A 109,577-nucleotide genomic window follows, 5' to 3' on the forward strand; every position below is an offset into this window, starting at 1 on the left:
CCTGAGATGTTGTTGTTTCTGCAGTTTCTGAAATACTTAGATCAGCCTGTGTGGCACCAACAACTGTGCCACATTCAAAGTCACTTAAATCACCTTATTTTCCCCCATTCTCATGCTCATGTTGAACTTCAGGAGGTCTTCTTAACCATGTCTACATGTCTAAATGCACACTGAGCCATGATGTTTGCTGATTACATATTTGCATTAAGAAGCAGTTTAGCAGGTATAGCTAATGCTGTGGCCGGTGAGTGTATGTTTGAGGTATATAGGTTGCAAAATTAAGTCATCTTTGATAATCCCTTTAAATGAAGTGTAGGTTTCCGTTAGCACTTACCTTGCACAAAATGTTTACACTGGAGTTTGTGAGCTGCAATCTAAACTCTAATCCCATTTTCTCCTCAAGCGTCCATTAAAAATCACTCACACTAAACATGTTCTAAAAATAGTTTTAACTGAAGAAGATGGTCGTGTTTTAATGGCTGGAGGCTTAGCTGGTGCCTGCGTGCTCAGGGCTGCTGTCATTTACTTATGAGATTTATTCCCTAATGATATATACAGTATGGCACAGTAAAAATAGCAAACTGGTGAATGTAATGATGGTACCTGATAAACAATAGGAGACAAGTGGGGTTTAGAAGTAATCAGGTCAGATAAAGTTAACAGCATTTAAGGCTACAAATCTTCAAGTATCTTCTGGTGTGAGAAGGTCACCAATGTAATCAGAGCCCCTCTGACCCAGCTGTTGAGCTCCATTTGAAGTATTAAAGTTATATTACAGTGGTGAGAGCGGGAGAAAGGACTTCTGCTAAAAACACCTGGTGCGATAACCCAAGTTTGCTAACTTTGTAAAGTATCAAAAGTATGCCTCCAAAGTTGAAAACAACCCTTTGAAATTGGGTCCTTTTGGAGAAACTTTTATTCCAGTCGATCTCAACTCTCTGTCTCCAAAACAAAGCCTGCTGGCCGGAAAGCTCAGAATGATTCTGACAGTTACTCGATTTGCGGAGTGAAAAATAAGGAGACTACTGCGGCTGTGCTTCCTACAATTCAGAAACATATTAAAAATTAAGTTGTTTTTATCCTTCACAGATTTAGAGAAGGTCATCGCGCTTGTATCTTATCTTGTTTAACTGCACGAGTTGCCCACGCATCTGCAGCTTGGTCAGGAGGACTTTTTTTCTGCTGGAAAACTGAGTGCTAAATATTCAGAAGTAGACCTGGCACACACAAATGTAAATGTACCATTCCTCAGATGAAAAGTCACTTTGTTTTTGCTTTTTTCATTTATTTTTAAGCTCATACTACCAGGATTGGGAATGTTGGTTGCAATTTAAACTTTTGGGAATGATGCTAGCAGCACACATTTCTTCTCTCTTAAGTAATCTCTGTCCATCAAATACTGAATTGCCACCTAGGCAGTTGCCCCAGGATGCTACTTCAGCCTCCAACCCCCCCACGTTTGCAGCGTGTCACTTGGGTTTCAGTAATTGACCAGTTGCTAAATCCCTCCCCACATGGCTACAACAGCTGTCGTGTAACTATTAGATTTCTTCACATGGTGAAGCTGTGTTCACTGTATGCAGCCTTGTTTTGTTTTAACAAAGAATACAGTAAAAGTTTAAAAAATGATTACATTTCCTCTTTTTTCTGCGCTAAAATTCACCTTCAGCAGTTAAAATAGTAAGCTAACAAGCTTGCTAGCTTAGCAATAAAAATGCAATTACATGTGTCATTTTATATGATCTATCATTTAAAAGAAGCCAGTTGGAAATAATAAAAATCTACCAGAAAAACCATTCAAACCAATTCTTGGCAGTAACATGAGCTATATTGATATATTAGCCAATAAACATGTTTGCTTATTGCATTTCTTCTATTGGTCACATGCAACAAAAGATGCAGAAGTGCTTTTTGAGCTTTCTCAGACCGGAGTCCAAGTACCAAATTTGTTTTTTGCAGACCATTGTGTTTCTAAGACGTGGCCTCCACCAGTTTTGATTGGCTATAATGGACAAAATATTGTAAACATTAAAAGTACAATAAATAGTTTACTCCTGCGAGCCTTGGTCTATTTTTTTTTCTCAAGATTGGTGAAAATTGTGCCACCTGTGAACTGGATCCTAATAATATACCATCCTATAGTGCTGTAATCTCATTGTGATCCAAGTAACACGATAACATACCATCCTATAGTGCTATAATCTCATTGTGGTCCAAGTAACACAATGACCCATCATCTTTCAAAAACATTTTTTTCCCTGTCCACTTCCACATTCTCTGGCAGAATGTGAAATTTCCAGCTTTTTCTCGTCAAAAATGAAAGAAAAAAATGGAGAAAAGTTAGCACAATAGTAGCACGGCATAGAAGTTTATTGATTTCTGGCATCTTGTTACAGTAGATAATAATTTCTTTATATATTTTACATTGTTCTCGATAGTTTTTATTTCTTCCATAAATAGTGGCTTAACAGTGACCCAAAGACTAAAACAGAATCAGTTCTAGTTCTGACAAAAATATTGTTAATGATTTCATAGTTAAAGAATACAAAACCATAACATTTTGAATATACAATTTGTCATGATGTTAGCCAAGCACAGTCCATCCAACAGTGTTTTGTAAATGCTTTAAGATGCGTTTCAAAAGCACGATTGCACTGCAAAATCATCGGCTTGAACGAAACCCCGGATTATGCCTCTTATTCTTGCCTCGTCTGGTGTATGTCTCCATAATACATGAGATACAAATTGCACTATATTCCATGTGAATCACCAGGCAACAGAAACACTTCACTTTGAGTACATCTCTTACTTTGGGGATGTGTGTTGTGTCGTATCTAGGACCCCGTGCTACACGTTATACTTGTCAAACAGCTGTTGAAGTCCCCGAGAGACCAAACAACCACTTTAACTTGTCAAATGGCTCGAGACATCGTGAACGGCGTTTATCCATAATTACTTTCAGTCCATTCTTGTCTGGGTAATTCTGTGTATCCCTGAGCCACAACATTTTTTTTTTTTTAAATAGCTTTCAAAACCTCTTGATGGCTGTTTCCATAATGGCTCCATCATCTCATTTGTATATGCACTTTTGATAGCATTATAGACACCAATTATTGGCAATGTCTCTAAACATGAAAACAAGGAAAAGAAAAAAAGAGCAATGCAGGTAAACGTATTGCCATCTCTCTTTTACATTCGTGAATGTTATTGTTTGTTTGTTTTTTGCCAAAGTTAAATGAAAAGGCATGAAAACGCCATTTTTTGACTAAGCTCATTCGTCATCTACGAGGCAGAAGGGACAGTGCAAACCAAAACCAAAATGAGTCACGGCTTGCTGGGAAACCAGTGAAACCAGTCGCACATTATTGCATGCACACGCTGCCTATTGAGCTACAGCATTATAATCTAACATCTTAAGCACTCTGCATTTATCTGACTTCAATCTACTTTAGAAACAGTCCGTAGATTGATGTGATATGTAGAAATGTACAGTTTTTGTTCTCTTTATAAGGCATGCCATTGTGATTCCTTTCTCAGCAGGTCACAGCGTCTGTGTCACAGCTGGAGTTGCTGATAATGCTGCAATCCTCTGTAAATGTCCCCGGACAGTTTCAGAAGGCCACGGGTCGCCTTTGCACAGCAAAGCAAACAGTCAAGCGAGGCTCTTCACACCGGAGGGAGGGTTTCACTTTATTATACACCTGCAGCTTCTTCACATGGGTTCAAATAATAGTCGATAAGATTTGGAGCCTGCGAAATGAAGTTAGCTACACAGAGAACACAGCGAGGGAAATTCAGGTTTGTAAATGAGTGGAAAAGATTTGTTGTCGCCCAAATTAAATCAGCTCGAAAAACAGAGGGAACGTGCTTCTTCTGAAGACGGGATTCAAAGCATTAAACTGCGAGTGATATTCTCGGCTCTGAAACTTTAGTTATATTTGCCCACACACTTTTGCAATAAGCACCCGCAAGTTGCAAGTGGGAAATTTTGGCTCCCATCTTTGGTCTGGGGGACAAAAAACACACACACACCAAAAAAAAACAAAAACAAAAACAAAAAAAACAGGGCCAATATTGATTTTTTATTTAACATCTGCAATTTTTTGCAGTTTTCTGAGCCCATACTGAGGATCCACAAGCAGTTTGGGTTTCTCCAATTCAGCTGGCAAAGGTTCATACTAACATCTTCTATCTCAGACTTCTAATACTGTCTTTTGTGATATAAATGTCGTCTTTCTGCGTGAAAGAGCTGACCGTAAAATATAAAATATGTATGGTGTGCAGCGCAGCCACCATTTGAATGAAGCTGGTATTTTTATTAAGCACAAGCTGCACATACACAAAAAAATACATTCATTTAACCATCTGTTGTGTGACACTAACTTTGGTTCATAGAAGACATCTTAAGTTTGTTAGAAATCATAGGATGGTGTGTTGATATGTGTGCGTGTGTGTTCCTGAACACAGTACACAGTGAAACATATCAAACACTCTCACCTTAACACAATTAAAGCTAAAGTGCAGAGGCTTTGTTACAACAACAACAACAACAACAACAACAACAACAGGCATACAGTAAGTGACTCCTAAACACGCACTAATCAGATGACTTAAAGAGCCTTTCGCCTACCTGAATAAAATATGTTTTGCTGCCACCTGGTGGTCACAGTGATAAATTATTTGAGCCTGGATTTACACCCAAGTGTGGAACTTTGTTTGCACCGCCGTTTTTTTGTTTGTTTTTTAAATTCTTTTGTTTTTTGCACAAGTCATCTGTAAGGAAAAAAAATCTGGTTCTTATCTCAAAACTGTAACATGCTTAAACTTCTTAGAAAATAACTGAGATAAAAAGCTGAAATTCTGACTTACAGATGACAAAAAAACCCTTTTTTCAGTGGCAGAAACAAGCTTCCATACTAAAGACATTTTCATTATGAGAAAAACAACAGATGCATGCCTACTGCACAACACATAATACTTAAATTGGACCACATTACAGCCACCATGTTCTACTTAAAATATCACTTCATTGGCCTCTTTAGTCGCCCTCTTTTAACTCTGACATACATTTTATGAGAAATGTTTTCAATCGCCGTCTAAACATACACACGAAGCAAACTCACTAGTTAATTAAAACAAAAAAAAAAGTTCAAACTCTTTTAGAAAAAAAGACTAACCCCACATGGAGTTGTACTGACATCAGTTACCATGACAAGGAGTCACCTGAATTGGAGCATTTTATCAAATTCACACTGCGCACAGTACTCAGTAGCTACCTTGAGTTCTGTTTCAATATTACATTTACTAACATCTAGTTTTAAGGCAATCAGATATGGCTATGCTTATAGCACAGGAGTCACTGTTTGTGCATGCTCATGCATCTGTCTCTTTTTTTGGATGGAGACGAGTACGCGTGTCAAACTACTGCACTGTGAAATTCTCTCATGATTTACTGCACGTGTTATAGTTTTTTTGCCGGGAATCGCTTGACTAATAAATGATTGTGTATTCAGAGTGTGTCCGGAAGTGCTAAAAAACCCCAAACAAACAAAAATAAAAACACAGTAGCTGGTATGTAGAGAAAAATGGTGCTGTTGCACTTATCCTTACTCACTCATGGGAGCTCAGACTGTGCATTAAACGGCAGATGATGACATCAGTTTAAGTTTAAGTTCAATTCTAGTGAAGAGGAGGCAGTGCAGTTTTCTTGTCACACTCTTTTTTTTTTTTTTTTTTTGGCAAAAACCCTCCATATTGAAGTGCCACTCTGACACTCTGTTGCCTTGTAAGAAAAACATCTATTTGTGGAGTCATTTCTTTGCTTTTCTGTGTGTGGAAATAGTTTCAGTAGCATAAAGCTGCCTTGCTGCCGCCACAAAAGAATATGCCTCCTGGACATTTAGGGTCAAACGTAGATGCCTTCAGGGTTGAGGGTGGACGAGACGGCGCTCTGAAGGGCACGAAGGTCACTGGGTAAGAGACGGGAGGAGCCGAGTCGTTTCAGGGAACCGCACTCCGTCTCTGCAGCACACAAAAAAGAGATGGTCATTTAGCTGTGAGGGGTATGAACATCACTGATATATGATTCTGATCTGACATCCCACAAGTGATTAAGTATCAAATGAGAAAAAAAACAAACTATGTTACAGCAACCCAGAAAGAGGAAGATGCAAGGAAAGAAGACGACGATGCTAAGGAGCAGCCAAAATAAATAAAGAAGACAAAGAGAATGGAGAAAGTTTTTTTATGTAAAAAATGATGTGATTAAAATAAAAACAGAGGATTTTTCTTTGGCTTTATATTGAGAATTCCATTGCTGGTCCATGTAATGGGGCAGTCCTGCCTCACGTAGTCTAACAGGTCATTCTCAGTATGACCATAAGGTGGCACTGTGTCCATACACATCTAAAAGCAATACAGTATGTAGAATGCCTCAGCTGCAATCAGCATTTACAGTAAACTAAATGCTTTCAAGAAGGTGGTGATCTTGTAGAGTTTCTGTCAGTGTGTACGTGTATTTATACCGCTGCTGATGTCTTCTGATGGTTCAGCCGGCAGCACAGTGACCTTGGTACCAGTCTGCTGAATGAACTGCTGTAGGTTGACCTGTCGAAGCTCTTTTGTCAGCTGCTCCAGCTCCTGCTCTTTCTCCTATAAAGGAAAAAAAACACCAGGATAATAAAATGAACTGTATGCCTAGTCTGATAAAAGTACTGCACATGAACAAATCCACAGCTTACCAAAGCTTTCGAGTGCAGGAAGTTACTCTAATGGAGGTGAATTTATTAGGTCAAAATGAAAAAAAGATTGATGTTCTGCTCAGGATCTCTCCAGAGTCATAGTGTAGTTGAGCCAGCCAAAGAAAAGTATCAGCTCACAGATGATTACACAACTGCAGGCAGGGGATTGCGTACTTATTCAGGCCCCTCTCTAATCAGGCAAAGAATGCTGCTAATTCCCTCCCTCCCATTCCCTTCTCGTCACCTCACGCTTCCCACATCTTACTGGACTTCACCCTACTTCATACTAGGATGCATGCAGGCAAAGATCCATCGCACATTGCTGCGAGCCAGAGATAAGGCTGTGCTTCACTGCCCACAACTTAATGAGCTTAGATTTCTATGGTTCCACCTGTGTGCTGAGGACTAAATTTTTAAACCAGCGTCAGCGGAGCCAAAGTTTTCCGACTTCTTAATAAGATTTTTTAAAACACTTTCTTGAAATCTGAATTCTTCAGCCTCTTCCAAAGTTAATGGGAACACAATATTTTAAGCAAAATGCCAGGATGGGCCTCTAAAATAAACAACTAAACAGTTGAGCTGACCTGTAATCTCTTGCCTGACTGGCTGAGCGAGCGTTCCAATGCCCTGCAGCTGTTCTCCAGCCGTGCTGTTTGTTGGCTCTGCATTTCCAACTCTGCCCTCACTTTCTCCAGCTGGGCTTGTACCTGAAAGCCAGAGTGGAAGGGAAGTCAGGAAGCCAGCGCTCATCGCAATTTTCCAGGAGAAATATGCAAAAGAAACTCAACCATGTAGGAAGACTTTTTCATGCTTTGACATGTTTTGAACTTGAATAAAAAGTTTTTTAGCTCTGCAAAACTATTCATCCAAGTTTAGAACACATGTGTCGGTTTAACAAAACATTTTTCTCAACACAACTTTATTTAAATAGCATCAAAACACAGCAGCAGTTGCCTCAATGTGCTTTATATTGTAAGGTAAAGACAATAATACAGGACAAAGATATGGTGTGGAAGAAAGACCGATTAATAAAAACTAATGACTAAATGCAAAGTGGTGTATTAAAACATAGTAAGTGACAAAGGTGACCGAAGAAGAAACGCTCAGTGCATCATGGGAATCCCCCAGCAGGCTAGACTAACTGCACCATAAGTAAGAGAGGATTCAGGGTCACCTGATCCAACCCTATATGCTTTATCAAAAAGTTTCAGAGTAACATTTGAGAGTGAAGTGCTCTGTTGGAGTGATACGGTACTATCAGGTCATTAAGATAAGATAGGGCCTGATTATTCAAGACCTGTATGTGAGGAGCAGGGTTTTAAATTCGATTCTGGATTTAACTGGGAGCCAGTAAAGGGGAGCCAATATAGGAGAAATATGCTCTCTCTTTCTAGTCCCCGCGTCAGTACTCTTGCTGAAGCATTTTTCGATCAGCTGAAGACTTTTCAGAGAGTTTTTAAGACATCCTGATAATAAAATAATCCAGCCTAGAAGTAATAAATGCATGAACTAGTTTTGAAGGAAATATCCTGGTAAAAAACCACAGCATGAGTCCTCACAGTGTTACTGGAGGCCAGGGTAATGCCATCCACAGTAAGTATCTGTTTATGAGATCGGTAGAATGTCCCAAATGTTAATTTTTCAATGACTGCACCTCTTCCTCATTGACCCTTTGTTTCAGCTCAGCCTCCTGCTGCAGTCGCTCCTGCTCCACACCTGCCTCCATGCTCTGGAAAGTAAATAAAAATCTCATTTTTCCCAGCTTCCTTCTTCAGTTAAAGCAGCGTGTTTGTGTTTTACTGACATTTATAGATAAGAGGTTTAACTCGTAAAACCATCAAAACAGGATCTGGTGAAATCAGGCAGCTCGTGATGCTAAGTTCACCTGTATGCGAGCTAGATACTCCGAAAGCTTGGCTTCACAGTCGCGTACGCGGCCCTGCAGCTCGGCTAGCTGTTGCCGCAGCTGCCACTCGCTCTCCTGCTCTATCTGCAACTCGTTCTGCCAGAATTCCTCCTCCTCCATCTCGGCGTCATTCCTCCTCACCTGCTGCTCTAAAAGCAGCAGCTCTTCCTCCAGGTTTCCTTCCTGTAAGGCATGGGATTAAAATATGATGTAGGGATGTAAAAATAAAGATATTGGAAGACATGAAAGTTTAGGGTGCAGACGATCTGAAGATCAGCACATATGCAAAGTTTCTCTCAGTGACTGCACTGGCAGCTGTGGTTTTACTCACATCGCTGGCCTCGCCTGTGGCCTCCTCCCAGTCTCGCAGCTCAGCCTCGCAGCCCAGCAGGCGGCTTTCCAGGGCCTGGAGTTTGTTTCTCTGCAGCTGCACCAGTCGGCTCAGCTCTCTGGCCGGACTCCCAGGTACAGATGCTATTCCACCTCCTCCAACTCTGCTGAGGTTTAAACTCACACCGCGCTGCTGGAACTGTTTGACTAGATGCACAGACAAAAAGGGAAGACTAAGATTAAAAGAAGGAAACTGAACCATTGAAGCTAGCAAAGAAATGACTGGTAAGATCATGGCTAATATTTCAGCTATACACACCATCAGTATCTCTGCTTTTTCCAAATATTTCCCGCAGACCCTTGGTGCTTCCTGTGAAGGTCAAAGATTTGCGTTTGGGTTCCTTTCGTTTGAGCGACCTGTCTGTCCCCGATGGACGGAGCTTGGCCAGAGGTGGAAGGCTCTGGCGGTATAGACCTCGTTCTGGGACACGAGCCAGCCCTTCAGAGGTTGGCCGCTCGCTGACAGACGGGCCGGTCCGCTGGAGGATGAGCTGCACGTCACTGGCATACTGGCCCCACTTGTTCAGGGACACTACAGGGTTTTCATTTGGAGCCAGGTGGCGCTCTGTCTCCCGCCATTTCTCGATCAAAGTGTATCTGCCCGTCCGTCCTGGGACAAAACAAGAAGTAGTTGAAAGGTCCTGACATTTTATGACAGCTTTTCACAATCAGTGGAAGAGAATCCTACACGAAGGGTTTGTTTTTCTGGGCTCTTTTCATTGCAATGGAAGGGGTTCTGCTGGAAGAAGGAGATGTGATGTTAATTTACCCCTCCTTCCCTTGATGTTCAACAGGTTTCAGTTGAAACAACCTTTATATGGTGCAAGCATTTAAAAAGTTTTCAATTTGTGGGTGAAAATTAAGTTTTACTTGCAAAGTATGTATAATGCATAATACTGGAAGTTTGCCCCACTCTTCTTTAATTTGAGTCAGTTCTGTCAGAGGCTGGGTGTGTGACCCAGTGCTTTCAGTTGGTTTTGATCACTTTTGTTATATTTTGAAGATCATGTGGAGTTTTGGATTATTATTAATTGGCTGTGAATTGTAGTCTGTTTCACCCTGGCCTTCTGTTCTAGTTGTTATGTATTTCCTGTCTGCGTGTTTCATGTTGTCAAGTCTGTGTTGTCTACGTCTCACCATGTTTCCTGTTTTATTTTGAAAGTCTTGTGTTTCTTTGTTCGATGCATTTAGTTTAAATCTTCTCCTGTGACGTCGTTATTTTCATTTGATCACCTCCTGTGTGTATTTAGTCTGTGCGTTTCACTCAGTCGTGGTTAGGTAGACTGTTTACCCTCCCACCATGTCAGTTCCTCGTCCGGCATGAGTCAGCTCAGGTCGTGTTCATGCCTCATGTTCTTGCTTCTTCATAGTTTTCTGCACGTTCCTGCTCTGAATCATATTTATGTTAGTTATGACAGTTTTGTCATAGTTATCATTTTTCAGTTTTCCCAGTGTAGGTTTTAGTTTACGCCCTTTATTCTTTATCCATGTTCAACCAGCCTGTAATAAACTGCTCGCTTTTTGTTTAAAACTTTAGTTCCTCTCTTCAGTGTCTGCTTTTGGGTCTTCTTCCTCTCTTCTCATGGTCTGACAGTGCAAACCACGACATCTTGGTGGCTGTTTATGTACCCCCCTCTGCTAACCCCACAGCTGCATGTGACACTATCCACTCTGCCATAGCTCGGCTACAGACTCAGCACCCGAGTGCCTTTATTGTGATCTCGGGTGACTTCAACCATGTATCACTGGACAATACACTACCAACATTCAAACAATATGTGGACTGTCCCACCAGGGGAGAGAAAACTTTAGACTTACTGTATGCTAACGTCAAGGATGCATACAGCTCCTCCTCCCTCCCCCCACTTGGTAGGTCAGATCATAACCTGATTCACCTCACCCCCCGCTATGTGCCAATTGTGAGGAGGGAACCTGTGACCACCAGGACTGTTAGGAGGTGGTCAGAGGAGGCAATAGCGGAACTACAGGGCTGTTTCGAGGTGACCGACTGGGAAACACTCTGTGAGCCTCACGCCGAGGACATCAATGGGCTTACTGAGTGTATCACAGGCTACATAACTTTCTGCACCGACTCCATTGTTCCAGCTCAGACTGTTCATTGTTACCCAAATAACAAGCCGTGGGTGACTAAGGACATCAAAGCCCTCCTCAACAACAAGAAGAGGGCTTTCAGAGGGGGCAACAAAGAGGAGGTGAGGAAGATCCAGGTGTTACTAAAGGACAAGATCAGAGAGGCTAAGGACAATTACAGGAGGAAGCTGGAGTGGAAACTCCAGCAGAACAGCATGAGAGAGGTGTGGAGGGGCATGAAGACCATCACTGGATTCAGGCCAACCAACAGCAGGGGAGCTGAGGGAGGTGAGAATAGAGCCGACGAGTTGAATCTGTTTTTCAATAGATTCGACACCACAGTGTCTGCTCCCACCCCCACAACCTCACCTGCAGTCAGCCTGGAATCCAGAGCCACACCACTGTGCCAGCCTCTCTCTTCACATGTTGCCTCCTGTGAGATTCCTGACACCCCTCCCCCACCCATCACCTTCACTCAATACCAGGTTGAGATGCAAATGAGGAGACTTCACTCAGGCAAGTCTGCTGGACCAGACGGAGTGAGTCCCCTTGTCCTCAAGGCCTGTGCCCCCCAGCTGTGTGGAGTCTTTCATAAACTGTTTATGCTGAGTCTGAGTCTGCAGAGGGTCCCGGTGATGTGGAAGACATCATGCCTCGTCCCTGTACCAAAGACGCCACGCCCCAGTGGCCCCCAGGATTACAGGCCCGTGGCACTGACCTCCCACATCATGAAGACCCTAGAAAGGCTCATCCTGGACCAGCTGCGACCCATAGTAAGACCACATCTGGATCCCCTTCAGTTCGCTTATCAGCCTCGTCTCGGAACAGAGGACGCCATCATCTACCTGCTCAATCGTGTCTACACCCATCTGGACCAGCCGGCGAGCACTGTGAGGGTCATGTTTTTTGACTTTTCCAGTGCTTTCAACACCATCAGGCCGACCCTCCTGGGTGATAAGTTAGCAGCGATGCAGGTGGATGCTTCTCTGGTGTCCTGGATTGTTGATTACCTGACAGGAAGACCACAATATGTACGTCTCCCACAGTGTGTGTCTGACAAGGTGATTAGCAACACAGGGGCACCACAGGGGACTGTCCTCTCCCCCTTCCTCTTCACCCTCTACACCACAGACTTCAGCCACTGCACAGAGACCTGCCATCTTCAGAAGTTTTCTGATGACTCTGCGGTGGTTGGATGCATCAGCAGGGATGATGAGACAGAGTACCGGGCTGTGGTCGACTCCTTTGTCACGTGGTGTGAGCAGAATCATCTGCAGCTCAACGTGGCAAAGACCAAGGAACTGATCGTGGACTTCAGGAAGACCAGGAAACACTTGACCCCTGTTTCAATCCAGGGGGTCAGTGTTGACATTGTGGAGGACTATAAATACCTTGGAGTACACATTGACAATAAACTGGACTGGGCTAAAAACACCACAGCACTTTACAGGAAGGGCCAGAGTCGTCTCTATTTTTTGAGGCGACTGAGGTCCTTCAACATCTGCCAGAAAATGCTGAGGATTTTCTATGAGTCTGTGGTGGCCAGTGCGATCCTCTATGCTGTTGCATGCTGGGGGAGCAGGCTGAGGGTCGCAGATGCCAACAGACTTAATAAACTGATCCGTAAGGCCAGCAATGTTGTGGGGATGGAGCTCGACTCCCTCAAGGTGGTGTCGGAGAGGCGGATGCTGTCCAAGATAAAGACAATGTTGGATAACACCTCCCACCCACTCCATGACATGCTGGTCAGTCACAGGAGCTCGTTCAGTGAGAGACTGAGATTACCGAAAAGCACCACTGAACGACACAGGAAATCATTCCTGCCTGTGGCCATCTCCCTGTACAACGCATCCACTTAACACACTGTTTGCTGCTACAGCTACACATGTTTCTTTTCCAAATATTTATTTATAAGTGACTTATGTATGTATGTATGTATGTATATATATATGTATATATTGTACTATTCTTAGTTAGCGTATTGTCTGTCTTGTCTTAATGTTGGTTTAAAATGGAGCACTGTAACAAAAAATAATTTCCCCCAGGGATCAATAAAGTATTCTGATTCTGATTCTGATTCTGAAGTTCAATGATGATTGCAGGCATTTGTTTATGCACCGCTCTCTTAAGGTCGTGCTACAGCATTTCAGTCACCTTGAGATCTGGACTTTGACAGGCTTTGATTCTTTTCTTTTTCAGTCATTCTGTTTTAAATTAGCAACAGATTTTGCCGCAGATTTGCTGCTACGCTCAATATCATTGTCCTGAGGTATGACCCAGCCCAAGCTTTAGCTGTTGAATAGATGTCCTCACATTTCTCTAGAGTATTTTGATATACAGATGAGTTCACGCTCGAGTTGGTGATCTCATACACTTGATATGAGGTGTTTGGGTTTTCTCCAAACATGGAGCTGTGTATTATGGCCAAATATCTCCATTTTAGTCTCATCTGTCTAAGGGACAGAAGTTAAAAGTTACAGAAGTGGTTTTCTCTCGGCAGCCCTCCCAAACAAGCCTAGTTTGTTCTGTAACTTTCTAATTGTGCTGTCATGAATATTTCACATGCTAACCAAGGCCTGTGGAGTCTGAGATGTAGCTCTTAGGTTCTCGCAGCCTCTCTAAAAAAAATTGCATGGTCTGACCTTGGGGTGAATATCCTGGGATGTCCACTCCTGAGAACATTAGCATTATCCAAACGCATACCTTTATGCTCAGACCATCAAATTGCCAAATCTTATGCTTTTAAATAAGTGCTCACACTTGCGATTAATCCGTTAATCAAGTGAATTTGATTAGTAGCACCTGGCTACTACTTGCTTAACTCTTGTGGAACCAATACAACTTTTCCACAAGACTATAAGAAAGTTTGGTGCAAACTTTCTTTTTGACATGACCACACTAGCTGTGATGTCCCCAAACTAACTTGTTTAAAGATGATAAAAAAAGAAATAAAATGTTGTCTAGTCTTTCTGGAAATGTAAGTGAACATCAGTTTTCATGTTGACAATTTCTTTTCTGAAGTAAAAACAATCACAGTGTTAACACATTCAAATCTGGGTTCACATTACTTTAGAGGGAAAACTATTCACTTAAATTCCACAGTGAGTGATAAAGAGAGTCATTTATCTGTGCTCTCTTTAAATCTTTTACCAGATCACAGTTTTGCCTTTGTCCGTGTCATCCCTCAGCTTTAAACATTTGCTGAGTAACATCAACAAGGGCTGAGAATGATTCAGCTCACAGATATCCATTAAACACCCTTCTGTATCTGGTTGTGCACCCTGAGATGTTTCAAAAATCACATTGCATGCTGTCAGAGTAAACACCCCGTGGAACCTGTGAAAAAAATCAATCCAGCCTTGTTAAAATGATCAAAATAAAGTTCAATGTGTTTTTGCAAAAAACGACAGACGAAACAATGACAAAAGGCTTTTTCACAGCTCTCCCACAGGCTGCACCACTGGCAGATACAAAGGACTTTACCACGGTGTCTAATGCAGTGGGAAAATTCAAGTCAACAAACAGCGTTTGTGTTAGCCAAAGAACGGGGTTCAGTGGTTCAGGGCCTTTTGTGTGTGTCTCCTGTATTTGTATCTGTACACATAAAGATAAGAGAAAACACTGCCAACTGCACAGCCAACCCCCTTCTTCCACAGTAAGGGTCCTTATAAAAAGAGCTGCATTCATCACTACAGCCATTCAGACTTCAAAGCAGCTTGGCCAGGACAAAAGGCACAGCGAGCACAAAGGACCGTGCCATAACTCTTCCTCTGCTGTCACTGTGAAAGACCCCCACATTTTAACTCTAACCACTGGGGCTACTGAAAAATCAAATATTGAATGTGTTCCTCTAAAAAATGTGTACACATGACTAAATGTCATGATGCCAGTCTTAAATTCACAAATGCAAACGAAGAGGCTGAGCATGAACTTATTTCTATCAACTGTCAACAAAGGAAAGACTGCAGTATGACTCATCGTGTTTCACAGAGTCCCGTTATGGTGAAAATCTATTTGTGCCCTCTAGTCACTTTTCATTTTCAAGCCACTTATTTCCTCAAGTGTCTGCATGTATGTGGCCTGCCAAATACTGGATGCAACCCACATAACAGAACATCCCAGCATTGATTTATGCAGGACAAAATATAATTTGCACTGCTTTTCCTGGACTTAAGCAGTAAGCAATATTATTTTACTTTCTAGAGACACAGGAAGTAACATAATGTTTCTAAGCATTTGCTACCTGTGAACAGGTTATGTTGTAGTGAGTAATTTGTAGCTTACCAATGGCTTGTGCCAAAGCGATGACCACTTCCTGGCATGTGGTGAACTCCGTGACCCCGCACACAATGCGCTGCACTCCGTCCACCCACACTTTTAGCTCCATGGCCTTCATTCCTCCACACCACAGGGAGCCGCTAGAGATTCTTTATTTTGCATCCTGGAGAGCGAAAAAATAAAAAGTTCGGTAAAATAAATCATGTTTAACTGTTAAGCATCACTTAACCACTTTTCACTCCTACACAAGACCCTTAAAGGTTCGATTATAAATATTTTTAGTGGTGGATCCAACCTGATATTACACGCAAAGTGTGTAATAGACAAACTTTGCTTCTCTTAGGTGTGAAATGGACGTGCATGCTTAAGTTGCAGTATATAAGCCAACACTACTGACCAAGGAAAGTATGAAGTACATTCCAGGCTCTTTCTATGCCAGGTAAGATGACGTTTCTTTAAAAGTTTGACTGTTTTAATGTTTCCTTTAAATAAATAAGTGTATGTGTGTGTGTAGGACTATTGTACAGCTTCACCTTATTAACTAGAGATAGTTTATCTGAATTTCAGGAGCAGGACCACACCCCAAACACTCCTCTTCCAGTTATACGTCTATAAATAACTACTTGTGCCACACACACACACACACACACACACACACACACACACACACACACACACACACACACACACACACGTTCTGTTGACTCTTCTATGGAGGCATAAGTGGTCAAGAGTTCGAATTATACTTATACAGACAAGCCAACCTTTTTCACACGATCAACTAAGATGGAAGCAAATCCCATCTTTGGCTTCAGCTAATGTGGCTAATTTAAAAACCTTTCACTTCTTTTCATTCCACTTTTCAAAATGCCTTTTCTGCTTCCACAATCTGTTGTCACTGCTAATCAGTGTTGGGACTAACGCGTTATTAAGTAACGCGTTACAGTAACTACGTTATTATTGTGGTAACGAGCACAGTAACTAGTTATTATGCCAAAACCGGGAACGCGTTACTCGTTACTGGGATTTAAATAGGCTCGTTATTCGTTACTTCGTGTGGTGGCTATCGCGGAGCTTCCACAGATTCAATAACATTAGTGTAACCCAGTAGAGAAAACTACCTTTTGTTATTTTTTTCTTGTTTTCGTTTTGATTGTATAAATGTATTTTCATTATTTTATTTTGAAAAGAAACATTTATTTTGAAAAAAGGAAGTGTGATCCTCTAGCAAACTTTATTTTCTGTTGCTGGATCACAAGGGATAAATGCCTTTTTCATTGGTTGAAGGTGGTTTTAGCCCCGTCTTCCGAAACACCAGACCATCATTTCACATGAGCTAGATCTTTTCGCACGTGGAAATAGATGAGACAGGTCACGGATAGCTCGTGCGGAATTTTCTAACATTTTGGTGAGTTTAGCCCATGGGTTTGAAAAGTTAATAATGTGTTAGTCTGTTGCTAAAAGTTGTTTCTTCTGTTCATACCGATTCGCGAGTGGTAATTTGCTGTTTAAAAACGGTTGAAATGCTGTTGTGGTAGGATTTGTTTAGCATACTTGAAGGATGATTGGAAAAATGTATTATCTTGCTGGTTATACCTATTAATCATAATTTCATGGTTAAAAAGAGAACAAGAAATTCATTTGTTGTTTACATGGTTAAAATAATTTCATGTATAACGAGAGATATATTCAAAGCATGCATGTAATGTATTACTGTGGTAATGTGAAAGAAATGTGAAAAGAGATAAAGAACTAAAGCTATAGCTGTGATACAAGAGAAGAAACGGAGCTGGCTGTGTACAATAATGTTAATATTGTTGTGCAGGCTAGGTTTTTTTCCCTTGTCCGTGTGGAAGGAACTAAGATTTTGGATTCCAATGGATTCTCTCCGGATGGAGATGGCGAGCCTGAGCCCAGACTGAACTTTGCAGAGGAACTTACTCTTCTTCCTCGACGGAGACTCCCAAGTGGTAACACACAAACCACAAACGAAAGAGAACAAGAACTAGACTAAGAATTTTTGACTTGACAAATGACCAAAGACAAAAAGACAATTGAATATTGAGCTCAAACGACTATTTTTGGGGTTATTTTTGTTTTGCCGGCTTCTTCTTCTTATTGTTATGGTTATTATCACTACTACTGTCAATGTGGAATTTGTGTCGTGTTTATTTCATTTTTGTGCAAAATAATAACTGTTGCTGCTCAAATTCCTGTCTCCAGCCATTTCATTCTGCATTCGCCTCGCTTTCTATTGTAGCCCTGCCGAACCTAGCAACTGGTCCGTAGTTTGGCTGTCCTAAACTATTTAAAATGAGTCAGTGGTTACAGTAAGTCTTGGCGAGCCAGCCAGGAGGCTTTTTCTCATGTGATTACAAGTATATAACGCACCCCAAATGGACCGTCTTGTTGAACGTGAATCTGTTAAAGTCCCAAATTCGGTGATCGTGAGCGAAATAGCTGGAGATGAGCAAATTGATGAGGTGACTGAATTCCTAAAACAGTATGGGTCAATCTCAAGAGTCTTAAAGGTAGATGATGGTAAATCTGAGTTTATCTCGAGTGTTGTTGTTGAGTACAATTCAGGTACTGCTGTTGATGCTCTTGAGCCGTTACCTTACAACCACATATCCGATAGCGGGGTTAAGTATAGAATACAGTCTCTTGCAAGCGTATACACGCGATGTGTGGGGAATGATACAACCAAGTCATATCTCACTGAGTTAAAAAACCTAGCCAAAATGAGCGGCCGAGGGTTTGCAGATGTTCTGAAAGACATGATGTCACAGATAGCTGAATCAATCAAAGAGCCTGAACATGATCAATCAGAGCAAATTGACTTACCTGAATCTCCCTTGGCTGAGTTTCAGCCTTCAGCTGTTGAACCCAGTGTTGATGGTGCACAGCAATCGAACCAGTCAAATCACACTGCAAGAAACCCAGCTCATAGTGTACCCACCATACCTGCACCTGATTTAAACCCTCCTGAGGTGCAGCGTGTAGTAGTTGAGCACATTGTGAGAAGAGATGATCATTCAGTGCAACATTTTTCACAAAAACTCAGAGCTTTTTCTGGCAAGGACCCCCGGCCAACCTATGAGCCAGATTATGATACTTGGCGTTCCAGTGCTGAACTAATCTTGAGTGACACTTCCATGTCGCAACTGCAACAATCGCGAAAGATTCTTGAGTCTCTCTTACCCCCGGCAGCTGACGTAGTTAAGCACTTGAACCCAGACAGCTCACCTGCAGACTACCTTCAAATGTTGGATTCTGCCTATGGGACAGTTCAAGATGGTGGAGAGCTTTACGCCAAATTTCTTGACACCTTCCAAAATCCAGGTGAGAAACCGTCGTCATACGTACAACGCCTTCAGGTAGCTTTAACTCACACTGTAAAACGGGGTGGTGCTTTAAGCAATGATGTTGACAGACTCCTTGTCACGCAGTTCTGTCGTGGTTGCTGGGATGATTCCCTTTTAAATGCACTTCAACTAAAACAAAAACGGATAAACCCCCCATCTTTTCCTGAGTTGCTTCTCTTATTACGCACAGAAGAAGACCAAAATGCTACCAAAACAATGCGAATGAAGCAACATTTGAACATCACGAAACAAAAAGCGACATACCACCTCCAAACAGTCAAAGGCTGCTTAGACGAAAATGAAGACACAACCACCTTAAGCTCAATTAAAGAACTCTCAAAGCAAGTTGCAGAGCTCCAGGCCCAACTGGTGCAGCTGACCGCGAAATCAAAAGCGCAGAATTCCAGATATGCCTCCCATACCAAGTCTAAAGAAAACCGAAAGCCAGACAAAGTGAGCAAGGAGCCCTCAGAACGAACAGTTAAAACTCAAAGTACCCCACCCAAACCGTGGTACTGTTTCCAATGTGGAGAAGATGGCCACATCAAGCCAAACTGCGAAAATGAACCAAACCCAGCCCTAGTTGCTGAAAAGCGCAAACTGTTTAAAGAGAAACAGAGGAAATGGGAGGTTGAGAACCCTCCAGCCACTAAGGAACAGTTAAACTGAAAACAGTCTCTATTGCGGGGCAAATGGAGACTGCAGCCAGGCGATCATGTCCCACTAAGTACATGCAACATGCTAACTGTAAGCAATCTGTCACTAAGCCACAGAAGTATAGTCTGCCAAAAGGGTTGGTTGGCTCTAAATGCACAGCAGTAGTTAGCATTTCTGGCGTTAATGTAAATTGTCTCCTGGACTCAGGGTCACAAGTGACCACAGTCGCTGAGTCGTTCTACAAACAGAACTTTCCAGATCAAAATCTTAACCCACTCTATGATCTTTTGGAAGTGGAGGGTGCTGCAGGTCAGCCCGTCCCCTATTTGGGTTATATAGAGACATGCATTACTTTTCCAAAAGACTTCTTAGATGCAGAGATGGACATACCAACCTTAGCTCTTGTTGTTCCAGACACTCATCCAAACAGTCAGACCCCAGTGTTGGTGGGAACAAACACGCTTGATGTCCTTTATGAAAAATTTTTGGACCTTAAGACTTCTGACTACTTACCTAGTCCTTGCGGGTTTAGAGCCCTGTTGAAAACTCTAGAACTAAGACATACACAGAACAAAGATGGGAGCATTGGGTTAGTTACCCTGTCAGGCAAGGCTACAGTTGTAGTTCCAGCAGGCCAAACAGTAGTTTTAGAGGGATCTGCTAACGTTCATTGTACTGCAGCAGACACGTGTGCCATAGTTGAACACCCCTCTCAGTCTTCCTTGCCTGGTGGCCTTTGTGTTAAAACTTGCTTGATAACACTTCCTTCCCGAGCTCCACACAAAGTGCCTGTTATGATTACAAATGAAACAGAACAAGATGTTACTATCCCGTCTACTTGTGTCATTGCAGAGCTGGGAGCTTTCCATTGTATCATGTCCCAGCATAATGTCACCAGTGTTAATGAGTCAGCCACAAGTAAGACACCGCTGAATTTCAATTTTGGTGACTCTCCGATTCCACATGAATGGAAAGAGAGGATAACCAAGCAACTCAATGACATTCCGGAAGTATTCGCTTTTCATGATCTTGACTTTGGGTGTACGAACAAGGTGAAACATTCCATCAAGCTTAATGATCCGACTCCCTTCAAGCACCGTGCACGCCCTATACACCCTCAAGATCTTGAGGCTGTCCGGAAACACCTGCAGGAGCTGCTTGCTGCAGGTGTGATAAGAGAGTCTCAATCACCTTTCTCGTCTCCCATTGTTGTGGTGAGAAAGCGGAACAATGATGTGCGTCTATGTATAGACTTTCGCAAGCTGAACTTGCAAACAATAAAAGACTCTTACGCACTCCCAAATCTGGAAGAGACATTCTCTGCCCTTTCAGGATCCAGGTGGTTCACGGTCCTCGATCTGAAATCTGGGTATTACCAGATAGAAGTTGAGGAGGCAGACAAAGAAAAGACCGCGTTTGTGACACCGCTTGGGTTCTGGGAGTTTAACCGCATGCCGCAGGGCATAACCAACGCCCCAAGCACCTTCCAGCGGCTGATGGAGCGCTGTGTTGGTGATATGAACTTACATGAAGTGCTCGTCTTTTTAGATGATCTCATCATCTTCTCAGATAGTTTGGAAGAACACGAACGCCGACTTATGCGGGTACTCCATCGCCTTAAAGAGTATGGCCTGAAGTTATCGCTGGAAAAATGTAAATTTTTCCAAACCACAGTTCGGTATCTTGGGCATGTAATCTCTGAAAGCGGAGTTGAGACGGATCCCGAAAAGATTCAGGCCCTAAAGACCTGGCCACGGCCCAAGAATCTCAAAGAACTAAGATCTTTCCTGGGGTTCTCGGGGTACTACAGACGTTTTGTAAAAGGGTACTCGTCCATAGTACGCCCACTCAATGACCTCACTCGTGGTTACCCACCACTACGTAAGAAATCAAAGTCCAAAGAACCCAACCAGACCTACTTTGATCCCAAACTGCCATTTGAGGACCGATGGACCGCAGAGTGTCAAAAGGCTTTTGACTCCATCATTGAAAAGCTAACGTCAGCCCCCGTCTTAGGCTTTGCAGACTCGAAGCTGCCTTATGTGCTCCATACCGATGCCAGTACTACTGGCTTAGGTGCAGCACTCTACCAGGAGCAGGAGGGTCAGCTCAGAGCCATAGCTTTTGCCAGTCGTGGGTTATCAAGAAGTGAAGCACGATATCCAGCCCACAAGTTGGAATTTTTAGCACTCAAATGGGCAGTGACTGAAAAGTTTCACGATTATTTGTATGGTGGTCAGTTCACTGTGGTTACAGATAGTAACCCACTCACATACATATTGACCTCTGCTAAGTTAGATGCCACTGGCTATAGGTGGCTTGCCGCTTTATCTAACTACAACTTTAAGTTACAGTATAGAGCGGGCAAGCACAACCTAGACGCAGATGGGTTGTCTAGACGTCCTCATGGAGAACTCGTAAATGATGTCCAGTCCAGGAAAGAGCAGGAGCGTGTAAGCCAATTTGTAGAGCGTCACCTAGCTGACACTGACACCACTGACACCATAAAGCTTGTAGATAGTGATGTTGTCCAAGCAATCTGTCAAAATCACCTTGTAAAAGTCAGTGATGATTGTCAGGATAGTGGTGTTACACTTGTAGAATCGCTTACCCTCTCAGCTGACGCGATTCCAGACATCTATGTTTCAGAAGAACATCATGGCTTACCAACCATCCCTGCCTTGTCCCAATCAGAAATTAAGGATAAGCAGAGAGCAGACTCGACAATCAGCCAAGTTATCAAACAAATCGAACATGGTCAGACACCTCCACCGACTGTTAGAAAAGAACTCCCAGATCTCCCTCTTTTGCTTAGGGAACTCAATCGGTTGGAAATGCACAATGAGGTGTTATACAGAAAAAGACAAGATGGAGACCAGGTGACCCACCAGCTTGTTCTTCCTGAGGAGCTCAGAGCTTCAGTGCTCCAAAGTTTGCATGATGACATGGGCCACTTAGGTATCGACAGAACCCTTGATCTGGTCAGAACCCGATTCTATTGGCCACGCATGGCGACACAGGTTGAGCAGAAAGTGAAAACATGTGATCGTTGTATACGGAGAAAGAGTCCCCCTGAAAAAGCAGCTAGACTGGTCAACATAACAACAACCAGACCTTTAGAACTCGTCTGTATGGATTTTCTCAGTCTAGAACCAGACAGTAGCAACACACGGGATATCCTTGTGATAACCGATCATTTCACTAAGTTTGCCCTCGCGTTGCCCACCTCTAATCAAAAGTCACGAACGGTCGCCAGGTGCCTGTGGGACCAGTTCATTGTCCACTACGGCATACCTGAGCGCCTGCACAGCGATCAGGGTCCTGATTTCGAGGCAAAACTGATAAAAGATCTGTGTGAGATCTCTGGGATAAAGAAAATAAGAACTACCCCGTACCACCCACGTGGTAACCCTACTGAACGATTTAATAGAACACTACTTAGTATGTTAGGAACACTGGAATCCAAACAAAAGTCTCACTGGAAAGACTATGTTATGCCATTAGTACATGCGTACAATTGCACCCGTAGTGATGCAACAGGGTTTACACCCTACGAGTTGATGTTTGGCAGAAAACCCAGATTAGCTGTTGATCTTGCATATGGACTTCCTCTCAGCAAAGATCAAAAAGTGACACATTCGCAATATGCTGAAAGTCTCAAGAAACGGCTAGAGGAAAGCTATAGGTTAGCTTCTCAAACCGCACAAAAAGTGGCAGACAAGAATAAGGCCAGATTTGATCGCAAAATAACTGTTTCAGAACTTGAACCTGGGGACCGGGTTTTAGTTAGAAACGTGCGGCTGCGTGGCAAGCATAAACTTGCTGATAAATGGGAGGCAGACATCCATGTGGTAGTCAAACGTGCAGGCGACCTACCCGTTTATACTGTTAAACCCGAGTCCAAGCAAGGTCCCTCCCGAACTTTACACAGAGACCTGTTGCTTCCCTGCAGTTTCCTCCCGGTTGCCACCGCAGACACATCTGAGCCACAGCAGGTTCACCGTCCTAAAACGCGTCAAACTGTTGTCACAGAAAGCAATGAGGATGAAGAATCAATGGAACTTGACAATGAACTTTTCATTCAATGGGTTGATGATTCCCCATGTGAAGAAATAACCAGATTTACTACTGTACATGAATATCCAAAACCTTCTCATGAACCAGACATTACAAACTTACCTGATTGTGACCTTTCTGAAATTGCTAGCAACAAGGAGCTGAATATGGATAAAGATGCAAGCAAAGACGAACTTACCAATCATGTGCTTGTTGAAAACTTGCCAGATGGAGATGAGATTGGAATTGACGATCCTGTGGACAATGGAACGGGAACCGTATTGGATGAATCACCTGAGGATTTGGTTAAAGAACCAGGAAACCAGCCTGTTAACTCACCTGATGAGATGGACAGTTGTGATCCCATTACAACTCAACCAGTAAGACAGTCAACAAGAATCAGACATCCACCTAAAAGACTTGATTATCCTGATTTAGGAAACCCTCTAGTTACTGTTGTGAAATCACTTTTCCAGGGTTTGAGCATAGCCTTTTCTGAGTCCCTAAACAGTACAGAGGGACAGTACTGGCTACACATGCAACGAGACGTGCATGACATTTAGCTGGGGAGAGTGTAACCCAGTAGAGAAAACTACCTTTTGTTATTTTTTTCTTGTTTTCGTTTTGATTGTATAAATGTATTTTCATTATTTTATTTTGAAAAGAAACATTTATTTTGAAAAAAGGAAGTGTGATCCTCTAGCAAACTTTATTTTCTGTTGCTGGATCACAAGGGATAAATGCCTTTTTCATTGGTTGAAGGTGGTTTTAGCCCCGTCTTCCGAAACACCAGACCATCATTTCACATGAGCTAGATCTTTTCGCACGTGGAAATAGATGAGACAGGTCACGGATAGCTCGTGCGGAATTTTCTAACATTTTGGTGAGTTTAGCCCATGGGTTTGAAAAGTTAATAATGTGTTAGTCTGTTGCTAAAAGTTGTTTCTTCTGTTCATACCGATTCGCGAGTGGTAATTTGCTGTTTAAAAACGGTTGAAATGCTGTTGTGGTAGGATTTGTTTAGCATACTTGAAGGATGATTGGAAAAATGTATTATCTTGCTGGTTATACCTATTAATCATAATTTCATGGTTAAAAAGAGAACAAGAAATTCATTTGTTGTTTACATGGTTAAAATAATTTCATGTATAACGAGAGATATATTCAAAGCATGCATGTAATGTATTACTGTGGTAATGTGAAAGAAATGTGAAAAGAGATAAAGAACTAAAGCTATAGCTGTGATACAAGAGAAGAAACGGAGCTGGCTGTGTACAATAATGTTAATATTGTTGTGCAGGCTAGGTTTTTTTCCCTTGTCCGTGTGGAAGGAACTAAGATTTTGGATTCCAATGGATTCTCTCCGGATGGAGATGGCGAGCCTGAGCCCAGACTGAACTTTGCAGAGGAACTTACTCTTCTTCCTCGACGGAGACTCCCAAGTGGTAACACACAAACCACAAACGAAAGAGAACAAGAACTAGACTAAGAATTTTTGACTTGACAAATGACCAAAGACAAAAAGACAATTGAATATTGAGCTCAAACGACTATTTTTGGGGTTATTTTTGTTTTGCCGGCTTCTTCTTCTTATTGTTATGGTTATTATCACTACTACTGTCAATGTGGAATTTGTGTCGTGTTTATTTCATTTTTGTGCAAAATAATAACTGTTGCTGCTCAAATTCCTGTCTCCAGCCATTTCATTCTGCATTCGCCTCGCTTTCTATTGTAGCCCTGCCGAACCTAGCAACTGGTCCGTAGTTTGGCTGTCCTAAACTATTTAAAATGAGTCAGTGGTTACATTAGCAAGTGGTGGAGGCCAGCAGGTGGATGAAGGAAAAGGGAGGCAAGAGGAGAGACCCGAAGCGGCCGCTGGTCCGAGAGTGTCAGGTGAACTGAACTTCAGGTAAGAAGTTATGACCTGCAGTCCATCTGGGTCAGATATGAACCAAGTTTAGGTGGAGTTTATTTTCATTGTGCTGACTTTTTCGTACTGCGTGCTAGCTAGCATGACGGAGTTTCTATACAGCTGGGTGGGTGCTATGTTACTGATGTTGAACTTTATTTTGTTCATAAGGTTAATTATTAGAGTTGCCAACCGTCCCGTAAAAAACGGAATCATCTCGTATTCAGAGAAAATATTAAGCGTTTCTTATTGAGGTGAAAAGGAACAGTTTGTCCCGGACTTCAGCTACAATGAAAAAGACACAAAGCTGGAGTTACTCTGTGTCTTTGCTGCACAGCTGCCTCTTCTTCTCTCATCCTCTTACCCTCCCTCTCCTGTTTCTACTTCAATCATGAAACTGATCAATGATCAGCTGATCGGCTTTTCTCTCTTGTTTATTTATTGCCCACTTTGCGCCAGAAAGAGGAAACCAGCGGATGTCGCGGTAAACAACATTAGCACTTTTAAGCTTGATCAGCTGTTGTTAGAATTTATTTAATATTAATTTCTAGTATCAGCTTATGTTTGCTGGAGCCACAGCTGTAAAGCTGCTGGTCATGATATCGGTTTGGTTATGTGGTGAGAGGGAAACATGAAGATGAAACCAGGAGATGTCCTTACTGAATCATCAGAGCTGTGATGGAGAAACAGGTTTACCTTTTAGGTGACATGAATGAGTTGAAGGGAAGTTATGAACTGTTTCTGAGAGACAAATAACACCAGGATCCTTTTCCAAGTAGCTGACAGCTGGTAACTGTGCAGGGGCGGGTCTAGCAAAGTGTTGCCAGGGGTCCATGTAGGGCATTAAAAGGGAGAGGGGGGCACAAGGAAATACTTTCTTATTCTCATTTAAAATGTCTCACTTTTAAAAAAATAATTATCTGAGTCTTACAACAAACGATTGATAGATTGATAGATATATACCATCAGAACAGTGTACATCACTGTCACAACAGTGTTTATTTTCATTCAAAGTCTTTATGATTTTTCCTGTAATGGTGGGCCGGTCTCTAGTCAAAATGCCCGGGACGATTTTTTTGTCCCAGTCCAGCTCTGTATGCAGCTCATCTTCAGTCTGGTCTACATCTTCCTATTCAGAAGGCAGAATTTCCGAGTTCTGAGTACAATCGAAAGCACCACGACTGCAGTTTTTGTGTTGGATGTAAAAAGCAGGCTAGGATAGAATCAGGCGTGGGATTTCTCCCGTGGAAATGTGCACATTATTTTTTCCTTTCTATTGGTAGGTGGCACAGTGCACTTGTGGCAAGTAAGCAAGCTAGAAGACTGGCAAACTTGCTGGGTATCCAGTTACGGAAGCAACACATTAACAAGAGAATTCTGAGTTAAACCAAACTTACTTTCCCTAGTAACTAGTTACTCTGAAAGTAACGAGTAACTTGAAGTAACTGAGTTACTTTTGATAGAAGTAACTAGTAATGTAACTAAGTTACTAATTTAAAGTAACTTACCCAACACTGCTGCTAATTATGTATGAATAAATCCATTCTGTTACTGGGAGTATGTCTGTGAAGGTTCTCAGTCATCCAGGTCATCATAGTCTAAGGAGCTTGGGAAGAAAAGCGTCTGGTCTTCTTTTCAAGCAACTTAAAGAAGTCCAGATGCTTTTCTTTCCAAGCTCCTTAGACTGTTACTGGGAGGCTTTCTGTGGGGATCTGACAGGCCTGGAAGAGCCTGGAAGAGGCCTTCCCCAAACTGCAGCTTCTGGTCTAAAGCTACAACTTAATTTAAGGGCTAAAAATCTAACATAAAAAAAAACCCTGTAATAACTCAAGGCCTCTTATGAGTTATCTGCACCAGTCAGTTACCTATATTAAGAATTTGGAAATTCAGACACCAAAAGCCAATTTTCTACAGCTGGGATAACTCAGACATGGACCCATGTAGGTGCACTATCCAAACCTTAGGCTATTCTTCGTATACATGGGCCAGACTGTCACAGATGTTCCAGCAAATTGAGCAGTAACTGCACTGAATTGGGATGGGAAAGTGACCAACACATCTTCAGCTGTGCAGAACGCAGCACTTGACCAGACCGTAAGTGAATGTCCTGCCATGCCAACAAAAAGGATTCATGCCCTAAAAATGGAAAATCTCAACAGCTAGTTTTGACTTGTCACAAATACCTGAAACACTGGAGCATAGATAAGTTGTTGGGTTGTCAGGGCTTGGAGAAATATTACAGACTACACACAGAAACAGCGATGCCCTCCTCAGTCACTTCAGCATCCCTGAGGCGTACACCAAATGTGAGTTATACAGCAGCGCTGTGAGAAACAACACCATGCTGCAATTGTAAATGATGCACAGGCTGCAGGTATTCAGACATACACAAGGCAGTAGCAAAAGTCTTCTGCTTGATATTCATATCAGGCTGGAAAAAGTACAGCTTGAAATATGCAGATGCCACCAGAGTGACAGTTATGACACAGGTGTGCAACCCACACTGCACGGTGCCAGCCACTCACACCAAATGGAGTGTCAAGCACGAGATGGAAGCTTAAAAAGCCACCCTTTGAAGCACAGCTCCCATCACAGAAATCTACAAGTTGAACAGTGTGGGGGTTTTTTTAATAATTAACATCAGCTCAGAATTCTGAGCCGCTAATGATGGAGTAGCATGTGATTTCTTTCCTTTTAAATACAGAACACGTAGCATCCAGACGTCTTTGGAAACAAAAACAAAAAAAAGTATTTCTGCTTTCAGTTGTGCAATGATGCTCTTGAAGTGCATCATTGAATGATACATTGTCTCCACACATAAGGATAATTATATATAACCTGTTATGCAGAGATGGATGTAGCCATACAGATGTGTAAGAGAGCCAGAGCCAGAGATTTCTGGCTCTCTTCCACAGCATGTCTCTCATCCTGTCTTCCTTCTCTCACCCCAACCGGTCACAGCAGATGGCTGCCCCTCCCTGAGCCTGGTTCAGGGAGGGGGTTCAAGGGAGTTTTTTCTTTCCACTGTCGCCAAAGTGCTTGCTCAAAGGGGGTCATATGATTGTTGGGTTTTTCTCTGAATGTATTATTGTAGGGTCTACCCTACAATATAAAGTGCCTCGAGGCGACTGTTGTTATGATTTGGCGCTATATAAATAAACTTGAATTGAATTGAATGTGTAAAACCCCCCAAAAAACTACACTCTTAAAGGCAAGTTCCCGAGATCTGCAACATGCATTTGGTTGAGTTTACAGAGGTTGCACACTGAGTGAGAAGTGGGGTCATTTTCTCAAACTCCTGTACAGTTTGACTTCTTTTTTTCTTACCTCCTGCTGACAGAAATAATGCAGTTTTCAGGCACTTCTGCATTGGCTTCACTTTTCAAAACCTTCAGGCTTTGTCTGTTTTTTATATAATGTCTATAATTTTAACGGTCTCTCAGGTTATTGATTGACAGAGCCGGCGAATAACTTCAGTTAAATGGCTCTACCAGCTGAATATAATGGAGCGCATAGCAGCTAAAGAGATCTCCCAACATTCATTACATGTACTCTATCAGGTGAACACAACAGTGATTCAGAAGTGGTGCTAATTCTGGAGCTGCACCACCTTTGAGCATTTAACAAATGTGACTAACATTTCTTCTGCAGCAGGTAGATTCAGGTGGAACAACATGATATTATGACCAAATTATCCAGTCAACTTAATCACCCTTGTTTTAGTTAAGTGTTTCCTAAATGGGTTAAGGGCCACTAAAGAGCTAAAACCTGATGCTCCCAACAACAACACACAACACTAGTTCTCTGTAAGAGATTTCATGTAACGCTGCTGGTGAAATGTTGTACCATCAAATGCCTGTGGTAATGTAATTGTGTTGTGATCGAACTCTTCCGATATATTTTTCATTTCCTGGTGTTCAGTGCAGAAAAGCTTACAGGCACACAGAATGAGAGTCATTTCAAACTGCTGACACAAGCGCCTCAGCAGCGAGGCAGTCATTATGGCCCTTGCAAGCCTGAGCAACAGAGCAGTGAAAGAGCAGGTGGCTAATACTCAGTCTTGCAACCATACTGGGCAGCATTGCTCCCTGTCTCCTGACTGGGCCATCAGCTCAGCTCTGATCCTTGACTTGCCTATCGCTTGAGGCGATAACAATTTAAGCACCTTGCATCTTCGTCACAGCTGGAATGGGAATCCCATCTCTCCTCCAATTTAACTACTGGCCCCCCCTGGAGGCCTTTTTCTACAGAGACCGCATTATGCTGCACACTCCTCTGCGCTGAAGGCATCTGTTATGGGCAAGGTGCGCATTTGGAGTGAAACTGGGCGATTTGTTAAACGAGACAGTATGCATTCGAATTGAGATAGATCCAGCAAATGAGATTATTCTCAAAGGAGCTCAGCGGCTTGGGGAATAGAAAGGAGACAATAAGAAAACAAAGAGGCACAGTGAAGGTGAAAGAGTAGGGGTGCAGATGAATAAACAAAACCAAGCAGGATAAAATTAAAAGGAAAAGGTTGGATCGTTTGAAGAAGGAGTGCAAACCCTTTTGAGATGAATACCTTGCGTTCTCCTGAACAGGTCAACTGTTCTGAACTGGATTGACTGCAAAGAGTGTGCTGCACCATTAACCTACTTGTGTTTGCTTTGGTCACCTGGAGATTAAAACAGTCGTAAGACGCCGACTTGTCTGCAAACACTCAGCATTTACTCTCCGAGATATAGTAAAACTTGAAAAAGTGTGATGCAAAGCAAAAATAGTTTGGAATGGATAATATGGCCTTAACTCTACTGAAAATTTGTGGACTACACTTAAAATGCAGCTCCATCCCAGGAAACCAACCAACTTAAATGAATTCTACTAATTCTGCCAAGAAGAGTTGTCAAATATCCGATCAGAATTATACCAGAAGCTTGTTGATTGCTACAAAAAGCATCTGGTTGAGGTTCAACATGTTGATGGACATTTAACCAGATATGACTGGGGATGTATGTACATATTTGAACCTGCATTGATTACAGAAAATGAAAAATAAACTTGTGCACCCAATTATTGTTTTTAAAGTCATTAAAGATGCATGCTGCACAATTAATTCACTGTGGAAAAACATTAAAAAAATTTGAATTTAGACATTTGATCACACCTGTATCTTTAATACAAGGTTTAAGACAGAAGCCAGGTGAGGCTGAAATGTTGTCACTGAATTTTTATTATGATGAGTAACATCCACTGAAGTTTAACCCACATATGTGGTAATCTTTCGCACACTTTTATGATACTCTGCTCACACTAATGTGCATACTCACACTTTCTATGAGCACTTCTATGTGAGACATTTGGATTTCATTTACTCCACTGTGATGCATTTATTATAAATATATCAAAACAGAGCAGAGGGTTAACGTTGAGACGGTCGACTTTCTCGTGAGGCTTTACTTTGCAATGCTCATATTGAAAGTGAAGGAGTTATTTTGGGGCAGTTAACACTTGATAAATGTATTTTTATGTAAATGTAAAGATGGGAAATGTTGACATAAAACTGGCACAGCAGTGAGTGGTTGCAGCACCTTTTCAGCACTGCAACATGTTTTCCACTAAACTAGCAGTTATGTTCAATTAGAAGATGATTTGCATAAACACTTTAAGGCCACATGTGCAGACAGAGTTGTGAAAAATATCAAATAAGATATCAAACAGCCTAAAAAATATTAGATTCAAACTGACCTCGCTAACATGGTTCCTGGGTTTTTTTTTCCTTTTGATGAATTTTCATTCCTTTACTCATAGAGCTCTTACGGTTCCCTTGACACAAACAGCATATGCTGATAGATGTTTGCTTTTATCAGGAGCGACACACAGGACCACAGGAGCAGGCGGCTGTGCAGAAGCAGATGTTCAGATCATTTTTAGTCAAAACTTTATGCCCTATAGTTTTGATCCAAAAACAATCAAATTGCAACAACTTAGATGCTCCAAGTAGGTCAAACTCATTTTACATGCATACTTTTTGATCTTAAGTGGGACAGACCAGTGAAGCATGAAAAATGTGTCCAACTTGTGACGGTGGACACTTTCCACCCAAATCACATGCAAAAAACTTTATTTTACTGTTTCTACATTTTGCACAGGCTCACAGTGCTGGATATTTTTCCACATGGACAGTTAATAAAGAATCAATCAGGGAACCAATAAAGAATTAAACCGTATGACCAGAATCAATAATAGCATTGGTGTCAGTATACTCTCATTAGTCTCTATCCTAAATCACCATCATTCAGTTCTGAGCTGAACTTAACAGGTTATTGAAGGTCTAAACTGGAAACCTGAAGGTCAGAACAACAAACTGTCGACAGAGTCAATAACTAATTGAATTCTCTGCTCAACTGCTCCAACAACATGGCCTGTGAAGCCCGTCACCTTGTGCAAAGTAGCTTTGATTTTCTTTTCCTCCTTGCTGATAAGTTCCACCAATTCCTCCAGAGACTTACCTCAGCCACACCGATCACTTTCTCTCTCTCGCTCTCTCCTTTTTTACAGCTATTGCTATTACTGCTCTGAATTTGCATCATGCAATTTCCCTTTCCTCCCTGGTTATGACTTTAATCTAAATCACATTTACTTTGATGATCCAGCGTGTGAATTAATAAATCATACAGGCGGGTATAAACTAATTAGTATGCGGCGACACTGGTTTCTATTTTGATTCGGCTTCATTGTAAATGTATACTTCCATATTTAGATGTGTTCAGTGAGCCACAAGTCCGCACAGTCATAGTTTCTAGAAAAGGAAGTGCAGGTGCAGGATATTCTTAATAACAACAGCCTGGACCAGAGCAGGTTTTGAAATCAGATAAATAAAACCTCAGATGAACTCCAGATGTGACATTACACTGTGTCATTGTTTAACACAAACTAAGCTAAAATGCAGTAGCAGTGTGTGAAACAGTAAGTACACTCTTACCGTTTCAATAGGAATTAAAAGGATAAGTAACAGCCAGGAGTTGGTAATCAAATGTGCTTGATTAAGGAGTCATCAACAAGTATGAGCACCTCTATCAAAGCAGGAGTTTTGGCAGTTTACAGGCCTGGAGCATTCAGGTGTGCGTTAACACAAAGCCAAGGAGGAAAGGCATCAGCTGTGATCTCTCAGAAGTGATTGTTGCTCAGTCTGGGAAAGGTTATAAGGCCATTTCCCCCCAAAATTAAGTCCATCATTCCACAGTGAGAAAGATTATTCACAAGCAGAAAATATTCAAGACAACTGCCTATCTTTCCCAGAATTGATATCCCACCAAATCACCCCTAACGGTGAAGGCTAAGAGCTACATCTCAGATTCCTCAGTTAACATGTTAAATGTTTACGTTCATGACAGTCAAAATTAGAAAAAGGACTCAACACGGATGACTTGTTTGGAAGAGAAAGACTCTTCTCTCTAAAAAGAACATGGTAGCATGGCTTAGGTTTACAAAGTGGCATCTAAACAAACCACAAGACTTCTGGAACAATATCCTGTAGACCAGCGGTCCCCAACCTTTTTTGCGCCACTGACCGGTTTATGTCCAACAATATTTTCACGGACTGGCCTTTAAGGTGTCGTGGATAAATACAACAAAATAAAACCAGTATCGGTACCAAAAAGAAAAAGAAGATTTATTCATAACACACGGGAAAAGACCTAGGGAAAGAGAGTTAACGATAAAAAAAAATTATGCTAAAAACCGATCAGAACCATGAAAACCATAAATTTCACACCCGAGCCTCAACTCTTCTGACCCGGTACCAAACGACTCACAGACCGGTACCGGTCCATGGCCCGGGGGTTGGGGACCGCTGCTATATACAGAAGAGATGTCCACGTTTGGAGAACGAGACACTAACAACTCATACCCACGGTCAAGCATGGTGGATGATGGCTGATAATTTGGGTGTGTTTTGCAGCCACAGGACCTGGGCACCTTGCAGTCATTGAGTTGACCATGAATGCCAAAGTATTCAAGGGTCTAATGTGAGGCCATCTGGGCGACAGCACAGCAACAAATCTACAACAGCATAGCTAAGAAGGAATCAAGGTGTTGCAATGCCCAGATCTGAGCCTTATTGAAATGGACCTTAAGAGATTCGTGCATTAGTCACTGTTGTAAAGAAGAGTGGAGCAAAATTCCTCCACAATGATGTGAGCGACTGATAAAGTGAATCAGAAAACAATTACTTCAAGTTAGTGCTAAACCTGCTTCCACAAGCTACTGAATGACGGTGTGCACTTAGTTCTTCCACACACTCGTCATGCATTTATTCCATTCATCCATCTTCTTCCGCTTATCCGGGGCTGGGGTCGCGGGGGCAGAGCCTAAGCACAGAAGCCCAGACCTCCATCTTCTCAGCCACCTCCTCCAGCTTGTCCGGGGGAACATGAAGGCATTCCCAGTCCAGCCAAGAGATATAATCTCTCCAGCGTGTCCTGGGTTTGCATTTATTTATTTATTTGTAATGATGTCCCAGTATGTAAAACCTTTGAACTGAAAAACTGTGTCTGTATACTGTTAGAGTTGTGGCTGATCACATTAACACACGATTTTCTACTGTTGGCTCAGAGAAATCCAAAATATGGTTTCTTTCTTTTTTTTATGCATTCTTGGCAAATTGATTTAGCATTTAACTACCATGGAATTTATTTATTTGACCTGTTTTATGACTAAACACTGAAATAACTGTGCTTTTATTTAGATCTATTTCTGATGCTACATATAATATGCTTTCTACTTATTGTTAGAGTTTCTAATGTTTTTTTTTAAATCTTAAACAGTTGTATTACTGGAGCTTGCTGTGTTTGCATTCATGTATATTTTCCTTCAACGAGCAGAAAAACACGTTGCATAAGAGACAGAATAAACAAATATAAACAACACAATGATCCGAAGGGAGATCGAACCACGAAGACAGAACATGCTCGATATAGGAGATGTTACACTCATGCGAGTCATAATCTCAGGAAATGCTTGAAAAGATTGAAAACGACTGATGTGGGAAGGAAAGGCTGCAGCTATCAGTACAAATCCTTGCTGTCAGACAACTTCTGCCACAGCCATTTGGTTTCAGACATGAAAAATATTGTGTTGTCTGGGCTGTGAACCGTTGAGCTAAACTTAGTTATGACTCCAGTCTACCTCCCCTGAAGTTTCATTCTCAGGATGCCAGAGGAAGGCAGAGTTAGGGAGGGGACGCAGCGCGAGAAGTCCAGGCTTCTTATTTATATTTCCTCAAACATGGATAGCAGCTCATGAGAGGGATCAGCACAAAAATGAAGCTAAAAGCTCCTTTAATAAGCCGTGGATGAGCATTGAAGGAACAGACTGAGAAATGTTAACTAAAAGCTTTTCATTTCACACCGACTTAAAGGTGGAATTTAAATCCAATATACAAACCTAATAGTTAATCTCCAAAAGTTGATTCTGTTTATCTGGACGTAGCGTTTTGTGGGAGAAACGTTTCGTCACTCATCCAAGTGACTTCTTCAGTCTCGATAATAGTTAATAGTTAATAGTTCATTTCCTGCCTTGGTCAGCTCTGTGCCATCTCAGCCTCTTGCTAAATTACAGTTTAATAGACTCAATGCCAATCTTGTTGCTGTGTGTACCCTCAAACATCTGATTAAACAGACACATTTGCTTTGAAAAATCAAAACTCGATCATATTTTTTTTTTTTAAAAACACGACTGTCAGTCAAAAATCTAATTACTAATGGAGACATGGCACTCAGTAGATGAGACTTATAGCAGTTCAAAAAACAGACGATGCCAATGTTTTTATACGCAACAAGGAGGTTGTGGAAGCTGGAGGGGATCCACTGAAAAACAACAAGTGGCGCACAAACAAAAGAGCACGCTGTAATGTGCATGCGTGAGTCCACATGGCCAGCAGCATGACTGGATGCAAACAATCCCTCACCATGGTGACGCAGCTCAGGCTTTGTCCCGACCTTACACAGCTGACCGGAGTGATTGGAGGGTACGGTCTGGGAAAGTAGACCACACAATCGGCAACAATTAAGAAGCAGTCCGTGCTTTCCTGTCACTTCCTCTTTGTTTCCTTTGAATGTGGGCTGCGAGAAAACATGAAGGTGTGCTCTGCAGTGGGGGTTCTTGTTGGAGATGTAGTGGAGTTTTGCTGGAACATCTCAGAGTTGGCCTTATGGTGGATATTGTCTAGTTTTAGCTGGAGCGGTCATGCCAAACAGATAAACTCTATCCTCTATGTTAAGAGGTCAATGGCCTGCATACAATTTAAAAACTTACTCCTAATAAAAATGTCCAGGCTCTATGAGCTTGCTAAAAATCACTGGATAAAAGAAATCTTCTGAGAGTTTTTACTTCACAATTGTGTAAGCTGCCTAAAATGATCCACAATGACTCCCAAACTAGTTGTGAGACTACAATAGTAGCTCACAGACACATAGCTTTAGCTCAGATTTTAGCTGTGTTAGTTAGCTCATTCAAAGCTCAACGTCAGAAGGTTACTAATGTTCAGATGATCAACCCTCTGGCACCTAAAACTTCCCTACTAATATCTTGCCACAGTTGTAAAGACTAAAGCCTGCAGCCGTCATACAGTGACCCACATTTGCATCCAATTTAGCAATTTAGAATGAACAATTAAGCTAATGTGCATGTCTTTGGATTGTTGGAGAAAACCCACGCAATCACGGGTAGAACATGCAAACTTCATGCAAGAAATGTACCAGCCAACCATATTCAAACCCAAGATCTTCTCGCTTTGAACAACAGGAAGGCTAAAATGCTAACGTCAGCAGGTAATCCAAATATAAACCCTAAATGAAATTACATTTCGACCTCTGTGCTCACACAAGATGTCACTGTTCTTGATGGAACATCCTGGAGGTTCACAGGCCCTTCAATACAGCAATAAACTCATGACTCTGCTTTTAAGTTGGCACACAGCCTTCATATTATACACCAATTTCCCACTCCCCCTGCCTGTTTCTCTTTACTTATATACTAATATAATGTAATGCTTTTAAGAGTCCATGAGAACACAGCGGTCCTCCTAAAACTGATAATGCATATTGCAATCTATAAATGAAACCTCCACCTTCTAGCCTCCTGTGCAGCATTAAGCTGCACAGGAGGCTTGATGTGGAGATTACCTCCACATCAATTTTGTCAGCTGAAGACAGTGAGATGGCTGCATATTCAGCAAAAGCTTGCATAAGCTGAGTGAAAAGCTTGAGAACAGCTTTGCAATCAGATACTATCAATCATCTATTGTGTCATAAACAGTGTAAGAGTTCCCTGTTATTAAGCAAGCAGTGGTATTCACACGAATGCAACATGCAGTCCTTTGTGGGTAACAATTTAAAGGCAGCTGCAGGTTTTTGTCACAACTGCTGGTGTCATGGGTAACAAAGCAGTGTACTCACATTCACACTTCAGCTGTATCACTGGATGTTATTATTTTTTACTGTTACAGGAAAAAAAAAAATCACTATGTTGAAGCAGAGTGACCAAAGTGCCCTCTTGCAGTTTCAAAAGTTAAAACTAATCAGCTTGCTGAAGACAATAAGCCTTTAACCCGGTAAGACCTGCAGCTTAACTGGCCGCAAGGTGCTGGGAGGGGGAGTCTGCTGAAAGATAAACTGGACTGGATTTACACTGCAAAGTCTGTTACGAGTCTTCCCACTTGGGTAGCATGGTTCTGACATCTCAGGCAAATGCAGACACAGTGTGAATGAATATCAATAATGCAAAAATATTGGTGCTTAGCTGGCATGGGAACTTGTGTGAACGGGGAGATTTTTTTTGGTCAGGATCTCTTTGTCTTATGATGGTAAACTGAATCCGTGGACAAAATTGTAGCTTTTAAGTAGATGTGGGCAGATTGATCCAAATATTGAAAGTATCCATACCAATGCTGGTATTGGTATTGGATCTATACTGTTTACATTGCAGGTCTTCAAAAAAGAAAAGAAAAAACTGTTTCAAAATACATGAAAAGCTGAAAGGTGTGTTTTGCTAACTAAGTATAGTGGAAAGTAAAAGTCACAGTCATTTAGTAATCATTAAAATGTATTCATTTTGTAAACTGATGATGATTGATCTTATAAATCACGAACCACTACTCTTCCCTATAAGCTGCCTTTATAGGCTAAAAGTATTGTATCAGTATAAATACTCTGTATCTGATCATACCAAAAGTTGCAATATGGCACTACTTTTTAGAAATAATGACAGGAATTTTTAAAAATAATAATAATAATTACTGACACACTGAAAAAGGCTCAAGATTCACTGATAATGAAGATATCTGTAACAGTTTCTCAAAAGGTTTAACCGTTACCAATATATCAGGAAACAACAGTTTAGTAGCAGAGTATACTTCTCAGAGCAAAGTATTCCTACTACAAACAGTTTACCCTTGCGTCCGCCACACGTGTGCTTCAAGGACTTCTTCCTGTGTGCTGTAGCTGCATGACTCAGTTGAAGGAACTTGATTAAAAAACCACTGCTGAGTGCGCGCTTACAGCCCAACTCTATAAATTGCATTGCAGGGCTCAGCAGACAGATCCCACTCACGCACTGACCACTAACTCACTTCCTGGATGGCTCATGGATCTGGTATTTTGTGTCAGGAACACTGACCGAGGATGTGGGTTAGATTTCTTTGAAAGGGAGGACGAGAAGGGCGTGAATAAATCTGTCAAATAAAGTTACGCAACTGCAGTTGATCGGTCATTTTAGTCTCTCTTCTGCGTTTGTCCTCCTCACAGGCTTTAACACAAAACTGCCAACAGTGAACTTATTAGCCCATAACAGTCTACAAGCTTGTCTAAAGGACAGCAGCTTTTAAATGTTGGCGTGACTGACGCATTCACTGCGTTCAATCCAGTGCAACAAACACGACAACATACCTCTTTCCAGCCGCAGCTCACTGTGTCTTAGACGATTAAGAACTCTCTTGTTCTGTAGCCACCGAATATCTCTCTGGGATAAAATCCAGTACTTTCTTCGTCATGGTATGCGGGCCACTTGAGGGAGATCCCTGTTTATTCTGTGCCGATCGGCGCCTGCATCACAGTTAACGGTGTGCGCGCATCCCCGCCTCTTCTAGAAACCGAGTGGATGTAAACACGAGTCCGTCCAGTCATCGGACATCCTACAAGGGGGCTTGTAGGCTTGCTATCAGTGAAGGAGACCTCACGTGTAAATCACGATCGGAACAGAACTAGGACACCGCAAGGCATGACGGACCGGTTAAAGCTGCACCGCACTGGCGACGCAAATGGACCGAGACCCGCGCAGTTACACGGAGGGTTCTGATGGAAATAACAGGCTTTGCACGTGTTTATAGTGCTGAACAAACCCTTAGCGTTACACATCTGCAGCATATGTTTACATGAAGCCCCGTATTTGCATGACAGCAGCTTGTAAAGCCCAAAACAGACTAAAAATGCCTTAATCAAAATAAAAAGTGGAGTGACTTTACCTTCTACAATGCCATTTAGTAAAGAAAAAATAAATAATAACATAAAATGACACTGAAATATATTTAACAATACACTGAAGAGCAACATGTGCTAGTACAACTATGTAGTTTTAATCCTTGGTCCCCTCCAGCAGTACTTGAAGCCTTAAAACAGTCTGCTTTTAATGCCTGCGTGCCTGCCTGTGATAAAAAAAAAAACTGATTGTCTTACATTGAAATGTAATGTAGGCTTTCCTGCAGAGCAGAGATCAAGATCGAGAACCAGGTTTTAGTGCACTTATTAAATTAAATTCTATTGGACAAGCACAAGGTACAGTTTTGTGTGTAGGTTTGGTTAATGTATGCCTATACATATTGACCTTGAACACTGACCTTGATATACCAGGTGCACTGCTCCTGCTTTAGTTGGAACAATTTTCAGAGGCTCAAATGTTCAAGATTAAAAACCACTAAACCAGTACGGCTGTTATGTTTAGCTCCCCATGCAAGTCTTGCCTTTGCTTATCTTTGACGTATAATTGATCTCCACCGTGCCAAAACAACAACCTGCATGTCATCTCAGGGAAGAAGCTGGAGTCACAGCAAGACTAGTAAGTAAGGTGTGTGAAGGTCAAAGGTTGTGTTTGTGTACGCCAAATAAAGTAGGTGGGTGCACAATGGCATGAACTACAGTTCAGACCTTATCTGCCAACACTTTTCCTTCAAGAGCAGGAAAAGTGTATTGCATACATTAGCCTGGGTGACAGATTTATGGTGCACAATGAGCGTTAGAAAATAAGCAGAATGCTCCCAGCCTTTTGGCTTGGACACTGTGGGCAATTCCACTGAAAACAGTCGTTTGGTCTGTGGTTTGGAGATCCGGCTCTCATGACCAGTAAAAATCCTCAGTATGAAGTTCACATCAGCTTGACACTGAAGTCTGTACAAGTTTGACATCCTTCCCTTTCAAATACTTGAATGGGAGTTTGGCCATATTTAAATCATGTACAATTTTGCTTCTTTTAAGCAGAACTCCTGATAAAACAAACAGCTTTTTAAATCTCAAACTCTGCACATGCACATTGAATGTTATGTGTGTGCAAAAATGCACGTGCAGGGGGCTTAACAAAAATGTTTGAGTATCTTAAGAAGAATCAACCTCCTTAATGTATCGTTCCCATAATTGTATTAATGTTCTAAACATAACTGATTTGAAGTACGTCACTACTGAAATTAACTTATTAAATTAAAAAAAGAAACATAATTTCAAAGCACATATTTAAACTATACTTTTATTTAATTGCCAAATAAATGATTGACTTATATATTTTAATCAGTTTAGAGGCTGTCCCACATTGTCAGATGATCTGGAATGACTATCTCAAATATCATGTTGCAAATGTCACACATGTATGTAAAAGTAGAAAGGAGGCAGAGCCTACAGGCCCCTCTTCTGTGGGGCCAGCTTCCAGTTTGTCAAAAAAGACAAGTTTTAGGCACGATGGTAAAGGCAGAGAGGGTATCTGTCTCCCCAGTCCAAAGCATATAGTTTGGGATATGCTCCCCCTCCCTCAGCCGGTTTCTGCTGGAGCTTGCTTCCTATTAACAGGGAGTTTTTCCCTTCCCACATGTCGCCAAAGCACTCGCTCATAGGTGGTGGTGATGGTGATTAGGGACAGGTGTAATATGACTGTTGGGGCTGTCTCTGTTTTCTGTGGATAATTGTATGGCTGTACTTTACAACAGAAAGCACCTTCAGGCAACTGTTGTGATTTGCCTCTTTATACACAACACAAGCGCCAGTCTTTCGGCTCACAATGCACAAACTACAGGCGCAACATTAGAGACAAAGTTCTGGTTGCTCATGACCCATGACTCCTTTACTCAAGTGTGCTGTGCGTGGCTGTGGAGGAGCTCTGTAAGCTGTGGAACGGAAAAAAAATCCAGTGAAAAGTCCCACATTTATGCATCCCTTCTCAGTTTTCAGTGGGCCAGACTGGAATCTGTGATGGGCCTGTTCTGGCCCCTGGGTCTGATGTTTGACTCTCTGGTCTAACTTGTCATGAATGCGGCAGAGTTCGTTACGCTGCCTTCCCACTGTTGTCAGAAGAACGTCAACTCTCTGCATTTGCTTTTTGTTGTTGTTTTTGTTTCCTTTGCCTTCTCTTTGCAAACTGTGTGTCTAAGTGTGTGAGAGAGAGATCAGTGGTTACAATAGGTATTCCCTCACAGGTCACCGTGGCTTTGGAATTACGGCAGACTGGGGCACATTGAAGTAGAACATGGCAGACAGCTAACAAGAGGACTGAGCTTTCAGATTGGTTGTTGGTGATTTTAGTCAAAGGAAGGCAAATACAGTCAGAGCTCAGGAAAACATGGCCATGCTGATTCCGATACTTTGGGAGGTCATTTCAGTCCACGCAATCCCATATTCACCTGCAAGGGGAGGAAAGCCCGTAAGGCGCACGGATGGGATAGGGTTGGGTCTCCCGGGCTCCCCCTGCATTTGTGTGTGTGTGTGTGTGTGTGTGTGTGTGTGTGTGTGTGTGTGTGTGTGTGTGTGTGTGTGTGTGTATTTGCACAGGGATGGACACATTGCATTCACAGGGTAGACATCCAGCAGATGGCTTAAATGACTTAAATGACTGAGCCCTGGTACCACTGGAAACCCCTGCACACGCAAACGGCACCAGCGGTGTGATGGCAGCGAGAGCATTCAGACGTGTGCCACAGGCAGATGCTGGCAAGCTCATGATGAACCTGATTGGTGGGGGTCTTTGTCCATTTCCCCTGGTTGAACACGCTGCTTTTCGAGAACTTTTATTCACACTGAATCCTCAATGGCAGCTCATTGCCAGACCCAAATACAGCCAGTCCCCATTCGGGCAAAGAAGACTTCAGTGTCACATCTCAGTCCGGTCTCTGTGAATGCAGCGTACACATGCTGAGCTGTTTAGTGAATCCTACAGGAGACGGGCGAAGACTTCAGCGTCAACGTCTGAGTGTCAAAGCATGACGTGGCAATGAGGAGCGCAAAGCAGTGCCTGAGCCTCAGACGCTTACTTATTTGTTTGATACTCGTGTGAAACGGTCACAATTTCCACACTCTGCCACACGTTCAGCACATATTTGTGCATGACATTTGCCAACGTCTCTTTGTGTCTGCTTCCTGTAAACAGGCCGAGTCCAGCTGACACTGCTTTCCTGATTAGCTGCTGCACTGAGACCAAGCCCGCGGCCACGGCTCTCCGAAGCAAGGAGAAAAAAAAAAAAAAGAAGGATGCTCTACAGAATCCAGTCGATGCCTCATTTGTGTGGTTTGTGACACCCAGTTTTGTGGGATTGCGTGCACTGAAATGACCTTCCAAAGTATTGCAAGTGTCCTGCATGGCCGTGTATTCCCGAGTTCCTACACTGAAATTTCCAGTCCTTTGATAAAATTCACAAACAACCAATCTGACATTCACATGCTCTCCCCCCACAACTCCTCCTGTTTAAAAAAGGCAATACTTTGAGTACAGTTGAATTAAACTACTTTTTCCGTTTGCTGAAGCCCATTTATAAGAGCACTGATTGTTCTTAACCTCTTAGGACCTGACGTCCACATATGTAGACAACACATTTTGGGTTGTCTTGACCAAAATGCTAAATTTTGCTCTACAAGAGCCTGATTTCCACTTATGAGGACATTATACTGCCACTGTTCTCTAGAAATTTAAAATGAATGTCTTCATTTGTGGATCTCTTTTTTCCACAAAACAAAAATCATGTATAAAAATATCTGGTAATTCTTAGTTTTTACACTCATCAGGTCCCAATCAGCTCAAATAGCAAAGAGAAATTAAAAATGCATGCCATGAAAGAGTTCGGGTCTTAGGAGGTTAATGTTGGAGTAATAGTGCTTCTACTGGAGTAGAATACTTTTGTCTTTCCACCTCTGCTGTTCAGATAAAATGTCCTGAGGCCAAAGGTGATTGAGTGACTGACAGCACGTGAACGACAACAACAGCAAATACACTTCAGGTCAGCAACCACGCAAAGCGCTGAAGCCAAACGCAGCTCTTGCGGTGACAGTTCCGATTGAGGCTCCAATTGACTTGAGACGATTCGAATGCCAGAAAGCCATCGGAAGATGTTCACGAGCGTTGACACAACAACAGCCGATGGAGTCCTTTGAGAAAGGTCCAAGTGAGAGTCAGGTGGGCAGAAGTAAGGACTCTGCAGGGCTGCATGGACTCATCTTAGAAGACTGTTTCTGCTCACTCAGTGCAAAACTTGCAGTTGCAAAAAGCGGCCATTGACAAGAATGGAATAGAATAGAATAGAATAGAATAGCCCTTTACTGTCCTTGTGCAAGCACAGCAACATTACGGATGGTGCAGGAGTAAAATACAAAGAGTAAGACAGCAGGAATAAATAACAAACAGTATTGATTCAAGGGGACTACTTTCTACTGGAACGTAAATGCATGTGTGTTTTAGCAATGCTATAATGCACAGCAGATGGACTCACTGAAGGTTTGTAGACAAATGTAGAAGATATACCACCAAATGAGTTCTGTTTTCCTTTCAGTATGCACCCTATCAACAGAATTAAAATAATGCAAAAAGGGCATTTATATCACATACATGCTCCTTGAAATGTTAAATAATTGAAGCATTAAGTGTTATTTTTCCCCCTTGTCCTGTCCATGCAGCAACTTGTTTCATTTACAGAACATTTTCTTTTGAACACTTTGTATGTGTCCTTATTTAAAATTCTACTGAGCACTCAAGCATTCATGTCTCACAGTGTTAATCATGACAGCTGCCTGTTGTGCTGATCAGGCAGAAACACAAATGACCTTCAGTATAGTGTAATTTAATTGTGGTTCTGCTGCTGATGGTCCCAACTGGAAGAAAAGCAGTTTTTTTCTTTTTTTGCTCTTCTTCCTACATAATCTGTATTTCCCATTCATTTTCTCCACTGTTGTAGGTCTGTATATCCATTTAGAGCCAAACTCTGCAATTAATCCCCAACACGAGCTTCAGCTGTAGCAGTGATTTGTGATTTGTTTTCTTCCAGGCAGTGGTGTCGAGATTTGACAGATGCTTTCAAGATTTAAAGCCCATCTTCAAACACCATGCAGGGTACAGCCAGAGTGCCACTGATAGAGTCATAGCTCTGATTTAGACGCAAACTGGGCTTAGTTAATTAGAGAGTTGGAGCATCCCCTGGCATGAATTTGTTATGAAGAAAAAGGATTTGAGTTAGATTCTGGATAGAGATGTTTAAGCCCAAAACACCCTGTTTCCATGAGGAAAACACGTGTTGATGCAATAATTTCTTCTAAGTAGCTTGTTTCAGATCGGATATAAACAAAGGGGGTGCAGCAAGTCTCAAATATAAATTGGATTGTTTTGAATGTAATCATGTAAAGCTACTACAGTAAAGTCCAAGAATAAAAGCATGGAGGGGGACATGAGGACAGTGGACTCACCCACACACAAGTTCTCGTTTCTCTTCAGCACTCTGACAAATTCTTGAAATTTCTTTCTGGCACAACCAGCTACTTTCTCCAACAGCATCCCCTTCATCAGACCACTGCCGCTGACCTTCTGTCCTTCCCTATATCTGTGAGGGAGCGCTTTGTTTGCAATCAGGCCAAGAAGCCAGCTCCTGACCCCTCTGCTGTCAGGCCTACATACCAAAATCCAACTCTTTTTCTCAAACTCTTCAGCATGCCTTCTTCTAACCAGCCTTCTGTGTACCAGCCACAACACAACCTCCTTGACCCCAATCAGTTAGGAGTCAAGCAAGCACTCGCACTTGCTGAATTTCAAAAGCGCTCCACTCTTCTCGCACTGCCTCCCTTTTCCTGGTCTTCATCCTTGTTGACCTGTCTGCTGTGTGTGGCTCAGCCAGCCACCAATTACTTCTTGTTGCAGTGACATGTGCATGAAAGCAGACCTTGAGGTTTGAGGACTTAAAAGAATATGGTCTCTCCCTACCTGGCTGACTCCTATCGGGTTGGGCTCCCTCAAGTGCTCAGTCCTCAGCTCTCCCTCCTGCCCTCACAGGAGTAGTGAGCTGATCTTTTCTTCTTAGGTAAAAATTTCATATTATGTCTCAGAGTGGAAACGTTTAAACTGACATGTCTGTGAAGGTTCTCAGTCATCCTCTCAGTTTAAACTGACAGATTATACTAGGCCCAGGTTTTTCACATGCAGAGGTGTTTGCACACAAATAAATAAAAGCAGCACAAGAGTGACCAAAAACCAGTCACAGGGGCCACGGCATAGCAGAAAATTCTACGAGATATAAATACCACTGCACGTGTAAAAGTGGCTGAATGTTCAATGAGTAATAATGATTGTGACCGTACCTGCTGCCTCCATAAAAACGCATTTGGATACGTGGCTGTCCTGTAACAATAAGTCTGCTACTATTTGGACGTTACGGTTTGTATCTGGAGTGGAAATGAGATTTACATAGGATTTAAAGTGACTTTTTAAATCTTAAATTAGGAGTCTGCATAGTTTCAATATGTCCCCATAATTCACTGTTATCATTCACCTTTAAAGACTGACATACACACACGTTCACCTTTTTTCTTTGTGTAATTTGAACAAAGCTTACGCACAAAGCTTGCATTCTGGTGGAATCAACAAAGTCACAGATGTAGTTTTCCCCCCTGTTGGCCTCTGCATCTAAAATCTCACATTTTAAGAACATTTTTTGCTCAAGCACCTCTGATTTTCATGAAAATTGTTATTGTTATGCCTTTTTTGTTATATTTTATCTATATCTACTGATTCATTTTCATATTAAGAAAAGCCAGTGAAAATTTCAGGCTTTTATCTTTAATAGTTTTTGAAATATTCACATTAAAACATTTTCTCAGCAAAAAAAGATGCTGGAGGTTAGTTGACAGACCATTAAAAAAGGCATTCTGAAAAGTATTTGATAAAAGGAGCCAAAATTTCACAACTGCCACATATATATCCACATCTTATACTTTAAAATGTTTAGGCAAACTGGAGATGGTTAAGCAGAAGATCCACATTGATTTGAGATTGCATATATTTGAAATCAACTCAGGGATATCTTAGAGTAGATTTTGCTTTGGGCTTTATACCTTGGGCCTTGAAGATGATGCAAATGCACCAGTTATACTTAGGTTAGTTGACGAGTTCAACTAAACTGATTTTATTAGTAACTGGATAAATTATCCTCCCCCCACAGGAAAAACTGTGATGGGTAAATCTGCAGCTTTACAGCTAAGACCACATTTTCTACATCACACTTTTTTTTTTTTATTCCTAGCTTCAATTCAGGTGAGCTGGTGTCTGCACAGACTTGAGAAGCTCTGCTTTGTCTGAGACGTGTCTTTGTCCCACTTTTATAAGATCTCTCTGTTCTGCCTCAAGACAAGTGTGTGCACACACAACACACCCTTTCAGCCTAAGAACAAGTGCTCATGTGTTCAAGCAGGATGAAGATCTTCAAAAGCTAAGCACAGCTGCAGGTTATACCACCTAATGAGCAGGTAGTGCCTCCAGCATAGCTTGTTAACAATAGCTGCCTCTAAAACCAACACGAGTTAAGTTTTTGATGAATTACTCCTTTTATACCAGTCGAAACAGGATAAGCTGTCGCTCAACAGTCAGGTATCATTTAAAATTTAACAGACCAATTATGATCTAAACTAAATTTTACTGTAAACGTGATTAGACATGCCTCGGAAGATCCGATGTAACTTTAGTGGTTTCTTAATAAAGGTTACAATTATAGATTTAATTCATAGTTTACTCAAGGGGTCAAAGCATAAACTATATGTTGAAAGCAAGATCAGCTCAGGTTTCTCATGCTGCTTTGGACATGTGAATTTTTTAAGCTCTGTTGCATCATCTAGCTGTTATTGACGTTTTTCACAGAAGCTGTTTTAACATAAATTAGCAGGCAAACACAGGTGTTACTAATTACAATAATATCTGTTTATGCACAGAGCGTTCATTAATGTGTTTAGCAACACCTGTGTTTACCTGGTATTTGTCAAAACAGCTTCTGTGGAAAACGTCAATAACGGGTAGATTATGCAGAACAGAACTTATAAAATTCACATGTGCATTTACAGAAGATACTTGCTAATCACCTGAACTACATCAATAAAGCAGCCATTAAAACAAAGATTTCCTTTCAGATCAAGAGCAATGACTCCGAACACTTAGGCCATTTATTACTCCACTCCTAAGAGATAACGAGACATAAACAATGTGTGCATATAAAGAAGAAATAATCACTAGAACACCTTTGCATTCACTCATTCCAAATGTAGCATGTCAGATAATTGTTTTGATGCTAAATTCTGCAGTTACACCCAACAACCTTTGCTACACCTTTTAAGCCAGGGTGTAAGGACTATCCAAACGAAAGACGCTAACATTGATTTCATTTTGTATTTTAAGATCAAAGTCAAACCAGTTTAAATCATGTCAAGGTCATGTTTTGACTTATCTAAAAATTTCAACTGATCTCAGAATTCTGAGTTGAACTTTTGAGACTACTTAGTAAGTCAAAATTTAGATATCAACTCTAAATTTCTCATTATTATATCAACATTTTTAGATAGGCAACTTGGAATTTTGAGTTATTATATAAGAATATTTAGATATTAGCCCCCCAAAAAACAAACGCCAAGCAAAATCAGTATCAGTAACAAGCTTTCATACAACTTCAGCCTAGGTTAAAAACAAAGGACTTCCTTCAGACTTAAAGCAGTGATTCAGTTTGGCAGCTAGGGTTGCCAACCGTCCCTTAAAATACGGAATCGTCCCGTATTTCGAAACAAAAGTACACGTCCCGTATTGAGCTAATAAGGGACGCACTTTGTCCCGTAATACAGTGAGAATCAAAAGTAGTCTATAAATGTTAATGGAATTAACGCTTTGTTTGAAAACATAATTCCCAGCCCCTCTCCTGCTTTGTGACCAATGAGCTGACAGCACACTTATGACAATTCGAGTATGACAATTCAGATTACCGCTCATCTCATTGGTCGAGGAAAGGTCGCTTACGGAGAAAATACCGGAAGACAACAGATGACCACAACAAGAAGCATGGCCAACAGGGGAACAAACGCCGTCACTGCGGTGCAAGTCTCGGACGACAGTACACCTAAAGCTGGGCAGACACTGTGCGATTTTTTCAGTCGCGTTATTCAGCTCCTGCTCAAACTGCACGATTGACTCGCAGGGGTTAGAAGTTGGTAGGTCACGATGCAGGTCTCACACTATACCGCCCGATGCTCTGATGCGACCTGAGTGCTCACACTGTGCGTCCATAACATGAAGGTTATAACAGAAAATCTGTCGCTCTCCCTCTTTCTCTCTGTCTCTCACTCACACAGACACACCACCACCATCAACTTTGCTAAATTGCTAATGAAAAACATGATCAGGCAGCTGTGATTTAGCAGCGATGTAGATCCAACTATTTTCACGGTTGTTGTGGTCGTGATAATTTTGTGATGCCACATCGAAAAGGCTCGGATGAGCTTTTCAAAGTTCTACAAGTTGTGCCTCCATCGCTTGTGTCCAGATCACACGCTGCACAGCCGTGCTGCTCCGTCTTTTTCACGGCGTTTACGTGTTTGCGCGCGAGCAGTGTGAGCGGCTCACGAGCGATTGATGATCGGGAGCTGGTCGTGAGGTGTTAATCACTTCTCGTTACCCCACGTATACTACACGACGCACGATGAAGGCCAAAATCGGTCCGATCACTCAAAAATCGGCTCAAAATGGGCCTAAAACCGCACAGTGTAAGCCCAGCATTAGAGCAGCAATGTTTGTTCCCCTCAGAGAAAGGGAAGAATGGGAAAAGGAAAACACCTGGCTGGAAAAAGTTAATATGGGCATGTGCAGTGAATATCAGCGCTATGTGGCCAGAAGTGTGATAATATAATTTATTTTGTGTAATAAACAACTGCAAGAATAGATGATTACAACAAATAGATGACTAATACATAAAAGTAATACATAGATGAATAATGATGATGAGTTAAGATGCGTAATCATGGGAACAAGCGGGTTTACAAACAGGAGCAGCTGATTAGCATTAGAAAAGCTGAAATAATACCTCAGCTGAAGCCAATTGTACTAAATGCACTAAATGTGCACTGTTACAAGAATATTTTTCTTTCTATTGTTTTCTATTATTTTAAGTTAAGCAGGACAGAGTTCTTTTAAAGAAAGATTTACTTATATTCTCAAAAGTTAAGCATGACAGGCTTCTGTTTAAGAAAGAGACCTGTTTTACTGTGTTAATGTTGTCATTTTGAGCTAAAAATAAATGGCTAAATGATCATTTGTTTCACATGTGTTCATATCACAAAGAATACACATCTACTTAAATCAAATTCAAGTCAAAGGGTTAAAAAAAATAATTTCACACACAAAAAAAGAGCTAGAAAATTCACCACACTGGGAAGGGTGAAGACAACTGGGTCGCCCGGCCCTGGCCACGAGGTGTCCCTTATTTATTTTTCAGGGAGTTGGCAACCCTATTGGCAGCTAACGTAACATTTTCATTTCTCTCAAAATGTTACCTTACTTCTGAGTAAGTTAATTTTCTTAAATATTAGGCCTATTACCTAATTCGAAAGTTTCTGTTATTAAGTCTAAAATTTGAGATGCTAAAGAGTGAGAAGGAAAAATAGTGGCAAATGTAGCATGCTAATGCCATCAACTGAAGGTGTTAGCATGCTCACGATGCTATTCTTGGTATGAAAAGAGCCTGAAGACTTAAAGCTTAATTTTCACTATATCTTATTGGGCAGTAAACACTGCATCATTTTCGTGCTTTTCATTGCCAAGTGAGGTTGTAGCAAATAAGCTGCTAATCTAAAACATCTAGCATACTCAGCATTTACTATAACACTGCCTTTCTTGCTGTGTACTTTATTCCAGACATTATTAAAAGATCTGAGGGGTAAAGAAATTTCTAGTTTCAGTAAAGCATGAACTTCTGGTTTATTCACGCCAGTGGATAGGAGTTTCCCCTGGCTGCTGACATCCCTGACAATAGCCTCAGTGTAAAGCAAAAGCTGGCCTCTCTTGTGCCTGTTTACCACTGCTGCAGCTCTGTGAATAAATCCTTTCTTTCTCTGTGTATTAAACATGTTCAGTTGAGATGTGTCAGTGTGGCCCACTTCCCTGCTCTACTCCAGCAGCAAACAAACCTCATGTTTCTTGGCACCTGTTCCTGTTGGTTATTTAGACATATATTATTTCTCTGCTGGTCTATAAATAACATGGGCTTCTTGTATTATCCATCATTATGACATCATTTTTGAGTCTGCTCACCATTAGCTAAGTCATGAGGAAGATGTAAGAAACTAGATCATTTCTCAAAAGCGCATAAGCTGTGAACAGACAAGGAAGCTATTGTTGAAAGGATCTGGATCTTACTTAGCTTTTTCAACTCCTGTTAAAACCAGGGCTTGGAAATTGTGGTATTTGTCACCAAAACAGTTCAAAGAGCTGGTGAATTAGGGGTGATTAGCAAAAAGAGACGATAGTATTGAAATGTATTTAATATGAGAGCTAATCCATTTTAAAACGTGCATGATGACGAATTTTATATTTATTAAAAGACAAAGTCAACTTGAGTACAGTGTTTGAGCTTTAGCCACGTAACTAAAGCTTTTATGGTACACCACTGCCCCCTGGAGGATAACAGCCTGACTTCATTTTCATGCCCTAAAAATGGGCTTCTAGCTCTGAAATTAGCATATTGCTATTTGACAAGTAGACTCATTAAATTATTAAGTATGTTTTGAGGTGATGGATTTTCTGTCTTATGTTACATGTTACCAACAAGCTTGGATCATAAGATATGCTCTTTAAATCTGGTCTCTGCTTAAGATATGTAGAACGTGTACAAAACCTCAGCACTGAACAAGAAAAATACATTCATATTAGTCCTCAAAGCAGCCTTCTGGCATATCGTGCTACATTATATCTTATGCACTTGCAGAAGCACACTATGTGTCTTTTCTTTGCTGTGTCCAGGGTGGTTTTGTAGATGTAGACGGAACCGTTGTCACTGAGCTTTAATTGCTTTGTGGGTTATTGTTAATTAGATTTTAAAAAATGTAACCACCGTCTGAAATCACGTGGGGCTTTGATAGATTTCCCAGTGAATCCCTAAAGGAATTTTGCTCTCAAATATAGTCTGAATAAGATCACCATTTCTCTGAAAAAATGGTTTGACAGGGTTTTCTTACCTCTGAGTTTTAACTCTCTCTCTCCTCTATATTTAACGCACCATCTCCTTCTTCTCATTTCTGATCTGTTTCATAAGGCAGAATATTGAGAACTGAATGATGTGCAAAAGCTGTGCACGTACCCCCTGCAGTTTTGACCTTAAAATCCTTGTCCGGGAGGGCTGATGTTGATTGGCACTCAACCTCCCAACTCCTCCCCCTTTTAGCTGTACCGCAGTGCAGCTCGTGCTGGCAGGCCCCTGCAAGGTTACCGCTGCTTCACCGAGAGGGCTGACAAATGAACATAGAAGGCAAACATCTGAGTATTTCCTCCCACTAGCACTTGCCCCATCTTGCACAATTTATTAGCGAATGATGGAGCGGACCATTTACTGTGGTGCTAATCTTCCTTTATTTACTGTCTGCAGTTTTCTCATAGGGAAATGAAAGCTTAGGGAATACATAGCAGACTGTGGTCATTTGTCATTCTGTAATGCAAAGCTATAGTGAGTCATATAAATATTGTATGAGCTGTAATATTCTGATATGTTCTTAAATAAATGAGGGAGACAACGAGTAGTAGATTTGATATATTTCTGGTGACAACTCAAACTAGTTTTCTTTTCTTTTTGTACATAACAGTTTAAAAGTGGCCCAAACAATCTTATAAACTAATACTGGAAAATCAAAACTATGTCAGTGTGTGTTGTAATATATCTACCAAGCTACATGCACAATTTCTAACACAGCATAATGTAGAAACTACTATAGAACAATCTGCAAAGCAAATTCAAGGCATTTCTTTGTGACCAGTTTCTGACCGTACTCTAAAACACATTCATAAGAAGTTGGTCTCTCATTTTAGCTCTAAAATAACCACATATCAGCTCCATAAATTGGTATCAGAATTCTTTATGATGTACACCTTGCTAGTACCAGGTTGGAACCCCTTTTGCCTTCAGAGATGCCCGTGCAGGACAGCATGTGCAAATTGTAGCCTCAGTTTCCTATTCTTAGGTGACGGATGCGGCCTCCTGGTGCAGGTCGAAGCAGTCTATCCGTTCTCCTCAGACATCAACAAGGCATTTTCACATAGAGAACAGGTTAACAATCATTTGAGCCACGGTAATGAGTCTTTGAGCGCATTCTGTATTCTTTAATGTACAGCTTCATTTGGTTTGTCTTAAAAAAAGAACTTCTTCATTTTAAAGATTTCATTTGTCTTACAACATCGACTATTATAAACTGACAAGCTGCCGTTATAGAAAGGAGGGGGAAAAAACCCATACAATATAAACAGAAAGAAATACTTCAAATTTCAATAGGTGTCTTATGATTAGTGTAATTTCTGCTATAAAAAACATTCTACATTCATCTGTCATTTTTATCATAAGGCACTATAACAATGATATGCTACACAAGGATTATTAACAACTAAAAGGTGCTTTAAAGGTCACAAAAAGTGTGGTACAGTTCTTCATGAATCAGCAGGTTTACCTCTTTTTAAATAAAACATCTCATTCATTTTGTGGTATCAGAAACATAAATTTGAGAACATGAATCCAACTAATGCAAACATTAGGGCAAATAGCTGGAGAGAGATTTCCAAATATATAACAAACAACCAAAAAAAGTCTATCCTTTTTAAAAAAAAGAGTTTCAGTGTTGTTTCCAATGTTTGGTTGTAGCATGACAAAAAACCCCAACAAAACAAAAACAACAGCAATAAAAAAAAAAAACCAAACAGTCGCTACATACAGATGAGATGAGATTTATGAATCCACGGCTGAGTTTCATCAGGGGCTCAAAGCTCTTTTTGTCCTTGCATTGACGAAATCGTATTTCTTGAACCCCCGCTGTTGAAAAAGTGTAGGTTAGCGTGCTGTATTTCAGACGTTCAAAAAACATAATGTATGTCTTCTCGCTGCACCGAACTAAAAACTTAAATATCAAAAAGTTATTTAACGAACTGAATGATGCAAATGTGCAGTTTAGTGCTGTGGAATACTACAAATTTTGATATCGATCTGATACTAATAAATATAGGGGCAGTATTGCCGATATCAATACAGACAGCGATACTTTTAATCTATAATGGTGGCTTATATAAGAGAGAGCAGTGCGGCATGAGTTATGAGATGAGTCATGACCAATTTGCCAATTCTGAACACACTAAAAATACTACATGTTTTACTTTTCTCAATAATTAGTTAATAGAAACATTTCAGCGTGTTCAAGCTAGTGCATGTCTGACCTATATTTTTCACTTGGCTACGTACTTAACATAGAAACAAAGTATCAGTCCTGTCATGCTAGTATTGATCTGATACCAATATCAGCTTTGGTATCGATACTATGGATATTTAGATCAATCCTCTGAAAGACACAGCTGAATAATGTAACATGCAGCAATGTATCAATAACTAGCAGCTCAGTTCTTTGTTTAACTTAAACAACTTAAAGAGGAAAAGAAGCCATTTCAACCCTCTAAGCCTAAAACACATTTTTTAAGTGCTGAGACAGCAACTTAAAGTGCTCATAATGAAGTGTAAAGACATGAAGAAAATCATGTGCAACATGATATGATAGGATGCGATGTGTGCAGGAACTCACTTTCTTGAGGGTCTCATGGACTTCATTGTTTTTCCATATTACGTGCAGCAGAAGGCACGCTGCCTTTTGCATACGACTGGGTCTGTAACGAGGAGAAGGAAAAGGTAAAAATAATACATGCTGTTTTTCTGAACCGTGAGTACTTTTACTTTTTATGCTTATGGTGAACTTTGGATTGACTCAAAGTGAAGCAATCCTCATAGATTCCTTTGCTAAAATTACACAATTTATATATTATATTATTGAATTATATTTTGGCCTCTGTACTTAACTTCCACCTTCATAACAACTAACCTTCACAACCATGCCTGTTTGGATTTTGTCAAGACTCTAAAATAAATCGAGGGGCAGCATTAATTGCTTCCTGTCTTCTTGGCATCACTTCAGACAAAATTGAATGTGCTTGTTGTGTGTGTGCCCCTTTTCCACGCTTTTTAAAAACTTCCAGTTGCATGAATTCTGGGCTTTACCTTTTCCCGCTAGTACGATTCTAGCATTTGTTAGTATGTTAATTAGGCATGTGGAATGTGGCATGCACCCATACAACCTACGAAAGCAGTTCCCTCATAACTTTGCGCTAGCCTGTTCATAACTTTGCATGGCTATAGCATTTATTCACATCAGTTTTTTAATTATTCACTTTTATCTGAAGTACCGAGACTCTGAAGAAGTTACTTTATGTTATTGCTACTTAAAGGAACTAAATACAATGGATTAGGTAAATAATGACATAAAAATAAACTAAACAAAATAATGGCACATATATCATTATCTTGCATTGAACATACAACTTCTCATGTCTTGTATCTGAGTGGTTTAGTAATGTAACTAACCCTTTGTCTGTCTTGCTGATGTTGATGATCTTTGGGATGCCGCGGTTTTCGATTATTGCGTCGGCATTCTTCGCATCACTCAGGCACAGGTAAGTCAGGATTTCACATAAAGAAATCGTCACCTCACTAGTCTGGTTGACGTCGGTGCTGTCAAAGGGCAGCATTTTCACCATCTCTGACAACACCTGGTTTGCTTTAGGAGTAAAACAAGTCATGTAAAAGAGCCGTTCAAAAGTGCGGTTTGTGGTCGTGGTGGAACGATAATGGGAAAAGCTTAGAGGAGACATCAAAAGTTACCAATGGCAGGACGAAGTTGATCGTAGCGTGAGATGTTTTTGATTAGAGATACAGCAGGTATCTTTAGATTACTACTTTCACCGTTTAAAATTTCCTTAATCTTCTCAAGACCATTTTCCCGCTGAACAATGATAACGGCGATGCCTCTGTTTATCTGCAGACCACAGAAAAAACATTTTAAATATGTCTTACATGTATGACTTTAAAATACATATACATGTAAATATAAATGTGCTAAACAATACTAATGCATAATGATCAGGTGGCCAAAACAAAAGCTGTTAAATCTGTTAAGCTGTCAAACAGTATTCCAGATTAATCTACCCTTCATTTGACTCATACATACATCTAATAAAGTGCCAGAGATACAGTAGACACACTTGCCTCTTTTCTGCTTACACATCGAACCTATAATTAGATTAAGAGCTGAAGTCCTTCCCATCTTACCTCGTGTTTTCCAGCTGTGATGTTCTGCAGAGCACCAATGGCAGCCTCCTTGATGGTGTCATTTGTACTGCAGGCCATCAGTGATATGTACATCCGCACAGTGATCGTGTCCCACAGCCACTCTATGCCATGGGGGTTGGGGTTGGGCTCGGGCTCCAGCAGGGGGTGCTGATGCACTGCATACTGAGAAGAAGGAGTTTACGAGACAGACTCCAGGTATGTGGGTCCAGTCGGTTCAAATTTACAACAAGAGGTGGCTAACCGTGTTAGCAATTGATTTTATTCAGTATGGACATCTAAAGACTGGTGGTGCATCCATTTTTCCACATTTTCATATTGGAAGTTTAACTTCCTGGCAACAGTTTTAGTGCAAAAGACATACTTATACAGCTTTAGGAAACCAAATCCACGCATCCAGATTTCATTCTTGTAGAGGCAGAATAACAATCACTGTTAGAGCATCATATTGAAGCCCATAGTTTTCAAAAACTATGCAGTCAGTAGTTACAACTTCTCATTACAGCAAATACCTAACCAACCAGTCACATGGCAGCAACCCTGTATATTTAGGCATATAGACATAGTTTAAATGATGTGCTGAAGTTCAAATTGAGCTTAGGAATGAAAAAGATAGATGATTTAAATGTCTTTGAATGAGCACAGTTGTAGCTGCCAAACTGGGCTGGTCTGACTACTTCAGCAATTACTGATCTTCTAGGATTTTCCCACACAACCATGGTTTACAGAGAATGGACCAAAATAGAAAAACAATATCCAGTGAGCGGCAGTTCTCGAGGCTAAAATGCCTTGTTGAGCCAGGACTTGTTGATCTCAGAGGAGAATGGACAGACTGCTTCCAGCTGATGGAAAGGCAAAAGTAATTTTTTTTTGTAAATTTTAAATAACCGCTCATTACAGCTTAGGGTGCAGAAGAGCATCTCTGAAAACGCAGCATGTTGAATCTGTTGGCTGCAGAAGCCCACACTCCTGTCAGATAGGAACAGGAAACTAAAACTACATTTCACATAGGCTCATTAAGATTGGACAACAAAAGCCTGGAATAATGTTGTCTGGTCTGATGAGTCTGAATTCAACTCAGATTATAGTGTAAGAAATTGGCGCAAGAAACATCTACACTCTCTTGCATAAAACGTTCAGGCTGCCGGTGGTGAATGTTTCCTGACACACCTCAGATCTCTTAGTAACAACTGAGCATTTTTTAAATGCCAACATAGACAAAAGGTTAAAGAGGCTTAGTGTTATTTAAGATAACACTAAGTGTTTCCTTAAATAAGGACCAGACACATGTTTTGATTTAGTAATTTTTTATCTGATCAGCAGCCATTAACCCAGTTATTTCCACATTAATGTAGGATTCAGAGCACATAAAAGCTGCCTGAGAGTTCAGAGGTCTTATAAAGACTTCTATAACTGTGTAACTGCTACTCATAAGCTGGACCTTGTATGGCATTTTTACTCTGACTTGTTTTGTTTTTGCTTTGTTCTGATGTTAAATGTGATTTTGTACCACTAACAGCATGTCTTCGTGGCCAGGTTTCCCTTGGAAAAGAGATGTTAATCTCAAGGGACTTCCTAACTAAATAAAGGCTCATTAAAAAATGTCAGCAAATATCAACAAGAATTTAACTGATAGCTCAGGATGTGTGTGTTTTAAGCCGCTTTAGCTTGTCTACCAGATGTAAAATTGCAATCCACCTCCTCACCACTTCCCCCTTTAATGCTGCATTTGACTTCATTAATGTCATGTCCATTGTCACTGATGACTGCTTTGTTGCTACACACATGCAACTGCACGGAGGTGTCAGACCAGAACCGTAGCATCAAATAAAATTACTGCAGATGGAAAAAACAATCATCTTTTGAGAATTGTGCTTCTGATTGTCATGCTATGTAGAGCTATGGCTAACTTACATAGATAATAGCATAACAGCAGCAACACTGGCGCACCTGGTAAAGCAGTAATGTATAATGCATGATTTGTTTGGATGTTTCTCACCACCAATATAATACAAGAGAAAGCTAAATGAGCATGTTCTAGTAAAGATGATTAAAGATGTTCTCTCACACTCGGATATTAAACCATAAGAACGTCTTTTGTGTTGTCAGGGTCCATTAATGTGTAAAGAGATTACCTCTGTGATCTTGGCACTGCGATAAGAAAAACAGCCCAAAGTCTTTGGCTGCGAATCCAAGTCTTGGCGAGACTCTGTGAGAACCTGGTCGTTTTTCTTCGGAAGCTCTGACTCAATCTGATAAGACAGGTTGTGCAGGATACAGATGCAGTTCTCCGTGCTCTTCAGAGTAGATGAAGAAAGAAAGTAAAAATTGTCTGGCAAACAATTTAATAACATATGGGGACACAACAGAAACATAGAAGGGAATTCTAAGAATTCAGGCAAAGTTTACATCTGTTTGAAAGTTGTGGAGCTGAAGTCCTTCCCAAGAGAGCATCCGGCAGTGACAGGAAGTACCGGCCATGAAGATAGAAGACAACGTTCCTTTAAACTGTGTTAAAAGTCATTGTGGTTTTGATTTGACGTGTGTATACATTCTGTCTGTGACGTATGAAGGGGCGTCGTTAATTCAAACCCTGATGCTATAAAAATCTGTGTATGCTTTGATTAAGTCGAAGATTAATTCCTGTCTGCATACAGAATGGTCTTCCCACGCGTGTATTCATTAAAATCAATTGTTTGACCAAGATCATCTGGACCTGGTTGTTTGTACTCTCCTTCCTCAATTATGTGAACCTTAACAAAGTACAAGTAAAAATCATTTGTGAACATGTAACAAAAGTGTTGTAAATCAAAGCAGTTTGCCGTGACGCAGACACAGTGAGGAAAAATGTTTTCACTTCACCTTGTCATCCATCTTACGGTTAGCTACGGTTCCCCGGATGTAGTAGATCAAAGAATCGATGAGATTGTCACAATTCCTCATTGCTTCCCTGACATATCGGCCTGCGGAACTCAGATTTCTAGAAACAAATATGTGCCAATTAGATAAGCCCATTTTAATAAAGTCAAAAGTGCTATAAAATATTTTTCTGTCATCTACACAGTTGTGCAAATTAATGGTTGCACTATTTTGGACATCTTTCCGATGCCCGTGGCAATCACAGAAAAATTATATCACAGACTAGTAAGACTAGCCTGTTCTTATGCAGCCCAACAACAGAGGGAAATAAATATGAAAATTAACATTCAGAATCCCCACAAGAGGCTCTTTGTGCAGCCATGGGGAACTCCCTTATTTCATCCACTGGGTGCTCAAAAGGCTTTAGAACATGATAAGGAGAACTCGATAACACTGGGTCAGAGAGGACTGAATGATTTCAGTTCAGCAAAGCCGGGGAAAGAGAGAACTCGATGAATAATTGAGTCTTTCACTCTTTTCATCTGGCTATAGTTGCCAGGGGAGCAGTGGCTCTTATATCTCCTGCTTTGCAAACAGAGAGATGATGTGTGTCTAAATAAGTCCAAAGCAGAAGTACGAGGCATAATCTCAGACCCCAGTAGATAAACTGTGGTTTGACATAATCACATGATAGTAAAGAAACTGTATAAAAATGGATGGTAGTTACTCTCTTGCTTATTATAATTTTAGTGACTAGGCAGTTCCAGACACTTTCACAGAGCTGCTAGATGAACCCCAGATGTTTCTTAAATCAACCATCATATGGTTCTTCTGCCCTTTGCACGCTCCTTCAAATTCTTGTACTGTTCACCTTTCTCCATCGGGGTCTCTACACATACCCCTCTAATCTACACCAATGAGAAAATTGACAATAGCATTAGTTCAGGTAGACCAGAGAGCCAAGCCTAGTGTCCTATCCTGGTAGATCAGCAGTCTACTTTGTCTGATGGATCAGCTGATACTCTTTGTTTAGGTTGCTTTTGCATCTTCAGTCATTTCCATCCCACATTGTAAACAAACAGTAAAAAACAGAAAATGTGCTGGTAATTTTCTGCTAATGCATTACCTATTTTGCTTGTTTGTTTCGCACAGAAATTAATTTTCATATATGGTGAAATGGAAAAAACACTGCATAATGGAAAAAACCACAACAACCTCTTCCAACCACCAGTTTCTGACTTAGTCACTGTCATCTTAGTTGTCACTGATACCCAGGGTCAGTGCCAAAGCTTATAGAGCAGATGGAGAAATAACTTTTATCTGAAGACATTTGGCTCAGTTTACTTTTAGATTTCATGAAGATTGAAGCCAAAAGTACATTGATACTGTTAAATGAGCACAGGTACCCTTGCACTCACATATGCTATATACAAAAGACAAATATATATATATATATATATATATATATATATATATATATATATATATATATATATATATATATATATGCAATAGCTTACTGGCAATGTGAGAGTTTAGCCAGATCCAAAAAAAAGCTGGAAAGCATTTTAAAAACACAATGTAACTATGGGCAGATCTAACAAACACAAGCCCCTGGGGTTACTAAACAATACTACACCAGGTTTTCCATTTATGCCGATCCATCTGGAGGCCCCAGATCAAATCTATGTCACACAGTACATAGACTGGTTTCGGTCATTATGCAAATGGAGGAGTTTAAATTACATCGTATATATAAGATTGGGGAAACCTGCAGTCAGCTGAGATTGAAGAAGTCACTTGGATGAGTGACAAAACGTTTCTCCCACAAAACGCTTCGTCCAGATGAACAGAATCGACTTTTGGAGGGTCACACAGTATAAATCCCTGGAGTTTGAGGATGTAGGTGATAAATTCAGAAGCAGAAGAACTTTTTGTCCTTCAGAAATTAAATGCTATGATCCCAAACAATATCTTCTGATCTGCTGAAATCTTCGACCTCTTCTGTTTATAATCAGCAGATTAAGTGACACCTACAGTAGTTTTTGGTTTATCCCAATGAAAAACATCCCAGCAAGTACAGTTTTTTCGCAGCTAACAAAAGAGAACCTACCGCAGGCAGCCGGTGGCATTGATGAAAGTTTCATCATCCACTAGCAGTTCATCTTTCGGATTCTCGCCTTCAAAAATGCCAGAACTGGGAACAAGAACGGAGCGGCTGAGAGTGGATAAGGCATGATGTGGAAAAGCCTCCTTCAACATGTCATGAGAGGAGAGGTTCCACAAAAGACCTGTGGGAGAGATTGAGATTTAGTTTTTTGCAAGGAGATAAATCACAAAAATATAAATAAGCTAGTGCTGCATTGCATATATGAGTCTCAGAGCATGATTTCATATGTATCAAAGGCAATGTTTATTTAAAGCGAGCAAAACCAGTTTTGACGAGAGCTTGAAATTTGCAAACCTAATCAGATTAAAATTAGGACATGTAGTGTGTTTAAACACAAACTAACCCGTAAGATGCCGCCTGGTCTCCTTATCGCGGCTGCTATTCAGTACAGTAGGAATCAAAGACAAGCCTGCGTTTTCCTTAACATTAAGCTTATTTCTATCGTTCTCATAAACAGCATTACGCAGCGCCCCGGCAGTGGCACGCTGCACTTCTTCGCTGTCATTGTTAAGTAGAAACATGAGCTTCTCAATCCCGTTCACATGGCAAATCTGGAGAAAATAGAGAAAGCAAGAATGGACCAACGATTGACGAATTCATGTATCAGGATTTATAATCGCTCTGCATCCATAACACATAAAATACCTGTGATTAAACATACCTTGCCTCTAGCAATGGCATTCTTGAAACATTGATTTTGTATGAAACTGGTTGCACAGATCAGTTTTTCCTCTTCATTCTGGGTCAAAAGCTGCACAGCCTTCTCCATTGTCATCCTCGGAGACTTGCTTACTGACATCCTGTGTGAAAATCCACAAATGTTTCAAAATGTAGATTATCAATACAGGATCATATTGAAATAATGAATGTACAGAACAAAGGTCTTACAGTTTTGTGACATTCTGCACGTGCATCTGCTTAATGGGTAACTGCGTTGCTGCCCGCCTGCCAGCATCCGTCTCCACACTGCTGACAGAGGGCGGGTATGAGTTCACTCTAAGGGATTTATAGTGGCCCCTTTCCCTCTTCTGTTTTAGCCCGAACATGCTATCCTTAGGCTGGATAGAACTAAACACGGTGTCACCATTTCTTCTCTGCATTTTTTCTGTGAAAGTTGGTTTCACAGTACTTTGTCTGTAAGTCCACTTAGAACCATATTCTCCATTTTTCCGAAATGCAGCATTTGCAGGTACAGATTGCAATCCTAAGGTCTGTCTAAACGTCCTTTGCTGGACGTTCCCTCGTGCAGGTGTGTATGCACATCTCTGTGTGCTATGAGGTAAATCTGAAAAAACATGGTGGTGAAAGGAAGCTGACTTTGCCAAGTGAGTGCCAACTTTGGGTGAATGACTTGATACAGAGGGGGTGGGCATCCCAGAATAAGTACTGCATTTAAAGTGCCTATGAGGTTGCTCTGGGCTTGACTGAGGGGACACTTCCAGCCTCCTGGATGGTTTGCGGTCATGGTCGCCAGAGAAGGAGTGACTGGAGAAGGACGATCTATTTACCTGTGAGAAGGAAAAACAAAAACAGCTTTAATGCACTGGCCTGGTTACCCTGCTCTTTCACTGTATGGGACTTTGTACTTCCATTTATATACTTGGATGTCATTATAGTCAGAAATACACAGCACAGCAACTACTTGTGCAAAAGGTCATTATGATGTCTTGGTAACCCCACCCCAATGCTTTATCACTGTGCACGAGTGAACAGAACAAACTTCAGCACAAAGAAATACTGATGCGGTTTAAAATATATGACTTATTCCTTTAATGCGTTATTGTCAGAAACAGCTCCATATGTTGTCTATAAAGAGAAACATTATAGTTCACAATTAAAATCTATAGTAACTGCCTATTTACGCAAGCTGCTGCTACTTGTTTTTCTTTATAATAGGTTGAGAATACAGAAGTCACTACCCATAGACTTTAAACAAGACATAAGGATGTTCATAGATTCTTGGATTCATTTATTATTTTAATTTGTTTGTTTGTTTGTTTGTTTGTTTGTTTGTTTGTTTGTTTGTTTGTTTGTTTGTTTGTTTAATTTTAGCTCAGCTTTTTAAATTGTATGAGTGACAAAGTTGGTATTTGGGGTATGGCCTCGATGACTCACAGTGTCACTCATCAGCTAGGATTTATCTCACTGAACTGGAACTCTGATGTTAGAGTCACACAAGACTCACAAACTAGTACAAGTATAATCGAGACTTTACATTCAGAGTTCAGCTAGAAACTTACAGATCTGAAACAGAAATTTTAAAATTCCTCCACAAATCATGACGTCCATCTGTGACATGACAATCAAACAATTCAACTGGTCTTCTTTTGCTAGTTTCCAAGTCTTTTTAATACCCTGAGCCATAATGCGGTTTATGTGACAAGTAATATGTTTTGATGTGCAGTTAATTAAACTAATAGTCTGTTCAGGAAGTCTGTGCTCCAGTTCTGGTGAGTAAAATGCTAATATTTTATTTGCATGACACTTAGCATTGGTGTGTAACGTAGCACTTGCTCTTGTTCAAATACACTCACTTTTGGCTCCAACAACCAAAGATGCCGATGGCTGTAACGCTTAATGCTTGTCAACAACTGGGCACGTCCATGTTTTTATACATAATCTATCCTTTTACCCTTCTTTTACTTTCTAAGGCAAAAAGAGCTTTTTATTTTTTCAGTATTAAATTGCTTTTTTTTTCCTTCAAGCATCCACGCACATAAAGTAAACACTGTTGCATAACAGATAAGATACGAAAAGAATACAATGATTTATTATTCAACAGACTTGGGTTCTGTGAGCATGCATAAAGCAGCAGCAGGATACCACAGAGAACCATTTGCCTGTATTCAAATTATGGAGTACAATATTTAAAGTGCAGTACAGTATGAGGCCACAAGTTCAAGTAGTTTGTCCTTTTATAATCATTCTGTACAGGGACGACTAAAGCAAGCATGCTGAGCTGAATGCGCTTAATATCTGTGGAGGAATCTGCATACTTCAGATCTGTATTAGCTCTAAAAAAACAGAAGCGAGATGAATATTCTAGTGATCGATTAGGATGACAAATGTCCCCAAAATGTTTGGGTGCATGTGGCGGTGCATAAGAATAAATAAAGGAGAGTCTTACCTTCGTGTTCGTTAAAAGTCCATCTGCATCATTTAAGCTCGCTGTTTCATATTTCTGTGAACAGACACCACCTGAAACAAGTCAAAGAGGTTTGGTTAGTCCGTATGATAATTCCCGCCATGCCTGTTAGTGTTCTCATATCTGGATCGTGATTCCGACTCTGGTTTCCTCAGCTTTGAAAGGACAGTGCACACTCACGGTGCACAGCAGACATCTGTGCAACCTGCAAAATAAATGGCATCTAATTTAAAAAGAAGATGGAAGAGAGATGGCAAAGCAGTGAGATTAAATGGATCGGACATTAAATGCTATCTGTTAAATAATGTTTCATGACACATTAGGCACATTTGTATTATGTATCATTGAAAAAGTCCTTGAACTCTGAGCAGGTGTAACATCTGGTTTCCAGTTGGTGACTATCACAGCAGTAGAGCATGATTCACTTATCATTATCAGTGACCACTTGTGCCCTGTGCATGGGATTATTGTGATTCTGGGAGAGAAAATTCCTAGACATATTATTACAATGCAGCAGATATGTCAGCAGTACAGTGTACATTTTAGGACATCGTCAGGTCTCAGGAAAAAAGTCGTAAGGTATCAGGAAAAAAGTCGGGTCTCAGGTCTCAGACATTGAGACCCGACGTTTTTCCTGAGAACTGAGACCTTGCATTTTTTTTGTCTGAGACCTGACAACTTTTTTCCTGAGAACTGAGACCTAACATTTTTTTGTCTGATACCTGGCGACTTTTTTTTCCCGAGAACTGAGACCTGACAACTTTTTTCCTGAGACCTGACGATGTCCTAAAATGTACACCGTACAGCAGACTTATTATAGGTTTGTATTTTCTAATTAGTTTGGTTTTTGTTTTTAATTTGGTTTAGTTCAAGTTGGGATGGATTTTCTTGTTTAGTTTAGTTTTTAATTGTTGGAAAATGTTTAGTTTTAGTTGGGTTTTTTCGTTAAGTATTATAAGGGAACATTTTAAAAGCAGTTGACTCTCAGTCTTCTAGACATTCGGAGTAATAGTAACTTTGAAATAATAATGTGAAAATTCTGAGCATATTTTAATGATGAATAAATGTGTGAATTTTACCTTCCACAATACTTAGTTAAAATGCACACACAGACACACACTTTTCATGTATTTTGAAAGTTGTTTTTTGGAGAGCTGGAATGTCAATGTGCCTGTCTCTAAATCACTTTGGATAAACTTCTGTTGTTTAAATATTTTCTAGTCTATAAATAAAATAAACAAGACAGCAGACACAAAACAGTTCAGAGATTTTCCTTTTTTTAAAAAACAAACAAACATGTAATCCATCCATCTTTTTCTTCTTATCAAATTCAGGGTTGTGGTGGTGCTCACCCTGAACCCATCACCAGGCTATCACAGGGCGCATACACAGAGACAACCATTCAGTCACATTAACGCCTGCAGCAAATTTAGAATTGCCTGTTAACCTAACATGAATGTCTTTGGACCGTGGGAACACCTAACACAGCCACAGGGAGAACACACAAACTCGAGAAGAAAGGACTCGGCCGGCCGGTGAATCCAAACCCAGGACCTTTTTGCAGTGAGTTGACAGTGCATTATAACAACGAAATATTTTAGGGAGAAGAAGTCACAAAATAAATAATGCAAATAATAAAAAGTCTTGTAATCCCCTTTAATAGCACTCTGCAATCTGTAAAGACTTGAGGGGAAGCCAGTAAAAAAATTCTTTCATTTTTATTTACAGGGTAGTGTTGACTCATGTGGTTAACCATCCGTCTAAACACACCTAACAAACCTTTTAATAGTCAGTGATGCTTCATAAATTCAACCAAACCTGTCCAGATACAGGCAATATTACTTTTAATTTTTTATAGTTGTCAAAATTGAATAGAAGACCTCTTTATTTTTGGCTACCAATACTTAATAAATAAGGTCATCAGTGGATGACATAGTAAAATTAGGTTCTGGCAGTTATCACTTTTAGGGAACTGCAGAAACCTGTTAGACAAGAGGATTAACTAGGAAGTGTGCATTCCACTTACAGAAATGTCTGTGTTTACACTAACTAGACTTCTAGTAAGCTCCCCTTAATGCAGAGCACAGCCTCAGGACAGACAAAGCAGGGTCTGGCAAAGGAAAGGGGTTTCATAGTTTACTTTAGGGGTTTCCAGCTTGGACCCTTTTGAAAGGGTAACATAGCCACCAGGGTGGGAAAGGAGGAAAAACTCTGTACTTCTATTATTATTATTCATATTAATATTGTTTGTGGTTATTATTATTCAGTAAAACAGTTGATAGTTCACTAATCTACCTGTACATGTCCCTGACATCCTAAAGTTTAAATATTAGATTTGGAAAGTGGGAGGAAGTTATTTTTGCTACCACTCTCATTCACTTCATTCATTAGTACTACTTCATTAGCTTGGCTTACAGTGCACCCGGTTTCTCCCAAATGCGTCAAAGTATGATGCTGATTCGTTTTCAAAATGAACATTACCATTTGACTGAGTCTTTTTAGACTTCCTGGACATTGTGAGCTGAACCTGCCGGTGAACCCGCTGATTCCGGTCCTCATCGGGCTGCGTTGAGGATCGCAGATAGGCCGGCAAAGCCAGGCTGGTGTCATCCAGCACAGAGGAGTCGTGCGCAGGTAACGCCGACTTAAAAAACGGATCGTCCATTGTGAACAACAAATGAGAGCAAAAGAAAGAAAAAAAAAACTCGCCAAGAGTCGAGAGGTCAGTTTTTCCTTTTAACCATATAGATAGGGATCCTGGAATAATAGTCGACGCTGCTTTGTTTCTCCCACTTTCCCTCAGCTAGGTACAGCCAGGAGGGCGGGGCTAAAGGCGCACCTGAGGTGTCAGGTGTCACCACGAGGACACGTCAGGTAACAATGTGTGAATGTAGCTGTGTGCTTTAATTATTTACTATTTATTTCCCTGCAGACTTTTTTTTTTTTTTTAAAGTTTAACGGCCGTTTTGAAATTGTGAACTAAATTACTCAACACCAATCAACATTTTTAAAGATTCAGCTAACACTACTTGGGAAAACTGATATATTTGTCCAGCAAAAGTTTTGCCTATGTACACCACCATGATGGATTTTAAATCAGTCGATCAAGATGTGATTATATGACTTTCAGCTTGAACTCAAGAATAAATGTCTGCATTAACTGTGCAGGAAGTGCAGTCATTTTCTTCAGACGTTCGGGAGTAATTCGAGAGACTCAGGTCAAGTGCGTCATATTTGACACCCTTTTGGGTGAGTTTTATATCTCTACATCATCAGTGTGATAAATTGCACTCTAAATTGCAAGGTTCAATAAACACTTGAAATAGCTGAATAAGCTACAAACACTTTTTTTAAACAAAAAATTGGATTTTCTGGCCATTATTTCATGGTTCAGACTTCACAAGGATAATTTTAAATATGGAGCTTTTTTAAATAGTTGGATGAAAATCCTTTGTCATCAATAACTGCCTGAAGTCTAGAATCGATCAGATCAGGTGACCAGGCCATAGAAGAGCATCCTACTTCTTTGCCTTGGCACAAAATTCCTCCTGCTTCTTCCATCAGCAAACACTAGTGGCCCACTTCTACTTTCATCCATGTCAGTGCCATCACACTGCTTTCACCATGTTTGACAGATAAGGTGTTATGCTATACTTTTCTCTTATTCTTTTTTTCTCCAAGATGGAAAAAATCCTGTCACCATCCACTTTTATTAGCTGAAAGCGCATAATAATCCTAATGAAGGCCATCTTCTCATGCACAGACATCTCTTTGGGTAACTTATTTAAAAAGCTTTAGAACACAAATTCGGTTTTGTACTTTTGTTAAAACTCTTGAATTAATTTTGACGTATTTTTTACTCCTCTGTGATAGTGTAGAGTCAAAAAACACAACAAAACTGTTAGTATAGTGGGGACTTTGTCAGCAGATCTGTGTGATCTGCACTGCGCTGTTGTGTTCAAAGGAAACTGCTGATGGATACGAGGAACTGGGTCCAGCAGGTATGCCCTTCCAGACAAAGGAGCCGGCGTTTGATTTTCACAAGTTGTAAATTACGACTACTAAAAAAGCTTTTACAGCCTTGACTTTGATCAGTGAGAGCTCCGTCACAATCATAAAAAGCCTGAGATTTTATTCTGTGTGAGGCTGACTCGATTCTCAGAGACATTAGCCTGTATTCAGCTGTGTTAAACCTTATGGTAAAGCTGCACTCAAGGCTCAGGTACTTTGATAAAATGTGGATTTGCTGTACTCTCCAGACTGAGGGGCTCTGTAATAGTCACTCCATCGTGAAACTTTTGCTAAAGGTAATTTTTCAGCTCCTGTCACTGTGAAAACTGTCCTACTCTAGTATATCAGCTAGCAAACACACATACATACATATATAAACACAAACACTATGGCTTAATTTGACAAATAATTCTTACATATAAAAACATTTAAAAAACAGTATATGCTGCAATCAGTTAAATAAATCCTCAACAACTGTTGAAATAAGATTTTTCCTCTTTAATGCACTCTTCTCCAAAGGTCTTTCCTCTCCAATTCTTTAACCCACTTTCACATGAAACATTGCTGTGCATATTAAGATAAACAATAACAAATCTTTAGTTTGCCTTGTTTACAGTAAGACCAATCACAGATCAGCAAAGATCCGAGCATCCAACAGCATCTCAACAAGCGGAGGGAGATGTGACTGGGAGCTGTAGAACATCAGGATTAATGGATTCAAGTTGGGCTCACGTTCAGATTGTGGTCTGACACAGTCGCATGTGTTCAACTTCAAAACGGCGCGAGGTAAAGAATCACCGCCTCATGAGAATCTGAACAATGTAGGGTGCAGTTTGGATTTAGAAAGAGATTTTTCACATTATAAAACAATCATATTCTGAAATAAAACAAAGATTTTAATCAAACAGTGTTTGAGATGTTTTTTTCCACCCTCTCGCTCTACGATATAGACGATTAAAACACTAACATCAAGTTCTTTTACCTCCCATAAGGATACAAACTGTTTTCCTTTAATTTGGCACATATTTCTGTCCAGACACACATAGAAACAGGCCGAGACTGTACGCGAGCTGAACCGCTGTATTATTTTACGATACTGCAGATAAGGTTTTGTGAAAGAGCAGCATCTACTGGAAGATAAAGTGAGACGTGGCATGAAATCTGAAGATATGACTGAACTCCTACAAAAGAATGAGAAATGCCTGGATTGTACCACCGTTTTCATTTCCAAATGCATTCATCTGATCTTTGATGTTCGCACCAGCCCTCTGCATGTCCCATACATCTGCATTAAAAAATAATAATAATAAAAATAAATCCTTGTTTACTCTGGGTCAATACTCGTGTGACGTCTGTGTCTGTTAAAAAGGCTTTCATCTTAAAGTTTCAGATTATCATCCATATAATCTCATTCGCTGCTGTCAGTCATTTTAATACAACTATTACATGATGCACCCCCCTCCATCACCTCAACACAAACACCAGCCGACCTTCACATCCTAAACCTGTGGCACGTCACTATGTTGTGATACAAATACCCTGTAGTGTGCGTACTCAGTGGGGGGGGTCAGGGAGAGTTCCTACAGGTCTTCTTTTTCTGCCATTTGTACATTGTTAAAAAAAATATATAAAACATTAAAGAGAGAAATTACAGCTTCATTTCGGTTAAAAACACATTGTCAGCGGTTCTCCTCAAAGCTATTTACAAATCGGCGTGTGGTAACTAGTCGTCATTCAGCCGTCAAAGCAGGAGAGAGTGGGAGTCTGTTTTCAGGGAGGAAACGTGACATTTAAAAGCTGGGGTGAGCCACTTTTCTTTGGCTTTTGAAAAGGAAGATGGATTTCTTTTTTTTTTTTGTGTGTGTGTGTGTGTGTGTGTGTGTGTGTGTGTGTGTGTGTGTGTGTGTGTGTGTGTGTGTATATATATAAATAATTTTTTTAGGCCAAAGGTTGTGTTGGAAATGGTAAGAATTATCAAAGATTAAAAATGCACTGTTTCTTTCTTTGAATCAAACTGTCACTGGATCATTTTACCTTTGCTTTGCATCACTTAACTCACTGATCCAGTAGATATTCCCCCCTCCCCCGGCAGCATTGAATAAACCAAGACATTAACAGATCAACAGGGAAAAAAAACAGGAAAAAAAAAAAGTCATTGTCAAGTCATTTGATGCATTAATTGCAGCCCTATGCAAACACAGGACAAAGCAATCATAGTTTATGTGGAAATGTAATTAGTGGACAGATTCTTCAAACAGCACCACGAGACAAGAGAGAGAAAACTGCTGCTGGTTAAAGGAAAAGCAGACAATCATTCAATTGTTTTCATTCAGCATAAATCACAGCAATGCACTTCCCTCCCTCCAAGCATCTCAAGTTGAGCCCGGCCACACGACCCCAGCAAGGTCGTAATTTGCACTTCTGAATACTTTTCAGTGGGGAAACACTGAGCACTGATAAAAGGGTATGTGGTCATAAACTGACATCAGAGCAGTGTTTGATCAGTCAAGGTTGGCTGACACTCAACTTCGCAGACACTGGCTCATGTTTAACTATAAACACAGCAGTGCTATCATTCTGTGACATGACCATGGCGATCATCATATCCAGTTTAGGCTCACTGAGGTAGAAACTTTTTTTTTTTTGTTTTGTTTTACAGGTTAATGGTTAACTGAAATACTCCAGTACCTTCACTCCAGCTGCATTTGTTAACACCAACATCCAAGTTTAAGTGAAAATACTAATTTAGATCAATTAACTGTATTTTGTCATTAGTTAATGGTTAACATGGTGGAAAGGAAATCACGCTTTTACATTAAAATGCAACGTGTCCGTCTCTTACCAATTAACACTGTCGACTACGCTTTATTAGAATTCACGCAGCATATTCGTTCAAATAAAACGACATAAAAAGGACCATCAGTGAAACAAAACAACCCCAATACCACATTCATACAAAGTTTCTGTAAGGCATTCCTTCACGAGGTCACTCGTACCAGCAGAGTCTGCAGCTTCTTCGTCCCAAACTTCAGCTCCTCATTCTGACGTTTGCCAGCAAAAGAAAAGTGTTCGATTTAGCCACAATCACAGTTTCTCTGCCAGAGTGTTCCCAGCTTCTCCTGCTCAGTCTTTAACACGGCTCTGGCAATGGCTTTGGTCTGTCCTGCAGCTAAGATTAGAAACTATACATACAAGAAGAGCCACAACTCTGAAAAAGTCTTTAGATTCATGCACGAGACTGTACAGACTTTAGGTGAACTGTCTCAGCTAGACAGGACAGGAGGTTGAGTTGCAGTCCTATCTGCAGGAGGAGCCCAGCACGCTGCCCGTCGAGGGTGTGGTGGGTGTAGCGCTGTAATGGGGGTAGTTGTCGTTTGATGAGGGGCTCGGGAGGATGGAGTTTCCATTGGTGGGAGAGCAGCTGAGCTGGAGCCTCCGCAGGTACTCGGCGTGAACGGGTTTGTGGCTCTGCAGCACTTTGATGGCTTCTTCCACGGTGAACCACTCCCGCTTACGACCTGCAGAGGGAGACAGAGAACTGAAGATCAGGTTTTCTTAATCACCAGCAAAGTGCACTGTCACACAAACTGTAACTTTTGTGCAGAACAAGCCACGTAACCCCTTCTTTCCCTTTTCCACAAGCTGATTTGACTTCATATCAAAAGACAAAGTGGACTGTGAGCTTTAATAGCTTCTGCAGGTTACCCCATTTTCACTTGTTAGAAGAAAAAAAATAAAAAACAGTGACACTGGATTGAAACATTTCACAGAATGTCACAATGAGGCAAACTTGCATTCTTAATAAGATGCATTAAAGTAGGGTGAAGATACAGTATCCATCTATATCTATAGTATCTTGAAACTCAAATATATATATATACCTGAAAACCTTCAAATATGCATGTACAGACCAAACTGACATATGCAAGGTTTTCAGAGTTCAAAGCAAGAACAGAGGGGATACATTAGGCTTTGGATTACACAGACTGGATACTGACGTCCGCCGCACTGACAGCTGTAATATACCGTACTGCAGCTAAGTACCACTGCAGTAATGATCAGTGGCCTAGATTTATAGGCACCTGTTGTAACTGCCAGTGTGGTTTCTGTGCAGTACTCTAGTCTTCACATAAATAAAAAATACAGAGTATGGTGTAAGCAGCAGCACTCAAAACCGCAAGTATTGATGCTTAAGGGGAGGACATGAAGCAAAACTTTACCTATGTTGACAGAGTCTTCCCAGTCCTCGAGGGTTTCCGTCACAGTCAACACGTACACGTACGTTCGGTGCTTACGATCTTGGTTTTGCTTTAAGGATCAGAGACAGATGTATATTTAATTACAATGCAGCGATGCAATAAATCATGCAATTCACACCTACATTTATTTGCCAATTTTAAAGTAAAAAAAAAAAATTGCAGATTTTATACAATTTGCACATTTTGTCCTGTCCTGTGAAAAGCTTACCTCAAATACACCAAGCAAGCGTCCTAGTTTGCCCTTCACACCGGCCTGAGGAAAAGATAAAGGAGAAAAGAAAATCATTCATTTCTACTGGCTGTAGTGTTTGGGAAGCACAGAGTATACTTCTTTGTTGGAAGGCTCAAGTAGCTATGGCCTCTGTAGAAGATCAGTCACAGAGATGAATAGAAAGTGAAAACAACAGAAAAGCAGCATTCTGCATCAACACAGTGGGAACTGTGTCGCGTTTCAACATTCAGGACAGTCCAACAGATAACTGCCCACAAATAAAGAATACATATATCAGGACTGAACAAATTAAACCCCTATGACAGTTTTTGCAGAAACTAGTAGCAAAGCTACGAGCTACAGAGTTAAAGGTCGACATATAACATCAATATAAAAGATTTCACTGTCATTTATACTGTACTGGGTCATCACCTGGGTAAGAATACAATAATAAAAAGAAACTTGCTTGAATTCTGCAGATTGTTATTACAGTAATATGAGAGAGTCCCTTTCATAACAGTCATTTTATTAATTCAGATGTACTGTGTTCTGTTCACAGGCCTCAAATTACTGTTAAGACATATGTCATCTGCTCAAGTGTCAGTCTGCCCCACTGATGTGTCCTGAGGGAAAGGCTACAGGGTTTGTGAATGCACAGGAATCTAGTGAAGGGCCAAGTTTAGACCACTGACGTTGCTGAGAACACAAGGTTCTCAACCAGGGGGAACTCTGAAATACCATCAGGCTCCTCATTCACCCAGCTGCCGACACTGTACCCCTTCAAAAACCTCTCACCCTTACCTATAGACTTCAAACCTATTTCACTTTATAGACTTCAAACTTGACTTATATACGGTAACATTAAAACAAAGTCAGGGCACAGATTTATTTACCTCCTCAAACACTTCTCGCACTGCTGCGCCACATGGCTCCTCCTCTGGCTCCATCCCTCCTCCGGGGACGATCCACTGGTCTGGATGCCGACTGCTGCTGACCAGCAGAACCTGTCAAAGAAAAAGAAAAACTTTAGGAAATGCAGACCGAGTTATTATTTTTACTTTAAACCCCAATAAACCAAAGGAGTTAAAGCACGCAGGAGCATACAGAGTTTCAGTGGCCTATATTGCAACTTGAGGACATGAACCATGACCCTTGGGACTCAAAACAGACTGATGGTTGGAGTTGGCTTAGCGTCGCTCACAAGATGCCAAAGACAGGATTACACTCACTCGCAGAACTGAACGCAGACAGCTGTGGACTGTAGAGAGACACAGGTGGTCTTATTTCACTACTTTCTGATCTCTTTAAGAGGATCCATGCACATTTAATGCTCTTAGTGGAGTGACTCCATGCTCCATGGTGCATGCTTTTTTCTTACGAATGCGAAACACCAGATTTAAGACCACGAGACAACACAAACCAAGGCTCGGGAGCTACAAGCTAGTTCATAGATGGGATGATTGCTTTGTACCAAATTAATCAATCCAGTGTGGACTGATCCATTGTGGCCGCCATTTAAATAAGGGACCAGGTGAAAGTACTTTCAGTGTAGTCCATATCCCCTTGACTTTATACAAAAGGGTTTTTTTTTGTCACACAGACAAATTGAGTTGCATAAAGATGCTACACACATTTAGATAAATATATATTTCTTTGAGCAAATAATCCAGTTTTTACTCCTTTATTTACTCTTCCCCCCCCACCCCCCCCCACCCCCCCCCACCACTTCATGTGGATGCCCATTCTTGAAAATACTCAACCCTAATTAATACCAGTGTCCATGTGGTCCCGAAACAACATGAACTCAGCGGACAATGCTTGTAAACTCAGCTGGGGGCCCCTAAAATTCTGCCGGTGCTCCCGAGCGCCCCGCTGGGGTTTGAATTACACGACAGTTGCAGTGTCCACTGATACGTACAGATCAGATGTGCCTGTGTGTGCGGTTTGCGGCAGTATCCACATAGCAATCGAAAGAAACACGAAAACAGCTGCTATGAGCATTATCGCATTTAGCATGAAGCTGTGTCATCATCATTAACACATACAGCCAACAAGTGTGTTTAAAAAAAACAAACAAAGCAGGATTCTGTCACAGTCTGATGGTTCATTTAAGCGTGATTCTAGCACATTTTAGCATTTTTCCTTTTTCTGTCATAATCCAGCATCAACAAACAAGCGGGGGCGCCGGTCAGGGCAAAGGGGCCACACAGTGAACGTCCATGAATTAGTGTGAGAAATCTGTGAGCATGTGCATGTGCAACAGATGGTGAACAACGCAACCTAACTGACTTCATATGCAGTAATCTGTGAGAGAAGTCAGCCTGTCGCTTAATCCCACCTCAGCTTTCGTATGGCTTCCCTTACGTTCTCTAATGGGATTGTGGCCGCGGCTACACGAGGCTTTCTGAGGCTCTTCTAAATTGCCTGGGCTGAAGACCAGACTGTCTGACTGATACGGCACATGACTGGAGCCCTATCTATCAGTTGCCGGCTGGTGTCTTGCTCACATGCCTGACTCAACCACCTGCTTATTCCCGGATTGCAGGTTAGGGTGGGGGTGATGGGGAACCGATGTTAAGTGCATGCGTGCAAAGATTTCCCTAGTGATGATGTTAAGAAGAAGCATCACACAACAGATGTTTATGTTATGTGACAGGTGTACAGCTTAGATAATAGTACAAGCAGCACTGGTGCAGGGCATGCCGTTCTCTCAGGAGGGTGCAAACTATAAGAAATGTGCAAAGCTGAACCTGGTAACCTGCCTCGGTAAGCTCCCTCAACAACAGGAGGGCTTTTGCCAGTGAGATCTTTTATTTTGTTTGTCAGTGTGCAGCAGTGATTTTATTTTTCCTCCTTTACAAATGTGAATGTCACCTGCCAGAAGTCATTACTGTGCCATGAGGTTCCACGCAGGCTCACCGACTTGGCGACTTCACGGGTGTGCCAAATGGTCCTCACGTCTTAACAGTGCGTGTGTGCTGAACTGCAGCCGGCGAGGATTAAGGGGAGATCGCTAAGCAGTGAGTGCGCGATGTATACAAAACACGGTGTTTCCGGGGCAGCAACAACGAAGCTCATTTTAGCGTTTAGTTGTAGTTGTTGAAGAGGAAATATTATTCATCCACCCTAAGAAAAGAGGGGTTGGGTCAATTTTGGAATGTAGAGACTGGAATCTACATTTTACAAACCATCTTTAATTAAAGAGGTTTGCTTCTTCACACTGCTCCATATTTCATACAGAAGTGCAGCAGTAGGGCACAATTTCACCTGTCCAATGCCAAATATGGACCTGCAACCTCTTTAGGCCATTCACCTACATTCAAAAATTTAGAGAATTTCCCAAACACAAGTCCTTTTGATCACAATAAAAAGAAACCATGTTACATGTTGTAAAAGAACTGCCAAAATATGTCCATTTCCTTTATATAATTATCATTATTACACTTTTATTTGAACCGTTTGTTCATTTATTTTCAGTAACTTGAACAGTCACGTGAACTGGTATTCCCGTTATCAACTAAAAAAAAAATAATAATAATTATAGTATAGATTAACTAAGCTCCGCCTTCTGAGCTGTATAGCAACCCACCGAACAAAAAGACCAGTTAGTACAAAAACAGCACACAAGCTACAATTTAAAGAGGCCAAAAAAACCCAAAAACAAAATAACTCACACCTGGATGGCAGGTCAACAGTCAGCTGATGGTGAACTCTGAGCACTGAAAACCCACTTATGTTCAGAAAGAAGGTCGGGCTAGAGGAGAGGCCTCTGGGCAGAGTTATTACAGTTCCTCCAATTTGATTTTTTTGTAATTATAAAAAATAACAAGCAAAACTAGACCGATTTTTCCAGGGTTAAGAAGTCAAAAACAGGCAGGGTATTTTAAGCCATCAAATGACTATATAAATAAACTTTACTTACTTAAAATGGGTCTTTAGGGGCAGAATAAGCACGTAACCAAGATTGGTCAACATACAGTTCAAGCAGGGAGTCTTTCTTACCTTAGTTAACAGAAGCTGTTATTTTGCATAACATAAAAAACTGGAAGACTAAGACTGAAAACATTTCCTTCATGTTTGTATTTTATTATAGTTTTTTCCACCAATATGTATTTTTACTAACCTTTCCTTACACTGTTTACATTATTTGGTTTACATATATGTTTACTCTCTAGCCATAAAAAAAGAAGAGAAAAATTGCCTTGGGGGAGGGACTGTTTACTGCTTTTTTTCCTCCTTTGACAACGTAAGAAATCATAAAAGCATATTCCAAGTTTTAATTCTTTTATAGGAGAAGGAAGATTGACAAACCTCCCTAAAGGTGGCAGGGCAACATTATTGATAATTGATGTACCACATGCATGTTAGTAGCAAAAAGAAAGTATTGTTTGGTAAATATATGCCAATGGTGACACTACAAACAACAACTACAAAACCCTTGTGAAACCTTACAGTGTAATCTGGCGTGCATCTACCTGGAAATGTAAATAAATGAAAATGGAACAAATGGAACTATTGTGACTGGCCTGTTCAAGCCTATACATTTCCATTTGCTTTTTCGCCACAGTCTTTGATCAATGAGATACGATTTTCCGCCCTAGCATGAGGAATAATAATCAAGCTTCGATATAAGGACTCACATATGAGGGACATCGCCAAACCAAAATCACTGAAATGGATGTGAGAGAATTTACAAAGAGGCAAAACATGAGGGACAAATACGTTAGGGAAGGGAAAAAAAAAAGAGAGAGAGAGAAAGAAACAGAAAAGTCCTAGGATTTTATTTGTTTCTATCGTGGCTGGCATCACATATAAAACAGTGGGATATGACCACAAGGTAATTAACGCCATGCACAAGCATGAATGGTTATATAGCTTACGACATAACCACCACAGAAATCCAAATCAGCCATAAGACATGAACTGTTTGGGCACTTTGTAACTTTTTGCATGGTGGATGCAAATTTAGCAGCAACTTGCTCAGAGGTTTTACCATGTACATATAACACTGCATGTTTACCAGTGGCATACCACTTAGACAGGGTGTGTGTCTATAAGCCTCCTCTGGATAGCGAAATACACAATGAAATACACATGAGTCATCTTTAAAGACTTCAATGTAAAGACGTGTATGCTGTAGAGCCCAGAAGTCACTGATTACACAACCTCTCTGAACACTAGTTAACTTCATGAATAGGCAAAAAATTTTCAGAACCACTATTAGTTAAAAACAGAGTCGGTCTTCTGGCATGGCCTCAAAACGGAGACAGCAGGGAGGAATATTCTGGAGGACATAAACACCTCCTCCCCATGGGGAACTGCCTGTAGCTGTCAAATAAAGAAGGCTCCACATGCCAGGCAGGCAACCGGAGGACAGAATGATGTAAAGTCACAGACACCAAAGAAGAGGAGCGCAGGAGACATGATTGATGGTGCTGAGAAATTAATATAGTGGCTGCATTATACGACAACTAATTAGAGTCATAAACAAGCAACTTCGGAGGAAAACAGCACAAAATGCAAATGCAGAGAACACATGCGACTTCATTCTTGATGTTAAGATGTAGCGTCTTCTCAAACTGGTAACCGGCCACCACCATTTCCATGATGACAGCATTTGTTACTTGCTGGGATACTTTCAATATCAAACCATGGGGTAAAATCTGAGAAACACAGAGGTTACTGCTAAAACTGTTATCCTGATAACACTTATGGCATTAAAATTCACTGTGTTAAAAGCCTCTGACGGCAACTGCTAGATTTGACATGGGGGTGGTGGCTTTCAAGCAAGAATACCATGTGACATCATCACCTTATAAAACTGCTTTGCATTTATATGGAATCATAGTTTGTGACACTCAGGTGAATGCAAGAATATATTCTTCAGTCTAAAGCGTTGATACTACTCCATTGCGCACACCTTTGAGTAGCTGTAGCTCAGGGCCAAACAGCCAAGTAGTTATTCCTGTTATATTTCTGAGATGTTAGCTTAAACTTCACCACCTGGGACGCACTGTAATGTAAATTATCTGCAAACAAGTCAGCGCGGTCATGGAGAACCCCCAAAACTGACCGAAGAGACCCTGGTGCTAACCATGAGATAATGGTAGGTCACTGGAACCCAAGAACTGAATTCTGGCTTAGACAAAAGGGTCGACAGAGCAGGTAGCTCCCCTTGTTTGATTCGCCACCAGTTTTACTTCCCGACACAACCCCTGAAGAGATTTTTGTCTGCGTCTGGAAACAAACAAGTGACCCTTCGCTCACCGAGTGAATGTGTTAAACACTAAACCACTGGAAGCACATTAAGAAGGTAGACAACTAAATTAGCAAATCTGAGCAACTGTAGCTCTAGTAGTTGAAGATTTTATGGCCCAGCTAGAAAGTATTGTACAGGCCTTTCTGTTAGACCAACAGCGGCAGACAAAAGGCTGAAGAAGGAGGGAGGACCAAAGCAAAGCAAAACAATGAAAATTTCAGGCTGGAAAGCCAAAATGAACTGAAGGTGACTGTAAAATAGCCATATTGCAGCTTTGAGGCAGCACGGACATTACATAATTCAGTGAGCACACAATTTGATTGAATTATACCAAGCGACGACCACTGGGGAAAATAGTGCTGAAATTCTTTTACTATGATGCATCACATTAACCACATATGTTAGCACACTAACATATGTGGCTTTCCTATTACTGACATGTTTAGACTTAAAGTAGACACACATAAAAACACTGGCTCTTTTTGCTTGATTATTCGTTGTGACAACTTAGCACTGTGGTGATGAAATGTAATTCCACCAGCTCAACCAACTTGTCTGTCTCTTTGAATTGTCAGCTTCCCATTTTTCACTGTTCGAAGTTAAACTATTGCTATCACAGAGTCTCTGGCCTTATGGGCCCTGCTTTCTCCTTTCCCTTCCAAAACAAAAACAGCTGAGCAGATCTAGAGCTCCTGTTCCACCAGAGTTAGGTATCCAATGTCTACATGTCTATATGTAGTGTATATGTGTTACTACAAAGCTTACACTACATGTGAATCGTCTTCAAAAATCACCATTAGTGCCAACCCAGTTACAGTAAGAGCATCACATCAGTTCTCTTACTTAAAGCTGAGTCATGTTTGTGGTTGCAAACCCAGACATGCTTGTTAAAGTCCTGAGGGTAGTAGTCACCTACATCCTTCTGTTGTCACAATATTACAGTACACTAATGCAAGTAAAAATGGCCAAACCAAAACAATTCTAAAGAAAGCAAAACTGCATCTCTGCACAGTATCTCTATTTCTTTTATGGCTACGCATTTAAAAACAAAAAAAAATCTTACATAACAACAGCATACCACGTCCACATGTGCAAACAAGCAGATATGCTGTTTGCATGCTTGTAAAATTCCTGATATGGTGTGTTTAACAGCCAAACACTGGAGAGCCTAGGCAGAGCTCTTAGTGGCTGTCTAGTGACAGCAGACAGTGATGTCTTTACTGCACATTGTGTAACACTTTGTTTATGCCAGGCCAAAAAACGGCTAAATATAGTCAAGCCAGAATATGCAGGGGACAGCCTTGACTTTTGTCACTTACTGGTGAAACATTCATGCACGTAAACCAGTTAACCAGACCAGTTAGCAGACAGAGACATTATATAAGGTCCATTTTTACAGCTTTTGATAATTAGGGGGGGGGGGGGGGTTGAAGTTACAAAAAAATATTGCAAAAAAGGGGGAGGAAACAGTCACCCCACAAAATAAAAAAATAAAATAGAAAACTATGCTAGTTTAAAATCTGGCGGACGTCTCACTAAAGCCCTGCCTTAGGTTACCTTAAATCTCCTTTGAGGTGGGTCTAAAGCACTGCCCATCAGAGCCTGTCACATCCATTCATTATTTACATGTGATGGTCCCTTTAAATCCTAATCAACAGTATTGCTACGCAGCAGCCCGCCCAAGGCCGGCGGGATGCAGCATAACCGTGAATGAAGCTGCTCGGTCATGGACGTTTACATTATTGTCATATTAAAATGACCTTACATCTGATAAATATATTTAGCAGTATACCTGTGGCATATATTGTTACCCCCCCCCCCCCCCCCCCGCTCAGCCCACGCCACTGTTAAACCCTCTACTAAAGGAAACGTACAAGTGAGCGCCTCGCCCCCCTTCTGCTCGTTGCTTCAAGCTAGCGAAAAGCTAACGGGAAGTTACTTTCAAAATAAGAGCCCCGCCTTACTTGAGAGGGCAGTTTCACATTGCGCTGCTGCCCGTGTGTTTTATTTTGAAACAAACGTACTATTAGTCGTATGATGCTAGGTGAAGGTGGCTCGACAGCACCGCTTTTCCCCCCTTTTCTCTACGTGCTCCTCAAACTAGCCTAAACTGGATGGCCCAAGGCACATCAGCAGCACGCAAACACAAACCAAAAAGACAGTGGCTTTGCCAGCAAACACGTAACTACACCTAGTAGGCAACACCATAAATCAAAGCCCGTGTGTCTTATTACGGATCGTCGTGCGTTTTGAAAAAGAGCATCCCTGTGCACTTTGAATGGCTGCTAGATGCAGATTGATTAGGCCACAAAGTCACAGCACACAAACGCTGCATATTGTTGATAAGATGCAGGAAAACAGCGTCACACTGGGATAACCTTTCTTACCTCTTCTTCGCGTTCATTCTTGAAACACAGACAAGCCGCTCTCTTCTTGAAACCGTCGCCATCGTATGTCCTGGTCTGGTTTGGTTTGAGCTTCATCATTGATTTGGAAATGTGCCTCCTTGAGTAAGAACCGGCAAAAAAAAAAGCAAAATAAAAGAAGAAAAAAAGGTGGAGGGGGTGTCCAATTAGTCAACAGCACAGCCGCCGCATTGTACTGCTCTATGCACCCGATGGGCAGATCAGGAACGGAGGATGTATGAAAGATCTCGTCAGACAATCCTGGATTTAAGCTTGTCCTTGTGAAAATAAGCACAAATCAGAGCCTCTGATGTGTAAGTCAAGCCCCCAGATGCTACCTGCGATCTCCAGTCGGCAGTATGTGCGCGCAGTCCCGCAGGTTGAGAGCTTATGTAGAGTGCAGCCTACACAGCACAGCCCTCCTCTGGATCCATTTGCGTATGGCCGCTGACTCAGTACAATGAACAAGCAGCCCGGAGTTTCGGAAATACAGATCACTCCTCTGAGGAGGGGATGAGCTAATTGGATGGGTTTGTGTAAAGTGGGCGGGGCTAGGCGTCTACTAAAACATAGATTGATACGTAAGTTTATTATTTTGTTTCCAGTAGTACAAGAGGGAGCTTTTTATCAAACATCCAGTGTGTGGTTCCTGATAAGAATTTTAGCAGGTCCTGGGGATCATTTTGTTGCAGTGAAAAAGAAAAAAATCATGCTGATTAGGACTGCCCCATATCCTAATCCAACAAAAACAAATCTTGACCAGGCACAGGTATATCTACATATTTTCTGGCACCTTCCACAGACGTTTCGTTTTTTTCTTTCTTAAAGCCCAACACAGACACAAATGCAGATGACATGACCTCAGTGTCCGCAGTAGCTACAGCCTTGATGTTGGTGTGGCGGAATTTCAAAAGGAACGGGGGGGAGAGAGACAAATCTGTCAGAAGACAAGATAACAATATTTATGCTCTGGTGGCAGTTTTACAGTCCATCGCAGACATAAGGTAAACAGTATTATATACTCAGACTCGTGTGCGAATGAGAACCGAGGAGGAAGTAAAACTACTGTTTAAAATCTAACTGAATTAATGGATGACTTGTCCTTGACAGAATCTAATTCTAATAAAGTGAAATGACATTTTTGATCTTTTGAAGTATGATATTTTGATAGAGGACATTACTGATTTCTGGCCTTTACATTTTCCTGGTATTGTTCACTGACTCGCTGATTTCTGATCTGGGATATAAAAGACAGACTGAAAGTTTAAAAGACCATCTTTTAAGGAAACACTCAAATTGTGAAATCCCAGTTTTAAATCCCCCAGATATGTGCTAATCATATTAGTACCAGACCCACCAGACCTGTAGCTCTCCTTGAATTATCATGGCTCGGCTGAGCAATACCACCTCTCAGATCCCACAAAGAGAATGGATTTACAAAGCATTTTCCATGATATAGTCAGCTGTGTCAGTTTTATTGAATTGGATTTTATGGGTTTTCTTTTACAGGTTCCACCTTTTGTACATCCACATGTAAGAAGTAGACATTCTGTCTACTTCTATGTGCCTTACACAGTCTTCTTGCTGTAGTAAGTTGTTTTTCTAGTTCAAATGAACCAGCTGCTTAAAAACCTCTTAGATTTCTGCTTTTTGACAAAAGTGTGCACACGATCACGTACAACACATTCTGTCCAGTGTTGGGAAATCACTGAGATACTCCCTGCTTTCACTGACTTTATGTCATTACAGAGGTCATATTCTGAGTGTGTTATTCCCACTCAGCAGGAAAACAAACATGTGGGTATCAGAAGTATTTTTCTGAGTTTCTTCTGAAAACTAGAATTAGGCATCTTGATGTTGCAACTGTTTTTTTGTCAGAGGTTGTGACAACAAACTCCTGACCTGTTCTTCCTGGGAAGACTATCAAATAGCAGTTGCTCTCGTGTACCTGTGGGAAGTGCTAAGTTATCAGCTAAGTAAATGTAGTCATTGTTTAAATGATGTCTTTTAAACTCACTCCAGATAATCAAATTGCAGTCTAATGGTGACAGAGTAGAGCACGTGTGCTGATGGCACACATTAACTGAGTGGGAGCCTGGCCTCGGTTTACCTTTGACCTGCAGGCCAGCATGCTGTACGCCTGCAAATAACAACATCAAAAGCAAAGTCAGCTCCGGAAGATAAAAATCCATAAATTAATGAAATTGATCAAAGGGGAACCGGCACTGTGATATCCGACTTGTTTGTGAAGATTTGTGGAGATAGTCAAGTGAATCTTTATTCTGTCTTTAAAGTTTCAGGAGATAAATGCTGGCAAAATGAAATTGTGTATCATAGATCCCTTTGACTCTCAGTTTTCTGGCAGTTAGGCCTTTGTGTAGTCATTAGGTCAAATACTTTGGCATTAAAGGAAATGCTACTTTAGCTTTCACGTGGCTTGCCATTCAAGATTTCCTTCACTCCTGTACTTTCCCTCAAGATGTAACTTATGGATGCAATGCCAAAACATTGGCCTCATACATTCTTGTATCCCTCAGGTTGCACTTTGAGAAGCATTTTATTTGTTAGAAACAGTTGGAGAAGGCTTAAGTTCTGCATCCACTAAGATTGCAAACAGGCTAAATACTACTTCTGATGAACACTTTTATATTTAGCTTTTTAGGTTTGTCCATGGACGTCCTGATGTAGAATGATGTAGTAGAACGTGAGGCAGAGCTCTGAGATATCAGACCTCCAGACTGGATTCAGGAGACAACACAGTGTGCTGTTTAATATTGTCTTTCTGAAATATACAAGGTCTTCCCTCAACAAGATGTCGCTGGAAGGGAATATATGTTGCTCTAATACTTGCGCACACCTTTCAGCATTGATGGTGCCTTTCCAGATGTGTAAGCTGCATCCTCCATAGACAATAATGCACCCCCTTTTCATTGGAGATGAAGGTCTTTGAATTGAATGCTTAAAACGAGCCAAATGGTCCTCTGGAGGATGTGGCATCCATGTTTTCCAAATAATGTCCAATTTCAAATTATCTGACCACAGAACAATTTTCCTCTTTAACTCAGTCGATTCTAAACTAGCTTTGGCCCACAGAAGTTTCTGAATCATGCTCACATGTGGCTTCTTCTTTGCATGACGGAGTTCCAATCTGCACATGTGGATGGCACGGCATTGTATTATGTACTTTAGATAATGAGATATTCAAAGTCGTTACAATTTTGTTCACAGTCTTCAGTGACCTTTGTCAAGAATCTCCGCCTCTCTAAGATGCTCTTTTTTGATACCCAGTCATGTTTCTGAGCTGTTTCAAATGAACCTAATTAGCTGCAAAATGTTCCTTCAGCTGTTTTGTTTTAGTACCACTTGCTTTTATAGCCTTTTGTTGCCCCAGCTTAACTTTCTTGAAACATGTTGCTGCCATCAAATTCAAAATGAGCTAATATTTTTCATGACATAGTCAAATGTTTCAGGTTGAATAGTTAATATGTTTTCTGTGTTCTATTGTGAATCATTGCATTATATTTATATTTTTGACTTTTTGGAGGGAGTAAAGCAACTTGAGGTGATAGTTGGGAAATGGTGCAGCATAACCACTATTCAGTTTCTTTCAGTTTGCTGATTTACAGAAAATCATTGGGTGTAGTTTTGAGATTGTGCAGAACTAACTGATGAGCTCACTAGTGTCATGAGACTGATACTCAGTGAAACAGGCTAATCGTGATGATCCCAGTGACCCCTTTTCACACGTTTTCCCCCATGAAATTGGGAGGGGTGTGGGGACAGAGAACTCTTGACTCCCCCTTCCATTTAACCTAGAAACTTCTGTGTGGAAAAAAAAACAGGTAAACCCCAGTCATATTATCATTCAAATCACTGTTGTCATCAGTTGCTTCAGATGTAAATAAAGCATCAAATGCAGGTCATCGTGTTACTGCAAGTCAGACAGCATCATCATCTTGTTTTAGCAATGGTTTCCTGGCTTTGCACTGATCTGATCTCCTAGACCATAATTGCAGAGCAATTCCAACATAACCTATAAATAATTTAAAAGATAATCATTTATTTGCAATATGCTATTTAAAGTAATGGCTACAAAGGGGAAAAGCATTGTAGGGAGTGTGTATATTTCTTCAAATAGTCCAGATAACTGCATATCCAATGGCTTAAGTGGTCATCTTAAGTTTACAAATGACTACAGAGTTTCTGCAGGTTGTCATTTGTATCCATACCATCAGGGTAAAGGAGATGTGCTAGAAAATTTATGTATTTATAGACTCTTGATGTCATTTGCATGATATATTATAAGTGATTTATAATGGGCTAAAATTAGAAACAGACCAGCTGAACCAAATCTTGCTCCTTAATATAACAACAGATGTTATCATCCTGATGGCATCGGTGGAGAATAAATCTTTCTGTCATCATATACTTAAAGTGGTTTATCATCGCCGTCTTGCATAGCAAAGGAGGGTAATTAAGAGGTCCCCATTTAGCCGAGGTGTGAGGGGAATATACGGATCCGGTTTCTTCTGGCTCATGCTGAGACAGATGGATGGACACAGAACTGACTGTCTTCACTTTATCAGGAGAGTCTGCCACAACATGCACACATGGATACACGTGTCACTTTTTTTAATACAAAGAAATAGTGTATACATGTTGCTACATCTATAGATGCACACACATACACCCACGCTCTCACACACGGAGTCCAATCTGCCTCTTCATTTGCCTGTGATCCGCTAAGTGTTAGCAGCCAACTGTGATTATGCCTATAAAATCCTGAGCTGATTAGCTCACCCATAAGTCTCTTCTTTGACCTCAGCGCTGAGCCTTCAGTCATGAGCCATCTGAGGGACTGGCTACTGGCCAGATAGCACAATCCTGAAAGGATCTCTGATATAAAAGATGGAGATGTCCTCATCCAGATAAAGACAATGAGACATCATTTATCCCTTTCCTAAGTTTAGCTCATGGATAATCGTCATGCTGCAGCTATCAGGATAATTTTAGGTCCAGCCATCTGTTTTCCCATAAGGTCTCCATTATCGAACACTTAAATGAGTTTTTTGCAACACATCCTTCCCTGAAATACAGTCATTATTACAAGCAAATATGCAACAATAGTTTTCAGGTACTGAGCGTGAAGTGAACGTTTAATGAGATGAAACTCATCTGATAAACTCCTGCTGGCTGGCCAAGGCTGACAAGATGGATGTGTGCTGCTGTCAGCTGTTGAATATAAGCCTGTGCAAAGGTAGATCTATGCTGTATCTTCACCAAGGCAGAAACCGAGAACTTGAATCTGACTCAAGTTGGAGGGCTGCCACTCCCAGGAGTGACTCCTTAAAACTTGAAATTTCTGACTTCCGACTTATTTAGGAACGCACCAAAAGCATTGATTTAAATCCAACTGAGATGCTTTGGCACAACCTTAAACAAGTCAATAATACTTAAACCTCCCTTGGCTAATATTAATATCTGTTTCATGATCTAACCATCTAAGGTTGACAAATATGTAAAAAAAGAGAAATCAGAAAAGGGTCGAATACTTTTTCACAGGCCTGTAAATGTCAACAACCACAGATATTGACATGATTGGCTGAACTGTGTGAAAATGTCTGATATGGTGAAGTGTATGCTAATGAGGTGGTAACTCTTCAAAGTGTCTTCCTCTTACAGAGCCTCAGGATTATTCTCTGCTTGTGATTGCTCACTATGTTGTCAATGAGCCTGTTCTTAAAAAGTCGTTTAAGAACAGTAAATGTGTGAAGAAACAGTACTTCACACATTGTGGCCAACCCGTTTCACAGTTCAGTCATACAGCTAGCTCTTTGGTATGTAACGAGCACAAACATCTACTCCATTGTTGTGGGACAGAGAGTTTGCTGTAGAAGCAGTAATGGGTGTTTACAACAATTATGCAAAAGAAATTCACAGGTCAGCCAAGGTAAAAGTCCCTCTACTCCCACCCCACCTTCAGCACACACACACACACACACACACTCGCACCCATAAATAAACATCTTTGTCTCCAGAGTAGTTTAGTACCTCTAGCATTACCTGACAAGTAGCTATTATGTGAACAGAGTCACACAGGCAGCTGGAGGTTTGCTATTCTCTGAGAGAAGTCTGTCTATGTACTGTGCTTATAAAGGGGTAACATAAGTTTCTCTAGATGTAAGTGTATGTATATGTGCCTTGGGTGAAAGAAAGAAATCTCAATTCCAGATCAGAGAATTTCAAAAACTTTTGATGACTAAGTGGAAAAGAGGAGCACACACGAGCCCTTTTTTATGATTCGTAATCTGTCCTTTCAGAGAATAGTGGTTTTTGTTGGGAATGTCACTTTTGTTTATGTCTACATAAACAAAGGAGATGTATAATATGTAATATATAATCTCTCCAGGGTACACTGGAGAGATTATATATTTCATTTCACCTGGAAATGCCTGGAATAACCCGTTAAACCCGCTGTCGCCATGAACCAACTTTAGATAAGAAGAAGCTGATGGATGTGTATGGCGATTGAAACCCAGCTGTATGAGTTTTAGCTTTAGTCTGATTCAGCATCATGTCAAGAAGCCAAGAGTTAAAGACGAGTACACTCTCTGTCTTGTTCTGTGGTTCCATGTTATTGTATGACAGGAAGTCTGGATGAATGAAAAGTGCCCTTGTGCATTCTTTTATTGTTATTTGAGGGCCACCACTGGCCCGTGGGACACAGTTTGAGAACCCATCTTTTAGATTAAACTGAGTGGAAACATAAAGGTGCATTGTTGGTAATGCAGCAGAATTTTAAAGGTTTAAGGCTTTGTTGACAGTACACTGATAAACTGTTTGCAGTAAAAGCCAAATCCACATTACCAGGATTCAGAAAAAGTAGAGATATCTTCCAGGGCACAATGAAGCTTTAAAAGCAACACCTGTCATTAAAAGTATGAAGCTGATATGGCATATGTATAATAAAACACAGCAAAGAAGACACAGTACAACACTAGCATTTATTAGGAGTTATAATTTGAGCCAGTGTATAAAAAACATTCCCCAAATGTACATTTTTATCTCCCTCTTTCGTCTCTACTAGCTTCTTAAGAATTTGCCTGACTTCCACTGGGTTATTTAGCTATTCAACTAACTTGATCCATCTTATCCTTATCGGATGGTGGTGGGTTGGCAGTGTTTTCTGGCCAAAGACTTACGCAATTGGAAATTTAACAAAGGAGAGTTAGCATTGTGTAAGTGTGCAACTTTATAGCTTTAAAGTCTTTTTGGAATGTGGTCTCTTTGCAATCTTCACCCAAAAATCACATCAACATCTTTCCTCCAGTCTATACAACAGGATAAATACAGGTCTCAAAGCCAAGGATGGAAGAATGACTTGCTTGTGAAGGCTGAAGGGCACAATGGGGACTTGTGGCTGCATATTCGAACCTGTCATTATGCTAGCAGGGGATAAAGCAGACTCAGTGAGAGTAAACATAACTTATGATGAATTGCTCAGAAAGACACAGAGAGATCTTGCCAGAAGATTAATCTGAAAAGGAATTATATATTAGGCATAGTAATTTACACAATGTGTAAATAGTTTTTCATGCTCTAGAGCATCACATTGAAGATTCATGAAGAATAAATACTTCACAATGATGTTATCTCACTACGTTAAACTGTTGAGGCTACCTGTGACCAAGTGTTTCTCTAACAATAATGCCTCTGTCTCCTCGAGGTAGAGCAAAAACACAGACACTCTATAATCATGTGAAGATTAGGCTTTAAAGAGGCATAAACAAACCCAGACAGTGACAGCTTGCCCAAATGTGGGAAAGTCGACTGAAACAAAACCCCACAGCCACGATGACACAAAGCCTGACAAAAAGAAGCAATCCACCCAAACAGCTCAAAATGCATCTGGGAGGAGGGCATATGGCGGTAACTGACAGCAGGGAAGAGAAAGCCAAAGTTACTCATGACCCTTAGGAGTCATGTGAGTCAGTAACTTGAGCAAACTAAGTGCATCATGTTTCAAAAAGTTGGATATTTGAGAACGCGTCGACCTTGTGTTTGTTTGTTTTTTACAACGTGAGCAAACACCAGTTTATTGCTTTAACCCACTTAATCCCACTGGTCACAAAAAGGACCTGTAAAAAACCATTAAGCCATTAGAAGTTTCAAAGAATGTTTCTGAATTATGCATCAATACATTTTAAACAGGTACTGAAATACAAAAGTGTTTCAGTTAAATTTATGCAGCGTCACATGTTCAGCAGAACTTCTCACATGACTGGAGCTGGTTTTTCTCTGGTTAAACCATGAGAATAAGGTACAGCAAAGCGCCCAGATGAAAGGTTATTAAAGTATGTCAATATAAACATGTGGCCATTTGTTTTGGTACACATCAGGCGTCCAGTATTAACGTCTATAGATGTTCAGTTCTTCACCTTTGTACATCTCATCAGCAATAATAGCGACCGCACTCATGATGCAGTGTATCTGTGTACATACATACTCATACAGAGGTATGGTTCTTGTGCTTGCCATCATAATCACTGTCCTCAGTGACTGCGATGGCTGTGGTTCAGATATGGAGCATGAAGGGGACGTATGCATGTTGACATCCAGGTTGTTGAACTGCTGCAAACAGATCGTGATAGGAACAACATTGTCAGTGGTGATGATGCCCCCCTTCTCCCCCATATATCCCTCCCCTCCCCATGGCTAATAATGAAAAGATGTAAGCCTCTACCTACCAGCCAGAAGCACAGCTGCAGGTGGTCCCTAAAATATATCTAACTCCACCACTTTGGGAAGCGACCCCTGAGTGGGCATTTCACTCAGACCAGGAGGAGCTAATAGTCACCTCAGGCACTTCACACGTGACTGCAAACCAGGTGAGATCCTAAAACCTCTGAACCCAACACCTTCCACGCCTTGGTTACACCTAGAAATTCTGTCCATAAAAACTATGAATAAAATCTGTGACAAAGAGCAGCCCTAGTAGAGGCCAACACCCACCAAGAATTAGTCTGTTTTATGACTGGCACTACAGAGACGGGATAACTGGAACGGATAAAAACTGTCACGAAACCATGATTCCTTCAAAGGTTTACTGATGGCACATAATCTGGATATTCTTATGTTTGGGAAAAATTCTGGATTAAATAGGTTACAGGCTGCTGGGGAAAACAAAACACTGACACACAGTAGGAAGTTTAAAAGGATTTGTGGAATTTTTAATGGATAATGTGTGTTGAATTTTCATTAAAGTAACTGAACAAGTAAAAAAACAAAGCCTGTGTTCTCACGTGTATAATAAGATGTAATAAGTGGTTTTAAAGAGGAAAAACATAAGCAGACAGGAGGTTTTCCGCAGAGAACATCAACAGGAAAAGTAGGTGGTCTGTATTGTCATTGTATGATCCAATGTTTTGCATTTAAAGTGCTCTATTAAAACCCTATGATAAGTCATGATGAGCTAGGAATGTGATCTGTCAGGCCTTGCTTTGTAAGTTGCGGAAGTTAAGTTGGTGAATGTGGTATCATCTTCTTTTGTTTTATTCATCTCCTGACAGGCTGGGCTGAGAAAACAGCCAGGCCTGTCAGAACATGTGTTCTGAACATGCCAGTGTCATCAAAAGCCATGATATTGTTCATCCATATGCAAAACAGAACATCCAGACTGACGGTATGCCATGAAAATTCTTTGTCTATTATTTGCACATTATCTCATCGGTCCTTTCTGTCATAAATGAATATTTAATATTCACTTAAGCTTTTGTAGTATTTTGCCTCATTTTGGAGTCTTTTTTCTGTGAAATCTCCGCACCATTCAGGTCTTTTCTTTTTATCATGACCACATGTTCCCAGAGATCCTGGGCATCCGAAGCATGTGTATTATTTGATTAACCTCACATCCTTAAAATTCAGTTAGTCAGTTTATAAATTTCATTTTATGCTTTCCCCCACTCCAAAATGTTTAGGCACAATTGTGAGCAACCCAGAACCTAATGCATTTTGTCTGGTGATAAAATTAGTAAATATCATCACAGACTCACTACAGTGAGAGTTAGAAGCAATTAAATGTCTCAGATATGCAAAAATGATCATCAATGTATTTTAACCTCTGCAGAATTCATGTAACCATGAGGTCTTTGCTCAAATCAAATCAAACATAATCCAAATCATATCATAAAGCAAATTTAGAGTGAAAAGAAGCATATCCCCAACACTAATCTTAAAATAAATACAGCAGTATAGATACAAGGAATCAAAGTTGCTCCACACTCCACATGACAAGCCCCTGGCCAATGGCCAGCTTCTTCTATCTTGACTTGAGATACAAGAGATTTCTGATCCAGCAGTTACAGTACAGTACATTGCACCATGACCTGACAAATATTCACACTGCAGCAAAATCCTCCCTCTGTAGACGTATTCTTTTTATGTCTCAGCACCCATCCAGCGTCTTCCCCTTATCCCTTCCCCGAGGCGCGGTGCTGTTTTATGAATGAGCTGTTATGCAAGAAAAAGTGACCTGAATACAGACAGACAAAGAGGAGGGAGGGGGAGAGGAAGGGAAGGGAAGGAGGACTAAAAGTGCTGAGTGGCTGCATTTCAGGTGACATCACTCTGTTACAAAGAGAAAATACCAAATCATATGATTCATTACGGCTGTAATTGTTAGTACTATTCGGGCATTGTTATAAGTACGTGTTTCACCGGCTGGCATAATCCTGCTAAAACTGGAGATTTGCAGATGATTGTCATAATGTATAAGGTATAATCATCACAGTGACCTGATAAAGACCAGCACAGATTTCTGTGGTTATCACTGGATTTCTGCCAGGATGCAGTGACACCGGGCTTGGGCCCATGCATCTATTAGTAAGAGGGCAGCAGTTGCTCTTAAAATACAGTTTTTCATTGTAAATCCAAATGAGTGAGAACATGATTTTTTTTTTTTTATCTTGAGAAGATAAAGATTTGTCTGTGAAAATGTGGAAATAGATGAGAAGTCGAAGCATCCTTTTTCTGAACCGCTTATCCAGTTCAGGGTCATGAAGTTGCAGGGGCCCATTGAGTTTTCAGAAGGCAAAAGGTGAAGCGCACCCAGGCCATGTTATCAGTCTATCGCAGAACTAAGATGAAACGCTTTGTTCCAAAATCTTCCAAAATGAATATTTGTTTGCAACAACTTAGATCCCTGTGGATCTTAGGATTACCAAGATGACAATAAAGCTTCCAGCTTCAGGTGCATAGACACATATCAAAAAACATCCTGCATGGCAGCAGCTTCACCAAAGCTGACAAAAAAAGTGTGTCTTAGAAACAGCACAGGGTATTATTGGCACAGAAATGCCATCACAAGTGCGTCCTCAAAGCACTCTCTGCATGATGAGGACAGAGGACATCATAAAAGACATTCCACACCCTGGACACCATCTGTTTGAGCTCCAGGTCAATCCTCACATGCACAACCAGGCCGGAGAAAAAAAACCTCCAAATTCTGCAGCATGATTGAACTCTGAGTCTCCTCTATCTGACACGCTTATGTTTTGCTATCACTGAAGTGTGTCCAACTTTTACTATTTGACATGCTTATGTGTACAATGTGATCCCAGCTCAAATACACTACTAGATACTTTTCTACATCCTGAAGAGCTTAGTTGCATTCCTCTTTTTCAATAGCTGTATTTATACTTTTAAAAAACACTTGATTTGATTTATATCTCTGTATCATTGGTCTCTTTCTTGCCATGTCGTGTTCCTGACTTATTTATTTATTGAAATATGCACTAAAAGTGAGGATGACACAACTGGCTCTTGAATCATAGTAAATGGACACCTGCTTTTTCTAACTTCAGTGCGTTTGCACTCGCTGTGTTATCTTCCACCTTATGGCACAACTTATCTCTGATGATTGCGAGAGTTCTGGGTTGAGTCAGTTCTCTGTGCAGACATTTGATTGTTGTGCACTTAACCTTTTCTAAAAGTGAAAAACACATTTTAATATCAGAGCTGAAATATTAACTTAAAAAGTGATTAGTTGAGAAAATGACAGAAAACATGTTTGATTATAAAATAGTTCTGCAATTTTCTTATTAGTGAAAACACCGCAGATTCTCACATTTCACTGTGAATATCTGGATTTTTTCTTCTATTTGGTTTGGATTTTTGTTTTTAGATATTTATTGCTGTTGAACCATTTATTGGATGGACTGAAATAGAAGACCAAGTACCTGTGGTTACCAATGTTATGCTAAAATTTTCCTAAGTTATAAACATGACAAACAATATAGCTGCTAAATTATTTGCATGTGTCTGTGCCTCACAGACACTATCAGAATCAGAATCTTTATTGTCATTGTCATGAGAACAACGAAATTAAGAATGGTCACTGCTGTAGACCATAGACTGATAACAAAACATAGATACGGCCACCAAGACATCACCCAGTGGTTTGTGGACTACTTATCAGAAACATCGAGTTGGCATTTTTGCAGTAGCCATTAGGCCATTTACTGAAACACTAGAGCAGTACAACTGCATGGTCATATGATAATAATTAGCCAGACATGAATCATACTGCCTTTTTGTTGATTTTAATCTACATGGGGTCATAAATTAGAAAATTAAAATCATGTAAGGTTAAAGAATATTAGAAATTGAAGATCATGAACTCATTACCTTCACCAAAGAGGTTATGTGACCGATTCTGTTAGTCTGCCTGTTAGCAGGATTATATAAAATGTTATGCAGCGAGCATGTTCCCAGATCTTGGGACCGGCTCATTTTAAGAAGGGATCCATGCTCAGGAATTTTTGAAACATAACTTCACAAATACATACTAAATTAAAATGTGTAAAACTGGGAGACGTGCTCTTCTCAAGAAAATATCTAACGCATTTAGATCAAGCTACAATTCTGTATCCAGGCACTTATTTCATTTTTTTGGCCAAGAGTTAATCACTCTCGGACTCGGAAGAATAACTCAGACGAATAAACCAGACGAGTGACAACTGTTAATTGATATTGAAGCAACAAGCCAGAACACAGGGGAAGGCCTCACTGAGGGTCAGCAGCAGCTCCCAGTCGATGACTAACAAAGAAAAGGGACCGGGAGCGTGAGGCATCGAAACAATAGCAAATGGGTGTGTGCACCGATAGACGTATAACTGGAAGAAGAATGTTTGACATGTGGTTCAGCTCCTGATATTCACATATATTATTTGCAGTAGGACTTCTTCGTCTCAGATGTTGCATATTGAAGATACTTCAGCTTTATGGTTACTTTTACATCCATCTTTTATATACAGTCTATGCCGCAGTATCCCTTTTTAGTTCTTTGGTTAACATTTTACAGCTCAATCTGGAAGAAAAATCTGGATTAATCTGTACAGTAAAAATAGATTTTTAGGTTAAAAATTTAGAATATCACTCCTTATCTCTTCCTACAAGATGGTCAAAGGTCATAGGTCAGAATCTCAAGTATGCAGGAGCATACAGATAACTGATAAAATGCAGGCAGGTTGAACGTTTCATCCACTGCCTGAGATTTGAGCAGTACAATGGGGACACGGAGGAGGATCAGTCTTATTGATCCTGAAAGGGTGAAACATGGAAAACCACTACAGCTCAATTTGTCAAAACAAACGTTGTGACTGCTAAAACCTCACTGTCAGCACTGTCTGGCAGGTTATCGATCAGCACTGTCACCACAAGGATGACTCCCTCTGATACAGTAACACATTATCTTTTAGCACACAGTTGTAGGTTTGTTTACCAGTCTGGGTGGAGGTTACCTTGCCCAGGCCCCATGAAGAAATTCAGTGAATGGAAGCTATTAATTATTTACATTTAGCACTGCTGAGTTGGACTACCAAGCCCCATCTGATTCTATCTATAGTCTATGAGTGGGTGTGCCTGTTTATTATCTGATGAGACAAAATTAAATGAACTGGCACAATTTCAGGGTTGAACTGTTTTGTTCCATTAACCTCAGCTCCAGCCGCAGGGATCTGTGTGTGCTGGAAATGATGAGAAGTTAAACAAGTTCAGGCTCATTTCTGAGCCATGCTCTCCTGTGCCAGTGTCCACGCTATCATAAAGGCTGGCATAAATGCTTTTACTATTAGTTAAAGTATAATGGTGTTACAGGTCACACAATATTTCACAGCCACTACTGCTAAGTCAAAGTGGCATCAATGCACTGGTATCTTGGTTAAATTCAGCGCAAGGCTGTCTTACATTTTGGAGCTTCAGCAATCATTTCAAGACACACACACACACACACACACACACACACACACACACACACACACACACACACACACACACACACACACACACACACACACACACACACACACTTCACTCTTTCTCTGCAGTAGCTGTTACAAATAGATATGTGGAAGGATGGCCTGCAACAGCCTTGTGAGTTATGGATGAAAAACCCACAGGACTAGAAAAGCAATCCGTGCCACTACCTCACAATCACGCAAACACTCATGGCTGCAGACATAAGAACACGCACTAGCTCTTTTTTACTTAAGTCAGCCATTGAGATGATCTGTTTTATGGTGCGCTCTTTGCACCAGTACAGCTAAATGATGATACGAATGCATTTGGGTTAACAATTTCTTGAATGATGTGACAAAAAATGTGATGCACACTGTGACAAATAGTGGTTTAAAGGTAAAATTTGTGCAGTAATGCATTCTTTTGTGAATATAGTGTGTCTCGATGTGTTGTCATAATTTAAGGAGGTCGAACTAGATTCAGAGTACATGAGCTCAGACATGAAGATGCAGCATGAGGACTGATGCTTAGGTATAAGTCTATAGTTCCTTAATACATTTTATTTTAATAAACTATTGGGACTGGAATGTACTGTAAAATTTCTATTCATTGCATACAGTGGATACTGTAGTATATTTTACTGTAACTGTTTAGATTACAGCGAGTAGACTTCCCAGCTGCCAGGACTTTGCCACAATTTATCCATAAAATAAATTACAGTAGCTGTTCATGTACTTTGTTAGGTACAGCCGTGCAACAGCTGATTACCACAAATGTCTAATCAGCCAATCAAATGAGAGCAACTCAATGTTTTTAGGCATGCAGACATGGGTCATATGATGTGCGGAAATTCAAAGTGAGCATCATCGTGAAAATGAAAGGTGATTTAAGTGACTTTGAAGGTATAGAGGCTGTTGGTTCTAGACTAGTTGGATCGAATATTTCAGAAACTGCTGATCTTCTGAGATTTCGCCCCATAACCATCTCTAATGTTTACAGAGAACAGCCTGAAAATAAGATAATATCTAGTGAGCAGCACTTCTTTGGCTGAAGATGCCTTGTTGATGCCAGTCAACAGAGAAGAATGGCCAGACTGCTTCGGCCTGAGGAAGGAAGGCAACTGTAACTCAAATAAACAACTCTCAACACATTGAAGCAAATGGGCTACAGCACATGACCATAGTGAGTACCACTACCATCAGCTAAGAATAGGAAACTTAGCAGCAATTTCCAATGAATCACCAACATTTTGATGGCAAAAGATTGGAAAAGACATCCTGGTCTGATGAGTCGTGATTTCTGTTGCAATATTTCAGTGGTAGAGCCAAAATTTTGTGTAAACAACATTGCCTTGTTTGAATGCTTCATCCTGGTGGTGGCAGTGTAATGGCATGGGGAAATCTGGGCACACCTTTGGTCTCTTAGTAACAACTGAGTGTTGTTTAAATGCCACAATGTACCCGAGTATTGTAGCTGACCATATCCATGCCTTTAGGACCACAGGGAATCCATCGTGTGATGGCTGCTTCCAGCAGGATAACACACCATGTCACAAAGCTCAAATGATCTCAAACTGGTTTATTAAACATGACGATGAGTTCACTATACTCAAATGGCCTCCACAGTCAGATCTGGGATTTGGGAAGTGGTGGATCAGGGTATCCTAATTATGGCTGTGCAGCTGACAAATATGCAATCACGTCAATATGGATCAAAGTCCACCACCTTTTTGAATCGATGCCATTAAGAATTCTGCCAATTCTGAAAGCAAAAGTTGTAACCAAAACAGTGTAGATATACAAGTCTACTAACTGTGGGAGAGATAATACTGACTTTTAAAGAACATATGCATTTATAACTAGGTGGTCTCGTGTTTGTAAATGTCTAATCTGAATATCTTGTTCATGTGTGATATAAAGTAGCATTGTGTCATGTCATTACTTTGGACCCACTTATGCTACATTATTCAGAACAGCCCACCCTGTCCTGAAAATGAAAACCTGCTAACATGCCCAGCTGAAACGTGGGTTGATGTAAAAATGAAAAGAACCCACGAAGCTACTTCAGGTTCAAAAGGTTAAGGATTTATAAAACCCAATTATTCAAAAGTGGTTTTAAAAAAAGTGCCAAGTCCTAATTTGTATTCACAACAAGCTCCTCTAATCACTGCGTTCATTAATATTCCACTGCAGCTGTCTTGTATAACATCTCCTTTACCTAAAGCTCCTGGTTGGTTTTTGGGTACCTGCAGTGGCCAAAAGGAGGGATTCCCTTTTGGGTAGCTGACGTTTGTTTTTCACGCATGGAGGGTAACAAGAACAGTTATATAACTTCAGGATGGTTCAGGTTAGATGACTCTGACTGCAGTCTCCCTATACTTCATTTGCAGTGGGATAGAGAGGAGGCGTGGGGAATTGGGAAACAGAGGAGGGAAGATGTAGGATGAAATGGGGAAAAAAAGGAAAAGGGAAGGAAGAGGAGGGGAAAAGATAGGGGGCGGTGAAGAGGATAGGGAGAATAAAAGTGGAGAATGAGAGAAAGTTGGAGAATAAGAAGAAGAAAAGTATAAAGGAGACAACGTAAAGGGAGAGAAGGGAAAACTTGAGGACAGGAAAGGGCAAAGAAAAAACAGGAAGGAATGCAGAAGGAGGATGAAATGCAAGTATTTACACAGTGTGGAAATATGATGAAGAAATGGAAAAGTAAACAGAAAAAGTAAAAGAGTGAGTGATTTCAAAGAAGACCAGCAAACTCACCACTTAGAAAACTGAACCATATCCTCCGAGTACTGACCGACACGGGGTTTGCGTTTCAAGTTAGTGGTGATTCCGATTACAAGCAACAGTCAAAACAGGATGTCTGCCATCACCTGTTGGTTCAACATCACCAGCATGTGACCGGAATGTTTTCACCTGCAGTCAGCAATCCCTGTGAGACATGATCCGGTGTGTCACAGGAGCAGAGCTATGTTTAGGATTTTGGCTCCATGTCCTCTAAAGCAGCAATCACTGTAGATGTAACTCAGTATTGTCACGTGCTTATATCTGTACACTGTACTTAGTGCCAGAATAATGGCCTTTTGTAGTATAGTTGTACAAACAATTGTAGCTCCAAAGTGCAAAACAACAAAACCAAAAACCAAACAAAAAACAGAAAACATGACATTTTGCACAACACAATATTAAAATACCCAACAAACATGTTTGCTGGGCTAATTTTCCCTCCCATAACAACAATTATTTGCGGCTTGGTTGGTCTTGGACTAAAAATGAACACCATTATCTGAAGCCAAGAGCCCGCTGAAGTTTATGCTGCACTGATGTTTCAAATATTTTATCCATACATTATACTCACTACTAATTATGAGGTATCTGTGTGATGCACCTCCAGAATTTACAGATGCATCTTGCTAAGCAGACATGCTAGCATTGGCAGCTAACATAGCTTTACATTGACATCCCCAAAATGGCTATGTTCGTCTTTAATAAACTCACCAGCCACTTCATTAGGTACACACATTTACCTGTTCATTAACTCAAATATTTAATGAGCCAGTCACATGGTAGAAACTCCATGGCATGTAGAAATGGTCAAGACAGCCTGGTGAAGATCAAACTGAGGACTAGAATGTGGAAAAAGTGACTTTGAATGCAGTAAGGCTGTCGCTGCCAGACTGGCTTGAATGAATTTCATATTTTACTGCAAATCTTCCTGGGTTTTATCCACAAGATCATCTCTCTGGTTTACAGAAAATGATTTAAAAATAGAAAGGATCCATGAGTCAAATAATCACTACAAATCACACCAATATATTTAAAAATCTCATAATTAGTAAAGTCTTTCAATATGCCCTATAAAGCTAGCTACAACAAACCATAAAATCTGGTTCAAGTAATACAAGGTCATATGTGAGGTGATGATTAACCATGTCTCAGAGTAGTAAACCGGAGAAGGACCCAGATTCTTAAAATCATAATCAACCAAAATTATATATATATTTATAAGAACATGTAATGCTTTTGATGCCGGCATGTTTGAACTCATATGTAAACGTGAGGAATGTGACAAGTTATAATGATTAAGACTTTGAAATCTGACTCCGAGCAGAGATTTTCTGAGGATGACCGCTGCAACAACAAACCCTTCCCTTTCCAGAGACAAATGCCTCTGTAACTGGTTAATGTTTTGCAGAAGCTACAGATAGCAAGAGGGGATCGTTTACTGCACATTCATTCAGAGAATGGCTACATACCCGCCTGAATGACTCACAGTTGTCATATAAACTAAGCCATGGAGTCATAAAACATTGTGAAACATTTTTCCCAGGTGATGAAACATGAGGCCTTCAAGACAGGTGACTCCTGCAGATAGTTAAGAGAAAATACTGAATGCATTCCATCAGGTATTCAGATGTTTAAAATACCTGTTAAGATGTGACCAAACTGAAAAGAACACAAATCTTGAGGAAGAAGTCTCAGGCTCCAGGTACCTTTGCTTGTAGCGCCATCTGGTGACAATGGTGATAATATATGGCTGGCTAATACACTCACAATAAATGATAATAATAAATTTAAAAGATTTTCTAAGCTTTATAAGATGCAATAACCTTTGGATTATGTATACAAACTCTATGCCCACCTATTTATCACAAATCAACCAATCACATGGCAGTAATTCAGTTAATTTGGACATGACATAACTGCTAAAAATGCACATCAGAATGAGGAAGAAAGGTCATGTGTCCTGGTGTGAGAATTTCAGAAACCAGTTGTCTTAAACTTGGACGTTGCTCACAGGGTTTCTGACTCAGTATTTTTGGGTGTGCCCACAGCAAAAAGGTTTTGTGGATGTGCATACTTCTCCGCCCCGAGTTATGAGTAAGAGTTCACTTTGTGTGACTCAGCATGGTTAAATCTGTGGTTGTCTCCCTCCGCTGGACATGAATGGTCCTACTGCTTGCAAAAAATACGAAATGTCTTAAGGATGGAGTATTTAACACGCTGTTCAAAAATTAGCACTCTGTCATCAGAGTATACCTCAAACTTAAAGGGCGTCCAGTTATGAAGCAAAAACCAGTGTGAATCAGTTTCACCTACTGTGGTCCAAAGGAAAGTGACAACATGTGCAGTGGAGAGGCAAGAAAAGCCAGCTAAGGGAAAGGAGATTGTTTTATAGGTGTTGGCCGCAGATCATTGCTTTCCCTTTATTCTAATGAATTTTTCTCTAGTTTTGTTTTTTCTCAGTGTGCTTGTCAGATGCCATCCGTGTGTGTTGTCACAAGGTTTGCTGTGTCTCCCGGCAGCAGACACCAGCAGCAGGGCTGGTAACAAAGTTCCCACACGTGGGACTAATAAAGGTTATCTTATCTTAACATGAAAGAAACTCATAAGCCTTGAGCTCGTTTTGTGTTTTTTTAGGGTGTAGAATAAATCTTAGCTGTAAGCTTTCAGCTCTGGAAACATCCATCCATCCACACATTAAACAGACTCCTCTTACTTACTCAACTCAGTTTATTACCAGAGTGTTTGAAGAGCCATGTATGCAAATGCACTGAAATTACTGACAGAACTTTTTTTTTTTTTTTAATTCATCACATGGGGAGTTGATTATTCACTTTGAGCTCAGTATGTTGATCAATATATTTCAAAAATCCAGTGACTGTTTTTTTTCCTTTAGATTACCATCAAGTCCCTCAGGGAAACAATAAATTAACCAGGTTTTAAGCCGTGCTCCGTCTTCCAGGCTTCCGCAAATATAGCAGTTAGAGTTAATATTTCTGGACACCATCAAATCTAAGCAAAGCCTGTGATAATCCAAGAAAAAAAAAATGAAAAGCTACAAACAGGTTTCGGTCAGTCCTCTCTCAGATGAGCCACAATGAAGCAACATGAAGGGTACAGGCAATGTAGCAGTGAGCCTTTAACGTTATTTGATCTCTTTTAAAAGGAAAGTTTCTATATTTTCTGAAGTGTTCATCAAATTGAATCACACCCTGTGGGATTATCGTACAGTGTGCGTGACATCCATTCTCTTTAGCCAATCAAAAATCCTTTTGAAGTTGAACACGTTTTATTTGTAACACCGCTCTTCCTGCTTCCACAGTGACCAAATTTACCCACGGGAACTGATTAAATGTAAAAGCAGAAAACTCTGAAAACAACCTTGTAATCAATGGCAAGAACTGCAACTTCCCCCTTAAAGAAAACACCCCCTTCACCTCTGGCGTCTAGTTTGAACCGTCTTGTTATCAGCTTGGTTATGATACATGAAGTGACACTGAAAATAAAATCGAAAACAGGCAACAGATACAGCATGGACAGATAGTTAAAAATGAACATAAAACCAACAAGTTAACTTCCTACACTTAAAAAGCTGACGTCATTTTCAACACACGCTACTCTGCTATGATATTTACAGTTTCTTTCAACACTGACCATCATCTGCCTCCCTTAATGTGTTGGGAATGACTTTTTAAGGCTGTGGAAGTACTCCGCCCACCCTCCCCAAACTAAACAGGGTCTGAAAACTGAGAAGGAAAAAATGAATAAAAGAAAGATTGAATCAAGTTTCTGAGACTTGCTGAAGCTTTCGGACAACAGGCTTACAACCAACCAGCAGCACTTGTATTACTGCAGGAATCCCCATTCAATGGATTCTAATCAGAACATTTGTATCATCTTTTCTACACACCTGACTCCAATGGTAAGGTGTGAATGAATACACAAAACCTGCAGGATACTAGGCACTGACTAAATTCGTTAAAACATGAGCTGTGGCTGTGAAGGAATATGTATTCCCCATTAGCAAACCTGGCACTTACATTAGGGGCAGCTTGTATAAAAGTTTGAGGAAGCATTTCCTGTGTGAAATCCTTCCGATTCACCCCTGCTGTGCATTTAAACTGCTGTTTTTGCTTTCCCCCCCTTCCAATTGTTTTGGGTCCCCCCCCCTCTAAATTAGTTTTGGGAACCTACATTATTAATAGTTTGTGTCATTTACTATTTCTACCGGTGCAGTGCTGAATTAACACATAAAGACATACAGATGTGTTGACAAATAATGCATGTGTTAAAAGAACGACAGCTTTAATGCATGTACACTTTGCAAACGTACCAGTATGTGCCTGGTTAAAGACAACACATTGTATTGTGAGTTTTAAGACTGTAATGGGGAGGGTCTCATTCTCTGTCCATGCATTTAAATAGCAACACAGGGGAAAGAAAACAAACAATCAAACAAAAAAAGAAAAAAAGAAAAGAAAAGAAAGAAAAAAAGGCTAACACACATTTAACACGTCTTAACATATGTCACCCAGAGGTCTGCTGCTCATGTCATTTCTTTCAGATAGATTTGGACTTATAATATTTTTTTTCCTCTTTTTTTGTGTCCGTTAAATTCAAATGACAGAATAGGAGTATATTTTGTGGATCACATTCAGACGCCTCGATTCTCTTCTTCTATACTTCACTGTTGCCTGCGTAGAGCCTGGTCCATGTTCGGGCTGAGGAGGAAACAAAACAAGAGGCTTTTGTTTGGTATGAGGGCCATCGGCTGAGTAAATAACAGTAAATAAGTAGAGTGCTGCAAGGTCCCAGAACAGGTAGCAAAAGCACCTGAGAGGTCACAGGACTTCCAAATACAAAATTTTAATATTTAGGCTTTTCATTTCTGTGTTGCTTGTTTTTGATGCTTTACATACTTTAAACTTTATTATGTTTAGAGTTTGGATTGTAGATAGAGGAAAACAAGAACATCATGTTGAGCCATGCGAAGCTGATTTCACACAAATAACTATTGATATCCTAAAACAAAACCAAAAAAGGCTTCTGATCTCATTATGTGTTTCTGCTTTTACAGTCAAACCACAAGCAGAATATTTAAATGATGTATTGGTTTGGTTAGTCACAAAGATTTCCATGGAAACTGGCAGAGAAACCCTGTTTTTACAGCCCATCTCAGACTGCCTTTAACAACACGTAAGAATTTGTTTCATGATTGACTGCTGCGCATACACGCATGCATTTTATTATCTCCCTTATTTAGCGGGTTTCAACTGATACCATCAAGTGAGTCACGACCGAGGAATTTCATTGTCATTGTACACTCAGAAGTGGCATATCAGCCGAGACAAACCAATCAACTTCTTTTACTAGACTCTCCAACAAGATCATTAGGTGCAGACCTCCATGAGCATCAACTTATTTTCTTAAGCTGATAAAATATATGCTTCACAAAATGTTGGGAGAATAACAAATATATGCAGCTCTCACGTGCGTCATCTGCCAAGCAAACTTGAGAACTGTTACTATCACCTGGCTTTATTTACAGTAGGTCAGCGAGCTGACCCCTCCCACAAAGTCACCAACAGGTTTGTTGTTTTGTTTTCTGGTTGCTATTCTTCTCCTCCCAGGAAATGAACCATAAAGAAAACCATCATCTCAGCTTTGGCTAATTTGCAGCTATTTGTAAAGTGGCTGACAGTTAAGGTCAAGACCTGAGCTGTTGTTTGTTACCATCTGTCACAGCACTTCTCACACTGAAACCTGTGACCACCTGTGGCAGCAGAAATACAGTTTAACAAAGCCCATCCCGAGTGATCTAATAGAAAAAAAATAAATCTTCTCCTCACCTGTCTCAATGGCTTGGCTTTCATTTTTCTTCCACTGCTCTGCAACATCATTTGCCAGTGGATCATCTGGATTGGGAGCACTTAATAATGCCTGGATAGATAGCAACACTGTACGGATCTGCAGGGCTGGAGACCACTTGTCTGTGGGAAGATCAGGAAAAAGAGGAACAGGCTGGTGGGTTTAATGGGAAAAGAAACAAATCTGATGGTAAACCTATTGTCAACAACTTGCTAGTGGCAGAAAAGGAAAGCAGTCAATATCAGGGCTCAGCTGATCAGAAAGGCAAGGTAAAGAAAAAAAAACATATGAGGGAGTAGCAGTCCTTTAGTGCTGATCAGTTTGCTAAACAATCTCTTCTATTTTCCACATTCCCTTCTAAACATATATGCAAACACAGCTGCATGCTTTCCTGATACATTTTATATACCAATTTGCTTTCCATTACCACATAATATCAAGATAATAAAAATTAAATCCATGATTCTATCATTGTATAATAATGCTTATGTGCTCAAATAAATTATAAATACATTTGTTTGCTCAACAGAAAATGCAGAGACTTTGGGATTGTCATAATCTACGCTGCATATGATCGTTAAAATAATCGAAAGAAATCAGTGAACACAAGGCACGAGAGAACTGAAACAGACTCGATTCTGCAGCAGAAATCAGTGCACGGGCTCAGGAACAACCACTGAACAAAGTTTGTCTCTGCACTCATAAAATAAAGAGAAAACTCAGCTGCTTAAAGAAAAAGAATCTAGAAGCAAGCTGTCGAATGGCAGCTTTCTTCCTGTGGACCTGAATTGTGAAATTTTATTGCATTTTTTTAAATCAAATACACCTCTAAAGAGGAAACACCTCGCTTGTCATCAGAAAAGCTGATGCAAAACAAAGGCTTTGTCTCCAATCATTTAAAATGTGTTACAGATATAAAACTTAAAATGAGCCTTAAAAAAAATCTGATATTGTCTTTGCTACAATTTCACTTAAATAAAATAGTTTAATCATAATGAAATCATCACATAAAATATGGCTGTACAGTGTTCCAATCTAATGTTATCTATCCCATCCCCCAAATCTTGATCTAGAACACATGTCATGAATTAATCTTCCTTTTTCTTACAAATACAATTTAAAAACTCATATTTTGACGTTAACAATAAATCAGTTCAGTATAACATGAAAATGGTTCGTATTATTTCCACGCCCTACTGAAAGTAATCACCTAACTTCATTCTTCTTTCAGACGATGAGTTCTTTATATAAAATTGAAGGTATACTTTTCTCTACAACAGGCTTTAACATGTCGGATGTTCACTGCCTGCTCATTGCAAAAACAGAACAATGCCAATGCAAGTAAGTGTTTTCCTAAAGCATTATTATTATCTCTCTTATTCAGTGGGTTTCCACACATTTGTACTTGGAATTGCAAGTAAATGAACTTGTGACTGCTATAAAGGCATAAAAGCCATAAGCTTTAACTGTTTGATGCTCCTCACTTTTACAAAGCAATAAGAAAAAAGCTGCAATCAAGTCCTGCAGAATGCTGTCAGTGTTGTTTCACACCAACATCAACCAGAAAAAGAAAACAGGATGTAAATTTTTTTTTTTTAAAAATTCATGTCGATTATTTTTATCTCACGGTTTTCTTACCTTTCAAAATGTCTAAACATATTCTTCCCAGTTTGTCAACATTGGGGTGATAGATTTTGGTCATGAATCGCACTTTGGGAGCTGCCATGGGATACTCTTCTGGAAGAAATAGTTCAAGTTTAAATGTGCCTCCTTCAAAGGGAGAATCTTGAGGCCCTGCAATGAACACATGGAAGTAGCGTGCATTCCCTTCATCAGGCGTAGCAGTGATCCCTGGAACAGGCTCTGCCATCAACCGCTGCGTTTCCTGAGCAAGGTCATAGTGAGAAACACAGTTGTTGACATTTTGAATTTAAAAAGGAAGAAAAAGTGTTGCATGAAGAACTGTAGGAGGGTGTCAACAACAGACTTTTAAGTGCATAATGGTTCATAATACACAATTTCACCCCGCTTAGTCACACAGATACTTTCCACTTTACCCTATATATAGACAAGAAAACATTTCCACAAGTTATTTAAAATGGAAACTAAAGGCAGTCAAGTGTCCGTGCAGTGCCTCGCACTGACAAATAATTCAGTGGCTCCACTTTATTTTAATCTAAAAAAAATTTTGAAATTCAACCAATCATTTCACAATACCTAAAACAAGCCTTCTCTCTCCATTGCCTCCTTTATTTCTTGTAGTCTTTTTTCCCCTTCCTCACATTGTACTTCTGTTCATGCTTTAGAGAAGTGGTTCTTATCTTTAATATGGAAATATTTTTGTGGCAGAGTACAAACATTTTTTTAAGCAAAAAATACAGTTGCAATAAAGAGTATGTGAGCCAAAAACTGTGGTTTCAGACTGCTCTAAACAAAACTGCAGTTCAAACCTTCCGTTTACGAGGGGCAGCCAATCAGAATCACATTAGCTTAAAGGGAGCTCTTCAAATAGCTTTTCTTGCTAAAACTCTGAGACATCAACAAACAAATTAGCCAATAAATAATCGCTGTTTAAAGAAGCAACCAGTTATCAGATTGACTGCAGATTTTTTTTTGCCTGTCAATCTGAATAAATTTGTCCAGATTACTTTTAGAAACTGTTTCAGTGCAAGGATCGTTCCACTTTACTGAGTGTATTAACTGCTAAAGAGTTTTACCGCAATGAACACTGTGCGAAAATGAACAAGGGGGAAGTAGACTATCTATTTAAGATTTCTGCATTCGCTTGAGCAGGTGCACCAAAACATCTGCAATAAACAGGAAGGAAACTGATTCACTCTTAGAATTAGAAAAAACAAAAACGTTTCTTTGTTGTGAATGTAAAGCAAAATGCCACAGGTTTATAAACAGAAGCTGATTCCGGTTTTCCCACTTTGCCTACTGTCGTGTTACTGGTTGTGAAAACCTGTTAAACCTGAGGAAGAGCTGCTAGACGTAGCGGAAAAGGCTGATCGCGCCCACTGCCGGGCCTGGCCGAGCGAAGCTGCGGTGAGGCTAAGGGAGGAGACCGCAGCCCTTAAGGCCTTGCATTTCTGTTTTAGTTCCATATATTTTAATACAAAAACTAAACAAAAGGTGACATGCTCGCGTAGTTGGGCTCGAACATATGTTTCGTGAGCACAAGGGCAGCGCTTCACATCAGCATCAGACATGTGTACTAATCGGCAACGCTAAAACTGCTAGCCTAGCTCACTTAGCAAATCCATTCATAGGGCGACTGGGACAAATTTCTACAATCAGTCGAGTCATACTGAAAATGTAAGAAAGCAATAACTTTAACATTGCAAATTAAGCGAGTTAAGAACTCCTCACGTATAAAAAATTCAACCACCGTCACAGCAGAATTCACTAAACGGAAGTGGCAAACAAAACACAGACAAGCGAGCTAGCTCGACAGGAGCTAAATGTGCTAGCCTTGCTAACGCCAGGCTACACGCGAGATGACTGCACGTCTATGTCCATATTGGCACTGAATAACCGCTATAAAATACATTCAACGGCTCATTATGATATATACATATTGTCCGATGACAGGAGTACCTTTACAATCCTACGAGGCAGACCGGCCATCTTGTGTTAGCTATTATATTTTTAGCCGTTGACTCGCCTTCTCTTCAGGTTGAATTGACTGAGCTGCTGGGGCGGGGACAGATAACTCACGCTTCCGGTGGCTTCAGATGACGTAGACAAGTATGCTGATGTCTAAAGACTTCCATGTAAATTATAAATGCTGCAATACTAAATAAATGAACAAATAAAACATATTATGAATCTGAAACTTTAGTTAAATGTTTTCAAAGGGTTCTGAATATATATATCTTTTTAATGCTGCTATTACTATTTTAAGAAGACAAAATAAAAGGGCCATTCTACAATTGCAGGAAAATTTCTGTCACACCCCAGAATTTGAAAACAGTCTATGCACAAAATACTAAAACTTTAATTTGATGTGTAAATCACAGCTGCTCTTGTTAAATAAGTGGTTCACACATATGGTTTAAAATACATAACAGCCTTGGAGAATTCCCCAAATCCCAATTTGTCCCAACGTCTTAACAGCCAAACTGGTTGTCAAGTATAAGATTTTTTTAAAGTTATGAATCAGCTTTCTTTATTTTATGAATGCATGTATCTTGTAATTGTTGAACGACATAACAAAGAAAAAGTGACATATCAAGTCACATGCACACATCACGGGTAGACCAAAGGGCAGTCCACTTTATTATCTTTTCTGACTGCATTGCGTGTATTTCCTTAACTAATGCAACCCTATTGCCATATTACCAAAGGAAGCTAAATGAATTTCAAAGATTTCTTCCTTTATTTGTATAACGACATTCATCTTTGACTTTCACAGTCCATTTCACTCCACAGCTTACATCTTTTTATGAGAAAACATTAATGCTAGCACAGATTTGCAACCTTGTTACTTATACTTGTTTCCACGCAAACTGCCATACAGTGGGGCAAAAAAGTATTTAGTCAGCCACCGATTGTGCAAGTTCCCCCACCTAAAATGATGACAGAGGTCAGTAATTTGCACCAGAGGTACACTTCAACTGTGAGAGACAGAATGTGAAAAAAAAAATAAAAATCCATGAATCCACATGGTAGGATTTGTAAAGAATTTATTCGTAAATTAGGGTGGAAAATAAGTATTTGGTCAATAACAAAAATACAACTCAATACTTTGTAACATAACCTTTGTTGGCAATAACAGAGGTCAAACGTTTACTATAGGTCTTTACCAGGTTTGCACACACAGTAGCTGGTATTTTGGCCCATTCCTCCATGCAGATCTTCTCGAGAGCAGTGATGTTTTGGGGCTGTCGCTGAGCAACACGGACTTTCAACTCCCGCCACAGATTTTCTATGGGGTTGAGGTCTGGAGACTGGCTAGGCCACTCCAGGACTTTCAAATGCTTCTTACGGAGCCACTCCTTTGTTGCCCGGGCGGTGTGTTTTGGATCATTGTCATGTTGGAAGACCCAGCCTCGTTTCATCTTCAAAGTTCTCACTGATTGAAGGAGGTTTTGGCTCAAAATCTCACGATACATGGCCCCATTCATTCTGTCCTTAACACGGATCAGTCGTCCTGTCCCCTTGGCAGAAAAACAGCCCCATAGCATGATGTTTCCACCCCCATGCTTCACAGTAGGTATGGTGTTCTTGGGATGCAACTCAGTATTCTTCTTCCTCCAAACACGACGAGTTGAGTTTATACCAAAAAGTTCTACTTTGGTTTCATCTGACCACATGACATTCTCCCAATCCTCTGCTGTATCATCCATGTGCTCTCTGGCAAACTTCAGACGGGCCTGGACATGCACTGGCTTCAGCAGCGGAACACGTCTGGCACTGCGGGATTTGATTCCCTGCCGTTGTAGTGTGTTACTGATGGTGACCTTTGTTACTTTGGTCCCAGCTCTCTGCAGGTCATTCACCAGGTCCCCCCGTGTGGTTCTGGGATCTTTGCTCACCGTTCTCATGATCATTTTGACCCCACGGGATGAGATCTTGCGTGGAGCCCCAGATCGCGGGAGATTATCAGTGGTCTTGTATGTCTTCCATTTTCTGATGATTGCTCCCACAGTTGATTTTTTCACACCAAGCTGCTTGCTTATTGTAGATTCACTCTTCCCAGTCTGGTGCAGGTCTACAATACTTTTCCTGGTGTCCTTCGAAAGCTCTTTGGTCTTGGCCATGGCGGAGTTTGGAGTCTGACTGTTTGAGGCTGTGGACAGGTGTCTTTTATACAGATGATGAGTTCAAACAGGTGCCATTCATACAGGTAACGAGTGGGGGACAGAAAAGCTTCTTACAGAAGACATTACAGGTCTGTGAGAGCCAGAGATTTTCCTTGTTTGAGGTGACCAAATACTTATTTTCCACCCTAATTTACGAATAAATTCTTTACAAATCCTACCATGT

At 40.5% G+C, this 109,577-nt stretch overlaps 4 protein-coding genes across 6 annotated transcripts; all 4 read right to left on the reverse strand.

The window, feature by feature from the left end:
* Positions 1–4,537: 4,537 nt before the first annotated feature.
* rassf8b (Ras association domain family member 8b) lies at positions 4,538–51,225 on the reverse strand. 3 transcript variants are annotated; one of them, XM_086269450.1, is made up of 9 exons: positions 51,138–51,225; positions 15,412–15,568; positions 9,296–9,646; positions 8,978–9,183; positions 8,626–8,829; positions 8,395–8,469; positions 7,325–7,447; positions 6,525–6,651; positions 4,538–6,021 (listed from the first exon to the last, which is right to left on the reverse strand). In XM_086269450.1, exons 2-9 carry the CDS (start codon positions 15,521–15,523, stop codon positions 5,906–5,908), a joined length of 1,314 nt encoding a protein of 437 aa, XP_086125576.1. In that variant the 5' UTR covers positions 15,524–15,568; positions 51,138–51,225; the 3' UTR covers positions 4,538–5,905. The 3 variants fall into 3 exon arrangements, with proteins under 3 accessions (XP_086125576.1, XP_086125575.1, XP_086125577.1); XM_086269449.1 differs by lacking the exon at positions 51,138–51,225 and adding an exon at positions 38,319–38,617; XM_086269451.1 differs by lacking the exons at positions 8,395–8,469; positions 51,138–51,225 and adding an exon at positions 38,319–38,617.
* Positions 51,226–52,257: 1,032 nt separating this feature from the next.
* On the reverse strand, positions 52,258–66,389 carry pkp2 (plakophilin 2). The gene is made up of 13 exons (XM_086269515.1): positions 65,980–66,389; positions 63,481–63,551; positions 61,242–61,861; positions 61,015–61,153; positions 60,697–60,904; positions 60,297–60,474; positions 58,187–58,304; positions 57,460–57,621; positions 55,307–55,489; positions 54,860–55,013; positions 54,563–54,755; positions 53,730–53,811; positions 52,258–52,972 (listed from the first exon to the last, which is right to left on the reverse strand). The coding sequence occupies exons 1-13, from the start codon at positions 66,161–66,163 to the stop codon at positions 52,913–52,915; spliced, it is 2,352 nt and encodes a 783-aa protein (XP_086125641.1). The 5' UTR covers positions 66,164–66,389; the 3' UTR covers positions 52,258–52,912.
* Positions 66,390–67,992: 1,603 nt separating this feature from the next.
* Positions 67,993–81,086, reverse strand: nudt4b (nudix (nucleoside diphosphate linked moiety X)-type motif 4b). The gene is made up of 5 exons (XM_086269301.1): positions 80,626–81,086; positions 72,873–72,983; positions 71,977–72,021; positions 71,730–71,817; positions 67,993–71,027 (listed from the first exon to the last, which is right to left on the reverse strand). Exons 1-5 carry the CDS (start codon positions 80,722–80,724, stop codon positions 70,807–70,809), a joined length of 564 nt encoding a protein of 187 aa, XP_086125427.1. The 5' UTR covers positions 80,725–81,086; the 3' UTR covers positions 67,993–70,806.
* Positions 81,087–100,430: 19,344 nt separating this feature from the next.
* On the reverse strand, positions 100,431–107,344 carry ube2nb (ubiquitin-conjugating enzyme E2Nb). Its single transcript, XM_086268650.1, has 4 exons — positions 107,187–107,344; positions 105,225–105,471; positions 103,568–103,708; positions 100,431–102,439 (listed from the first exon to the last, which is right to left on the reverse strand). The coding sequence occupies exons 1-4, from the start codon at positions 107,214–107,216 to the stop codon at positions 102,396–102,398; spliced, it is 462 nt and encodes a 153-aa protein (XP_086124776.1). The 5' UTR covers positions 107,217–107,344; the 3' UTR covers positions 100,431–102,395.
* Positions 107,345–109,577: the final 2,233 nt, after the last annotated feature.

The sequence above is a fragment of the Aulonocara sp. 'chitande type north' Nkhata Bay genome, linkage group LG17 (assembly GCF_057382095.1).
Source record: "Aulonocara sp. 'chitande type north' Nkhata Bay isolate Kocher_YH1m ecotype deep benthic linkage group LG17, A_spYH_male_GT1.1, whole genome shotgun sequence".
Lineage (NCBI taxonomy): Eukaryota > Metazoa > Chordata > Actinopteri > Cichliformes > Cichlidae > Aulonocara > Aulonocara sp. 'chitande type north' Nkhata Bay.

Bases quoted from the DNA above. Each gene is read 5' to 3' on its own strand.
- rassf8b (XM_086269450.1), bottom strand. From the start codon at position 15,523: ATGAAGGCCATGGAGCTAAAAGTGTGGGTGGACGGAGTGCAGCGCATT. The intron at 8,470-8,625 runs GTGAACTTAGCA...TTTACTTTCCAG, and splicing joins AGTATCTAGCTCGCATACAG to AGCATGGAGGCAGGTGTGGA. The intron at 6,022-6,524 runs GTATAAATACAC...TGTGTGCTGCAG, and splicing joins ATCAGAAGACATCAGCAGCG to AGACGGAGTGCGGTTCCCTG.
- pkp2 (XM_086269515.1), bottom strand. From the start codon at position 66,163: ATGGACGATCCGTTTTTTAAGTCGGCGTTACCTGCGCACGACTCCTCT. The intron at 63,552-65,979 runs GTAATGTTCATT...GACTTGTTTCAG, and splicing joins TAAAAAGACTCAGTCAAATG to GTGGTGTCTGTTCACAGAAA. The intron at 61,862-63,480 runs GTAAGACTCTCC...TCCTTCTCACAG, and splicing joins GACTTTTAACGAACACGAAG to GTAAATAGATCGTCCTTCTC.
- nudt4b (XM_086269301.1), bottom strand. From the start codon at position 80,724: ATGATGAAGCTCAAACCAAACCAGACCAGGACATACGATGGCGACGGT. The intron at 72,984-80,625 runs GTAAGAAAGGTT...TTTCTTTGACAG, and splicing joins AGAATGAACGCGAAGAAGAG to GTTCTGCTGGTCAGCAGCAG. The intron at 71,028-71,729 runs GTAAAGTTTTGC...CTCCCTCTGCAG, and splicing joins GGAAGACTCTGTCAACATAG to GTCGTAAGCGGGAGTGGTTC.
- ube2nb (XM_086268650.1), bottom strand. From the start codon at position 107,216: ATGGCCGGTCTGCCTCGTAGGATTGTAAAG. The intron at 105,472-107,186 runs GTACTCCTGTCA...GACCTTGCTCAG, and splicing joins TGCCTCGTAGGATTGTAAAG to GAAACGCAGCGGTTGATGGC. The intron at 103,709-105,224 runs GTAAGAAAACCG...ATCTTCCCACAG, and splicing joins ATGTTTAGACATTTTGAAAG to ACAAGTGGTCTCCAGCCCTG.